At 32.6% G+C, this 144179-nt stretch overlaps 10 protein-coding genes, 1 non-coding gene and 1 pseudogene across 37 annotated transcripts in view; 10 read left to right on the top strand and 2 right to left on the bottom strand.

Annotated features, from left to right (window-relative positions):
• LOC100789980 (sacsin) overlaps positions 1–18852 on the top strand; it is a 24674-nt gene extending 5822 nt beyond the window's left edge. Inside the window, exons 3-13 of one of the 2 annotated variants that reach the window (XM_041005234.1) lie at positions 1–3671; positions 4968–6469; positions 8481–8744; positions 9904–10124; positions 11228–11499; positions 12096–15129; positions 15212–15341; positions 15705–16228; positions 16322–17230; positions 17651–17824; positions 18453–18852. The exon at positions 1–3671 is cut by the window's left edge and continues 2313 nt beyond it. In XM_041005234.1, the coding sequence (XP_040861168.1) occupies positions 1–3671; positions 4968–6469; positions 8481–8744; positions 9904–10124; positions 11228–11499; positions 12096–15129; positions 15212–15341; positions 15705–16228; positions 16322–17230; positions 17651–17824; positions 18453–18650 (10899 nt within the window). In that variant the 3' untranslated portion in view covers positions 18651–18852. Of the gene's footprint in view, positions 3672–4967; positions 6470–8480; positions 8745–9903; positions 10125–11227; positions 11500–12095; positions 15130–15211; positions 15342–15704; positions 16229–16321; positions 17231–17644; positions 17825–18452 lie in introns of both variants that reach the window. The other variant, XM_003533641.4, reaches the window with a different exon arrangement.
• A 2062-nt stretch (positions 18853–20914) lies between these two features.
• LOC100789449 (pentatricopeptide repeat-containing protein At1g66345, mitochondrial) lies at positions 20915–25268 on the top strand. 7 transcript variants are annotated; one of them, XM_014762486.3, is made up of 4 exons: positions 20915–23045; positions 23146–23210; positions 24460–24531; positions 24642–25268. In XM_014762486.3, exon 1 carries the CDS (start codon positions 21147–21149, stop codon positions 22842–22844), a length of 1698 nt encoding a protein of 565 aa, XP_014617972.2. In that variant the 5' UTR covers positions 20915–21146; the 3' UTR covers positions 22845–23045; positions 23146–23210; positions 24460–24531; positions 24642–25268. The 7 variants fall into 7 exon arrangements, with proteins under 7 accessions (XP_014617972.2, XP_003533688.3, XP_040861166.1 ...); XM_003533640.5 differs by lacking the exon at positions 24460–24531; XM_041005232.1 differs by having other exon boundaries at positions 23146–24531.
• A 3843-nt stretch (positions 25269–29111) lies between these two features.
• On the top strand, positions 29112–29268 carry MIR5774B (microRNA MIR5774b). The gene has a single exon (NR_126646.1). It is a non-coding gene; the product is annotated as a microRNA MIR5774b (primary transcript).
• A 5132-nt stretch (positions 29269–34400) lies between these two features.
• On the top strand, positions 34401–36793 carry LOC100779492 (isoliquiritigenin 2'-O-methyltransferase-like). The gene is made up of 4 exons (NM_001255863.2): positions 34401–34826; positions 35601–35917; positions 36029–36093; positions 36200–36793. The coding sequence occupies exons 1-4, from the start codon at positions 34435–34437 to the stop codon at positions 36497–36499; spliced, it is 1074 nt and encodes a 357-aa protein (NP_001242792.2). The 5' UTR covers positions 34401–34434; the 3' UTR covers positions 36500–36793.
• A 5518-nt stretch (positions 36794–42311) lies between these two features.
• LOC106794104 (isoliquiritigenin 2'-O-methyltransferase) lies at positions 42312–44179 on the top strand. The gene is made up of 4 exons (XM_006586598.4): positions 42312–42774; positions 43018–43334; positions 43477–43541; positions 43650–44179. Exons 1-4 carry the CDS (start codon positions 42347–42349, stop codon positions 43947–43949), a joined length of 1110 nt encoding a protein of 369 aa, XP_006586661.1. The 5' UTR covers positions 42312–42346; the 3' UTR covers positions 43950–44179.
• Positions 44180–50000: 5821 nt separating this feature from the next.
• LOC102664796 (nucleolin 1) lies at positions 50001–77049 on the top strand. 15 transcript variants are annotated; one of them, XM_014762474.3, is made up of 26 exons: positions 50001–50140; positions 50311–50344; positions 50468–50533; positions 51657–52754; positions 52899–53085; positions 55220–55507; positions 55609–55642; positions 55800–55936; positions 56061–56174; positions 57636–57710; positions 58334–58402; positions 58581–58672; positions 58746–58863; positions 60065–60144; positions 62482–62587; positions 63614–63705; positions 63780–63897; positions 67656–67744; positions 69283–69400; positions 69557–69648; positions 69723–69840; positions 70851–70939; positions 72145–72235; positions 72357–72448; positions 73624–73883; positions 74518–76681. In XM_014762474.3, the coding sequence occupies exons 6-26, from the start codon at positions 55484–55486 to the stop codon at positions 74568–74570; spliced, it is 2061 nt and encodes a 686-aa protein (XP_014617960.1). In that variant the 5' UTR covers positions 50001–50140; positions 50311–50344; positions 50468–50533; positions 51657–52754; positions 52899–53085; positions 55220–55483; the 3' UTR covers positions 74571–76681. The 15 variants fall into 15 exon arrangements, 13 of the variants coding, with proteins under 13 accessions (XP_014617960.1, XP_014617959.1, XP_014617958.1 ...); XM_014762478.3 differs by having other exon boundaries at positions 50019–50235; XM_014762473.3 differs by lacking the exon at positions 51657–52754 and having other exon boundaries at positions 52899–53051; positions 55245–55507.
• A 5686-nt stretch (positions 77050–82735) lies between these two features.
• AMT4.1 (ammonium transporter 4.1) lies at positions 82736–85705 on the top strand. Its single transcript, XM_003533638.4, has 3 exons — positions 82736–83580; positions 84378–84663; positions 85140–85705. The coding sequence occupies exons 1-3, from the start codon at positions 82984–82986 to the stop codon at positions 85703–85705; spliced, it is 1449 nt and encodes a 482-aa protein (XP_003533686.1). The 5' UTR covers positions 82736–82983.
• Positions 85706–99146: 13441 nt separating this feature from the next.
• Positions 99147–102119, top strand: LOC100787327 (probable metal-nicotianamine transporter YSL7). Its single transcript, XM_014761799.3, is given in 9 exon segments — positions 99147–99425; positions 99917–99997; positions 100104–100174; positions 100176–100199; positions 100314–100365; positions 100367–100449; positions 100788–100977; positions 101083–101728; positions 101731–102119. Coding segments are annotated over 9 exon segments (1815 nt in total).
• Positions 102120–103046: 927 nt separating this feature from the next.
• LOC100786775 (protein S-acyltransferase 11-like) lies at positions 103047–110319 on the top strand (annotated as a pseudogene).
• Positions 110320–116667: 6348 nt separating this feature from the next.
• LOC100778432 (E3 ubiquitin-protein ligase RNF4) lies at positions 116668–121296 on the bottom strand. Of its 2 annotated transcripts, XM_003534623.5 has the most exons (6): positions 121096–121296; positions 120748–120984; positions 120524–120590; positions 118855–118940; positions 117597–117838; positions 116668–116932 (listed from the first exon to the last, which is right to left on the bottom strand). In XM_003534623.5, the coding sequence occupies exons 2-5, from the start codon at positions 120973–120975 to the stop codon at positions 117599–117601; spliced, it is 621 nt and encodes a 206-aa protein (XP_003534671.1). In that variant the 5' UTR covers positions 120976–120984; positions 121096–121296; the 3' UTR covers positions 116668–116932; positions 117597–117598. The 2 variants fall into 2 exon arrangements, with proteins under 2 accessions (XP_003534671.1, XP_040861163.1); XM_041005229.1 differs by lacking the exon at positions 116668–116932 and having other exon boundaries at positions 117499–117838; positions 121096–121198.
• A 6222-nt stretch (positions 121297–127518) lies between these two features.
• LOC100777898 (peroxisomal nicotinamide adenine dinucleotide carrier) lies at positions 127519–135347 on the bottom strand. 4 transcript variants are annotated; one of them, XM_041005227.1, is made up of 12 exons: positions 135105–135347; positions 132740–132922; positions 132571–132672; positions 132412–132486; positions 131965–132095; positions 131775–131829; positions 130740–130892; positions 130217–130285; positions 130021–130128; positions 129816–129884; positions 129316–129370; positions 127519–128113 (listed from the first exon to the last, which is right to left on the bottom strand). In XM_041005227.1, exons 2-12 carry the CDS (start codon positions 132824–132826, stop codon positions 127923–127925), a joined length of 1095 nt encoding a protein of 364 aa, XP_040861161.1. In that variant the 5' UTR covers positions 132827–132922; positions 135105–135347; the 3' UTR covers positions 127519–127922. The 4 variants fall into 4 exon arrangements, with proteins under 4 accessions (XP_040861161.1, XP_040861160.1, XP_040861162.1 ...); XM_041005226.1 differs by having other exon boundaries at positions 132740–132919; XM_041005228.1 differs by lacking the exon at positions 135105–135347 and adding an exon at positions 134146–134242 and having other exon boundaries at positions 132740–132919.
• A 4905-nt stretch (positions 135348–140252) lies between these two features.
• LOC100785736 (BTB/POZ domain-containing protein At3g19850) lies at positions 140253–143208 on the top strand. Of its 2 annotated transcripts, none has more exons than XM_003533635.5 (3): positions 140253–140397; positions 140528–141664; positions 142641–143206. In XM_003533635.5, exons 1-3 carry the CDS (start codon positions 140335–140337, stop codon positions 142989–142991), a joined length of 1551 nt encoding a protein of 516 aa, XP_003533683.1. In that variant the 5' UTR covers positions 140253–140334; the 3' UTR covers positions 142992–143206. The 2 variants fall into 2 exon arrangements, with proteins under 2 accessions (XP_003533683.1, XP_014617955.1); XM_014762469.2 differs by having other exon boundaries at positions 140258–140397; positions 140512–141664; positions 142641–143208.
• The last annotated feature ends 971 nt before the right edge of the window (positions 143209–144179 follow it).

Raw genomic sequence — 144179 nt, 5'->3', positions numbered from 1 at the left:
GGCCTGGGATGGATGTCTCCACCAGGAGGAGGTGTAATTGCTGCACAGTTACTGGAGCTTGGAAAAAACAATGAGATTGTGTCTGATCAAGTTCTTAGGCAGGAATTAGCCTTGGCAATGCCAAGGATATACTCAATACTGACTGGAATGATAGCTTCAGATGAGATTGAGATTGTAAAAGCTGTTCTTGAAGGATGTCGTTGGATTTGGGTGGGGGATGGATTTGCAACTTCTGATGAGGTTGTACTTGATGGCCCTCTTCATTTGGCTCCATACATCCGTGTTATCCCAGTTGACTTGGCAGTTTTCAAAAAAATGTTTCTAGAACTTGGTATCCGTGAATTCTTGCAACCTGCTGATTATGCTAATATTCTTTGTAGGATGGCAGTTAGAAAAGGATCATCCCCTCTTGACACACAGGAGATTAGGGCTGCCACGCTAATAGTGCATCATCTAGCTGAAGTTTACCATCATGAACATAAAGTCCAGCTCTATCTGCCAGATGTGTCAGGTAGATTATTTCTTGCTGGTGACTTGGTTTATAATGATGCCCCCTGGTTGCTGGGATCAGATGATCCTAAAGGCTCATTTGGCAATGCACCAACTGTGGCTTTGAATGCAAAAAGAACAGTTCAAAAATTTGTGCACGGAAACATTTCTAATGATGTAGCAGAAAAGCTGGGAGTCTGTTCTCTTCGCCGGATGTTGCTGGCTGAGAGTTCAGATTCAATGAATTTTAGCCTTTCTGGAGCTGCTGAGGCTTTTGGACAGCACGAGGCTTTGACTACAAGGCTTAAGCATATACTTGAAATGTATGCTGATGGACCTGGTTCTCTATTTGAGATGGTACAAAATGCAGAAGATGCAGGAGCTTCTGAAGTAATATTTCTCTTGGATAAATCTCACTATGGGACTTCTTCTATTCTTTCTCCTGAAATGGCTGATTGGCAAGGTCCTGCTCTGTACTGTTACAATGACTCAGTTTTTAGTCCCCAAGATCTTTATGCAATTTCTCGTATTGGTCAAGAAAGTAAACTTGAGAAGGCTTTTGCAATTGGAAGATTTGGATTAGGATTTAATTGCGTCTATCACTTTACAGACATCCCTATGTTTGTTTCTGGAGAAAATGTTGTAATGTTTGACCCTCATGCCAGTAATTTGCCTGGGATTTCTCCTTCACACCCTGGTTTACGAATTAAGTTTGTGGGACGACAGATTTTGGAGCAATTTCCTGACCAATTTTCTCCATTGCTACATTTTGGCTGTGATTTGCAACACCCTTTTCCCGGTACGCTATTCCGATTCCCTCTTAGAACTGCAGGTGTTGCCTCCCGGAGCCAAATTAAAAAGGAAGCCTATACACCTGAAGATGTCAGATCTCTCTTTGCTGCTTTTTCTGAGGTTGTTTCTGAAACATTACTTTTCCTGCGTAATGTGAAATCTATCTCTATTTTTGTGAAGGAAGGAACAGGGCATGAAATGCACCTACTGCACCGTGTGCGTAGAACCTGTATTGGTGAGCCTGAATTTGGATCCACTGAAGCCCAGGATGTGTTCAATTTTTTCAAAGAAAGTAGACATGTCGGAATGAATAGAGTTCAGTTTCTGAAGAAACTAAGCCTATCCATTGGCAGAGATTTGCCTTATAAATGCCAGAAGATGCTAATTACAGAGCAAAGCACATCTAGCTGTAATTCACACTATTGGATAACCACAGAATGTTTAGGTGATGGGAATGCTCAAAAGAGAACATCTGAAACAGCCAATAGTAACTATTACAATTTTGTTCCTTGGGCATGTGTTGCTGCATATTTGAATTCTGTCAAGCTTGATGGGGACCTGGTTGAAAGTTCAGAGTTGGAGGATGATTGCATGGTTTCTCCTGATCTGTTTAAAAGTGTTAGTTTGCCTACACATCCACTGGAAAATTTTGATGGTCGTGCATTCTGCTTTTTACCTTTACCAATCAGTACTGGTCTTCCTGCTCATATAAATGCGTACTTCGAATTATCATCAAATCGCAGGGATATCTGGTTTGGTTCTGATATGGCTGGAGGTGGAAGAAAACGCTCAGACTGGAATATTTATCTCCTTGAAACTGTTGTTGCCCCTGCATATGGTCATTTGCTTGAGAAGATAGCATCAGAGATTGGCCCTTGCAATTTGTTCTTCTCATTATGGCCAAAATCATTAGGGTCAGAACCTTGGGCATCAGCAGTACGGAAACTCTATCAATTTGTTGCTGAATTTAATTTCCGTGTATTATATACGGAAGCTAGAGGAGGTCAGTGGATTTCAACCAAACATGCTATATTTCCCGATTTTACTTTTCCCAAGGCAGCTGAGCTTATAAAAGCATTGTCCGGGGCTTCTCTACCAGTCATTACACTTCCACAGTCACTTTTAGAAAGGTTTATGGAAATCTGTCCATCATTGCATTTTCTGACACCTAAGCTGTTAAGGACTTTGTTAATCAGGAGGAAGCGTGAATTCAAGGACAGAGATGCAATGATTCTGACTCTTGAATATTGCTTACATGACTTGCAAGAATCCATGCAGTTTGATACCCTATGTGGCTTGCCTTTGTTACCAGTGGCAGATGGTTCCTTTACATCTGTTGATATGAAGGGAGTTGGAGAAAGAGTTTACATTGCACGAGGTGATGAATATGGTCTTCTGAAAGATTCCATTCCTCATCAACTTGTTGATTGTGCTATTCCAGAAGAAGTTCATAGAAAACTATGTTACATTGCTCAAACAGATGGTACGAACATTTCTTTCTTGTCATGCCAGTTGCTTGAGAAACTTCTTGTGAAATTACTTCCTGTAGAGTGGCAACATGCTCGACAAGTAAGTTGGACTCCTGGTATTCATGGCCAACCAAGTGTAGAATGGTTGCAACTACTGTGGAACTATCTGAAATCATATTGTGATGATCTTTTGATCTTTTCTAAGTGGCCTATATTGCCTGTTGGTGATGACTGCCTGATGCAGTTAACACAAAATTTGAATGTGATAAGGAATGATGGATGGAGTGAGAAGATGTCTTCTTTGTTATTGAAGGTTGGATGCTTATTCTTGAGACATGACCTGTTATTAGATCACCCTAAATTGGAATACTTTGTGCAGTCGGCAACAGCAAGAGGTGCATTAAATGTGTTTCTGGCTATTGCTGGGAAACCACAGAAGATTGAGGGGATCTTAACAGACGTATCTGAAGGGGAGCTTCATGAACTCAGAAGTTTTATTCTCCAGTCAAAATGGTTCTCTGAAGAGCAAATTGATGACAAACATATTGAAATCATCAAACAGCTTCCAATATTTGAGTCGTACAAAAGCAGAAAACTAGTAAGTTTGAGTAATCCTATTAAATGGCTTGGTCCTACTGGTGTTTGTGAAGATCTTTTAAATGATAAATTCATAAGAACTGAATCGGAAATGGAGCGGGTCATTATGAAAAGGTATTTAGGGATGAAAGAACCAACCAAAGTGGAATTCTACAGAGATCACATTTTCAATCACATTTCAGAGTTCCTTCCGAAGCAAAAAGTTGTTTCAGCCATTCTGCATGACGTACAGCATTTAATTAAAGAGGATCTCTCTCTCAAGTCTTCATTCTCCTCTGCACCATTTGTTCTGGCAGGCAATGGATCTTGGCAACAACCATCTAGGTAATATCCCCCTTTTTTTAAAGAAAATTCAATAACTCTCTCAATAAGATATTTTTCATTATTGTATTAAAAAGGCCTTTTCTTTGTTTTTGCTTCTAAATGCTCAGTACATGTATGAGTTTTGTACTAGGAAGAACAACATTAATTGCAATTCTGCAATGTAACATGTTCTAGTTTCTTAAATTAGGAATTTAAATTCTTTCAACAAAGAAAGCAAAAATAATATATCTTGCTTGTAATGTTTCCTCAACTTTATTCTTTTTTTAATGGGTAGACGGATTTGGATATTTAAAGTCATTTAAATAACTTGAATATTTTTATAAGTATTGACATTAAAAAAAATGGTAGGAAACATCTTACATATCTGCAGATTCTGTTTACTGTCCCATTACAAGACTGTTTTATGGTTGAGTTGCAATTTTCCATTTCAGGACTATTTCTGCTGTCACTTATCTGGCAGATATATTTGGCATACATTTATATGTGATCGTTGATCAATGTTTTCAAATTGCACTAGCTTCTTTTTCCTTGCAGAATTTTGTCATGTGACTTTCTCAATTCTCAAAGATCTACTCTGCCCAGAAGCTCTTCTAGAAACAATTCTATTTTTTTTTACAATCTGAATTGCTGGTATTCCCCTTTACATATAATTGCTTGTGGACCCAAAAGCTAAGGTGACATAAATATGAAGACATGATACTGATTTCAAATATTTTTATTAATGAGGAGTTGAGGTCTTTATTGACATTTCAATGGTCTATATTAAATGAATCACCTCCAATAATAATAATAATAATTCAAAGAATGACATTAACCTGCAACCTAAATTTCATTGGAAACTAGTCATGCTTTCATTTGACATGACATCATTATATTTTGCACTTCTGTTGAAGTTTGACTCATCCAAAACAGGTTATGGATACTTATTTGATAAAATTGTACTGCAATCATACATCAAAGCATTTGTAAATTATTCCAAGTTATTTATGTAAATAAACATTGAATTTCAGGTGCAGCTTTCTTGTACTGATGTTTTATCCTTGAAAGGTTGAGCTGCTTGATTAATATCAGATTATATTTTATTCTCCTATTTATTATTAGAAAGACATTAGGGATTTAGTCCGTATTACACATCATTAGATTGATCTTATGTAATCAATATTGATTCTCTTATTATAAATAAATACCAAGTGTGGTCATCCAAGACACAACACATACAGTAAACCCTTTCAACAATTAAGTATTTTTCTTACTTGGAAACTGACATTTGGATTGCTGACTAGAGTGTTATTGCAGGCTTTATGATCCTCGGGTTCCTCACCTCAAAAAGATGCTGCATGGGAATGTTTTCTTTCCTTCTGACAAATTCTTAGATCCTGAAATTTTGGATTCTTTAGTTTGCCTTGGACTTAGGACAACTCTGGGATTTACTGGTTTGCTTGATTGTGCTAGATCAGTCAGCCTCTTGCATGATTCTGGGGACACTGTTGCCTCCAAGCATGGTGGACAGTTACTGGATCTTTTAGATGCACTAGCATTTAAGCTCTCAAATAAAGGAGAAAGTAATAATGATGATCAACAGGGTGGTGTGGCTGTGGGAAGTAGCAGCATAATGGATGATGCTTTTGTATATGATGGCTTTCCTAAAGATGAGACCTCCCTAACTGATATTGATTCATTTTTAAGCAGCTCAACTTGTGATATGGTAGAAGAAGAATTTTGGTCTGAATTGAAGTTAATCTCTTGGTGTCCAGTAATTTCTGATCCACCTGTTAGGGGACTTCCATGGTTAAAATCCAATAACCAAGTAGTAGCATCCCCCACTAGTGTGAGGCCTAAATCACAGATGTGGATGGTATCTTCTTCAATGTTCATTTTAGACGGTGAATGTGACACAACGTATCTACAAACTAAAGTTGGGTGGATGGATTGCCCAAATGTTGATGTTTTAACAAGACAGTTATTTGAGCTATCTAAGTCCTATCAACAGCATAAGATACATTCACTGCTGGATCCTGGTTTTGATGCTCAGTTGCAAAAGGAAATACCTTGCCTTTATTCAAAATTGCAAGAATACATTAATACTGATGATTTCAATAAACTGAAAACAGGGTTGGATGGTGTTTCATGGGTTTGGATTGGTGATGATTTTGTATCACCAAATGCACTTGCATTTGATTCACCTGTAAAATTTACGCCTTATTTGTATGTTGTTCCATCTGAACTGTCAGAGTATAAAGATTTGTTGATAAAGTTAGGTGTTAGATTGAGTTTTGGTATTTCAGACTATCTTCATGTATTACAAAGGTTGCAGAATGATGTGCATGGGATTCCTCTGTCTACTGATCAGTTAAATTTTGTCCATCGTGTCCTTGAAGCCATAGCAGAATGTTGCCTGGAGAAGCCACTCTTTGAGCCTTTTGATAATCCCTTGTTGATTCCTAATGATTTTGGAGTTCTGATGCAAGCAGGTGATCTTGTATATAATGATGCGCCTTGGTTGGAAAACAGCTCTCTTATTGGGAGACATTTTGTGCATCCAATTATAAGCAATGATTTGGCAGACAAGCTGGGAGTTCAGTCAGTTCGATGCCTCTCTTTAGTCGGTGATGATTTGACCAAAGATCTGCCATGCATGGACTACAATAAAGTAAATGAACTTTTGGCCCAGTATGGAGACAGTGAGTTTTTACTGTTTGACCTTCTTGAGTTGGCAGATTGCTGCAAAGCCAAGAGATTACACCTGATTTATGATAAGAGGGAACATCCTCGCCAATCCTTGCTGCAGCACAATTTAGGTAATTTTTAGTTACTTCTTAACAAAATTTGCATATTTCTGTTAAGGTAAATGTATAGGCATTTGTTTCAACAGAGTCACAGTTATTAATGTGCTTGATGCTTCTTGTAATCTTGTTTATGCTCATCATTTGAGAAGTTCATGTTATTTCTCATACAGACCTTTTTTTTTGGAATTCTTAGAATATGGGTTTGGGTCTAACTCAACCCCAAAAGCTAGCTCATAGGGTGAGGGTTGCCCCCCACTTATATCCTCTATATTGGCCTTATCTCTAGCCAATGTGGGACTTGGGTTTTTCCCAATACACCCTCTCACGCCCAACACATTTGGGCTTGGTGCGTGGATAACATGTTGGGTGATCCTTTGAATGAATCTAGGATAGGCTTTGGTACCATCTTAGCTTTTAGGAATGCTTATTTCATCTGTGGTTTTAAGCATTTCCCCAATATTAATAAATGGAAGATTTTATGATGTGTCATCTTCATTGTAGTGCTGTGATTGGCTGCTGATTCTTAGAATGTGGGTTTGGATGTAACTCAACTCCAAAAGCTAGCTCATAGGGTGAGGGTTGTCCTTCACTTATATACTCTATCTTGGCCTTATCTCTAGCCAATGTGGGACTTGGGTTTTTTTCAATACACCCCTTCACGCCCAATACTTTTGGGCTTGGTGTGTGGATAACATGGTGGGTGACCCTTAGAATGGATCTAAGATAGACTTTGATACCATCTTAAAATGTAGGTTTGAGCCTAACTCAACCCCAAAAGCTAGCTCAAAGGGTGAGGGTTGTCCCTCATTTATATACTCTATCTTAGCCTTATCTCTAGCCAATGTGGGGCTTGGGTTTTTCCCAACACTGATGGTGGCTTTAAAGACCAGATTATGTTTCTGAATGCTTGATAATTTAATTGACACACTGCTTCTCTCTCTTTGAATGAGGATGGACATAGAGTTCTAAATAAATTTGAAGCATAATTGTAGAGTTTTTTCATTTTGAGGATTCTATTCCTTTTCCTTTTGTTCCGTATTCTTTTAGAGTATATCATGTTCTTTTAGGTGCTAGGTGGGTAGTGTTAATCCAAGTGGGGCCACCAAGGTAATGGAAAATGGCTACAGATTTGTTGGGTTGTGGGTTGGACTGGTGGATTGACCATGATGACCTGCCTACTCCAAGTTTGGAATTGAGTCTCATTGGGTCTTACACAGGAGCAAAGGCAGTGCTAGACCAATTTATTGATGGGGCCCAAATAGAAAGAACACCATCTTTGAGGAGGCCAAGTTTAAGATTTTTTTATTCAAAAGGAAATACATGGATTTTTTTTTTTTTGTGGGGGTGGAGAAGGCCCTATGAGGATGAATTATGCACTGCCTCACAGGAGGGCACCACATCTAAAAGAATCCAAGAGTAAGTATACTCCTATAACATCAGTCTGGCTTCACTGAGTAGTGAATATTTCTGGCTTCCTACAGTGGAGGGATAATGGGCTGCTACTCTTCCAGCCCAACATGCCCAGTGAGATAACCGGCTTGGACTGTAAATTTTCTATAAATGACCATCAAAGGCTTGATCCATCGAATAGGATGATATGGCTGAGTTGATGCATCATGTTTGGATGTTCTTCTAGAGTTCTAGGTGTATATTTTTCCTTTCTCATCCAGCAGTAAGGTTGCTGCCTTGTGGCATTGTTGCAACAGGTTATAGTCTTAGAAACAGCTTCTCTGCTGTAGTAGTTAGGTTTTTAGAGGCTGCTTGCACTGACTATCCCTAGACTCCAGAATTGTGGGAGCTTTGCACACAGTGATGTCCTTTTCTTACAAAGAAATTTTGAACATCATTAAATGCCAGTGTTGGCAAGCTGAGCAAAAAAAAAAGCTGAAGTCATGGAATACCTGAAGTTAGTTTGCAGCTGAGAGCATTTCAAAGTTTATGCTATTTGTTTGGTGTGAAATGAACATGTCGTTTGGATAAATTTTCTAAATTGCTATTAACATGGCATGATTTCTGTATACAGGTGATTTCCAAGGGCCTGCCCTTGTAGCAATCTTCGAAGGTGCCTGCTTGAGTCGAGAGGAATTTAGTAATTTCCAGCTCCGTCCTCCATGGCGATTACGCGGCAACACAATTAACTATGGTTTGGGATTGGTTTGCTGCTATTCCATATGTGACCTTCTTTCAGTCATTTCTGGTGGCTACTTTTATATGTTTGATCCTCGTGGTTTGGTACTTGGTGTGCCTTCGACTAATGCCCCATCAGCAAAGATGTTTTCTTTGATAGGTATACTGTTTTTTTTTTTGATCGGCAAAAATACTTATATACACACACACACACACACATATATATATATATATATATATATATATATATCTAAATAAAATAAAGTACCAGAGGTACTCTGTGTATAAGTAGGATTCCCTAGACATGGTTCCTTAGTGAAACTGCTAAAGTTTGATTAGGAACCATAATATGGCTACATAAGTATAACAACTGCTAGAAATCCAAGAAAAGCTACCCCCTACTAATACAAAAATCCTTGTCGAATTTGACTTGACCATTGAGTAAAATGAGTTGTGAAATCTTTCTCCATGTTTCTTAGCCAAGACCAGATTAAGAATATAGCACCCTCAAACTTTGATAGGTATACTGTGTATTCATCTACTGAATTAATGCAAGAGTTTCTTACTTTATGTCACTGTACTGTAAGTATTCTAGGTTGATGTCTAGTAGACATTGCACAATGTGAGATGATAGGGACTGTTGGCCCTAAGAATAGTAGGGCACCAATATTTTGTGTGTACTTTTATACGTAAAGTTGTACAATTAGTACAAGATTAGCCCAATTAACACCACCAAGTCAGAAGAAAAAGAGTGCAAGACGAACAGTAATAATTCATTGGAATATTTTGCTTTCTCTAACCCTTCTGTCCAAATTCATCAAAATCCTCAAAATTTATACTTAATTTTATTGGAAACATACATAAAATGGAAAAAAAAAAATTCTTGGTAAAATTAATTTCCGTTTTGGAATTAATTAATCACTCAATTGGTTTATGATGTTCAAATAGTGGTTAATGAATAAATGGTTATTAACATGGTTGGTCATTTGAATTGTTAATTGTTCCTAAATTGGAAATAAATTTTAAAGAATATCTTTTGGTAAGTAAAATTCTTTGATGTTTTTTGTGGTGGTTAGTTAATGGTTGTTTATAATGGTTACCTTTATTAGATTTGCTACAAGATTTGAAGGCCTTCTGGTATTGATATCTTCTATTTAAGCTTATTTTAATATGTATTTTTGGTGTGTGTTTCTTAGAGGTTATCTATACTTTTGTGTTTTTCCTTCTATGATATTTTATCAGTTTTGGATTTTTGAAATCTAATAGTCAATTTCTTATACAATTGTAGAACATTAAGTTTTTTACTCTTGAGGTTTCAGGTACTGATCTGACACAACGATTTTGTGATCAATTTAGTCCAATGCTCATTGATCGGAATGACTTATGGTCATTAACTGATTCTACCATTATTCGCATGCCTCTGTCATCTGATTGCTTGAAGGTTGAACCTGGCCTTGGATCAAACAGAATAAAGCATATTACTGACATATTTATGGAGCATGGATCTAGAGCACTCCTGTTTTTGAAGTCGGTTTTACAGGTAAGTTTACTACTGTTCAGTTGTAGATTGATGCAGCATGGCAGAAAAAAATGGGATTTAACAGATTGAAATTAGGTTTTCTGTGGGATTTAGAATAGATCTTGGGGAGTTGAATGTTCGTATGGGATATGTGGGGGAAAGGTTGGTTTGAAAGTATTTGGTTGAGTTGTTGAGGGTTATATGGGATATGAGCCGTGCATGCTAGATTAGGTTGTGGCAAATTCAAGCAAGAAATGCTGGGGATTTGATGTTGTGAAAATCTAATGCTTTCTGCTCTGGGGATACGAGTATGGTTGTTGATTAAACTCAGAAAATTATAGTAAGATGAAAAAGGAAATTTTTTTAGGCATCAGACCCCAGAGAAAAGCACCACCCACCTGCCAGGTTCCAGCTATGGTTTTCCATATAAATTTCTTCATCCACTGTTTATCATTTTATAGCTGGTTAAACTAATTATCTAGGACTAGTCAGACCTGGGGGCTGTTTTATCCGATATTTGAGAGAAATGTGTATTGTGTACAACAGTCTATCTTATCCATACCATGTATCATATATAGTCACTTTATGTTTAATATGTGCATTTACATTACATTATCATTTCACTGTAATTTCCTTTAGATTTTTTCTGTTACAGAGTTAGTTACCTGTCAGTTAGTTTGTTAGTTGCTGAATCAGCAATGAGTCATACAGTTCAGATATATAAGGTTACCCTATTTGTATATTTCTTCTAATTAAAAATTTACAGTTCAATTCTCTCTCTCTCTCTCATTCTCTGAATTCTATTACCATAAGTGCATTAAGTACAGAGCTATTCAAGTACTAATTTCAAGGCTAATTAACTGCAAACTATTTTTTAGGGGGGAAATAGTCAAGGACTAATTATGATTCTTGGTGTGTGTGTAAGTGTCTATGTATATACATGGATAGCTTATCTCTATTATTTAACTTGCTCTATTATCTATTATTAATAGAGAAATTATTCCTAGAAAACACCTGTATACTTAATATGTCTTGTTTGTTACTGCTACCACATGAGAGAACTCTTGTCTGGAATGCTTTCATAAATCTATTTTGAGCCAGAGTGAAATTCCCATTCCTTCTAGGTATCCATATCAACATGGGAAGAAGGACATTCTCACCCAAGCCAGAATTTTTCAATAAGCATTGATCCATCATCTTCTATTTTGAGGAATCCATTCTCTGAAAAGAAATGGAGAAAGTTTCAATTATCAAGAATATTTAGCAGCTCCAATGCTGTGATAAAGATGCATGTAATTGATGTGAATTTATATTCAGAAGGAACTACAGTCATTGATAGATGGCTTGTTGTACTCTGCCTGGGTTCTGGACAAACAAGAAATATGGCTCTTGATAGGTACAATTTTATTTGAAGAATGTAGTGGATATCATGTGGTATTTATGCTCAAATTGCATTGATGTCAAAAACTCAAGTATGTCTTGCAATAACTTGGTTTTTAATAGAGCACAATGACATTCCTTAGTCTGTGTCAATGTTTTGCAATAACTTGGTTTTGTTTTCCTTCTATTAACTTAATTTGAAGACCTTTTCACTTATTGATGGCTCAGTTCAAGGATGCATCAAGCACTATCTCTTTCTAAATTATAAAATAGCCATTAATAACAAAAAGTGAGAAGTTTATGAATGTGGAAGGTATTTTCCACACTTGGGTTTATTTCTTGGAAAATTTCCTTTGCTTTGGGCATTGCTCCTTTGTCTTGATCTTAAGCAAGGGTTCTTCATACTTCATCTTTTTAGTTTTTAATTCTTTATTCTTCTTTTTCAATTAAAGTTGGAAGGAGGGTAACAAGTATTAGTTTATCTTTAAACTCGATTGAGAATTAAGACGATTGATGTTTTATGTTCCATATTATGTTTATCTCATGATTTTTTTTTTAATCTGAGCTAATTTGTTTGATAACATTTATCAAACTTCCAAATTTTCTGCTCAGGCGGTATCTTGCGTACAACTTGACTCCTGTTGCCGGAATAGCAGCACTTATATCCAGCAATGGTCATCATGCCAATGTTTACTCAAGGAGCTCAATTATGGCCCCTCTTCCTTTGTCTGGTTGTATAAACATGCCTATTACTATCTTAGGTTGTTTCCTTGTGTGTCACAATAGAGGTCGTTATCTCTTTAAATACCAAGACAGAGGGGCTTCAGCCGAAGGACACTTTGATGCTGGAAATCAATTAATTGAATCTTGGAACAGAGAGGTGATGTCTTGCGTATGTGATTCCTATGTTGAAATGGTTTTGGAGATTCAAAAGCTAAGAAGAGATATTCCAAGTTCTATAATTGATTCTAGTGCCTGTTCTGCAATCAGCCTCTCTTTGAAGGCCTATGGAGATAAAATCTACTCCTTCTGGCCACGTTCTTGTGAGAGGCATGTTCTGAGTGACCAACTTGGTAATCACGATAACAACCCTCCAAGTACAACGGCAGTTGTTCTTAAAGCTGACTGGGAATGCCTTAAAGATTGGGTAATACATCCATTTTATTCTCGTATTGTTGACCTTCCAGTATGGCAGCTGTACTCAGGAAATTTGGTCAAGGCTGAAGAAGGCATGTTTCTTTCACAGCCAGGGAGTGGGTTGATTGGTAATTTACTTCCAGCTACAGTTTGCAGCTTTGTAAAGGAGCATTATCCTGTATTTTCAGTACCGTGGGAATTGGTGACTGAAATCCAAGCTGTGGGTTTTTCAGTGCGAGAAATTAGACCTAAAATGGTTCGGGATCTCCTAAAAGTTCCTTCAAAACCAATTGCTCTGCGATCAGTTGACTTGTATATAGATGTTCTTGAATATTGCTTGTCTGATTTTCAGCAAGCAGAGTCATCCAGCTCAGCCAGAGATAGTGATCCTGCTAGTACCAATGTTTTTCAAGAAACTGTTAACAACGGAATCACTTCTTCTCAGCTGGGGTCTAATATCCACAGCTCCACTGGAATGGCCACTCGGGGATCAGCCAGTTCTGGAGATGCATTGGAAATGATGACAAGTTTGGGGAAGGCTTTATTTGATTTTGGTCGGGGTGTTGTTGAAGATATGGGTAGAGCAGGAACACCCGTGGCTTACAATGCGACAGGCATAGATCCAATTCGGGACCAGAAGTTCATATCAATTGCTGCAGAACTCAAAGGATTACCATTTCCAACTGCAACTAGCCATTTAAAAAAATTGGGCTTTGCTGAACTTTGGATTGGGAATAAAGAGCAACAGTCATTAATGGTTCCCTTGAGAGAAAAATTTATTCATCCTAAAATTTTAGACAGGCCTCTCTTAGGTGACATTTTTTCTAATTTTTCCCTTCAATCAATATTGAAATTGCGGAACTTTTCTCTTAATCTACTGGCCAATCATATGAAACTAATTTTCCATGAAGATTGGGTGAACCATGTAATGGGATCAAATATGGCTCCATGGCTTTCATGGGAGAAACTTCCTAGTTCAGGCAGTCAAGGAGGTCCTTCCCCTGAATGGATTAGAATATTCTGGAAAAGTTTTAGGGGCTCACAGGAAGAATTATCCCTTTTCTCTGATTGGCCCCTAATTCCTGCTTTTCTTGGTAGGCCAGTCTTGTGCTGTGTAAGAGAACGACATCTGGTATTCATTCCTCCTCCTCTTTTGGAACACCCAACATCGACAAGTGGGATTTCAGAGAGAGAATCTGCTGAAAGTTATGTGAGTGGGGTTAGGGTGTCAAGGGATAATACTTCTGAAGCTGAGTTGGCTGAGTCCTACATTTCCGCTTTTGCAAGATTCAAAACCAGTTATCCCTGGTTGTTGCCTATGTTAAACCAGTGTAACATACCCATATTTGATGAGGCATTTATAGACTGTGCTGCTTCAAACAGTTGTTTTTCTATGCCTGGTCAATCACTTGGCCATGTTATTGCATCCAAACTAGTGGGAGCTAAGCAAGCTGGGTATTTTATTGAACCTACTAATCTCTCAACTTCAAATTGTGATGCACTTTTTTCACTTTTTTCTGATGAATTCTTCTCCAATGACTTTTACTATGCACAAGAAGAAATTGAAGTTTTGCGTTCTCTCCCTATATATAAAACAGTTGTTGGTTCTTATACTAAGTTGCAAGGTCAAGATCAGTGTATGATTCCTTCAAATTCATTTTTAAAACCATATGATGAACATTGTCTTTCTTATGCCACTGATTCAAATGAAAGTTCATTTCTTCGAGCTCTTGGAGTGTTGGAGTTGCATGATCAACAGATCTTAGTACGCTTTGGCTTGCCTGGCTTTGAGGGGAAACCTCAGAATGAACAGGAGGAAATATTAATTTACATTTTTAAAAATTGGCATGATCTTCAATCAGATCAATCTGTGGTTGAAGCTTTGAAAGGGACCGCATTTGTTAGAAATTCTGATGAGTTTTCAACAGATATGTTGAAGCCCATGGATTTATTTGATCCTGTTGATGCTATATTAATTTCTATATTCTTTGGTGAGAGAAGAAAATTTCCTGGAGAAAGGTTCAGTACAGATGGGTGGCTTCGAATACTAAGGAAGCTTGGGCTTCGAACTGCTACTGAAGTAGATGTAATAATTGAATGTGCCAAAAGAGTTGAGTTTCTTGGAATTGAGTGCATGAAATCAGGAGATTTGGATGATTTTGAGGCAGACACAATCAACACTCGTTCTGAAGTTTCACCAGAAGTGTGGGCATTAGGAGGATCTGTAGTTGAGTTTGTTTTCTCCAACTTTGCTCTTTTCTTTAGCAACAACTTCTGTGATCTTCTTGGCAAGATTGCTTGTGTACCTGCTGAACTGGGGTTTCCTAGTGTTGATTGCAAGAGGGTGCTTGCTTCATATAATGAAGCTATTTTGTCTAAAGATTGGCCTCTAGCATGGAGTTGTGCTCCCATTCTATCCAAACAACACACTGTTCCTCCAGAGTATTCATGGGGACCTCTGCATCTACGGAGTCCTCCTCCTTTCTGTACAGTTTTGAAGCACTTGCAAGTAAAAACGATACTTTTGGTTTACTTTTTATATCTATATTACTTACCTACGTGTATTTTACTCTAGTTTTGTTTTTCCCTAGGTAATTGGGAGAAATGGAGGGGAAGATACTCTTGCTCATTGGCCTATTGCTTCAGGAATGAACATCGAGGAATGTACCTGCGAGATTTTGAAATATTTAGACAAAGTTTGGGGTTCACTTTCTTCATCAGGTGCTTCACTTTTCCCTTGTTTTTCCATTTAAGCTAAGAGTTGAGGAGATTAGGAGAAAAAAAAGGTCTATTCCTACCAAAGATTTCAAAGAAAGAGTGTGGCTTATATTTTATTGGAAATTTTTTGATTTTCCTCACCGAAATGATAGGTCTGTCACTGCTCCTAATAGATTACTACAATTACTAGACAGGGGACCACCTGGGCAGCATCTGTCTGCGGACCTCCAATTATTCTCTGTTTAGTTGATTAAGCACTTTTGCTTAGGTTGTTGATACAGACTATAGAGACATACCATGTATAAAAGCATAAAAGATGGTATATGCATTTTGTTAATGAATTTCTAACCACTTTTTCTTTTCCAGATGTGGCAGAGCTATGCAAAGTGGCCTTTCTGCCTGTTGCAAACGGAACGCGCCTTGTGGCTGCTGATGCTCTTTTTGCTCGTTTGATGATTAATTTGTCTCCATTTGCTTTTGAACTTCCTACTGTATATCTCCCATTTGTAAAGATTCTTAAAGATTTGGGACTTCAGGACATGCTGACACTTTCTGCTGCAAAGGGTCTTCTATTAAATCTTCAGAATGCTTGTGGATATCAGCGACTAAATCCCAATGAGCTCCGTGCAGTGATGGAAATTTTGAATTTCATTTGTGATCAGATTGTGGAGCAGAACACATTAGATGGGTCAAACTGGAAATCAGAAGCCATAGTTCCTGATAATGGCTGCAGACTTGTTCATTCAGCATCCTGTGTCTATGTTGATTCTTATGGTTCTCGATATGTCAAATGTATTGATACTTCCAGAATTAGATTTGTCCATGCAGATCTTCCAGAGAGAGTCTGTATTGTGCTCGGCATAAAAAAGTTGTCCGACGTTGTCATAGAGGTAGATTTTAGATACATTTTCCTATGTATTCTTATCTAAGTTTTATCTGCATAAGGCTTTTACTTACTGGAATGTTTCTGTCTGGGCTTTTAGGAACTGGATGAGAATCACACACTACAGACTTTAGGTTCTCTGGGGTCTGTTTTACTAGTGACCATCAAACAGAAGTTATCAAGCAAGTCTCTTCAAACTGCTGTCTGGAGTGTTGTTAATAGCATGAGCAGCTACATTCCAGCATTCAATAGCTTTTCATTGGATACAATAGAATTCTTATTGAACTCTACTGCAGAAAAGCTGCAATTTGTCAAGTGTCTTAAAACAAAATTTCTGCTCTTGCCCAATTTAGTAGTTGTTACACGTGCAGGCAAAGATTTCATCATCCCAGAGTGGAAGAATGATTCGGCACATCAAACACTTTATTTTATGAACCAATCAAGATCCCGTATTCTAGTTGCTGAGCCACCAACTTATATTTCCCTTTTTGATCTCATTGCTATTATAGTCAGCCAGGTATTAGGCTCTCCTATCATATTGCCTATTGGGTCCTTATTTGGTTGTCCTGAAGGATCTGAGATTGCAGTTGTTAATGTTTTGAAACTTTGCTCTGATAAGAAAGAAGTTGAACCCGTTAATGGGAGCAGCAATATGGTTGGCAAGGAAATATTGCCACAAGATGCACGTCTTGTGCAGTTCCATCCATTGAGGCCCTTTTATTCTGGCGAAATAGTGGCTTGGCGGCCTCAACATGGTGAAAAACTGAAATACGGTAAGGTTTCTGAAGATGTAAGACCATCTGCAGGTCAAGCTCTGTACAGACTTAAAATTGAAGTTTCTCCGGGGGATACACAAAGTTTCCTTTCATCACATGTATTTTCATTTAAAAGTGTATCAGCAAGCAGTCCCCTAAAAGAATCATTGGTGCATGAAAGCCCTGTATTAGGCAGTAACAGGCCCCATGTTGATTTCCCAGAGAGCTCAGGAAGGGGAGAAAGCTACGCTAAGGTTTAGCCCTTGGAACTTGTTGCTAGTTACAAGTATTATTTAGCACAAATTTGCATTCATTACAGGCAATGGCATTTTAATTCATGACCCATCCTGTGCTTTCCAATAACATACATGAACAATATGTGTCAGTAAATGAGAGTGAGATATTTTGTTAGTTGTTAAGGTTGGGATGAAACATAAAGCACGTAATTAAGAAATTTATCTTTAGTTTGCGGCTAAGGTCACAGAATCAAGAAGCATATAATCCTTTTCAATTGTTAGCTATTTTGCTTGAGGCTTTCTTCCTTTAAATGTTGCATATCTTGCTACCATTTAATCATTCTTAAAATACATATTCATGCTATTACATCTTTGGTATTGCTTGCATGTTGATGTGCTTAAACTGAATGGGAAGTATCTTTGTGTGAATAGGTGCAGCCTGTGAGAGATCAGTCTGGCAAAGTTTCAGCTGCAGAACTGGTGCAGGCTGTCAATGAAATCCTCTCTGCTGCTGGGATCAAAATGGACGTGGAAAAGCAGGCTCTACTTCAAAGAACAGTAAATTTGCAAGAAAATCTGAAAGAGTCTCAGGCAGCTCTTGTGTTGGAGCAGGTTGGTGATTTTAATTTTTAGTACTATGTTTTCTTAGCGTTCTGTGTGTTATACTGTTATTTATGAATAGGAGGAGTAGGAATACATGTTAATCTTTAGGTATTGTTTCTTCCTTTGTCTTGTAATCTGTTATCTGTATGGATGTTTCAATTCCATGTGATAAATCAATTGATATTCCTGGAATAATTGAAGTTTTACACCGGTCTTCCATTCCTTTTCCACCCTGTAAACCAAGGAAAGCATTAATATTTTTCTTTCTGAATGGGAATTGGCATGCGGGCATTCTAATTTCCAAAACATTTGTTTGAAAACCTGTTTATAGTTTGTTTGAGTATGTCATACGAACCCGTTGTTAGTTACCACGTATCAAATCAAACATGAAAAATTTGAAGTTTTGTCTGCAATTCAGATGTCTTAAAAATAGGTTTCTAATTGGAAATTTGGATATCCACTTAACAAATTGCGTAAGTTTGGTATTGCATATCAGTTGTTTAAGGCCTTAGTGATAGTTTTATAGCGTGGAAAAGAGTAATAATTGAAGTAGTTACCTTGATGCTTTGTAATGCTTATATCTGGTAGAGTTAATCTTTATGATAAGTTTGTAATGACATCATTTTACATTGTACAGGAAAGGGTTCAAAAGGCTACAAAAGAGGCTGATACAGCAAAAGCAGCATGGATTTGTCGGGTTTGTCTGAGTTCTGAAGTTGATATAACAATAGTTCCTTGTGGTCATGTATTGTGTCGTAGATGTTCTTCTGCAGTGTCAAGGTGTCCCTTTTGTCGGCTTCAGGTTACAAAAGCTATCAGAATTTTTCGTCCATAATATCTCCAATGCTTTTATGATCATTTTATTTGGACATTCTCAGTTCCATTCGCCAATATAGGCTAACTGAAGTTGGCAAATATTAATTGGCTACATTGAATTCTGACGTGAGTATCATGTTTTTGTAATTAAGCCCCAAAAATGGGTACTGTTGAAATTTTCATGTAAATAGGCCTCAATGGAAAAAAAAAGGTTTGGTAAATTAGCCTATATCTTTCAGTAGTTTCACATTTTTTTGTACCCCTAAATCCTTTTGAAGTTTGGTTTGAAGTGAGAAAGTAATCACCCCAATTATAACCGTAGTTAATAAGCCCAAATTTGTAGTTAATTGAAGTAAAGAGAAATTAACGTTTTTTTCTTTCTCTACTTAACTCAGAAAATTTAGTGATAAAAAGAAATATACGAAGTATGCCGATAAAGTGTGATTTTTTTTTTTCAGCAAGAAAGTGTGAATTTATTAAGGGAGGGTGTAATTTAGGCTTAATTATACATTTGACCTCTTAATTATAATTAAAAGTTCAATTGAATCTCTCAATTATTAAAAAAAATTAATTAGATCCTCTAATTATTAAAAACATTACAATCTTACCCTCTCCGTCCAATTGAAGCTGTTAGTGTTAAGTTTCCAATACTGAATTTTACAGATAGTGGTAGTTTATAAATGTTAATATGTTTATTATTTATATTTAAATTAAAATATAATTAAATAAAAGATAAACTTAACAAAATAAAATTTAAAAAAGTGATGTTTTACATAAATCACTTTATTTATTACTATTTTAAAGAAAACAAACCAATGTTTCAAACCAAGAATCTCAAAATAAAAAATGATCATTTTCCACACCGAGATTCAATGTAATGATCATAATCTCTCCTGATCCTTTCCTTCCTCACCCCTAAATTGTTTCTCCCCCATTTATGCTTCTTCAAATGTTGAGATGTAAAAGATCTATGGGGCGTGGAGGGTGACATGGTGGGTGGTTTCGTTGAATCTAAATCTGAGAATGAAGAGTAGATCTTGTGATGGCTTTGCGAAACAATTTCTTTGGCAACAACGGCAAGAGGCACAAAAGGCAATGTTGTGAGATTTGTCGGATTTGAATCAGAGCTTGAAGACTGGATCTCATGGTGAGGTGTTGTTTGGATCTTGTAGTGGCTTTGCAAAATTATCTCTCCCTCTGATGAAGATGATGAGAATAGCAGAGGGCGACTTGGATGGTTTCGTCGAATATGGGTTTTTAAAGATAAAGAAAACAAAAAGTAAATCTCGTGGTGAGACATTGTTTGGATCTCATGGTGGCTTTGTGATGTGGTTCGTATCTAAAAGAATCAAACCAATGTTTGTGATTGAGATCAAGATTTGGATCTCTTGGTGTTTTGTGGATCTAGTGTTTGTCTAGCAATATTGTTAGAGAAACAATTATTGGAGCTTTCTTGGTTGAAGATTGTTAAAAAGGTCTTGAAGATCCAAAAGGCAAAGGATTGTGAATATAGTAAAGCATGAAATTTGTTATAGTTGTTTTTGTATATATTAATTTGTGCTTATTTGACTTTGTTAAACTCATTCTAGTGCATTTGTGTTGTTGAGATTTGTTGCTTTGTTTTTGGGTTTAAATTGGAATAACATGAATTTGGTTAGTGTCAGATTTTTTTTTATCTTTTATTTTTGTAATTTGTAACGGTTAAAAAATTATTACTTGTAATTTAAACCGTCAAAATTCTTAACTTAAGAATACAATTTTAAGGTTTTTTAAATAATTAAATAACCTGATTGAATTTTTTAATAAATAAAGGATTTAATTTAACTTTTAATTATAATTAAGAAACCAAATGTATAATGAAGTATGTAATTTACCCATAAAAGTTTAATAGACTTCACTTTACTTTCTTGCCCTCTCTACATTTACATTTTTCTTTTAAGAAAAGAAAAAAACAATGAATCTAATTTTCATGCAGCGTGAAAAGATTTTTTTTTTTGGTACAACGGGAATAATAAAAATAGGGGGCAAAACTAAGTCTTTTAAAATAATCATGAAAGGATTTCAATGTAAAAGATTTTATATTACTTACACACTACTATTTTCTTTTCAAATATTAAAAAAACAACTAAAAAAGAAAATATAAATTCATCAACATTGATTTCCCTAAATTGGTATTAGTATAGTATTACCTTAAAGCCTGTGTTCTGTTGGTGTGATTGAAAAGGAAAAAGAGTGTGATGAATGACAAACCCTAGAAGAAGAAGGAAACGACTTTTCAAAGGCCCCTGTTGCTCTTAAAAAATCAAGACAAATATTTAAGAGCATCCATGAAAACAATGATATTCCTAAAATTTCATGCACTTTCATCAAATCTACTAATCGTAAAACACAGTAAAATAAAAAGAAGATAAAATACATTTTTGGTTTTTGTGCTTGGTTTTAATTCCTATAGAGTATATATTATAGTTTTGAATTGACCAATTTAGTTTCTATACTTAAAAAAAAAAAAAAAAGGATGAATTTAGTCCTATGCACTGATAACCGAGGGATGAAATTCACCTATCTTAAAAAATGCCAAATGGCTACCAAGCTCTTCTTCTTCCACACGCAAACGACGTCGTTGTGGAAGCCAAGAAGGTTGGACGACAGCGTGGTGACAGCACTGTGCAAGTCCTTCAGAGAGGGACGAAGCTGGGAAAGCATAACCCAGGAGTTCCGCTCCCTGCACCTAAACGACTCGTCGGTCGAACACGTCCTGTCACAACTCACCGACGCAAAAGCCGCGTTGCGCTTCTTCCACTGGGCCGCAAAACGCAACAACGACAACAACACCTTCCATCACACCACTCGCTCTTACACCATCACAATAAACCTCTTACTAACGTCAAACTCACTCACCGACTCGCGCGCACTCCTCGAATCCCTCGCCACTCGCAACACAGATCCAGGCGCCGCACGTGCGGTGGCGGCTTCTCTTCTCGACACGTATCACGCGGTTTCAACCTCCGTCGCTCTTCTTGCGGTTAACCTTTTAATTCAAACCTACGCGAAGGCGAAGTTAACGGACGTCGCCTTCGACCTTTGCCGTTACGTCGAAGAAGAGCGTGGATTCTCCTCCTCCGTCAGCGTCGTTAGTTTCAACGTGTTGCTTCACGCGCTTCAGAGATCTGAGAAGTGCGGCGGTTCCGTTTGGGAGGTTTACGAGTTCATGATTCGGAGAAGGGCTTACCCTAACGCGACGAGTTTGAGAATAATGATCGATGCGATTTGCAAGGAAGGTGAATTGCAGAAGATTGTTGACACGGTGGATCGGATTATTGTAGGGAATAATGATTGTTCTCGTTCTCGTTTTCGTTCTCCTGCGATGATTGTGAATTGCGGTTTGATGTTGAGGATTTTGGGGAAGGGACGCGTGGCGAAATCGGAGAGCGATGATGTGGTCGTTTTGCTGAAGAGGCTGTTGCAGAAGAATTTGCTTCATGAGAAGGTTGTGTATTCTCTGGTTGTTCACGCGAAGGTTGTGTTTGGGGATTTGGATTATGCGTGGGGATTTTATTTGGAGATGGTGCAGAGAGGGTTTGAGGGGAATGCTTTTGTTTACACATTGTTTATTGGAGCGTTTTGCAGAGAGGGGAGAGTTGGCAAGGCGATTGGTTTGTTGCGTGAGATGCAAGGAAAGGGGTTGAGGCCTTACGGGGAGACGTTTGAGCACATTGTCGTTGGTTGCGCTGCCGCAGAGGATTCAGAGCAGTGTGTGAGTTTTTTTGAGGAGATGGTGAGGGTTGGGTTTGTGCCTGCTTGTATGGTGTTTAATAAGGTGGTGGAGAGGCTGTGTGAGAAGGGGAAAGTGGAGAAGGCGAATGGAATGCTGACTGTGTTGTTGGAGAAAGGGTTTTTGCCAAATGATGTTACTTATGCTCATTTGATGCAGGGTTATGCTCGAAAGGAGGAGGTTCAGGAAGTTTTAAAGTTGTATTATGAAATGGAGTACAGATGTGTGAGTCCTGGATTGTCGGTTTTCGGGACGATTGTTCAGTGTTTTTGTCGTTGTGGGAAGGTTGAAGATGCAGAGAAGTATTTGAGGATTATGAAAGGGCGTTTGGTGAGGCCAGATGTGAGTGTGTACCAGGCGTTGATTGATGGATACATGAAGAAGGGGGAGAGTGCTAGGGCTCTTCACCTTCGTGACGAGATGGCTTCTTTGGAGGTGTAATGTGACATTGTTGTTGTGCTAAAGAGTGGTGAAAGGAAGGTAGTGCTTGTTGTTTGGTGACATGGCATTTTCTGCGATGTAGAATGCCAAATTGATGATATAGATATGTTATTTCCTGAAACAAAATGCTGCATCAAGAACAGTGGAAAGTTGTGAAATGTGGAATGGGCTGATATTTATAAATTAGATGTCATGATGCAGGTGCTTGGCTATTATTAAGGTTTTACTCATTTCAGAAGTGATTTTGGGAAAATTGATTGGAAGAGTGTGAGAAGTTGTTAATGTATGTCTAAACGTACAGATAAAGCAGGGAGGTTTAGAGACTTTGGGCATCCTGAGTATGCAACGGAAGAGGCAACACAAAATGTAAGCTTTTGTGCTTTGTTTTTATAGTCTGTGCAAATTTAGTTAGAACTGCCAACAAGCATTTCAGTGTCATACACTTGGGTGAAATTTTGACAACTAGATTTTATTTAAATGTTTTTCTCATTCCCAGTATTTTCATTGGAATTTACTTACTCCATTTGGCTTTTGAAGTAAATTGCTACCCTGTGTTTGGATGTGGTTGTAGCTTTATTATTGATGATATTGCGACAACCTGCAATTTCACAAGGATGGTATCACTTTTTGGTTGTCCTCAAGAAGTATATAGATGTCATACAATGTGGAATAGACTGATACGTATAGATTACATCTCACTTTCACTCACTTCAGAAATGTTTCAAATATTATTGAGAAATTGTTAATGTATAGAGGCTTTGGAGGCCTTTGGACATGTTGAGTTTGCAACAGCTGAACAAGCAGTATAGGTAAGCTTGTCGCCTTGTGTAAAAACAAAAATACAATAAAAAAAATAGAGTGACCCGTGCGGGGGCTTGAATCAACCAGCTAGTATTTACTATTTAACAAAAATATCCTTGAACTGTTATTAATTTATAATAAAAATTTAAATTTTCCCAAAATCACTTAAAGATTCCGTGATATGCACGGCTGACCAACTAGCTATGTATTAAACTGAAGATAGGCGTCTTCCACTGTTAGCATTATTATTAGGAGATTAATTAGTATACACGGTCAGTGTAAACCTACTTTACACAGACACCCAATTATATTTAGGCTATTAGCCATGTCAGTATAACAATTAAAAAAATCTAAAATTACAAAATCTAAAATTATGGGAGTAACTCTGTCACTTTCAGGTCAATCAATCATGTGTGTGTCTTCTTCCTTGAACCCATTATGATTTGCTCTACCCATCTTCATCCATAAACTCGTTGCTGATTGTTCTGGTAAAAACTATGTTTTTCACACTTGTATACACTGGAAATTGAAAAATCAATTTAAAGTTTTGTTGCATTGCATTCATTGTATGCTACGCTCCAAACTTTTCTGCAGGTACTGATCACTTTTCCGCATTGCCATAAACTTGTTACGAATTGCTTATTTCAATTTCAAGAATATAGTCAAGGAATTAAAACACGTGCCAAATGTGCTTATTGATATGGCTCCCAAGTTTTCTTCATTTTATTTCAATTTCAATTAATATTGTTTTACAGTATTTTTATTTTTGTTGAATGCATATATTGTGGGACTATGCTTGGCATATCCCGTCCAGGTTATAGAAGAATGATCCACAAATAGTATTTTGCTGGAGAAGCCATTGGAAGCTAATTGATACAGTTCTAAAGTGAGGCCAATTAGTTTCCACATCATAATTGTGAATGTGTGCCTAAAGAAGAAAATTTTTGCAGCTTATAAAAGTCACTTATCTAACAACTCTCTTTGTCCTTTGTGTAGGTATGCAAAGGAAAATATTAATATTTATAAAAAAGGAAAATATTAATCATGTGCTAAGGGGTTGCTTTCTAGCCAAAGAGATCTGGACACTTCTCTCTAGGAGTATGGTGGATCAATTTATTTTTTTCTCCCAATGTCTTGGCATGTGGATGAGCTCCAACATCAATATTGGAAAAAGAAAGGGTGTGAATTGGAGCCTATATTTGCTGTTGTAATTGACAATTTCTGGGAAGCCCGAAACAACCTTATTTTCCAAAACAAAAGTACCTATGCGCAGTGGCTCTGCAAAATTATTAGAACTCGGGTGAAGGAAATTATCAAGGCCTATGACACTTTTGGCTTGGGGAAAAGTTTGACCAACCTTGGCAATATGGGGTCTGATCAAATAAATATCAAGTGGAAAAATCCTCCAATTGGAACTCACATAACAAGCTCAATTGTGATACAACAACCCGAGTAGGAAATTATAAAGCAACTTATGGGGAAATCTTCGAATATCATATAGTAAAATTTATTTTTTGCTTATTCTGATAAACTTGAGTTTTGCCCCCTTTGTGCAAGTTGAGCTCCGGATATTTGGAGCATTTGTATAGAGATAGAGAATAAACACAAAAACACTTGGAAGTTGGTTTGCTGTTCTTCCTTTTTCAAACCCATGCTATGGTTTTGAAAGAATCAAATCCTTATAAACTAACTCACAAGGTAAAATTAATTAATGTAATCAATGGAGAATCCATTATGAACTAGCAGATTCATTTTTACAGTCTTTGCATAAATCGTTTGTTGCTCCTCCTCCTTCAATAATGTTTTGTAAGAATGAAATGAAGCTCTAGAAACAAGTACTTATTTCTTAGTCATTTAAATCTATCATTTGACATTTAGACTTTTAGGATAAAAATGTAAACAGTTACATCTTCAGAAGGATTCAATGACATAGCAAGCAATATCCCTTGTTAGTATTGCACTAACGTTGCTAAATGAAATTGCTAAAAAAAAGTGTTGTTATTAAAATTGTCAAAGTGACACGGCTTGTGTTAATTTTCATCCCTATGCACCTCAAACCAGAGAAATTCATATGACATTTAAACACTCCTCATCAACTTTAAAAACAGATCAGCACAAACACTTGAAATAGTTAACAAAGGCTTAGTTGTAAATTTATAAAAAGAAGCTGAATATCCATTGATTCTTGCCTTCCATGACCAAGATGACACTGTGATAGAGTCCAGCATTATGGGAGTTTAAATGGCAATAGATCAAGTGCCCAAATCATAAAATACTCATGAAAACGAGAACATATTTATCTTTTCTCACCACTTATTATCTTGTAGCCCATATTTATCAATCATTACTTCCCAATCAGATTCAAATTCTTCAACGGTGATAGATTGGTGAATGCACTTCCCAAATTGACTTTTAAATTCACTATGCTCATGATAAATATAATTCAAATACTCTAGGACTTTTTTCTCAATGTGTCACATGCAATAGTGATGATTAACCGTAGGAAACACAATTGAAATTGCATTAGTGAAAGCAGTATCTTGGTCTGTGATAACAGTTTTAGGACAAGCCCCTAAAATTGCTTCTAACCAAGTACTTAACAACCAAACAAAACTCTTTTGAGTTTCATCCCATACCATACACAACCAAAACAAATGGATTGTTGATGATGATTAACTCAAGTGAATGAAACAAATGGCATTTGTATTTATTTGTCAATTATGTTGGATCAAAAGTCTCTACATCACCAAAATTATTTGTATGCCATTCTAGACCTTGAATCAACCCAAAAACAATTTGCTAATTGTCCATCAACATCCATTTAAAATGCATAAAAAAATCCAGGATTCATGCAGCACACCAATAAGTTTAATATGCTCTTTAATTTTCTTTCTATGCACTCAAAGAAACTTTGAACTTCTTGGGGAAAACAGTACATGATTATGGTCTTTTATAAATCTAGAAATAATCCACCCATCTTTTTTCTTTAAATATACCATTGCCTTGCATCCTATCCTTGTTTCATCATGCACAGCAAGGTTACTATTTTTCCTCTTTGCACATCTTTCACTTTTTTTCTTTGTATAATTTTTTTGGCCGAGATCCCTCTTTTGAACAAAGGATCTCTTGGCCAATTATCATGCCATTTGTTCTTGATTTAATAATACGACCCTGCGTACATTGTGTAGTGATTCGTTGTGTCTTCAAGTGATGCAACTCCATTCCTTCGAAGAGCTCTAGAGGGGGATCTAATGGTAGTCCTTATTGAAAGGATCCACATCAAAAGCACTATGGAGTCTATTGTTAGCGCTGACATTGGTAGAATCTCCATGTTCATTTATCATATATATCTAGACCTGTATAGTAGTAAAAAATATTCTTAATATGCTAGTAAGTGGCTGAATCAATCGAATGGCAAACTTGCATCAATATTATATAATTATCAATTGGTCAAAGCTAAATCCATTCCATCACCAACAAAGCAAACAAGCTAATAAAAATTGGAAACAGCATAATCATAGATGACTAATTAAATTTAATCCCAAGAAGATGAGGTCAAACAAGTAAAATATTTCATTAGAAAAATCAAAGTATTCACACGTAGAACTCTCTTTCACTCTTTGTATGGCACATTTGGCACTTGTCTTAATTTCTTGACTATATTCCTGAAATTGAAATAAGCACTTTGTAGCAGTAAATTACAGAAAACTTTTGCATACCTTCTATTATTGTTTTTGTCAGCTTCGGTGACTCATGGTGTTGTTGGGACATATTCAATTCGATATTCAACTTTTCCCCTAAAAGTAACATAACTTTTCTGAGAATGTATGAAACAAGGACCTATCAAACAACAAATTATTGAAAGTGTAAAATTAAATTAAGGCAAGTGATTGGTACATACGATAAAGTTTGGAACATTCATAGTGTACAACGAATGCAATGCAACAAACTTTAAATTGAATTTTCGGTTTGTAGTGTATACAAGTGTGGAAAACACAATTTTTACCAGAGCCATCAAGAACGAGTTTATGGAGGAAGATGGGCAGAGCAAACCGTAATGGGTTTAGGAAAGAAGACACACACGATTGACTGACTTGAATGTAATGAAGTTACTCCCGTAATTTTAGATTTTTTTTTTTAATTTTTATAGTTATTACACAAGATTGTCATTAGATTCAAAACGTGAATACAAGAAATCCATTTGGTTTAATTTGGAAAATTAATAGTATGTTTGAATTAGATTCATGGTGAAAATAACCAATTATTTTGTCATGGTATAGGCAAAACAACAAATAGTTGTTTCTACTTTTTCATGATACCACCATGATTATGAAGAATAGAATTGATTCTTGGATATTATCCAAACACACGGTAAGAAAACAATGACGTGATTTACTTATATATTAAACTAAAGAAGATACTTTGTTTCCACTGTTATTATTATAAAAAAAATTGCCACTGTTGTTAATTAATTGATTGCAGGTTCAGGAAAAATAGATATATACACGGAGCTTCATCAGAAACGCTAAAATGTTCATCCGCGTAACAACCTAGAAATAGAGCAAAAAAATGGGATCTTTAGATTACTTCCCGTAAGTTTTATGTTTATGTGCTTCAAAGTTTGATTCGGGGGACCCAACACTACATCCATAGACCACAATCATACTAAACTTGTGTTCTCAGTGACAAGGGAATTCATACTTTCATTGAACACCAGGATTCTCTCTAAAGACTATGCATGCTTCTTCCTCATTTTGTTTATATATATATGAACTTGCAACCATCCTAGCTTGACTGTGCCCATAGTAAAGGATGAAAGATTATATATATGTCTTTTCTGATATTCGATAGTTTTGGAGAAGCTCACAACGAGAGCTTGCAGAAATGGAAGATGGCTTTGCATCAACTTCTGTTCTATCAGCTCTCTAGTCAACTATCGTGTCTCAATCATAAATAGGATTCAATTCTCCAGTTCAAATAATCTTTCAGTTGACCGAGCTTCATTAGAAATATGGCTAATGATTGAGACTCATTCAAAGAACTCCAACATTTGTGTGATTCTCTTAGATTTTCAAGACACGATTGAGAATCCTCTTTGAATCATTCAAAAATTTCAATTTCAACTGCATCTGGTGCAATATAACAAATATATCAATCACTGATCCAGCCAAGTTCAAAACCAACCTAAAATAAAATAAAATAAAATAAAAACTATATCAACACAATCATTTACCCCAAGATGATGACGTACTTTTTCTTATTTTAAAGACCAGTGATTATATCATGCCTATATAAATGTTACCAATATTGTAGAAAGTACAAAGAAATTGGAAACCAAAGTATAAATGAGTTCCAATTCCAAACAAAATCATCTCACAGAGATAGCCAAGGTCGACGATGCTTATCTCTCTGCTGTGTTTCTTAGTTCTAGCTGGGTTTTCCCAGCAATTCTAAATGCTGCTATTGAAGAGTTTGGGCTGGCGTCGACACGTGGCATGAGACTAGTCAGTGGCAATTTGCAGGTAGCAGGGCTTCTCAGCTTTTTCAGGGTAGCAGGGTTACTGCAAATCGCCAATTGGACTGGCTAGTCTCATGTCACGTGTCGACGTCAGCCCAAACTCGTGCTGACGATTTTCTTCTTCCATGCATGAAAAACAGTCCCATGCTGAAATAAATTTGAAAATAACACCATTTTAAGAAATAGTTTCAAAAAGTAATTCCTTTACGGCAATTTGTCGACTCATTACCGTCCATTAGAAATGAAAAGGAACCTTCGGCTGTGTAAAGGATATGAGGGAATTTGGACAGTGGTTAACGTAGGACATGCAGCACTTGAAAATGATTATCTACGTGTATCCTTCAATAAAAGGAATTCATTTCGATTTGCCTCAAGTGGTTCAAGATGCACCACCCCATTCTGCTATTATATCTTTCTCCGACCAACATATATAATATTAAGAAGAAATTAAATATCTTTTTGTTTCCTTAAATTTAGACTATATTTGTGTTTGGTCTCTTAATTTTTTTTTAAGAAAATCTCACCAAAAAAACTAAAAAATGATTTTTTTAGCTCTCCTTACTTAAAAATAGTCTAATTTTGGTCCCTATTTAGTAATCTTTTAAGTTCTTGATAAAGACTAAAAAGTGATTTTTTTTTTAAATTAGAGAGACTAAAAAAATCATCCAAATTTAAGGGATAAAAACATTTAAGTCTATTTTTAAAGATGAATTAAATGAATAGATTTTAAATAATTAATTTTCTTAAAGCAAGAAAACAATCAGAATATGTTCGTATTGTTGCTTTAAAAAAAAGTTCATATTGTTTATTTGATAAAGTTGTTTCTTGAATGAAGGGATAGGGCATGTTGGAGGAGATATGTTTGAAAGTGTTCCAAGGTGATGCCATTTTTTTAAAGGTCAGTGATCAGCACATGCACCTATGACGAGGGATATTGGTTTATAGTTTGGTTTCACACAAAATATTTTTTTATTCTATTATTTTTTTTTCACTTTTAATTAAAAAAATGTGTTTAAAAAGTTTGTGTAGGAAATAATGAAAATAAGATAGCATTTTTGTAATAATTAAAAATAAAGATACAAAAGTGTTGGGGTAGCGTACGGATTTATGGCAAATAAGCATGGATTACTTATTTAAGCACCGGTACTTAAGCCTTTAAAAATAAAATAAAATAAAAATCCTTAAATTTAATTATGACGGAGTGAGTGTTGTAATTGTGCAGTTGAATTTAACATTACATGCAATATAAACGTATCAATTTGAATGTTTGAAATTTTTATTCTTACATTTTTTAAAAACTTTTTTACCATTATATACAAATGGGGTACTTTAATTTTATTTTTTTTACTCAACTAAACTTCTCAAAATTTTCTCATTCTTATTCCTAAAATTATCCACTACTTTTTTTTTATTTGTTTTCATCCAATAGAACCAAACGAAAATCAATTCAATAAAAAATCCTATTTTAATTTCATGCCAAATTATGAACTTTTCACTAATCCAAATTTTAAAAATTTTCCACGTTTACCAAACCCACAAAAACAATCCAAATATAGTTAATTTTGAATTTCCTACACATGTTTTCATATCAATTTCCGGTGTAATTTTTATTATTTTTAATGTCTAATTCAAAGAACAACCACGTGCGTGTTTCTCCTTGACTTTTAAGGGGTTCTTTGCTCTCAATCCATGGAAAAATGGCTAATAATAATTGAGACTCTTTGAATCATTCAATGATCTCCCACATGTCGGATTCTTTTTTAATAAGGTTGCACAGTTATAACTATTGCAATCGCTGTACCGCTTTTTAACTATCTCCAAGACATCTAAGAAGTAAAAAATAAACAAAGCCTCCATTTTTACTGCCCAAAACTAATAATTTCTAAATTCAACTTCAAACAAATTAACTACGCCATACTCATCATCTTCAATCGCACTGGCGGATCTACATGCTGTTTAATGGGGCAATTGTCTCCATAAATTTTTTTTTTTTTACTTGAATGTATTGAATAAATATTTTTCCCCATAAACAAATAAATCTTATTTCCATAAGATAATTTTTTAATAAAATGAATGTAAATGATTATAAAAGATAAAAAAAGAGAATAAATTAATACTAATTTTATCCACTTTATCTTTTTAAATTTTATTGTTTTTAATTTTTTACTACTCTTTTTAATAAAACTTATATAATTTTTTATTTGAGAAAATATTAGATTATTTTTTGTCCCACTAAAAAAAATCTGATTTAATCCGCCACTGTTCCATCGTCGTCTTCTCTTTTATGCTGCGCTTTTATACCACACTATTGTCTCCATTGATGGCATTTGATTAAACACACATAATAATAAATTAGAGCATATCCCTGTTAACAAAAAAGCACTTAGCTTATCAGACTCTAACTCAGTTTATTATACGTAAATTACTGCAAATCTTTTACTTTTTTTTTCTTTGATTCCTATATGAATAAAAAAATTGACTTAGTTTAGATATTTAAATTAGAGGCATATAATTCAGTTGGATGATTTTGTTTAAACCTAAGTAATAGAATGTGGCTCTATTGTTCAAAGGGATTGAAAAGCATATCGGACGGTTTGTTTCTTGCAACTCGTTCTGGAATGTAATTTATATTCTGGATTAGCTATTTTAAAATCTAAAATGTAAATTTACATTTTAAATTAGGTTAGATTTTCCAAAGATTAAAAAGGTTCAGGAAGCAAATTGCGACCTGCCCATTATTTAGTCCAAATAAAACAGTGACGGATAACAATAATTTTAAGCGGAATAATCAAACGTAATGCATTAGAGGCAACAACAGCAATTTTTAAGTTGATAATATTCTATCCAAATGTTTGAAATTTCTAATGGAGTTTTTATATACAGTAGCTAGTTTTTATTCAGGATTTATTTTGCTGTCGTATTGACAACGGTTGCTATGAAAAGTATTAGAAAATTAAAATTTAAAGAAAGGATAAAGTTGAGTCTTTGACCATCTTAAAAGGACAGATAATTAAGTATCAGATGTATGTTTAGGATATTTATAGAGATAGGAATGAGATTTTTATTTGAAAGCGAGTAGGTAGGTTGAAAATTGGAAGTTATCTTGTAAGAACGGTTCTTATATAAATATTAAAATTTTAATTAGACAGGAATTATGTTTTGTGTAAATACCTACAAAAAAAAAATCATGAAAATTTACAAGGAATGAGGAGTGTTAATTGTTAACAAGGATATTAAAAGCTGCAAAGTTAAATAAATAAATCTAACGAATATTAAAAGCTGTCCTTTTAGTTGTAGCTCAAAATAATGCTTCAAGTTTAGAGACTACTACTATCGAATCTTTAGGAAATAATTTTTTTTACAAAAATAAATAAATAATATAAGGTTGTTTCTTTAAAATAAAATAATTCAGACATGTAATATTAATATTGAGATTCTACGTAAAAATTCAAGAGCATGGTTCACTAACAGGACACTCAAACGAGTTTTTTAATTCATTTTATAGAAAAAATATTTTTTCAGTTTCTTGAAATAAAGTTTGAGAAAAATTGAGTACTTTCTATGAATAATCGTTTGTCAAATAAGAACTATATAGCTATCATGGAAGAACTAAATGACAAATCCAGAGCGTCAATTATTATACAAATAAATCTAACGGATATTAAAAGCTGGACCACGGTAGCCATGGCCCCGCTTTTATTTAGAAGGATGCTTGGCAATGGACTCAACGCCCTGGGATGGGAAATCTAGTGGTGATGACTCCTCTGTTATTGCAATGAATAAATAGGTGTTATCATCTATGAAGAATTTTAACAATACTGCAATTTATTGAAAATTATTAATTTTAATACTATAAACTAATACGATAAATTTATTTTAAGATTAAAGAGTAAGACTAAAACATATTAATTAATTAGGTGGAGTACAATTAAATAAAACTAGAAGGAAAAGAAGATAAAGAGAGAGAATAAAAGAGTAAAAAATTTATAAAATTTTGTCCAGCTGTTGTTTTAATAATATTATTGAAGAGTAAGATGATGGGTCCTACTAACTTTAATAAGGATAGTTTTAAAAAATAATATAAATTGTTAAAAAAATTAATTATAATAATTATTCTTAACTAAATTTTTAGAGACGTAGAAGTTGGATAATTTTATGGACTAATTAAGTGTCTAAGATTAAGTTTCTTTACATCAATCAATAAATATTATTAATTAATAGACTAATAACGATTGATACAACTAATAATAATTTATGTTTTTTAATTAATTGATTTAGGATTTAAATTTTAATTGATGAATAGACATAAAATAAATAAATTATATTAAAAGAAAAATATTTATTTTATGTGTGATAATTCCTGAGGAATAATTACTATTTCACCACTTTCAATCGGGAACAATATCATGTTAAAAAATATTAATTGATAGCTAGCATTCTAGCAAGAAATTTCAAGTTTCAACTTTACTTGACATAACGCATGCATGTCCTTCGTTTTAAGGTACCACTTTCTCCGGTGGTTAGTTCACTAATCTTGAAAAAACTCTTAACAAAGAAAGAAATTTAAAAAATTCAATATATTCTACCGCAAAAGGACAAGTTGTCAACTTTTCCAAAAGGTTTAGTCAAAACCTACTCAAATATAAAATTCACAAACATACAAATTAAACTAGATCATCAATGATGCCCTTCCAATGCCCATGTAGTCAATTACGCCAATGTTGGATATTGTTAAAAAAATAATCTAAAGAGTGATTATTCCCATGGAGGATTTTATACATATATGCTGACGACATTGAGCATTAGCCTAACAAGTCTGACTCAAAATAAATTTTTAAGAGAAATATTTTATTTATTTATTTGAAATAAAAGAAGTTTATGTTAATTCTTTCATCAATATACGTGATTTCTTTACTTTATATAAATAAAATAAAATATGTTTAAATTTTTTTATAAATGATTATTATATATATATATATATATATATATATATATATATATTAAAAGTTGAAATTATGTTGGGTCGATATTAAACACTCAAAATAAAAGTATTAATATATTAGGATCAACGTAACATAAAAATTTATTAATAATCTAAAACAAAAATTAATTGTTTGATTATGGTATACTTAAAAAAAAAAAAACTAATGACAAATACTTTTTTACTAGTATTCTTAACTATGCAGGGGTCTTGTGCATTATGCCTATATAAACGAATCCAAAACTCAAATAAGAAAGTAGACAACATTAGAAGTGAAAGGCAAAATAAGAATGATGAGTTGCAAAGAAAATGAGGAGGATGACACTTACCTCTCAGCTTTGACACTATGTTTCAGCCGAATTTTTCCGGCAATCTTGAACGCTGCTGTTGATCTGAATTTGTTTGATATCATAGACAAGGCAGAGAGTTCAACTTTGTCAGCCTCTGAGATTGCTTCTTTGCTTCCAAATCCACACCCTCAATTGGCTAATAGGCTTGAACGCATATTGCCGGTGTTGGCAAGTTACTCTCTTCTCAATTGCTCCATTCGCACCACTGAAGATGGTGTGAGAGAGAGACTCTATGCTCTCTCACCAATTGGTCAATACTTTGCCTCTGACGACGATGGAGGCTCTTTGGGTCCTCTCTCAAGCTTATTTCATCGTGGATATTTTCACGTCTTGTACGTATTAATTTACTTCCGAATATCTTCATTCTTAATTTTAATTCAACATCTCTTTCTTTACCTTCTTTCTTTAAGGACCTAATTAACTTCATAACTCCTAACCATGCATTTACTTAAGAGTAATATTCTCCTCATTTTCAAAATTTTCAATTCATTATATTTTTTTTCTTTATCCCCCTCATATTACTCATTATTGTAGAAAATATGGTAAAAAATAAATAAATAAATTTGAATAACATTACTTATTAATTAAAGCTACGTATAAATTTCTTAACAAAGTACTGTATTCACTATGGGAAGAAAATCAAAATAAATAAAGAGGAAAAATGAATCAAACTCATCTCATAAGTTAAAATTAACATATATCTTAATTTATTTATAAATAAGTTATACTTACAAAAGAACGTATAAAAAGTTAAAATACATAAGTTAATGTTAATTTTTGAAGAAAAAATGATTTATTTCACCTTTTTAATTTTTTCTGAATGAATTTTTTAATCCAAAATGGATCTTATACTATTTTACAAAGGACAACGGGTCTCATTGATTTTTTTTAGCATATGAACATATTGTTACTTTCAATACCTCATTAATATTTATCATTTGTTTTATATTTTTTCTATAATGTCATATCACTTATATATCTACTTTTATCTCTCCTCTTTTATTTTATTTTAGCTTTGAGTGTCCACTAGAGTTTAGATACCTACCCATATATTATTTTATGTTTTTAATATATATATCGATTGGTATTGTTTCCTAATTAAATAGGAAGGACGTAAAGGATGCAATTATGGACCCTAACAACAACGACCATTTCCAAAATGTCCACGGAATGCCTCCTTATCAATATATGAAGACAGACGAAGAACTTAATAAACTATTTAACAAAGCATTGGCCCAAACTGGCCCTCCTGCAATGAAAATGCTCCTTAAACTATACAAAGGATTTGAGCAAGTATCAACATTGGTTGATGTTGGAGGTGGAGTAGGCGAGACCCTAAAACAGATTATCTTTGAGTACCCTTCAATCAAAGGAATTAATTTTGATTTGCCTCAAGTGGTACAAGATGCACCACCCTATCCAGGTAATATATATATAGTAATATTTTAATTAATGATGGAGCAATTGTGTTCCAATAATTGAAATATTAAGTTTGTCTTTAAAAATCAACACTATTTATTTTTTGCACGAACAGGGATAGAACATGTTGAAGGAGATATGTTTGAAAGTGTTCCAAAGGGTGATGCCATTTTACTAAAGGTTAGTGAGCTAAGCAAAACAATCAAATATAAATTTAAAGCCATTCAATATAACATAAAATGTTGTAACTAATCACATTTTTTCTTTCTGTATCTTGTGATTTCAGCTTGTATGTCACAATTGGTTAGACGAAGACTGTGTAAAGTTTTTAAGGAATTGCCACAAAGCTTTGCCACAACATGGGAAGGTGATTGTTATAGACTATATAATTCCAGAAGTTCCGGATTCAAGCAAAATTTCTATGCAAACTTGTGTTGCTGATAGTCTCATGTTTTTAGTGACAAGTGGAAAGGAAAGAACTGAGAAAGAATTTGAGAGCTTGTGCAGGAATTCTGGATTTTCTAGATTTCATGTTGCATGTAGAGATTCACCGTCGGTTCTTTCAGTGATAGAATTTTATAAATAAAATTAGGATCAATCCCATAATAAATAAGGTCTAAAATAAAATTTGATAAAGTTATATGTTGGCCTTTTTTACCTACATATGTGGTCATATTATTTTTGTTGATGATAGACTTAAAATTTAAGCTTTAATTACTTTATTCTTCGTTGAGAATAAAATTTATGTTATAGCTTAGAATTGGGACGTGTTAGCAATTTTCATATTGTTGAAGGAACAATAACTACCGAATCATAAAAGGAAATAATGTCTAATCTATGAAGAATCTATTTTATAGATGATGATTGTGTCTTCCTTAGAGTTTCCACTTCGATCATCTATTTTTCTAATGATTCCACTCTTCTTTTATAATTTGAATTGATGTAATTTGTTCTTTTCCGTTAATTATTGATAATTAATTGAGTCCTCTTGAGTGCCTATTATTGGGTAGTTTGGTCATATCTTCATTATTTAATGCAACTAGGACACAAATTCCTTGAAAATAGGTTTTTGTTAAATACAATAACTTGGGGCAGAGCATAATGAGAATTATTTTTTATTCTTTCATGCAGGACTGCAGGAGTAATCATTTATAGATATAAGAGATAAATATTAATAAAAAAATATCACAAAAGATAATGACATAAATATGGACATTAACAAATTAATTATTCATAATATTCTTTTAGAGGTTTATTATTTAAGAATATATCCCGTTAAAATCTTAATAGAAAAAAAAATTTACAATAAAACCTAGTGAAGAAAAAAGAGTACACATTCTTTAATATATTATCACCTATCTTATTAAATATTTTGTCAAAAAAACTTAAATGGAACAAAATCAAGGTGAATGAAAAAAAAAATGCAAAATGTATTTATTTTTTTCCCTCGTGCAGACATCATCTTTAAGACAATACAGTCTAATCTTATGAGTTATTTGCACAAATGTCTTTCTTGACAATGACTTTATAAAAAAATGTTACTTTCTCACACGAATAAATTCATTGGACATTTGTATCATCATTCTTTTAGAGATTATGAGTGGAAAAAAATTGGTAAAATATATTTTATTCTATTTCTTTAAACATATCTTTCTTTCAATTGAGATATTATGCGACATTGAGTTCAAATATGATTAACGATATCATCTTTTTCTCATGTCAAACTAAATTTTTTACAAAATTAGATAATGTGATTAGTTTGACTTGTTTCACATATTATCATGAAATTGTGATATCATGTAAACAAATATTCCTATCTATCTGTGATATATCATTAGGACAATATGACAAATAACATATATTTGCATAACCAATTAGACTTGACTTAATTTGAAACATTTTAATAAAACAAGCTCATTTCCATATTAACCATGAGATAATGAATTGAAGTATGCGCTTCACTTTATTCCAATGTCTTCATGTAGACAGAAACGTGGCAGCAACAACCAGAACTTGAAGGAAGGAGGGAAGTTAAAGAAGGAGGAGGAATTATTTGGTGAAGTGAGTCTATGATAAAATTATTCACCTTAGATAAATCTAAGGATTCAAAATCATGGTTCAGGCAAGGTTGTCCACCTTAAAATTTGTCGTAAAATTGTATAGAAACTATTATAAAATTTGTTGAGTAAATAATATTAATCATAAATAAATAACCATCACGTCATCTAATGACTTTTTCTATCTAATTCAAGTTATTAAAAATCATACAATTTATTTTGTCATTCGACTAGTGACTTGAATGTTGAATAACCCATTGTCGCTGTGAATTCTTCCTCTCTCAAATGTGGAGCCTTTCATCGGGGATACTAGTATTCGTTAATCTGTCGTTATGGCATCCCTCTTTTGCTACATAAAGGGTGGGTAGAATTTGGAAAACAGAGAGAAAATGAAAAACAAAAAAAGTAAAAATAAACTGCATCCATGCAATCATGCATTCATGAATTTTTTTGATCGCCCGATGAAGATTAGACGATTAATATTTTAAATGTATTTTTTAAGTTGAATATATTGAAATGATATATTAGTCTTCATCATATGATTATAATCGTCCGACTAATTAAATGTGTATTTTTTTTCTGGCTGCAGGAAATCTAGGTTCGATTTAAAGGCCCCAAATTTATCAACTTGAAAAGCAAAATAAAATTAGAGAGGGAAGGTGAGAAATTGGGTCTAGGGTATAGTCAACTTATTAACATACACAAAAAAGCGGTGGATTGGGAAATAATGGAGGAAATACAATGTGTCATTTTGTTTAAATTTAAAAAAGTTCTCTTAAAAAAGTGATATTTTAAGAAGCAAATAAGATTTAGTTTTTAAAGAAAACATAAAACCATTTTTTTATTAAAAGAAATTCAGACAAATACATTAAAAAAGTGTTTATTTTACTAAAAAAAATTTAAAAAAATGAGCTTAAACAAACATACTCTTATTTGAGAAAATATAGTTTGCTTTTCTAATCCTTTTTTCTTTGTTTGGGTAAATATATTACTTTTCAATGAGTTTTTTTAATTACTCATTTAGTGTTATAATTGCACAAAATATATGTTTTAGTCTCTTTACTTAAAAATCAATAATTTTGATCCCAATTTATTAAGTTAAAAATCAAAATAAAATTGGAGACAGGAAGGTGAGGAATCGGGGTTAGTTATGTAAAAAAAAAAGTGATAGATTGAGAAATAGTGGAGAAAGTATAATATTTGGAGAAATATGTTTTTGTGTGTGTGCGGGTGGAGAAATTAAATATTATTATTAAATAGAAATTAAATATTATCATTAAATATTAACACAGTTGTTATGTAATGTTATTTAGATGGACAATATATATAGATACAGCATGAAAAGGGATTGAGAAACCAAATTCAAAAAATTGGAATTGTTCCCTTTCTAATCCTTTATCTGTATTTGGGAAAATATGTTACTTTTCAACTTTCTTTTTTATGCATTATGTTGAGACTTTATTGCACTTGATTAAATACTTCTCAATTTGTAAGTATAAGTAAAGATAATAAAGATAGAAATAAATGCAGAAATAAGTGTGATTACTAAATCAAATAGTTTAAAAAGGAAAGACAATTAATAAAGATGCCAAGACCAGACAAATCCAATTGGCCTACGATGCATGTAAATATGATATTCATTACAAATGCACTGGTACTAGTTCTACCCATATCAGTTAACTACTTGCCCCTGATGCCTCACGTTGGCAAGCCTATTTTAACTACTTATCTCCCAACTGCCTTTGCGAAGATTCAATAATTAAAATGCATTAAGGTCAATTCTAGATGTTGCTTAAATGCATGGGCAATGGGTTATCATTCTATGCCTAGCAATGATAACCCAAGGATTCTTTTTTCTTAAGATGTTCTGTTAGGCGTTACCCTTTCCCAAGCGTATAACCCCTAAAACTGATGCATGCATTGAATCTTAAATATTTATTGGGGATTACCCTCTCCCGAGCGAATAAACCCAAAAGGAATCTAAGAATGAATGCTAAGATAACAAGAAAAGAATTAGAACAAAAAAACCTGGAATGAATTCCTTTTGCATTGATAACTCTTGAAGCTTATCGTATATCGTTGGCTTTTTAGGCCTGTCAGGCCCTAGCTAGGGGATTAGCCACTCATGACCATTGAGGGCTTACAATTGGGGATGAAAGAAAGAATGGGGATAATAAAACAAAGAATATAGAGAGAAGAGAGCTCAGGCTTAGAGTGCTGGGAATAGTGCTCTGAGACGAGATGATGTTTCCTTGGGACTGCCTCTCTATTTATAGTTGCTGAAGTTGGCTTATGGGCCTTCGTAGTCGCGCTCAGCGCCACACCTCGCACTTAGCGCATTCAGATCGCGCGCTGGGCACGCCATGCAGGCTTAGCATGTGCTTCTGTTGGATCGCGCTGGGCGCCTAGCTGGACTTAGCGCGCGTAGCGGTTTCTGCTCCTTCGTGCTTAACGTCACGCTTAGCATCTGCAGGTAGTTGCTCGCTTAGCGCCTGATGCGAGCTTAGCGCCACTGTTGGGCTGGGCCTGCTTCAGAATTCCTTCTTTTTCTTCCTTTCTGTTGCCATTTTTGCTTAATGTATCCTCATTTTTCGTATCTGCAACCAGAAATTCAATTTAATTAATTTTTCAGCTTTTAATTATAAATAACTGCTAAATAATTAATTTTAAGTCAAAATTTGACTATTTAACTACTATTAATTCACAATTATTTAGCAGTTATCACATTCTTTTCAACGTTAAGAGGCGGCCACTTTTTTTGAAACATCTGCCCAAATAAGTTACAATAGCTTGACTTAAGTCAACTACACATCAGCCACTTTATTTAATTATATTTTTGAGGCATCACCCTTGGGATAGGATGATCAAACTCATTCCAAGTGTTATACACTCGTACGTGTACTGGTTTCAGTTTAAAATTTCTGATTGTAATTATTAAGTATATATCATAAGTGATTTAAAATTAATTTTATGAAAATTGACATTTTCTAACTTTAAAATAAACGGACACTTAATTATCTTCTCAAAAAAAAATCTGTATCAACAATATACTATTTAAATTATTTCATTCTTATTTATATTCGTCCAAAACATGTTATACAAAACACATATGTAATGAATATTGATTAATTGTTAAATATATTTAAATATTTTCAAAAAAAAAAATCATTTGTAACTCTTAAAAATATTCATTGTTATAATGTAATCATTTCGCTTTTGTTAATTGTTGATCATGGATTTTGGTTTAATCCCGCCGTGATCTCTTGTTGGTTTTCTTGTTTTTCAATAATATTATAGCAGTTTTGCCGTCCACGATAGTTGAAATGTCTTTGTCCTATTTTTGAGATTTGACTTGCTGTACTTTTTATTTTTAAAAAACTCTTAACATGCACAAAAAAAAAGTGATGGATTGGGAAATAGTGGAGGAAGTATAATATTTGGAGAAATAGAGTGTTTTGTGTGTGTATGTGTGGTGGGGGGTAGATGGGGGAAAATTGGGGATTGTTCCCTACCTAATCCTTTTTCTGTATTTGGGAAAATATGTTACTTTTCAACTATAAAAAATTATTTAATTAAAATTAAAATCACCATATTTTAGGTACAAAAGCTTGAACTTTTTCAGTATTTACTTTGTAAAGTATAAAACGGAATTCTGAAAAAAAAAATACCAAATGGAGCAATATTTAGTCTCTGTACACATAGTCAAGGCCAACACCCAACTCATACTAAATTAAGTCATATATAGCTGCCTGTAGGACTTAATTTCGTTCTAACACCTAACTCATAATAATGGTTAGTCTCTCACGTAGAAACTATGTTTGAATTTTCACTAGTGTCTTATTTGATAAAGAATAGAGAAATAGGATAAATGAAAATAAAATGATGAATGAGAATAAATGAGAAATTAAATATAAATTAGAGGTATTTGGTTAGAGAGAAATAAAAAAATAATACTATAAGTCTCATTATTTTTAAAATTATTTTTCCTCCATTCCTCTCCTATCAAACAACAACAAAAACTTCTTATTTTCCTCCCTCTAATTTCTCTACAGCCAAATAAAGGGTAAGAAATATATCCGCATTTAGTGTTTAATTGTACTCAGAAGAGAAAAAGATGACTTCCAAAAGAAAATATTGACATATCAAAATTGAAATGATGAAATATTTTTAGGAATCGACATTTGATGGAGAAATATTACAAACAACCAATCGAAATAAAGATTATTAATCAATATGCTCTTAATTTGAATTTTACGAATATTTTAAATAAGAGAATTATGCTAAGGATTAATTACATGTGATGGAGGAATGATGCCTATATAAACATCATAAAAATTGAAGAAAGTGCAAAGCAACTAAACACTAGTAATTAAAAGATGAGTTCCAATTCCAGAGAGAGTCAAGTTCACCCAGAAATAGCAAAGGTCGAGGATCCTTACCTCTCTGCTGTGTTACTTTGCTTTAGCCGGGTCCTCCCTGCAGTCCTAAATGCAGCTATTGATCTCAATTTGTTTGATATCATAGCAAAGGCACAGAGTTCATGTGACTCAAGTTTCTCAGCCTCTGAGATTGCTTCTTTGCTTCCAAATCAACACCCACAATTGGCTAATAGGCTTGAACGCATATTACCTTTGTTGGCCAGTTATTCTCTTCTAAATTGCTCCATTCGCACAAATGAAGATGGTAAGAGAGAAAGAGTTTATGCTCTCTCACCCGTTGGTGCATACTTTGCATTTGATAAGGATGAAGGAAGTTCTTTGGCTCCTCTCTCTTCTTTAATCCATCGCGGATTTCATGACATGTGGTAATTACTAATCATTTATTTACTTGTACCATTTGACAAAGAAAGACTTCAATATTAATTTCTAGTATGATTGATTTTCTTTATGATCATATTTTAGTTTGTTAGAATGTTAGTTTTTGGTAGTAAAGAGAATCGAATCTGGAATTTTTTCCCCTTTTTCCTTCTCTTTTAACCATCCAGCCCACCTTATATCTCCTTCTAGCATGACTAATTAATTTTGTATTGTTTTCATTCTCTCAACAGGAAGGATGTAAAGGATGCAATTGTGGACCCTAACAACAATAACCATTTTGAAAATGTGCATGGAATACCACCATATGATTATATGGAGAAAAATGCTGAGCTGAATGACATTTTTTACAAAGCAGTAATTCACGCTGCCCCACTAGAACTGAAAAGGGCACTCAAACTATACAAAGGATTTGAGGGAGTGTCAACACTTGTTGATGTAGGAGGTGGAGCTGGAGAGACCCTGAAACAGATTCTCCCAAAATATCCTTCAATGAAAGGAATTAATTTTGATTTGCCTCTGGTGATTCAAAAAGCACCACCTCACCCAGGTAACATACATTAGTTTCTCTTTAATTTCTATATATAAACTGACTGCAAATATTTTGAAAGATGGGTTTGGTTTTGAGGAAAGAAATGTGGAATAAGTTTTGCCAAAATTATTAATTAGAAAACACTCATTATTGTGTGAAGGTATAGAGCAAATTGCAGGAGATATGTTTGAAAGTGTTCCAACTGGTGATGCCATTTTAGTGAAGGTTAGTGAACTACATGAAAGAAAATTTATATATTTTTAAACAATTCAATATGTAGCATGAAATAACATTTAATTATATTTTTTTTTCTTTTGTCTTTGGCGATTTCAGTTTGTATGTCACAATTGGGCTGATGAAGATTGTATAAAGTTTTTAAGAAACTTTCACAAAGCCTTGCCACAACATGGAAAAGTGATTGTTTTCGAATATATAATACCAGAAGTCCCGAATCCAAGCTATATATCTAAGCATACTTGTACTCTCGACAATGTCATGTTTTTAGCACATGGTGGAAGGGAAAGAACTCAGAAGGAATTTGAGAACTTGTGCAAGAGCTCTGGTTTTTCCAAGTTTCATGTAGCAAGTAGTGACATCTCATCTACGTTAGGAGTAATGGAATTCTATAAGTAGAAATTGCCCATGACAAATAGTAATTTGAATCTATGATAGCCCACATGTTACATTGGGTGCATCCAGACCCAAAAGCCTTTAAATAAATTGGGCCCAGTTGCATAAAATCTGATGTTGGCCCGGCAAATGTTAGCCCACTGGTCAGCAACTGTAAGATTATTTATGTTATTGCTTTTGAGACTATGTAATCATGAATAAAAAGTTTGGATAAATAACTTATGTAGTTCCAATATTTTGGAAATCATCAATTTGGTTTATAAATGATAATTGTTAAGACAAGTTAGTCCAACCGTGTCATTTCCATTATCGTGAGTGCATATGTGATACGTTGTTTGACTATGTGACAAATCCACATATGCGTGTTACATGTCACACACAATATAATATTTTTTTATTGTTTTATGTAACGTTTACAAAGATAGAAAATATTTGTGTAGAAAATATCTAATAATAGAAACTAAATAAATTATCGAATCCACATAAACTGCACGACTTTGCAATTATCATTATAAAAAATAGAAACTAAATAATTGAAAAAAGATTAAGAATTGGTTTGGAAATATTTAGAAAATAAATTTTAAGATAAAGATAAAATTAAAATAATGACAAGAGAATATTTGGTTGAGGTTAAATTCAGATTTAGAAAATTTCATAATCGGGTTTCACATCAAGACTCTCTTGTTCACTAATTTCATATTCTTCCTAATTCTTTTTTACTGGCAAATTAATCCAAGATATTCTTCATTCTCTTTAAAGCAATGAATATGTGTTTAATTGGATTCATCCTTACATCGTAGTGTTCTGTTCAATTAAAACCTATGTAAATCCTATTGTTATGAATCAAAACTTAAGCTATCCTCTCATGGTTCCAACGTATAAGTTTGTCTCTCAATTCATCCTTATCCACGTCTAACATTATGAAACGGTGATCAAGCGTCTAACATGTATAAATCAATAAGAGAAGAATTTAAAGAAAAGAATTGAAGAGAACCCCAAATAACATAAACTAACACGAATAATTGTCGAGCCATGCCCAAAATCCTAGAACAATGAGAAGTACTCATACATGATGATGAGCAATCTCAAAAAAAATCTCAGAATACTAATCAGAGAAGAAAAAAGCCAAAAAAAAAAATACAAAGTTTTCACTAAGCCATCAATACTGAAGGTCCAAAAACCACTTTTCCTAACTATGATATGTTTATTTATAATTAGGGTGACTTATGGTCAAAGCCCATGTAATTCTAAAGCCTAAAAATTTAAAACAAAAATATATTTGTGTGCCACACCTATGACGAGTGCCACGCCCAGTGTGGACTCTGTTGGAAGTAATTATGGAGCTCACTAGGATGCCCTCACATACGGCGAGTGCCACATCGAGCGTGGGGTCTTTGAGCTCATTGGGATGCCTATACCCATGGCAAGCACCGCATCTTGGTTGTGGTCCTCACAAACTCCAATTTCTTCATGTTCCAAGGCTAACTCACCAAGCTCAATACCTACCTAAAGTCTAAAAACACACAAAAACCACGCTAGGAGTTTCAAATGATCAAAGTACAGAAAATAAGAGTAAATTTAGTCCCACTTAGACACTAAATGCATGAAAATCTTTATGACTGATTAGTATGTTAAATATGAATGAAAACCCAACACATCATAATTCTCACTATAAAAGTCTAAAACTAAGTTGAAATCTCTAATTTTAATTATAAAGCAACACTAAAGAATACCAAACCTTTGTGACCATAATATTACAGATGAAATTACTAACATAAAAGATTTTTATACCCCTACAATATATGGGTTTATCATTAAATATATAGTGTTTTATATTTAAATTATTAACTATTCAGAATTTACTAATAATAATATTAAATATTTTTTATTTGGGCATTAGTATATGTTTTAATAAATATGATATAACTTAAATAGAAATTCAAAATAATTATTGACGTATTCTTGTGCATGACTAATAAGCAATGTTTGTTTGATGATAAAAAGGAATAAAGGAAAAAAAATTATAAGAACGCATCTAGAAACTCATGTAGAACAACAAGTATGGGCAGAATTTTGCAACCATGCATCATTGATCAGCCGATTGTTTCGCTTTCTAATCCATATTTGGCAAATATTTGACTTTTCACCTCAAAAAGCGCCCAATTCTTTTACTTATCAAAACAAAACAAGTCAGACAGAGCTATCAAAATTGTAATTTGCTGAAAAATTTGACACGGCAACTTACAATCCGGCGCACTTGGGTTTAACCCATAGTGTATTAGGTTGACTTTATCCATCTAAAAAAATAATTTATTAATATTTTGTAATTTTTTAAAACTTTAAAATGTTTTGTTCGTTTAATTAAAAATAAAATAAAATTTACTTAAAATATACTTTTAATGTTTGTAATATTGTTTAACATTATTTTATTTAATGTTTTGTTTAAGATTATTTTTAAAATTTATGTTAATATAGTTCTAGGCTTTTAATTTGTGATAATATATGTCTTGTTGTAACATGTGGATAGTGAAAGGTTTAATTTAATTAATTGTTTTCTAATTTATTCAATCTTTTTTTTTTTTTTGAGATAATTGATTCTTTTTAATTTTCTTTTTTAAAAATTATTTTTTTCAATTTTAGGTAGGTAGGTCAATCCATTTAATTCATAATATGTGGTGATCAAGTCGAATCACTTTTTTTTATCAACTTTAAGTGAGTCAGATTAGACTAACTCATTTAAGAGATGATTGGGTCTAACGAGTCAAGTCAGTCCATTTTGACAGCTCTAAATATAAGTACTTTTATTATTATTTTTATTTATTTATTTGCAGGATCGCTCTTATTAGGATAAGGTGGTCAATCTCAACTAAGCAAGTGTTAAAACACTCGTGTACATGTTTCAGTATAAAATTTGTGATTGTAATTATTAAGTATATATCATAAGTGATTTGAAATTAATTTTATCAAAATCAATATTTTCTAACATTAAAATAAATAGCCCTTAAAAAAACATTAAAATAAACAAACACGATTATCTGTATCAATAATATATCATATAAATTATTGGTAAAATTGTATTTTTGGTCCCTTTAGTTGTCTCTAATTTCAATTTTGGTCCCCCTTTAAAATTATTGATGCATTTAGTTTTCGAATTATATTCAATCCCTTAATTGTGATCCTCAAATTCAGATTTAGATGTTGACGGTTACAAAGAAATGTTGATTGTCATGTGTCACATTCTGATTGGACGATGACTCCAAGGGGATTAATAATAATTAGTGAAATTTTGGATCCAAATTTAGCTTTACAAATTCAAATTCGAGTGAAATTTGAATAGAAATTCAAATTTTCCTCTAATTTTGTGTAACACTTAGGCTATAAATAGAGGCTTTGTGTGTACATTTTTTTGAACTTTGAAGGAGATAAAAGGAGAAGACGATAAAGAACAAGGAATTAAAATGAATTGACCAAGTGAAAGATAAAGGAAGCAAAAAAGCATCACTTAGATGAAGATGTTTTGATACCATATAATGTAACTTCATGTAGAGCTTGTAGGCCTTCGATTTTTTTCATCAATGAAGTATTTTTCTTCTTGAAGATCAAAGGTAGCAGAATGGAGAAGGAGGAACAGTGATTGGAGATGCCACTTTAAGGAAAATATGAGTCAAGAACAAACTCACCATCATGGTTAGCCATGGATAAGAGCTTGAAGGTAAGAGAAGATGAGTGGAGGGGGAAGGGAAGAAGGGAAAAAAAATTGAGAGAGAGAAGGAGAATGAGGTTTGAACTTTAAAGTCTAATTTTTCAATTCATCAAAGTTGAAAAAATTGCACACACACGACCTCTATTTATAGTCAAAGTGTTACACAAAATTGGAGAAAAATTTGAATTTTTATTCAAATTTCACTTGAATTTGAATTTGTGAAACCAAATTTGGAGCCAAAATTTCACTAATTATGATCAGTGAATTTAATCTATGGTTCAGTTCACTAATCTAAGATTCTCCACTAAGTGTTCTTAGGTGTATGAGTCATGTAAAACATAAAGGACATACAGAAAATGCGACTATATGACGTGACAATAAGGTGTAACAAGTATATGCTCACCTTCCCTTAGGTCGGTCTGAAATTTAATTGGACTAGACTTCTCCCAATTCAATTAAATTTTTCTCCCAACACACACATCAAATGATGCATGTGAAATTACAAAATTATCCCTATTACAAAAACCAATCTAGGTGTCCTAAAATACAAGGGCTAAAAAATCTTACATTATTAAGGTACCCTCCCTATACTATGGAGCCCTAAATACAAGACCAAAAAATAATGAAACCTTAATATAATATGTATAAAGATAAATGGACTCATACTTAGTCCATGAATCTAAAATCTACCCTACGACTCATGAGAACCCTAGAGCTTCCTCCTGTAACTCTAACCCAAACTTCTTGGAGTCTTCTATCTAATGCCCTGGGGTGGAATTGCATCATCATCATCCCTAACAAAATGAAATTAGATCACAGAACCATTGCCACCTGCATGTTTTGAAAAATGGTCACTACCAACTTTAGTCATATTCACAAATTGTCTTGCATTCACAAACTCAATGGCATCTTGAGACTTTGAAGACCAACATCATCATTTGCATCTTCCCATTTACCTATTTCATTAAACACACCAACATCCATATTTTTTCCATCCTCACCATTTTCTTGTTTCTTCCCACTAACAGTGCCATTATCAAGTTGCTCTATGCATTCAATAGTTGACATGGTGTGTTCCACATAGACTGCTACATCACCCTTATTTGACAATGCAAATTTAGCCAATTCCATTACATTTGTGTCATTCAAAAATGGTTTTAGGTTGCCTTTAAAATCCTCATTCTCTACTCGCTACCTAAATTTCATTTTCTCATCATATCCTAAACTTTTCAACAAACTAACAACATAAAAAAATGACCACATATCAATGTCTTGCCTAGGGAAAGCATGAATTTCTTTATCATCATAGTACAACCAAGGCTCGTACATCAACATCCCCATATGGTGCATAACAACTGTGAAGGTATCCGTACTTGATGACATATTGTAAAACAAGCCATCATCTTAATAGCACCATACAAGAGCATGCCTACATGCACCCTGGTTATAACTATTAACTAGTGATTACTCATGTTTTAAGAGCTACCAGATTCTGAAAAAAATAAAAAAGAGCACTATATATCCACCCAACTAACAAAAAATTATGGCTCATGAAACCTCCAATTTTAAAAACCCCAAACTGAAATAACGATTAACCCTAATCCAAAAATTAATTAAACCCTTAAGATCAATTAGAGACTATAACAACAACTTAAATACATGCCTTATAGATAAATTGATTAACGTTGTGCAAGGGGCTGTCGATCTAGCTGACAATCAAATGTATTGAACTACAAAAACAAACTCTCAAGCACTGTCAAATAATATCGTTCAATGAAGTCACGCCGTTACTCCAATTTTGTTCTAAGATCAATTGTCAATTTTCTCTCACCTTTACCTTTTGTTCGCACAATGCAGAAAAGCAAACAACATTTCTCAATTTGACTAAGTCAAGCAATGGTAATAGGGTTGGGTCCATTCAACAACAGCTAATAAATTAAAAAATAATTTTATAAAATAATTAAATCCACTTAATTCAAATTAACACATGCAAATATTGACTAGGAAACTATCTACCATGTCACTCACCAACTTAACAGACACTTAGTGGAAGCATAACAAAAGAAACCAAAATTACATTAGTGACTTTAGAAGACTAAAAAAATAACTTTTAATTTAAAAAACTAAAAAAAATAAATTAAATTTAAAAATTAAAAACATATTTAAGCTTAATTTTTCTGACTTAAGTATCAAACTAACAATAGAATTAAGTCAATATAAAATTACCTTTTGAATACAATTTTAAGATTAAATCAAACGTTACTCATTCAAATCCAATTGAATTGATGTCAATTAAATTTCATTTTTCTCACATTAAAAGTACAATTCAACATGTGCCCGTTTCAAAAAATATAAAAATATTTTCCCCTTCGCAATTTGCAACAAGTTGACTCAACCGGAGAAAGAAACGACGGTGTAGCATTTGCGTGCGTCGCTCTGTCCTGTCTCGTTCTTCAGAAGACCAAAACCCTAACGATCTAACTCAACCAAAGTGGTTCTCTTAATCTTATCGTCTTCAATGTTTTCATTTCTCAGTTAAATTTCAAAACCAAAATGGACAATAAATCAGATCAGAAAACCTTTTATGTATGTTTTGCTGTGAATTCTTTCTCTTTGACACACCCCTGACTCCACTGAACACGTTTTGCTTTTGTTTTGTAGGTCCGTACTGCTGCATTTCCACTTGAACAAAACGGTACCGTTTTGTCTTGTTCACATTTCCACTTTCGTTGCATCTACTTGTTTCGGCTTAGTTTATTGTTGTTTAGTTGCTTTAAAGTTTTTATTTTTTATTTTTTTAAAAATAAAATTTATGAAGATGAGAAGCAATTGAGTGCAAAGATCAGACGAGAGAGATGCTGTTGATGAAGAGATTAAGAATAAGGTATTATGAAATTTGCATGACTTAAGAAACTTCAATTTCATTTATGTATGATAGAAGCTTCAATTACAATTAATTATTTCGTGCCAGGATATGCTGCTTTATGATATTTGCATAGCTAAAGAAGTATAAACTTTTTTTCTTTCTTTTTTCTACAATTGATTAACCAAAAAAACTTGACACATTTAGATGTAACAACTTACATGCTTATGCACATTAATGTTTTTTTTTTTAACGAGTACTTGTTAAACAATACGTGCGTTTTCTAACGAATACCAGATTGTTTGTTGATCAATTGCATCTATGTTTGCGCAGAGAAAATGAGTGATCTCCAAAATGTTATTGTAAGTTATTTTGAACCTGTAAACAGGTTCGGGTATATATAGAAGCTGTTTACACTTACCAGTTAGAAATGCAATCTCTAACTACCTAGTTAACCCGATAGGGTCTGTCTAGTAGTGGAGGGTTGGGGTGGTTTGCACAAGGTCCCAGGTTCAAACCTGGTTGCTGCTATTGCACACATAAAAAAAGTGTAACAGAAATGACAATAACAGAAGCTGTTAGGAACCTTGGAAAGAGAAATGGAAAATTGATATAAACAAAGGAAATGAATAATTTTATTGGACAACTATAAGAATAGATGAAAGAATTCTCCTCAAGGGTTTCCACTTTCTAATTTTCCTAATCAATCCTTCCTTCTTTGTTTCTCCCTAATTAATCTCCTTATCTTACTGACAATGTCAGAGAAGTGATTATGGAAGATATGTTCTAGAGGCTGGCAGTAGGCTTTGGATTCAAATATGCATCTGGAGGGAATCCTTAGGGAAATTAATATTCTAGTTAACTTATACCTTAAGGCACATAAGAGTTTTACAAGCAAGTTGTTATTCCTACAAACTGCAATCCTTATGACTCGAAGATCTTATCCCAAGAGCATGTATTTCTAGTCAAAGGATTAAACCTTGTTAGATATGTAGGTATTGGGTCTATATGCCCAAAGCCCATTTGTGTGTTTTAAATGTATAATCCTTGTATTCTCTTTATTAATAAAAAAAATCCTTTTTCACTAAACAAACATTGTATCTAGAGCCTAATATTTCAGAGGCTTTTTTTCCCCTGGTGACAGCCATTTTTTTTTCTGGCGTGCTCTCCTTTTCTGGTGGACACATCTCCAGCGCATGTTAGTTCTCACTATCAGAACTACCGTGTTCTCCCTCGGGCATTTTAGCTTGATCTCTTTTTCATGGTTGACCCATGGCTGGTTCACAACCTCCAAAGGGTGACCCTTCTATTTCTGCAACTACGCTGCTGTCTCTCTCCACATTGACAAACTAGATGGCAACAACTGTGACTCTTTGGCTTACGACATCAAACTTTGGCTTCGCGGTCAAGATTATCCCAAAAGCTTGATTCTATTGCTGATTCTATCCCAAAAGATTGATGCTAAGTTTGTAACATCCTCAAATCCACTCTTAGTCCTTCTCTGAAACAGATATTCCGTGCTCATGACACTTGTCAAGCTGCGTGGGATGAGGTAAAGAGTCTTTACACCAAGGACTCTCAATGCTTATATGGGATTTGCCAAAACCTCACGAGTGTCATTGCTGCTAGACAATTTGATGGTACAATGGTTGACTATTTAGGCAAAGTCAATGGCCTTCTGTTTGATTTTAATGAACTCTTGCCCTTGACTTCCACTCCTGACGAGGAACTTGAACAACTACAATCCTTCTTCATGTTATTAGCTTTGTATGGACCACTTACTGAGTATTCATTGGTTCCGGATCATATTTTGGGCTCTCCAAATATTCCCACCATCAATTCTGCATGGTCCACATTGCTGCTTGTACTGGCCAAACCATTTGTTGATGTGGATGTGCCTCCACCATATGTTGACTCATCTGCCTTGGTCTCTCTAAGTAGAGATCATGGTTAATGCCGCAAACTAGGAAAATATCATCCCAAATGCGATCATTGCCACAAGCTTGGCCCCACCATTGACATCTGTTTTGCCCTTCATGTTCGACCACCTAGGACAACCCATGTTGCCCAAGCTGCTCAAGCATCTTCCTTTGCACTCACCCTGGCACCTACAATCTATTGACACCTTGAGCCATGCTTGTTGACTTCCTTAAGTGGTATGAGGAGCGTCAGGATTCTAGTTTCACTGCTTCTATTGCAGACACAACGGATATTGGGTCACAAACACAGTCTCAGGGCATTGGTATTGTCAATCCCCTTCCCTTTTTTTTCAGTTGATAAGGTCTTCTATGTTCCTGTTTCTCCGTTTAATTTGTTATCTATCAGTCGTTTAACATATTCTCTTGACTGTATTGTCTCCTTCACCAAAGATTCTATTTTATTGTAGGACTTAAGTTCGGGTTGGACGATTGGCACCGGATGTGAGTTACATGGGCTTTATCAACTTAACACCTTTGCTCATGCTGGATTTGTGGTGGATTCTCTTCTTTTCATCCATGCTCAGTGGGGTCATCCTAGCCTTGCCAAGCTACAAAAAATGGTGCCAAGTATTTCAAAATTGTCTAGTTTGTCTTGTGAGTCTTTCAGCAACAGGGTCTCTGATTTGATCTAATCTACTTTTGCTGAAAATGTATCAAAGAGCAATATATAGTTATGCAGTCATAGAGACATTGGGTTAAACCTAGATTTTAGCAACATTTAGTTTTCTTACCTCCAATCATGACTGTTTAGTTTGTAGGGAGAGAAAAGGGTGACACAGAGGGAGAGAGAGATAGGGTTGAATACTTTTAGTTAAATTGATTCATCGTACCATACTTAGGTTATGCAGAGCATCTCTATATAAGACTCTTAATAGATTGAGTGGGAACTATTTTCCTAGTGAAAGAGAAGATGGGTGATACTTCCTAAATACTAATTTTTATGAAAGCTTCATGCATTTGACATGCGTTTAACACGTGACACATGAACTGCATGTTATTTTAACACTCCCCCTCAAGTCAAAACCTACGATGCTTTAGCTTGTCACTACATTTTTAGAAGAGAATAATATGGGATCCACTAGACTCGTTTGGAAAGGCAACATTGGGCTGCATTTGAGACCAGAAAAGGAGAATTGAATGCTCTGGCAACAGCTAGAGTGTGCTTTAGCTGAGTGTGGGGTATCAACTGGAGATTAACACAGCTGAGAGGCAGCAGATGGAGATTAATGCAGCTGAAAATGCGGCAGCAGCTGGTGATCAACACAACTGGAAAATTTAAACACCCGGAGATTGATGTTGCTGGAGAATTTTGTGAAGTTGCCAAAAAAGTCACTGATAATTGAAGCTCACTTAAAAAGATAGATGAATGTTTGGCTGAAACTTGGTAAGTTGGTATCTTTACTAGAAAGAATTGGGAAGAACTCCCCAGTTTACAGAATACAACATACGCTGCAAAACTTTGAGGGTCTGCACATCCCAATGCCAAGAGGCCCTAATTTCCTCTCACAAATGATAACATGTCCTTTCTCTTAAACCTCCACTCTTATTTATAGGCAACATGTCTTATTTTTTGACTAACTAGCCTAACTAACTAACTAACTAATTAACTAGTTAACTGATTTAGTGTAACCTAATTGGTTATCTAACAGTGAAATTATGCAGGCTTGACTATTTGAACAAGAGCAAGAGAGTAGAGAGAATAAAGCTGCTGGAAATCAAAACAGTTCCATGTTTTAAAAACTTAGTAGCAAAATTGTGACAGAACAGAATAAGTCACACATCCCGGAGGATGGGTTGTGGAGAACATCTATATATAGAGAAAGGGAGAGAGAGATAGGGTAGAATTGCTTAAGGGAAATTGATTGATTGTACAATACTTTGGTTGTGGAGAACTTCTATATATAGACTCTTGATTATTGGAGTATACTTACTTGATACTGTATTTTCTTTTTAGCTAAGTCAGTAAGTCTAACTATAGTTAGTAGTTAGACTGCTGTTAGTTGTTAGTTAGGACAACTGTGTTACAGCTGTCACTAACTAACTCAGGTTAGTTGACAGTTACATAACTGTAACTGTTATATAAACAGAATTGTAAACTGTTTTCAGTTGGGTTGAATTCCTCAATACAATTCTCTTACTCCTCTAAATCTTTTATTGATAGACTGTAAGTTTCGTAGGGAAAGAGTTAATGGGTGCTACTTACTATATTCCACACATTATTCTAACAGTGACAATGAGAGCAAATGAAATTATATGCCAATGAGACTGAACAATGTTGAAAAATGATGGTGACTCAGACTGCGAAAAGAGGGAGTGATAGAACAAATCACTCAAGTTAGAGAAATTTCAGATTTGGGGAAAACAAAACTAGGGAAAAATTATGTGCTAGTGTGAACAACACTGTAGTTAGCTAATAACAAAATTTTACTCTTAATGGTAGTTTATGGTACAACGGCTCTGACTGCTTGAATTTGCCTAATCAAACTTAAATATTGAAATGAAACCACTAAATTATCATGGCAGTTATAACTGCTGTTTATAATTAAAATGTGTTTTAATACTTCAACTTTTATATTTGTAGTTATAATAATCTAATGAATGAATAAATAAGGACAATGTTATCAATTCAAATGAAATTAAAACTTAAATTCAATTAAGTTTATTTCAATTTATAAAAGTGTTTTTAAATTAAACCAATTCTAATGTTTAAATCTTTTAATGTGTGTAGTATTTTCCAATTTGCAATTTGCCAGCTCAGCCAATTGGAGAACGACATGCACTGTGTAGCATTGGAGTGTGTTGCTTGTTTTGTCCTAGAGGCCAAGAGCCCAATAGCCAGTACAACCTATAAAAGCATCTCTTATCCGTGTAGCATTGGAGTGCATTGTTTGTTTTGTCCAGGAGGCCAAGACCCTAGTAGCCAACCCAGTCCCTGAAAGGGGCTCTTATCGTTCTGTTCCTGTCATTTTTGATCTCCAACATAAAATTCCCGATGGGCAATAAATCAGATCCCAAAGTCTGTTTCGCTCATGACTGTCAATTTGTTTATTTTTTGGTGAATTCTTTCTCTTCGAAGATCGTGATTACTAAACAATACTTGTTTTCATTGTTTTGTAGGCTGGTGCTACTGCTGTGCCACCTCCCCGAATTGGTATTGTTTTGTTTCAGTGTTCAGTGTTTGCTCATCTGTAATTTACATTTACACACTTTCTAATATTATTTTGATTCCATTTTGTAGATTCTTCTTTGGGCTTAGTTTATCTACTGTTTAGTTGTTTTTCATTTTCAAATTGTTAAAATTTATGCAGGGAAGAGAGAGGGTGAGAATGAAGATGAGCAGCAAGTCAATGCAAAGAAGCATAAGAGACATGAGGTTGCAGAGGAGCAAAGGATTATGGATGAAATTGTTTCAGATGATTCCTTTGAAGATTTTGAACCAGATAAGGTATTTATTTGACATGGGTATTAGAATTTTATTTGATCCATAATAGACTTTAATTTTGTGCCAGTATAGGTATAATGATGTTTTTTATTTTCCCTGTTTGTGTTTTATTTTTGTTTTGGGCTAGAATCCTGAAGCTAAAAAAGACTCCCTCAGTAAACAGGAGAAGAAAGGCAAACCTGATAGTGCTAACTGTTCCGGTTCTTTGGAGTCATTGGCTGATGGTTCTGAGGAGGGTAAAGTGAGTAAATGAATTTCTCACAAAGATGCAACTATTGAACACTTTTAAATTGATAGAAGTTGCTTTTTTGATGGTTGGAATGCTTTGGGTGTGTGGCTATGATTTCTTGTTATTGTTTTTGAGCACCAAAATCCTAAGAGGATCGATCTAATGCTAGATAGAAGAAATTTTAATCAAAGTCAAATCTCTCTAGAGTATAACAATGGTCTTGATTCTTACAGAAGCTTTGATGAAGGCATCACAAACACTGAGTGATTGATTTCTATGTCATTGGTTGGTTATTTTACTATAATATATGAATAAAGGAGCATTGATTAATGCTTGGAAAATGAATTACTCTGTTTATTTGTGTTGGAAAACTGCCTTAATTGTGGTCACCCCGTGTCAGCCTTAGTTGCAGCCTCTTTAGAGGCTGCCTTAATTGCATCTTCAAAGGTGGTCTAGAGATATTTTGCTTAAATAGAGCTTATAAAGTTTGGGTTGTCCTTACAAGCTGGTTTTGTGGGGTTGAGTTAAGCCCTTTGACCAAATTCTAAGAATTTGTAATTCAGTTAGAAAGAATAATAGATGTAATTGAGTTTGTATGGTACTCATGTATGATCCAATTATTGAAATAGAGACTTAACAAATATGGCAGTGTTGGTGGATAGCATTAACCTGGTTTATTTGGTAGGATAGGAATGGGATAGTTTTCTCAATTTTTTTTTATCAGCAAAAGTATATATATATTATATAGAATATTAAAAATAGTACAAGCAGTACTGTTGTATATACATCCTAGCATTTGCAGGGTGCAGAACTGTGGTGACCTAATACATGCTAACCAAGTTGAATTAGGACACCAAAGATCTGGCTAACCGCTAGGTACCCATCCAGCCTAACTTGTATTATAGAAACTATCCCCCCTCAAGACAAAACTATCCCTAATGTTACTGGACCATGAGTGAAACGGGATATCAAATCCTTTCTCCAGATTTTTAAGCCAGGTCCAGCAATAAAATAGAGCATCCTCCATCAGTGTTGGATGATGCAATCTTCTTGTGTTGGTCATGGTTTAGGAATATGGAAAAGGGTTTTGTAATGCATTTTAATCAATGGTCGAGTAATTTGAGAGAGGTATTTTGTAATTCTAGGGAGGGAAGCATACATAGGACCTGGGTAGCCTATAGCTTACAATATGAGCAGCTTATGGTTAGCTAATTCGACTTTTCAAGCTTGTATTAGGAAACCATATGTCTGCTGAACTTCAAAAATTTGTATTCTCAGTACCCGTGGTACTTATATATATATATACTAACTTATCTTTGCTGATAAAAAAAAATGGCTTCACCAAGACTAGGTCGTTGGCAGTGATTCTTTACAGGATGACAAATGGTCTATTTGGTGCCTTGTTTTGCTATATCTGGAAGACAAACTGATTATGTTGAGTTTGACAAAGTTTATATCACGTGTCAATTTCAGGGTAATATGGATATTGATGAGGGTAATCATTCTGAAGAATGTAATGAAGAAACACTAGAGAAGATGCAAGTTTTGGTATATAAATTGCTCACTGGACCAACTTTTACCTGCTATATATGTAATGGTGTTTTGTTATTTCTTTATATCTTTTAATTGCTTTTCAATCTTATTCTGTTCTGAAGATGGATGCTGCATCAAATGCTCAACAATATGATTTAAAAAATGTTGAAAATGATTCTTTCAGTAATAGTTCAGATGATCACAATGAAAGTGATGACAATGGCTCTGATGTTATTGAAAAGCCACATATGGTTACAAATGTGACAATCTTGGACATTGTACATATTCTTACTTTGGACATGGCTCAGAAACTATGAGAAAGATTTTGTAACTCATTACAATCAGTGGTCATCTAACCTTGGAGAGGCTTTTGTTTTTAGACAAGGGTAGAAGTCATACTGTATTGGCAGCTGTATAAATATGCTTTCCAATTTGGTTCCCATCGAGACTGCTGTCTAGTCTGTCTTTGGGAACCATTTCACTGGATCTTATTGTAACCATGGTACCCCTGGTACTTGGCTTCATTTCTTATATATATATATATATATATATATATATATATATTTATCTTTGCTGACCAAAAAAAAAATTGTTTATTTTGAAAGTTAAATATCTTATCACCTTTCTTTTTATTGCAGCCTGTAAAAAGTTCAGAGAACAGTGAGAAAGGAATTGAGGAAAAAGACCCTAAAGCTCCTCAAGAAAATGTAATCATTTCATAATGAATTTCCTTAGATCTGCTAAAAGTTCCATTGTTATGAGTTATTGGAATATATAGTTGACTTGTGTGAAAGATGTTAGGGACGTGGAGATGGTTGGTACTGCTTCTGTAATTGAACAATATCAAATCAGTCATATAACATGTTATTTCCTGAAATTTTGCAGCCTAAAATGCTAGCTACACCAAATGAACGAAATGCTGGATCGAAGACAATAGTTACTAGAAACTTGTCATACAGTGTGGAACGAGCTGATTTGTATGTATTATTTTTCATGCAGGTGCTTGTTGATTATTTTCTGTTCTATTTTTCTAATTTCAAAATTATTCAGGGAAAATCTTTTCAAAGAGTGTGGAGAAATTGTTGATGTTCGTCTACATACGGATGCTGAAGGGAGGTTTAGAGGCTTTGGACATGTTGAGTTTGCAACAGCAGAAGCAGCACAAAACGTAAGCTTTGTGACCTTATGTTTGTGTAAATAATTTTAGAACTGCCAAAGGCTTTTCATGGATAGTTGTACCTTTGCAAGCAACAGTTCCATTTACTTATCAAGGATAAAATTTTAATAATTTGATTTATTGAAATATTTTTCTCATTCCTAGTGCTTTCAATGAATTTGATTCCTGAGGCAAATTGCCACCCTGTACTTAGCTGTGGTTGAGGCTTTATTGTTGTTGATATTGCTAACTTGCAATTTTTTCAGGTGTGGTACTGGTATGTATATATATATATATATATATATAGCCTTGTCATTGAAATCTAATGTTGGATTGGCATTATAATTGTGCGTATGTTTGGTTCATGTGTGAATATCATTGTATTGTAGATGGGAGGTGCATGACTATGCAGTGGAAAGGAAGTGCCTCCTGATCGGTTTTGTAAAACTGTATTGTACCTGTTGAGAATCAATTTTAAATATTATGTATTTATTTTATAACGGAAACAGTATATAATTTGTAGGCACAAAATCTCCTATGATCAATTGTATGTATTATTTTGAGACTATATAATAAAGTCACCGCCGTGTATTTTAGATACATGGTATTCACCAAATCTGTCCCTTTGTTTTCCTTTTCAACATGGTTTCCTTATTATGGAGGGTTGACATTGATATTTCCAGGGTTTCTTACATACATACATACATACATACATATATATATATATATATATATATATATATGTTTTTTTTTGTTCAGCAAAAGATAAGTATATGTATATATATGAAATGAATCCAAGTACCTGAGGTACCATGATTACACTAAAAACCAGTGGAATGGTTCCCAATACAGACTACACAGCAGTCTCGATATATATGTGTATGGTTGGGTGTATATTACACACACACACACACACACACGTAAGTCGATACATACTTATGTGTGTATATATATTTAGATTCACAAATACATACATACATACATACATACATACACATACATATATAGTTTGTATGGCATGTGTTGCTATGCCTTGTCATCATCTTTGCTTTTATATTGTACTGAGTACCTCTGGTACTTCATATATTCATATATATATATATATATATATATCTACTTTTGCTGAAAAAAAAAAATCTTTGCTTTTATATTGAACCCCTGTTCTGAGTGAAGTCATTTACCTGAGAATTAATTATTGCTTCTGTAATCACAGGCTCTTCAGTTAAATAATACAGAATTGTTAAGATGTCGAATCAGAGTTGTTATAGCTCCACAAAAGAATAAGCATAGAAGGTAATTTACAGGTCTAATAAAACTGTTCAAGAGCATCCTTCTTTTTACTGTCTGTTGACAAATTTCCCACCCAATAACATTACAAAAACATTCTCAAGTTGAATTGAAGAACACTTTTTTTTGTTCCCATGCATTTGCAAGGATTGTCGTGTCTAGTTATGAATATACTTTTTGTTACTTGGATAAGCTTAAAAAAACAAGGCACTCTCTTGACATTTTTTTAAATGTTTCATAAATTACTTTTTCTATTGCATGAGAAAAACATTAAAACAGTTTTATTTTGTCATAAGCTTGTCTAACTATTATAATTTTCAAAACATATTTTATTATTAAAAATAGGATTAATTATGTATTTAGTCCCTGAACTTTTTTAGAATTCTGTTTTTAGTTCCTGAACAAAAGTTTGACCTGTCAAAGTTTCTAATTTTTCCTTCTGGTGCCAATTTTGTTCCTTGACGTTAATTTTCACCATTAAATGATGATGTGACATTAATGTTTTTAATATTTTTTTACGTTTTGTGGAGGCTCATTTTTTGGCAGTTCTAAACCGCCAGATAATGCTTCATAATAGTCTTTAATGAATAGAAACCATTTTTTGGCAGTTTAAATACTGCCAAAAGTTGCTTCTCTCTTCTTCAGCAAGTGAGAGCCACTTCCACTTCCATAACCTTCAAATTGCAAATCACAACACAATGAATCAACAAATTCTAATTCATGCACACATTAAAATTTTTTCCAATTTGTTAGGATAAAAAGAGAAGGGAAAGTTAGTTAAGATGGTTAGACTATTAATGAGTTAGTTAGTTAGTTAGTTAGAGGGGTTGATTAGATATATATAAGAGAAGAAGGATAGGAGAAAGAGAGTTTTTTTTGTCATTGTAAATTGAGCATTAGCTCTTTTTGAAAGGAGAAATCCTTTGTGAAGGGGGAACCATTGGAGGAGAGTTTTCTCTCCTATTTCTGTTCTTTTTTTACCAGTCAATAAAATTCTCTTTTCTTTCTCATTTCAATTCTTGGTTCCTAACAATTGGTCCAACTTGCTGGATCTTTGAGGGAGAACTGGTGTTAGAGATGGAGGAAGCGCAAATTTGGGGTAAGGGGGAGCTGCCAGCATTTGTGGGGGAAGACCCAATTGGTTGGATTGCTAAGGGCTGAAAAATTCCGAGGTACAAGAAATTCCTTCATTCCTTAAGCTGCAATTCTTGGTTCCATAACACAATCCAATTACGAAGATTAACATTTTGTGAAAAGTTCCTATGATATGCTAACAAAGGAAAATGAAAGATAAATTGGTTATGAAGATTTTGAGTGATTCAAAATGAAAGATTCCTATTCCTATGTATGCTGACAAAGTTTGTGAAAAGTTTTCCAGTTATAATGAAAATTTTCTCTTTCATTTACTTTCAAAGATTAATTAAATGAAAGGGAAATTCAATGATAGAGATAAAGACTCGAAGTACTTTTGCTTGTTCTACTGACGAGTTAAAAAGCTGCGTGGAGAAAATTTTCAATGAAACAAAATTGGCTCTTTGTGAGATCTCGATGGACCACCATCGAAACCATCGAACCAGAATTCGTAACCATTAACACACAAATCACCATGTCAGATTTGAACCCCTCTCTCATGCACGTTTGCTAGCACCACCAGAACCATTGCAATCGCATAGTGCCGTCATCCCTCTCGATGTGTTCTGAAACATTCATCACTTTTTTTGTATGGATTACACCATCAGTGACCTGGATTGGAGGTGACAGATGCGTTGGGGTGGATCTGATGGCCTTCGGGTTTCAATGCTCGTTGCAGCTGCGTTTTGCATCACAGGTCAGTGGAATCCATGGAGGCCGTGAGGTTTAAGAAATTTTGCAAAGGTAGAATCCAGGGAGTGCGGATCTGGTTCAGCGATTGCTGTTTAGGGTTCGAAGTTTGGGAGTTTGGAGAAACAAAATCGAAGAGGGTCGGGTTTGGGCTTGTGGGTCGTGAGTGGGAGGGATTTGGGTATTAGTGACTAGAGTGTGCCAATTTTTGGCGGTTTTAAACCACCAGAAAACAAGCTGTCACAAAACGTAATAGAATATTAATAAAATTAACACCATGTCATCATTTAATGGTGAAAGTTAACTGCAAGGACCACAACTAGTAACAAAAGGAAAGATTAGGGACTTTGACTAGTCAAACTTTTGTTCAGAGACTAAAAACATAATTTTGAGAAAGTTTAGGGACTAAAAACATAATTAACCCTTAAAAGTACATTATTTTTAAAACGCAAACAAATGAGCCTATAATCTCTTATTTTGGCTCTTTTGAATATGTTGCCTTATGCCCACATCTCTTTGCAGTTTCCATGTTATTTCTAGCAACTCGAGTCACTCATTTCAAAGGAGTGAAGGAACTCAGCCTGTGAAAGGTTCAGAGATTTCAGGGGACTGTGAACAAGAAACTGAGGTAAAAACCTCCTGAACTTGTCTGAAGAGTGTAAACATTTCATTATGCATATACCTAGGGCTGCTGACTTGTTTGAATACCTTGTAACATCAATATTATATCGTAGAATGTTGTAGAGTATCTTAGAAATTATCTCTTAGGATTAGTTTATATAATTTCATAGCTTCCATGATTAATATTGTATGATTTGTTTCCTTATTTCGTTAGGATTATTAGTATAAATAGGGGTGAGTGTTTTAGGTTTTATCATCACCTTATCTTATTATAAATTATAATACAACACAATACGCAAGTAAATATTATTCATTAGTATCTTTTTTTTGTATTCTCTCCCTGCATTCCTAAAATATCATAATTTCAACTTAACTTTGAAGTATATACTCCCTTCAGTCCTTACCCAATTAACTAATTCACAAGGATTAAGAAAATTAGTTAATTTAGGTAGTAACATTAAATTTGTCCTAAGTTTACATGTTCTTTAAATAAATACCCTTAACATTAACAAGACATACTCTTATTCTTTTTTTCAAATAATTTTATTGACTTCAATTCTGTCAATCTCTTTAATCAGAAATAGATTTATTGCTTTAATTTTTACTGGCAATGTATGTGAAGAAGCGAAGTAAAGTTTAAAAATTCTCTCTATAGTCTATACAAGGCAAAGTTAGACTCCCAAAGAGCCCAAGACATATTGCACCCCACCTACTATTTATTGAACTCAAATGACTAATAATTAAGGATATTTTTGTAAATATAAGACTAATGAATATGCATTACTCTTATAGTGAAGAAATAATTAATGTAGCAGACATTCTAGATTAGTTCTTATAAAAAGGACAAAACCAATCCTCTAATTTGGTTCTTATAAAAAGGGAGTAGTTGACTTGAGTGAAAGAGGTTAAGGATATGGAGATGATTGATGCAGCCTCCATCAGAAAGAAAGCTATAACTGAACAGTATTCCCTCTCCCTGCAATGTAAACCATCAAATCTGTCATATAATATGTTGTTTCCTGGAATGTCACAGCCAAAACTAATTGCTACTTGCAAAGAACCAAGTGCTGCATCAAAGACAATATATGCTAAAAACTTGGCATACAGTATGGAGCAGGATGATATGTATGTATTATTTTTTTGTGCTGGTGGTTTTTGATTATTTTCTGTACTGTTTTTCTAATTTCGATATTGTTCAGGGAATATCTTTTCAAAAATTGTGGAGAAATTGTTAGTATCCGCCTACATACAGATCATAACAGGCGGTTTAAAGGCTATGGACATGTTGAGTTTGCAACCACAGAAGCTGCACAAAAAGTAAGCTATATCATCTTGTGTGGCCTGTGCAAATCATTTTAGAACTGCCAAAATCATTTCAAAGATACTTGTATTTCACTTGTAAAGTTTTAACAAATTGGTTTATTGAAATATTTTTCTCATTCATCATATTTTCAATGAAATTTATTGAATTTAATAACTAAAGCAAATTGCTACCCTGTAATTATTTGTGGTTGAGGTTTTATTTTTGTTGATATTGCTAAACCTGCATTTTTGACAGGCGTGGTATTAGTTCACGTTTGTGTATAGCCTTGTCTTTGGAATCTAATGTTGGGTTGGCATCGTAAATGTGCATATATAAATATCTGGTTGATGTGTGAATATCGTGATGTTGTGGATGGGATGTGCATGGCTGTGAGAAAAAGGAGAAATTCCTCCTAATCTGTTTTTTTGTAAAAATGTGTTCAACCTTCGATTGTAAAGATCCTATTGCCCTGCTGTTGCTAGAATTAGCATTTGAATTTCCAGTCGAAGCCAATGGTTCTAAAATGTGGGTAGAGTGATGTTCAATGGCCCAACTTGAATATGATTGAACTGGGTTATACCCAGAATCCACAACCTGATTTGACACTCATGGTTTTGGGTATTCAGTAACTGGGTACAAATGAATGATTTGCATATATTGGAGCAGTTTTTGTTGGCTGTTTTGGAACATCACCGAGAGTTTCTCCAAACAACTCATCCTCTATGGATCATGCAAGGCAGATTGCCCTTTGAACATTTTACGGGTTGTGTTTTTACCTTATGATAACATTGCTTAACCCATTCATAAAATATCCCAAAGCTTCTTCCAGAATTTCTAATAATTGTGCAAGCAACATTTCAAACTGCTGCACATAATCTCCAACCTATATTGTTTGATGGATAGTGGGAAGTTGGACGTAAGGATTCCTGCTCCACTTCTGGAAAATATCTTGAGCAATTCTGCAGTCAGTGTTTCCCAATTCACATCTTAAGCAGTCTCTTTTTCAAATACTGAAACCAATGCATAGCAGTGTCTCCATACACACAGGCCAGAGGCACCTCCTTCTCTGATCTTGCGTTTTGAATATTGATATACTCTTCTGCCTGAGCAACCAATTGGATCACTTCCATCAAAATTGGGCAATTCAGTCCTCTGTACTACTGGTTTGAGTGTTTCAGTATATTCAACTCCATCGTCAGTGGAATTTGCATCCATATGTTCTTGAGGATGTTTCAAGAATTCTTGAATGGCTAGGACTTCCTGTGTCAAAATCACCAATCTTCAAAGTGTTTTGCTTCATCCATTCCTTTAACAAAGCGCATAACTAATCAAACTATCAACTTTCCTTTTCATTTCATCAATGTTCTTTTGAATTTCGTCTACATTCTTCCCCATGGTTTTAAGATGATGAATCATGGTCATTGGTCAGAATTGGATCTTCTCAACTCCTCACTGGATTGCCAAATCAATTCCACTTGCCTTTCCGAGCCTTCCACTCTCGAGTACATCCTCGTAGATGGCATTTGGCAGGATGGATCAATTATTAGATGGCTTAAATATGTTTTTAGTCCCTCAAAGATAGGCCATTTTTGTTTCTGGTCCTCCAAAGTTAAATTTGCTTTTTTAGTCCCTGAAATTCAAAAAAAACTTTTTTAGTCCCTCTACACAGACGTTCCAAACCGGGAATAAGGAATTTGCAATTTTTGGCAGCTTTTGACCGTCAAAATTCAAAATTCAATTTAAATTTTAAAACCTTAAAAAAGAGTTAGTTTCCACTGTCAGATCAAACACTTTTCCTCTGCTTCGATTTGGAAAACAAGGAATAATAAGATTTTTCAGGGGATACTGCATTCTCTCCGTGGAACTTTAGTCCATAGGTGGGCATCAGGTGGTTGTGCTTGTTCGCATTGGGGCTTCTCTTCTTCATGGGTGTGGAGTACACACTCCTCATGGTGCCGCTGCTGTCGCCACCCTTCGGCTTGGGCTTCCTCGCCACACACTCCTCGAGCTGTTGCCACATCTCAACATGCTCTTGGTCGTGCTCAATACGGTACGACGCTTAAACTCCCTCCAGATCTAAACGAATTGGGGCACTTTTTCTGGTTTTGGATTTTGTTGTGGTTAATTGGGGGATTGAATTTATTCGAAGGAAATGCAAATTGGAGCACTGTTTTTGGTTTCAGATTTCTCCATTTAAACTCCTTCCAGATCTGAACGAATTAGGGCACTTCTCTTCACTGCGTTCGGATTCAAGGTCCCTCCATTTAAACTCCTTCCATTTAAACTTAGTTCAACAACACTATTTCAAATTCAAGGTCCCTCCACCATATGGATTTGATGTTGTCTCGAGATGCTTCATTCAACTATCTCCAGCCACCATATTTGGACTCTAACACCCTGGCCCACAATTCCCCTTGATGCTGGAACAAGTTCCATTTCCATTTTGCGAGTAGTGCCAAGTCGAATGTGGGTATGTCCTTGATTCCGAGTCCCTCATTCTCCTTTGGAAGGCACACTGTCTCCCATTTGATCCAGGCTATTTTGTTTTGGTCATCACCTCCACCCCATAGGAATCTCCTCTGTAAACGCACCAGCTTGTCCACCACCTTTTTGGGAACCCTGAAAAAAAAAAAGAAATAAATAGGAATGGATGTTAAGACAGACTGTATGAGAGTCACTCTCCCCCTGAAAGATAGGAGTCTTTGCCTCCATTTCGCTAGTTTTTTCTCACATTTACTGATAACAGGGTCCCATGTCTGACACTTTCTTGGATTTGCTCCAATAGGAATACCAAGGTACATAAAAGGAACGGACAACAGACTACAGTTGAGGTAATGTGCTGCCTCAGACTTCCACTCTTCCAGCATGCCAAAAGCTCCAAAGCTGCTCTTTGCAAAATTAATTTTGAGACCTGATATGAGTTCAAAAGTCCTCAAAATCGCTTTGATAACTCTGACATTCTCCATAGATGCCTCTCCAAAGAAAATTGTGTCATCCGCATATTGTAGAATGCTGATTTTCACCTTGTTCAAGCCTACTGGGAATCCCCGAAATAGGTTTTTCCCCATAGCTTGTGACATCAGCCCATTTAGTGCCTCAGCTACAATATTAAAAAGTAGAGGTGCTAATGGGTCCCCTTGTCTAAGTCCTTTATGAGGGAGGAACTCAGATGAGGGGCTCCCATTTACCAAGATTGAGATAGATGCGGATTTTAGACACCCTTCAATCCACTGTATCCATTTTGAACAAAAACCCATCCTCCTCAACATGTAGATCAAAAAGTCTCATGAAACTGAATCGTAAGCCTTCTCGTAATCAACCTTGAATACCATGCATGGCTTTTGACTCCTTCGAGCTTCTTCAACCACCTCATTTGCTATCAGCACACTATGTAGCATATGTCTTCCCTTTATAAATGCGGATTGCCTTTCATCTATGATGAGATGCATGACCTGCTTCAGTGTATTAGCCAAGATCTTAGCCACTATCTTGTATATAAATGATTTTACTAAAATAGAAACTTGATTGGGTTTTCTGTCCAATTATTTTGGTGTACATTGCTAATGCACTCCAACTGAAAAATGGTTGAGTGTATATTAGCAAACCCCACATATATATATATATATATATATATATATATATATATATATATATATATATATATATATATTGCCCTGTCAATGCCTCATCATGATCTGTGGGCTATGTTTGTTGAACCCTTGTTCTATGCAAAGACATTTAGCTGAAAATCAATTTTCTTTTGTAATCACAGGCTCTTGAATTGAATAATACAGTATATCTGGGACGTCGTGTTGGAGTTTTTATAGCTAAAGGAAAGGGTGAATATACCTCCAATAGAAGGTAATGTACATATATAATGAAACTGTGCAATTGCTTGCCTCTGGTCTGTTTGTTAATTAAATTCCACTTACTAGCACTAGTGTACATTTCTTACGAAACATGTTCATTTGGAATTGGAGGATATTTTTATTTTTCCCATTCAATTTTTATTTTATTTTATTATTTAAATTTTAATTATGTACTCTTTTGTTTAGGGTTCTTGGGTAAGCTTTGCATAGATCGAAGAGAGAATGAGTAGAGAGAAAGAGACATGTGAGAAAACTGTAATTGGACACCCTTCAATATATAGTGATCCTCATATTTATATAACTAGGTGAAAGGAGTAGTGCATAAGAACATGTGAGCCGAGCCCATATACTCAAAACAGAATCCTAATTGCTTTTATTATAATAGCTCTTAACACTTCCCCTCTAGCTGGAGCATAAATATAGTTGAAACGGCGCTGATTTTATTAATTTGTGTCATGCAAATTACATTCTCTAATCATGTTGGAGACATGGACTGATTGACGGCATTTGCCAACAGCGGAAGCAATGGACAAGAGGTGAAGAACACCGGATGGTGATAGGCTGAGTGGGATTGGACCTGCTCTGATACCAACTTAAGATTAATGCATTTTCATAATGGTGCTTGAGTGAATAATCTCACTCTGCATATATATACATATATATTATATAGGATTTACCAACATACACCCTTATTTTTAGTATGAGTGCGTTAGCAAACTATAACTAAAAAATATCTGAGAATACGCAATGATGTAGCTGGCTAACACACTCATACTAAAAAACAAGGATGTGTATGTTAGCAAATGCTTGTGGGGTTTGCTAATGTACACACCCTTGTTTTTTTAGTATGAGTGCTCATAAACTGCATTTTCTAGCTTATATGAAATAGACTAAAACATTTTTTTCCGGAAAACTTATCTAATTATTATAGTTTTAAACATTTTTTTAATCAGGAAAAATTACTCATTCAGTCCCTATATTTGTTCTAACCTTACTTTTTAGTCCTTACACTTAAAAATCATTCTTTTTAGTCCCTCTAACAGAACTCTAACAGAATCTATGGAGAGAAAAGTAAAACTATAGAAAAGAGAAGAGAAAATATTATTGGCAACTGAACTTTGTGTTATAACTCAGTATATATAGGCTTAGATAGTTATGACAGTTGTTAACAACTAACTAACTCAGAACCGAAAACTAACACCTAACTAACTCACTTAACTGAGAGTGCAGTTGAATACTGCAACTCTCTGTACAATACTCTAATACCCTCTACTTATTTTGGTTCATTTCTATATTGTCCCCTGGTGCAGCGGTAAAGTTGTGCCTTGGTGACTTGTTGGTCATGGGTTCGAATCCGGAAACAGCCTCTTTGCATATGCAAGGGTAAGGCTGCGTACAATATCCCTCCCCCATACCTTCGCATAGCGAAGAGCCTCTGGGCAATGGAGTACAGAGTTTTTTTTTTTTTTTTTCTATATTGTCCCCTGTGCCAATATATTCTCATTTCTGTTTCCTTGTTAATATTTTTAGCAACTGGAGCAAGTCATTCCACCAGAGTGAACAGACTAAGCCCATCAAAAGTACAGAGAGTTCAGAGTACTGTGAGGAAGAGGTTGAGGGAAAAGCCTCCAATAGTTCTTGGGAAAGTGTAAGCATTTCGTTATGCATTTGCTTATATGAATTATTGGAGTATATAGTCGTCTTGTGTGGAATGGTTAGGGATGTGGAGATGGTTGGTGCTTCCTACATTGAAAAGAAAGTTGTAATTGATCAATATTCTATGTTATTTCCTGGAATTTTGCAGTCTAAAAGAGTAGCTACTTTGAAAGAACAAAATGCTCCATCAAAGACAATATATGTCAAAAACTTGTCATACAGAGTGGAACGGGCTGATATGTATGTATTATTGTTCATGCAATTACTTGTTGATTATTTTCATTACATTTTTTTATAATTTCAAAATTTTTCAGGGAAAATCTTTTCAAAGAATGTGGAAAAATTGTTGATGTTCATCTACATAGGAATCCTGATGGGAGGTTAAATGGCTTTGGACAAGTTGAGTTTGCAACAGCAGAAGCTGCAAAAAAAGTAAGTTACTTTTGTGACTTTATGTAGTTTGCAAATGTTAGAATTGCCAAAAGCATTTGAAAGATAGTTGTATGCTACCTCTAATAGCAAAGGATTCAAGTTAGTTGATTACTCTTAAAATGTGGGTTTGAGCCTAACTCAACCCCAAAAGCTAGCTCATAGGGTGAGGGTTGCCCCTCACTTATATACTCTATCTTGGCCTTATCTCTAGTCAATGTGGGACTTGGGTTTTTCTATACAATTACAATGATCTTATTAAAAATCTTTCTAGAAAATGAGTTGCAAACAGTTTTGTTATATAATGCATTTTGATAATGTGGAACTAACAAGTTGTAGAAAAGGATTGTATTTCACAACTTGATGTTTGATTACAAGGCAACTGTATAGGTAGGGAATTAGGTCAACAGCTGTACATTAATTTATGCCCAGAAACCGGGGGACATAATCTCATCTTAAATGTTGACGGACTAATCACAGAAAGAATGTAGGGGAGATCTCTAAAATTAATAAAAGAATCTGCTCCTAGCTGTTACAAGGAAAACAGAATCAGAGGATTCTGTCTATTGCTGCAAATCAGGAATCAATCACCTTAAAATCAGGAACTAATCACCAAAAGTGTTGTGAAATAAGTTCATCTAAACTTTTTTAACTCATGCAATGGTATATTGTTCTAACCAGCTCACAGGTTGCAAATTCTATACTGCTTGTTAACCTGGTCATTTCTTGTAAAGCCTAACACAACATTGCCGAGCCTTTGTCTGTGCCTAATACAAAATTGCCAAGCCTCATCTCACTATGTGCTATTGGCTAAATGCATCATTTGACCCTATGTCTTTGCATTCCAATTAGTTGTGAATCTTGTGATGGAGGTTTGACATTGATATTTCTAGGCTTTCTTATATATATATAGTGCCTGTGTCTCTATGCCTCATCATTTGTGTTATGGTTATTATAGCCCTGTTCGGTGGGAAGACATTGAGCTGACAATCAATTTGTTTTTTGTATCACAGGCTCTTGAGTTGCATAATACAGAATTGTTGAGACGTCCCATTGGAGTTGATTTGGCTGAAGAAAAAGGTGAATATACCTACAGTAGAAGGTAATCTACATATCTACTCCTATATATAATAGAACTGTGCAAGAGCATGCCTCCTGTCGCTGTCTGGTGACAAATTTTTCTGCCTAATTGCACTAGTGTAAATTTCTTATAGCATAGCATAGCCATTTTGAACAGGAGAACATTTTTGTTTTTCCTGTGCATTTGCATTGTAATGTGTATGTTCCTTTTGCATTGGGTGCTTGGATACACTTTGCAGTAAACAAAAGCACGTTTATGATATAGTTTTCTTTTTAGCATTTTTTCCTAATCATTTTAGTTAAACTCTCCTCTGGCTTTTTTTCCTAACTAGTTATCTTGTGAAAAAAAAAAAAACAAAACACAAAAACAATTTTTTTTTTGGAAGGCAGAAAATATATATTATTAATAAGAAACACAGCAGTACCAGAGGTACTGGTGAAATATGAACAAATACAAGACACCTATGGTGCCACCCTCCAAAAACAAAGAAAAAAAAGCTAACCAGGACCCCACCACAGAATATAAAGGTACCCAACCCAGATTAACCAAAAGACTCCGAAATATTGGAAGACCAATGGTTAAAAGGAATGTTGAAATCTTTCTCTCTAACTTTTAACCAGGACCAAGCTAGGAATAAAGCATCATCCATCACTTTGGATGAGTCAAAAGGATTGCCCTGGAAAATCAATAGATTCCTATGCTGCCATATAGAACTAGTTAATGCAATCCACCGTGCACACCATCTGCTATGATTTCTCCCTGCACCAAAACCATCACAGAATTGGACAAAATGAGTTGCTGGAGAAACTGGAAGTGCTCCTACAACCTGAGTCCACCTCATGGATTCCCACCATAAGCCTCTAGTCGTTTTGCAGTTGAAAAACAGGTGACCAGCCTCCTCCTGCTCATTCCCACAGAGAGGACATTCAGTTTCCTGAATGGACACATTTCTTCTAAGAAGGTTACTCCTAGTGGGAAGCCTATCTTTAATAAGTCTCCAAGAAAAAACCGCAGCCCTTGGGGGGATTTTCAACTTTTTCTTGTTAGCTTTTTGTTTTTTCTTTCTTTTATCAACATCATAAATGCTTTTAAACATGTGTTATTAATTAAAAATGTATTTTTTAAAGAACATAGAGATGACCCATTAGTCTCTTGTATTGGTACATTTCTGTATCTTGTCTTATTCCCACATCTTCCATTTGCTGTTTCCTTGTTAACAATTTTAGCAACTGGAGCAACTCATTCCAGAAGTGTGAAAGAGATCAGTCTCCAACTGTATTTGTGACGGGTTTTGATAGTTCCCTTCCGGCAGAAAAGGTAATTTTTCCTCTTATCATTTTGATCTGTTACACCACTTTCTGCACAGAATTGCATGAATCTCTTCCTATTGCATCATTGTTTGGTTTAACTCTATTTAATGTCTGCTTTTTTCTTTCAGATAAAAGCTAGCCTAGAAGAACATTTTGGTTCTTGTGGAGAGATTCAAAGGATATCAATTCCGACATTTCATGATTCTGGTGCTGTTAAGGGGTATGTTTCTTGTTATGCTGCAAGTTAGGTTATAATGTGCTGTTGAATGTTTTGACATGGTACTGTAGTAGAATTCATGGTACAATGAGAATTGAGAGAAACTGTAACTTTGAATTATTATTACAAATGAGTGAATGCAAGGATACAATATGTATGTTGATCTATTAGAGTTGCAGTCAATTATGACTGATTTGACAGCTAAAAGCATTCCTAACTAACAATCTGAACAGACTATCAACAGAGATATGTTGTCCCCTGCACAGGCCCACTTAGAAAAACAAGGTGTAGGCCCACTGGGCTAGATCCACTAATCACTCTATATCCAACACCCCCCCCTTAAGCTCAAGGTAGTTGACATAGGACAAACTTGTTGAACACTTTGAGCTTATCTCTGAGAGCTTTAAACCAGACAGAGGACAGAGGCTTTGTGAGAGCATCTCCCCACTGATCATGAGGTGGAACATGATAGACCAGAAGGCTTTCGTTGAGAACCTTTTCCTGAATGAAGAAGATACTGAGCTCCATGTGTTTAGTACGAGAGTGGAGCACTGGATTGTCAGATAGAGCCACCATGCTAAGGTTGTCACAAAGAACCTTAGGTGTTTGAAATCAATGAATTCGGACTGGTGGTACAAGAAGGGGTATATTTGCTTGCTTGTTAAGGAGACTGCCTAGAGGCAAATTTTATTTTCTCAATATCTTACCTCAACTTGATAAATTCACTTAGTTCACACAACTCTTGTGATCATGCCTTTGTGGAAGTTATCTAGAGATAATGTAGTAATCTCCACATGGATAATGTGAGATTTATTTTATTTTCTTTATTTTGTTGTTACATTTACTTTTTTATCTACCTTATTTTTACAGATATAATTAGCTCTTTGTTGAACTTGAAATGTTTGAGTATGAAAATATGCACACAAAAAGGATCCTCAGCCTTAGTTTGCTGGGAGATGTATATATATATGTGTGTGTGTGTGTGAGAGAGAGAATTGATAGATAGTACAAAAAAGTTCATGATGAAGGGGTTACAGCCTAGCCTATGGTGACAGATTACGGGACAGCTTCTAAGAGCTTCTACAAGCTTCCATAACAAGCTATAAAACACTACAAGCTTAAACATGTGCAAGAATTAGTGTGTATTGCATTCCTATCTCAAATTTTATAATTTACAGGTTTGCTCACTTGGGGTTCAAGGATGTTGTCAGTGTGAGGAAAGCTCTACATCTTGATCAAAATGAGTTAGGAGGTTTCCACTTGAGAGTCGAAAAAGCAAAGCCTCGACGTGAAAACCAGGGTATAGGTGGTGGTAGAGGTGGTGGTGGTGGTCATCAGTTTGGTGGAAGGGATGGAAGTGGCTATACCAGCAGAATGGGTTGGGGACGAAGTGGTGGTGGTGGGTGGCATTCTCTTCATTTTTCTGATGAAGGCACAGGTATTTCATTTTTCTACAATTAGCTTTTTGTTTCCTTGTGTTAGAGTATGTTGGTATCAACGTTCTGAATTCCTTGTGTTACTATAGGTACCTGACTCTCATGTTGTGTTTGCGTCGTTCTGTTGTCAGTTGTAACAGAATACAACTGATCCTGTCAGTTGCTCCTATATAAATCAAGCCTTACCTGTAAGATTCAGATTGGTGAATATTGAAATTAGTTACTTTTTCCAAACTTATGCTCTGTTTGGTAGAGAAGATGGAAATAAAGAGGATGAAAATATAAGAGAGATATTTGAATTAAAGTAGAGCGTAGGAGGTGTGGGATCCACACTATTTCTCTCCCCCCCTGCCTCTTTCTTTCCTTCCAAACAAAGCATTAGTTTCTCTCAAAATTCCTTTCCATTTTTTTTTGTTTCTTTTGTTTCCTCACATGGTGTTGCAAGCATTCTCTAAGGCCTGGAATTCCAGATATGATTGAAACTCTGTTATAGAACCCAACTCATAAATCTGCAAATTTAATTTATGATTATGTTATTTGAATTAAGTTATCATAGTTTATCCTTAGGATTAAGTTATTTGAATTCTGTTGTCATAGCATATCATTAGGATTTTTCTATTTTTAAATCTGTTTCAGGGAGTTGTTTAAGGGAGATGATAATAAATATGGGTCTTAGAAATTGGTTTTAAGGCCTAACTCAATCTCAGTGTGTCTCCCAAAAGACAAAGGGGGTCTAGGCATAAAGGATCTAAAGACATTCAACACAGCATTGCTTGGAAAGTGGAGATGGGACCTATTTCAGCAGCAAGGGGAACTATGGGCTAGAATACTGGATTCTAAATATGGTGGATGGAGATCCCTGGCTGAAGGAATAAGAGGCAGCAATGAATCTCCATGGTGGAAGGACCTAATGATGGTGCTTCACCAACAGCAACGGAGCACTGCCCTTAAAAATGAAATAGCATGGAGGGTGGGATGTGGAGACAAGATTAGGTTCTGGGAGGACTGCTGGACTGGCGCCGATGTACCATTAATGGCAAAATATCCTAGACTGTATCAAATTTCATGCCAACAATAGCAATTCATCAAGCAGATGGGGAGCCACACAGATGCAGGCTGGGAATGGAATTATATTTGGAGGAGATCCTTATTTGATAATGAAGTTGACATGGCTGATGGATTTTTAGGGGAGACAACACAGACAACAATCCAACCACATAGAGCAGATACTTGGGTTTGGAAACCTGATCCAAGTGGACAATACTCAACAAAAAGTGCGTATGATCAGCTCTTGGGAGAATCATTGGGGGGGAACCTGGATGGAGCTTTTGAGGAACTATGGAAACTTAGGATCCCAGCCAAAACAACATTTTTTGCATGGAGGCTAATCAGAGACCAATTGCCAACGAAGTCAAATTTGCGAAGGAGACAAGTAGAGGTAAATGACATGATGTGCCCATTTTGCAAAAATAAGGAGGAGGATGCAGCTCATTTATTCTTCGATTGCAGCAAAACCTTACCTTTATGGTGGGAGTCCTTGTCTTGGGTGAACATCTTGGGCGCATTCCCGCAAAATCCGAGGCATCATTTTCTGCAGCATGGCAGTGGGAATGTTGGTGGGATCAAACCCAATAGATGGAAGTGCTGGTGGGTAGCTTTAACATGGACCATCTGACAGCAAAGGAATAGGATAGTTTTTTTAAATGAAACCTTCAATGGAAGCAAGTTGTTGGATGATGCAATATTCCTAGTATGGACATGGCTCAGATCCATGGAAAAAGATTTTGTACTGCACTTCAACCGTCCAGTAACCTAAGAGAAGGTTTTTGTACTTAGGAAAGGATAGTAGTTGCTGGACATATGTAATATTTTATAGTGTGGCTAGCTCGGTTCCTTCTCAGATTTCTTAGTCTGGCCAAAGGAACCAGCTGTCTACCTAATCTCATCGTGTATCTTTAGTACCACTGGTACTCTCATATATATATATATATATATATATATATATATATATATATCTAATTTTGCTGAGCAAAACAAATTACTGTAGGTACCTGACTGCTATGTTGAGTATATAAGCATTTTTATGTCGTAACAGAATACAACCAGTACTGTCAGTTGCTCGTATTTAAATCAAGCCTTCCCAAGATTTAGATTGGTGAATAATTCTGATTGGTTTCCCATGTTTTCTCCCGCCTTAGATTTCTTAGATTTCTGTATTGAATCTCCTGTTGTACTGATAAATATCACTGCTGCTAGATTGATTCTTGGTTCTGAGGAGCCAGACAACCTCATGTCGTTCATGTTTTAACTATGCTTAAATTACTCTTCTACATTTTTACCCTTCTAGTATTGTCTCAACAAATTATTTTTACAATTTATGTGGTATCATCTGTGGCCTCATTCATTGCTTTAACCATGCTTAATTACTCTTCTACATTTTTACCCTTCTAGTATTGTCTCAGCAAATTATTGTATTATAATTTATGTGTATCATGTGACCTCATTCATTGCTTTAGAAGCTACACTTGGGCTATCATGTTTATCATGTGACTTCAATAGTTATCTTCAATTCTCGTATTTTTAATACCTTGGAAATATCAGTAAATCTTATACAAAAATGAAGTATTTTAACGTGTGATTTAATCATCTGCTTGAAGAATCATGATTAGCATAACTGTTTACTTCCTCAACTATTGCGTCATATATATCATTTCATTTTCTGATGATTTTTTCTCGTGATTGTCATTTAGGGAGGAAGACCCACTCTTACTCATGACAACTATTGCAGTAGATGTTGCAATTTTTTTGGTGGGTTAATTGCAGAGTTTTGGGATTTGTGCAACAGTGTCAATTGGATTGCTTTTGTGGCTACCTGGTCTCTGCAGTAACCAGTTGGAATTGGAAAATTGGGGGTGTTAAACCGAACTAAATTGCTGTAAATCCTATATCCGATATAAAAAAATAAATTAAAAACTGATTAAACTAAAAACTAAAACAGCCGCATATTTTTTTTTAGTTCGGTTCAATTTTTGGATCTTCCAAAAACTGAACCCAATCAAATTGAACCGAACATTATATATGGATTTTACGTAATGTATGTTTTGGTGTACTATAATTTTTAACTTTTGATGGTTTCAATGTGATTTATAATGTATTTCTTTTTTGTAAGATCTGTCATATGTGGTTTCTGTTGTGGTATTAGTAATAGTAATATACTATAATTTTAAACTTTTAATGGTTACAAAGTTACAATATATGATATATAATGTATTTTCTTTACGAAAGATTTGTAATATGTGGTTTTTGTTGTGGTATTAGTAACAAGTATTACTAACTTGCTATAGATGAGATATACAATTTACTTGTATGTTATAAAAGACATGTCAATATTATTAAAGAAAATTGTTGAATAGAAGTTAAAAATATTATTTTTCACGTATTTTAAACAAGATTTTAGAAAAATAAAATAAAATATACTTTTTAAAGTAATATAACATAATAATTATATAAATTTAGTTATTAGATTTTATATTGTGTTAATAAATTAACTGTGAAATCAAATTATAAAAGATTGATTTGGTTTGTTTTGAATTTAATGTTGCATTCAAATTAAATCAATTCGAATTGCATGTAGAATTAATATTTGCTTTGAATGACATTTCATTAGAAAAAAATAATAAAGTGCATCGCAAACACTACGAGTGGAACTTGGCTCTCTCATGTATCTTTAAGAGTTATGACCTCTCAATACTATCTTATAATATGATTGAATATGTTCATTTTTAAATGTTTTGTCCTTATTAACACCTTATCCTTTTCTTGGTCCGCCTCCTCTCCCTCCGTTTTTTTCTTTTCTTTTTCCTCATCAAAACCTCCCTTCTTTTATTTTGCAGGCTCCATTTGTTTTTAAATTCTCTTACATCAACTAATTTCAATTGACCTTAAATTGGATTGTCTTGAGGTTGTAAAGTTCATAGATGCATCTTGGACAAGACGAAGTAACTTGCAAGCAGCAATTTGTGTTGGCACTTTTTGCCTTGGTGGGACTTTCCGCGTCTTTTTAATCTTGTTGCATAAAACACTTGAGAACATGAAAGTTGTCATTTGATTCATTTTCTAGATCATCTAATGCTGCCATCATGCATAACTGCCAAAAATCACCTTAGTGGTGATGCATTGTAGAAGCATTTTTGTTTTCAATTTCTTGTCAATTTAGCAATCATTAATATTTTTTTTTGCAGTTTTACACAATTAATTTTAGTTTGGGTGTTGTTAGGTGCGTCTAGCATTTTTGATTAATGTCCAAAATGTCTTTGACTTATTGTTCATTTTAAAGTTACTTTTTCTGCCTGAATGGTGATCCGTAAGTAAATTTTTCACATACGAATTAATTTGATCCGTATGAATTATACGGATGAAGTTGATCCGTAAATATGAAATTCATCTGTATAAAACATACAGATCAAGTTGATCCGTATGGTTTATACAGATAGAGTTCATCCATATAAAGTATACAGATCAAGTTCATCTGTTTTTTTTTTTTAATTTCTTAAAGTTTTATTTTTCTTTAAGTATTAATATGCTTTATATATATATATATATATATATATATATATATATATATATATATATATATATAATTTTGTAATAGTAAATATTTTTTATTTATAAAAAAATATACGGATTAAATAATTCGTATGAGTTATATCAAAATTAATTGTCACAAAATTTATTATTGAAATTTATATGCGCGTTAAATATACATAGAAATTTTAGTGTTATGTATAATAATATCATTTATTTTATAATGTAATTGACTTATTAGCTCGGTTGGTTAGAGCGTTCGGCTAATAACCTGAAAGTTATAGGTTCGATTCTTGTTTGGACCATTAATTTTAAATTACATTTCACGAACTTTGTAATTTCAAGACTCTCCAATTCAAGGTCAATGAGTTTGATGTAAGAGGATTTAAAACAAACAAAACCCGCAAAAATTAAATGAGGAAGGAGATGTTGATAAGGAAATAGAGAGGGGAAATGAGAAGAAGGGGGAGAAAGAAGTAAAATGGAGAGGTTTTAATAGGGACCAAAACATTTGAACAAAAATTGTAAAGGGACTAAAACATGAGTTTTAAGTGTAGGAATTTAACTAAAACATAAAAAATGTGTTGTTGCATGTACGGTTAATTTAGCATTGCTATCTTGCCTTATACACAGCAAATTAGAGGATATATGACTCTACTATTGGTGCCATCTTTTTCCTATGACTTGTGTTATTTGTTTGATGACAATTAATCAATATGTTAATGGTTTTGAATGCATTAACATATGAGCATTTACTATCATGAAAAGAATACTATATATACTAAGAGGTCTCATGGTGCTTTTAGATGGAAGGCTTTGAAGGTCTCCGATAAGGTGATCGTGACGAGATAAATGCTAGATATGTTGTGGTCATTTATAAGCCCTAGGTATTACACATAGAAGAGTAGACCTTCCATGACATTTACTTCTTTAAATTTGGCCCTTTTATTGCGCATCCATCTAGTTGAGAGGGTGCTACGACAATTTGGACACATATAGGGGATTCCTCATTCTGTGCTTGTCATTACCAAGCAAAAATGCCCTTTGTCGAGGTATATGATGAGAGGTTTAGTCGGTATCTCTCCTACATTATAGACAATAGGACTAGATGAGCACTTTTGCCTAAGGTTTTGTTTGGATTGATGGAAGGGGGGGGAAAGGGATGGAACGGTTATTGCTAAGTTTTAAAATATCTAATTTAATCCTGTAACTGTTAGCATCTCTTCCTCAGATATTCTTGTTATGTGCTTTATTCTTTCTAACTGAACCTCTATCTTTCTCTTCTTTATAAGTTACAGTTTTTTAAATTATAGAATTCCACATTTATATTCTTCTCAAGTTTCAATTGTTGTTCAAAGGGAAATTGGGAAAATGTAGAATTTCAACTTTTCTTTGTTGAAACACTCACAGATTCTTTAGTGATGAAGAATATGCATACACACAGATAGAGAAAGAGATAGGGAGAGAAGTTTTATTATTCACATATCTCTAACACTGCACTTACCAATGACTCCCTTATATATGAATATATCAAACACTTCACTCTTTTTCTCTGAGATAAATCCACATTTTTCTAGTAATTTCATCAATAGAAGACATAAAGTAGTTGTTACCTTCCAATGTTTTGACTTCTAAGGGGCCACAAACATTTGAAAATATCACCTCAAGCTTTTCGTTGGATCTGATTTGTAACTTGAAGGAATTTCTTGGTTGCTTGGACTCACAGGATTCAACACACAATCGCTTTGGCATTCCAATTGGAGGAAGACCATGCACCATACTCTAGTTTCCCAATAGATTTAAGCTTCTGAAATTCAGATGCCCAAGCCTGTGATGCCACGCCCAACTCTCATCACTAATTACTGTGGCTAAGCATTAATTGGTGCTCCATAATTTGAATCCCAATCTCGAAGGTTCTATTTTTTGAAAGAGGAGCCTTCAAGATCAGTATTCCTATGCTGTCAAACATTTTTAATTGACTATGCTCCATGTTAATTGAGTAGCTTTTCTCCAATAGTTGTACGAGGCTGAGAAGATTATTCTTCATGTTGGGAACATACAACACATCACTAATGAAGGATCGTTGCTCATCTTTTCTCTGGATCATCATGCCAATACCTTTTGCAGTCACAGTACCATTGTAAGAAAATTTGATCTTGCTCTTCACCTTTTCATCAAGATTCATTCTTGTTTGCATCATGATAAGCTGCCCTTTGCGCCTCACTAGGATTTGTTCCAAGTTCTTGAACATGTCCCTGTACAATTTATGTGATGTCTTGGAAGTGAAGGATTACTCTCATTGGGACACACCACCTATGATAATTCTTGCCATTGAGAATGGATAGAGAAGCCGGAAGATTTCATTGGAAGATGTCACCTTTGTGCGCGGAAGCATGTGATTCCAGGAAACATATATAACTCTAAATACCAATTTGTTGAAACACTCACACACACAATATAGATAACTCTGAATACCAATTTGTTGAAACACTTTCACACACACAACTACACACACAAAGTTTCTTAGTGATGGAGAACATGCGCGCACACAGATAGAGAAAGAGATAGGAAGAGAAATTTTATTATTCACATATCTCTAACACTGCACTTAACAATGACTCCCTCATGTAAGAAAGTCTGTGCAATTGTAACTAACAATATAACAGGCTGACTAACTAAGTGAATTACAACTAACACTCTTTTTATGAGTGGAGAAACCATTTGCTTGACGAATTGTAGAATATAATGGACTTAAAAAAATGAAGAAAAAAAAATGCCAATACACACTTCATGCAGCCATGATGATAAAAAAAGAAGTCACTTTAAAATTAGGGGCAATACAGAAAATGGAAAGTTATAATTTATTTCATTCCGTTCTCTTTTCAAACGATGTAACAAAATATTTGTTCTGTTCTTTTATGAATTCCCCAAATAATGGAATTATATTTTTGATCCATTTCACTCTTATCCATTCTGTTCCGTTATTCATCATCAACCCAAACATAGCCTTATTTAGGTCTTATTTGCGGGCATGCATGGATGAATACTTGGAGTGGTTCTACTGTTTCTCATCCATATATTAGACTAGAACTCCCTTTGAAGCATTTAGCTTCTTTGAGTAATTCTCATGATTGTCATTTAAGTGTCTGTATCTTTCTTCCCTATGTATTGAGCAATAATCAAACTTTCATAGTACTTATTTATATTTATTTTTTATAGGCGTTATTTGAGACGATGGCTTAAGATCTTAAGTCCATGCTTGACCTGAGGATGGTTACCCTTATTCTTGACGCTTATACGTCCATAGAGTGCCCATTGACTCTCGCTTAATCAGACCTAGCAACAAGATGTACATATTAGAGGAGGAGGAAGACCCGTAGTCATGTTTCAGTGTTATTATTATTTTTACTTCATTGTATTTTATTTTGCATCTCAGGTTCACTTATTTTGTAACATTTCATGGTTCATATTTTATATTGTTTCGTGTTATTTTGACTTATCTCTATTATGAGTATTTTGATTTATTATAATTTGTTTCATATATATATATATATATATCACAAAATATATAGAGAGAGAGAGAATAAACATATATTTATTATTAAAAACACACACATATGCATATTATATTAATTTTATTATATTATACATCTTTATATATAAGTTTTATGGTTGGAGGATTTGATTATTTCTTATTAGTATTATATATCTAATTAGCTTATTTATCATTTGAAATAAAAATTTCTTCAGTACATGTACTTGATTTCATCAGTTTTTACCAATTATAGTCTAAATGTTACTGCATGTCTCCCCTGTTCTATTTATAAAAAAACAGGTGATAATATGATATCTTTTGTTCTGTTCATAAGAATTAAGTGATGTGACTATCACTTATTTCTTATAAATAGGACTAGAAATAGTATTATTTATTGTATTTTATTATTATTTTTCATTGAAAAGTTTTCTATATGCATAGTACAAGTATAAAAATCGCATGATGCAATGGTCACTTACCCTAGTGGGTAATATATTTCTTTATCATTAAAATAATGTAGGGGAAATGGTACGTGAAAAAACACCTATGATTAGAGTGAATGTATGCTGTTTTAATTATATTCTAGTACAAAGAAGATTCTGAATATATATTACAATAGCCTTCTTGTTACTGAAAGACAGTTGCGTACTAAGACACCAACGAGCTTTGTTGATCCCGTTGGCAAAAAATGTTTGTAATACCCGCCTAAGTTTAATCATTAATATTATGAGCGACATGGCCTAGAACAATTTAAGAGTTGTTTTTTGACAGAAAGAACAATTTAAGAGTTATGACAACACTTCTACAGCTTGTCGTGAGAATCAAAACAAGGTCCTACAAATTAAATTCATATAAGGTACCACCACTAACCCTTGATCTAATAATTATTCTATGTATATATATAGCTTCATCTATTAGTCTTAAAAACACTCAATCCATTATTCACTCAAACAAAACAAAACAATAAAAAAAAAGTGGAAAAAATGTCTGGCGTGCCATTACCCTCAAACCTTCTGCCTGGTGATGGAAGCCCTGAATGGTTTAGCAGAGCAGACAATGCATGGCAGCTAATAGCTGCAACCCTAGTTGGTCTCCAAAGTGTTCCAGGGCTCATAATCTTGTACGGTGGAGCAGTGAAGAAGAAATGGGCAGTGAACTCAGCATTCATGTCACTCTATGCTTTTGCATGTGTGTTTTTCTGTTGGGTTGTGTGGGGATACAGAATGTCTTTTGGTGATGAGCTTCTTCCTTTCTGGGGAAAGCCTGCTATGTCACTTGAACATACTTACCTTTTCAAGAGGGCCTTTTTGGGGGCATTCCCAAATGCCACAATGGTGTATTTCCAGTGTGTCTTTGCTGCCATCACTTTGATTCTCATTGCTGGGGCTGTGTTGGGGCGCATGAACTTCTATGCTTGGATGTTGTTTGTGCCTTTGTGGCTCACTTTCTCATACACCTTCACAGCTTTCAGCATATGGAGTTCTAGTGGGTTTTTGACCAAAATGGGGATAATAGACTACTCAGGTGGATATGTGATCCATTTGTCTTCCGGGGTTGCAGGATTCACGGCTGCATATTGGGTAAGCAATAAGATTTTTGTATGCTTTGATTAATTCGTCCAATATATTTTTAGGCTAGGCTTAATTAATTCCTTTTACTATGATTAATATTTAGTTTATTGTGTCTTTTCTTTGTCACAATCTTCACCTATTTAACCTTTTGTTTGTTCTTAGAATGCATGTACAACACAAATAAAGTTAAAACCAAAGTTGGAAACACTAACGTTGCAAAACACTCCATTGAGACTCAAAGTTTTTCTCTATTTTTTTTCCTTAGGTCATATCACTTAACATATTTACACTACTTCTATATATATTTTCTATTTGTTTCTCTCTCTCTGAGTGTTTATTACTAGCATATGGATGTTCAAGAATCACTTTTCTTAAAAAATAATTGCACATTCTTTCACTTAATTTTTCTTCTATCTCACTTTCATCCCATTTTTCTTCTTGATTATCTTTTCATCACTTGCTACATTCATCACTTTTCTCTCTCTGTTTTTTTTTTCTTACTATATATTTTTTCCCTCCCCCATACCTTCGCATAGCGAAGAGCTCTGGACAATGGGTACGAAGTTTTTTATATTTTTTCCCTCCATCTCAAAATAGGGGTAGTCATCATTTACAATTTTTCAAAATAAAATTCATGGACACCCATCACTAGATGATATCTAGAGAGAGAAAGAGAAAAAATATATGGTGTGTACAGTATTATACATAAGTGTCTATATATGATGACTCTAAGCATGCACCAAGCAATCAAAGTAACATAGAAAAAGAATAACGATGAGTGCATACACATGTAAATGATTTGACAGGTTGGGCCACGGCTAAACAAGGACAGGGAAAGGTTCCCTCCAAACAACATTCTTCTGATGCTGGCAGGGGCAGGGCTGCTGTGGATGGGGTGGACGGGCTTCAACGGAGGAGATCCATACACAGTAAACTCGGATGCTTCCCTTGCCGTCCTCAACACCCATGCTTGCACTGCTACCAGCTTGCTCACTTGGGTCATCCTTGATGTCCTCTTTTTCCGAAAGCCTTCTGTCATTGGAGCTGTTCAAGGCATGATCACTGGCTTGGTTTGCATAACCCCTGCTGCAGGTTTCTAAACTTCAATCTCCATATTTATTTATATAATTTTTTTGAGTAAATTATACCGATATTCTTTGAAATTAATTTGTCAAATTTTCTCAATATCCCTTCTTTTTCAACTCTTACAATAATCTCTTAATTGTTTGAAAAATATTACACTAATATCTTATATATGTTAAGGTTAATTTATTAGTTTTTATTAATGAGAGGATTTAAACCTACCATCTCTCTCCTCTTTCTTCCTAAACCACTACTATATTAATCTTATATTTATTATTAAATGATCTCCTTGAAAACATTGAACCATGTAGTCTTATAAGAGAGATTGTTATAAACGTTTTAAAAAACCAGTAGGATGGCATGCAACCTCAAGAAATCGCAAAGGTGTCAGTGTAACTTACTTTCTTTTTTTTGGGTGTACTATAGTGAGTAGGAACTAATTAGAATGTTTCATGGTATAATTGTTCCTTCCTTGTCTTGTTCAGGTGTTGTGGAGGGATGGGCAGCACTTATAATGGGAGTGTTATCTGGCTCAATTCCATGGTTCACCATGATGGTGGTCCATAAGAGATCAAAGCTACTGCAGAAGGTTGATGATACAATGGCAGTGTTCCACACTCATGCCATTGCAGGAACCCTAGGAGGACTCCTCACTGGACTCTTTGCTGATCCAAGACTTAACAAATTGTTCTATGGAACTGATGGTCAATACGTTGGTTTCTTTTATGGTTTAGGTTCGAAGAAGGTCAGTACCGGGTTCAGGCAAATGGGGGTCCAAATCCTTGGGATTATCTTTGTTATCTTTGTCAATGTTATCAGCACAAGTTTGATTTGCCTCTTCATTAGAATTTTTGTTCCGTTGAGAATGTCTGAAGAGGATATGGAGATAGGTGATGAGGCTGCTCATGGGGAAGAAGCTTATGCAATCTGGGGTCAGGGTGATAAGCTTGAAAACTCAAGTTCTAAGTATGGAAGTTCATTATATGATGATGTTGAAGCTGGTGGCCCCAAGAAGAAGCGTGGCGGCACGGTTGAGATGATGTCGAACTAAATATATAGTATGATATGTCGTTGTATTGGTCTTGGTCTTGTTTTCAGAAACATATATTAATGTGAAATAAAAGGTCGTGAATGTCTCATTGTTCTTTGGGTCCTAGGATACATCTACTTTGTTTATTTTACTTTCCCTATGTTCATTCTTCAGAACAAATGAATAAGATCACTAACGGAAATTTCGATTGTATATATTATTGTTTGTGGACCATGTTACTAGTAGTACGATTGATGTTAGTTCTCAGGTATGGCTAATTCATGCATACGTAATATTTATATTATGTTTCCTTAAGCTGATACTTCTTTCTATGACATCTTTTTTATCTGCTCACAAGGTCGTGGTTACGCTAGTGGACTTGTAAGTCAATATATATAAGATTCTAAACATTTGTATCTTGATAAAAATAAAATAAAATATTAGTATATGTTGATTTTGATTTTCGAATACAATTAATTGTGTCAATAACTAATTACTAATTGAAGAGTTTCCCAATTTACTTGATGAAGAAATCTTGTTCCTCGTAGTGAAATCCCAATCTACTAAAGAGCTTTTGGTAGCCGTGTCACCGAAATAAGTTATGTTATGCTACTCGATCGATCCTAAGTGAAATACATAAAAGAATTTATGCCAATCTTCGTATATATATCAAGAGTTTATGCCAACCCTTGTCATCATAAGTGGTTGTCCAGGATGTGGAGAGAAAAATATGAACATAGAGGAGTCAGCCCACATGCAAACCCTAATCCACTGCATGGCAATCATGTTATTTCCATTACAAAAGATCTATATATGGGGAATGGAAAGCACAATAATAAGGTTTTAAATATCAACCATGCATATATATAGCAACTCTCCATCTATAACATTTATTTTTCTCTCACGCTCTTTGCAAAACATTCACCCCATCATCTCATGGATTCGGTTCCTTTTAGCGATGAAAATGAGTAATGAACTTGGTGGGTGCTTACAACCACACTCATCATGCACTGAACAAAGACAGCTAGCACATACCAGGGTCAGTCTTGACATTTTGGTGCCCACGACAAATTGAGAACTTTATACCCTCATAAATTTTTGAAATTCATCGTTCTTGCATTTTTTGTTGCAAAATTATTAATGATTTGTTCAGAATCAAGTTTTTATTTTTAAAAAAATCGTTGCAATATAAACAAAAGTATGATTATTTAATTTACCTACTTATATACAAGATTTCAAATACAAATTTAACAATTTCAAATTTGATAAATTTGTTTCAGTATAAGAAATAGTAAAAACAAAAGTTAAAACTATTTTGTAAGTTGTACATGTATTATGAAAATAATTAAATGTCTTTATATAACTTAATATCCACGTCTTGGTTCTCACTGTCATCTAACGAAAAAGCCCCTTTTGACAACAAAGAGACAGAAAGTGGCACAGATTAGAGAGAATTGAACGAGATATAGATATTGATAGAATAACATTGAGAAGGCACAACTGGAAGTTACACAATGCGACTATTCTACATAACTGTGTAACATTTTATGCTGTGTTCTCTTTTTCACATGTACATAACACAAGATAGCATATATACACGCTCATTTTAATATCTATATCAAAACATCATTAACACGCTCATTTTCACACCATCACAACATCATCTCACACTACCTAGGGATGCAGTCACAGCATAATCTTCTCACACACATTTGACTCATTTTGTACTCAGTCAAGACAAAAACAGCAGCCACTCACCAATATTGTTTTGTCCACTCTCTTTCACCACATAAAATTAGGCTTCAAAGATGTCATACAACAGAGTCTCTCCTTCACAAAAGGGATCACCGCTGATTGAATCCTCTCCTCTCTACATAATAAATAGACACACTCTTCATACACTGAAAAAAACCAAGAGTACACTCAGGCACTCTCACAAGTCACAACACTCCATCTTTTCTATACATCATTGTTATGTTATTTATGCATCTTTTGATCACTTATACATTGTTCAACTTTTGTATTCTTATTCAATGAGACTTTTTCTTACATTTGTACTAGGACCTCTCATTTTCTTTCTCACTGAATACACACATCTCTTGCAAATTTTATATCATGTTTTCTGTATTTTTTATATTGTCTAGTATTTAAGAATCAGAAAAATGTAAAACATAAAAACTTTAATATGAAGAGTACGTTTCATGCAATAAGAAACATCCGATAACAGTGCAGTGTAAAAGAGCTGAGTACTTCCATTTTGCATTTGGATTTGCATAGAGACATTTTGTTTATGATATTCCATGACGTTTTTCCTCTTTCTGAAATTACCATTAAGTTTGTTTCTTGCCATGATCATTCTTTCTCTAGTTCCCACACTAGAGTTTGAAAAACAAATAAAAAGTACATTGAACTTTTTAAATCAATCAGAAGACATGCTAAAAGAAAACGACATAACATTGCTTAAAAAGTAACGAGCTTTTGCCTCGTGAGAAGCATTTAGAGTACTTTACTTCTTTATGAATCTACAAGGCGTTTGTTTTCAATCAACAAAGAAATATTTATTGATGGGAACCAAGGGTGCCAGCATGTTCATATTACAAACAGTTAAGTAAATTTTGTATCTACATCCTGATGGATACGGCTACGACTTCTCACCTTGACTCACAAATAGTCCCTATATTTTCCCTGAACCAGTTAACTTTCCCGGTGTGGAAATTTTGTTAAACTAAAATTTTTAATCTGTGTTACAAATTATAAAACAAAATTAAAGTCATTAACAAAATACGAAAAAATAAAAATCATTCATTAGTAATCATTCACTATTTGGCTTCTCAATTCGAAACTGATGGACTATTTTATTTTTCATTAGTGCAGACCAAATTATTACAAATTTCACTAGTAAGTAACCGTCCTATCCTTGTTGTACCCTTACCCTTCCCCCATCAGCAACAGAACCAAATAAATTTATGTGCAACACAGCAATATTTAGACCAGGTTGTTGGAGAAAGAGCTGGAAAACTTGGTCTAGTGAAGTACCACCAGGTGCTTTGCCAGGGAAGGGTATTAATGAACTCTCAATATTGATGAAGTCTTGAGAAATCAGGGACGTTGCCCACTGACTACTGAAGAGATTGGATTACGTACAGGGCGTGTTCAAAGCTATATACAACTAGTTCAATGTCTACTAGTGCAACTTGTCTCAAATCTCAATAGTCATGACTCATTTATAATATCTACTTGTTTAGAAATGGAACAAAGATGATCTCATTATGAATTTAAAAGCCACACGGAAATTTTCGAGGTATGAGTTATATAAAATAAGGGATTTGGTTGTAATAGACATGCAGAGAGCACATGTGAAGAAATAAATACAAGAATTAATTAACTGTTGCTCAATAAATTCAATGAAATGCTTGAACATATAACATTAATCTAATGGTTTTTATATACTTTACTTATTCATAACAAGACTATTTTTCGTATTACCACAAATTTCATTGAGACTATTTCACTATGCGAGGCTTCTCATATAGCGCTATTAATTGCTGCAGTTCCAGAAATGGTGGACTCAAAGAGTGAAGCAAACTTCAATAACTCTTGCTGCGGTTATATTCTTCGTGTTGCGTAAAAGGTCTTCAAACTCCAATATATAAGACTATTCCACTTTGTGAATGTTCAAGAAATGGTGGACTCCAGTTTGATTACGGTGATGATAGCTCACTTGCAAATATTTTGGAGAAATTAATCCTCAAAACATTCTCTTTAACCGTATAGATGTCGGAGATCTTGATTGTAGATTTTGATTGAAGATCTATGAGCTACGAGATATCGGAGAGCTTGCTTGATCTTCAAACTAAAATCCCCGAAAGCAACTCATTTAGAGTCATCCAACAAAATACAATGGTACAAGATCATGATGTAATTAATCAAGGAAATCATGGTCGTTGAAAGATTCATCGATCAGTGACATTCTGCTCAGGACTGGATCAACGCACAACATAGGTGTTGAGATGTTTGTTGGCTTTAGGATCTGGTGGAGGTGACTGCACAACAAGCTTGTATTGGAGAACATAAGAATTTAGTCAAAAACAAATAAAAATTGAAGGAATATGATCAATGGATGAAGAAGAAATTAAAATTGCTTCATTATGGAAGAGAGGACATGTTTGCAATAGCTATGACTACATTGGATTAGAGTAGAATGGCTAGGTTTTCTGTGTCTGAAGCTGTCAAGGCATACATGAATATAAAGAATTTGAGTCTCGTGATGGGTGAGGTCAAGGTGTGTCTAGAATTTTCTATTGGTCAATGCAAATAAAGTATATTATTTACTTTAATAATATTATTACATTTTTATTTGTAAAATATAATATATTTATTAAATTTATTACATATTTATTAATCATTCATGAATGTAATTAATGTAATATTTATTATATTTGATACATATTTATTAAACATAAAATTTATTTTAATGTAATATTATTGTAATTAATGTAATAGTTATAAAATATAGAGAAAACAGTTTTTATTCTTATCTAATATTATTTATTAATTTCTAAAATACAGAATACTATTAAATTTAATAATATTATTAAATTTATTTTTTAAATATATAATATATTTATTAAATTTAATACATGAATATCCATTAATCACTTGAATGTAATTAATGTCATATTCATTATGCTTATTAAATTTAATTAGTGTTTACTCTTGATAAATTAATTAATTTTATTTTACTTCGATTTATAATTATAAATGAAAAAAAATTATTGGAGAGAAAATGCAAAAAAATGTTATTTTATTAGAGATAAAAAACATTTTAAGTTTATTATCTATTGACCAATACAATTATAGTATAATATTAACTTTAATAATATTATTAAAATTTTATTTTTAAAATATAGTATATTAAATGTAATACTTATTCATTAGTCATTTGAATGTAATTAATGTAATATTCATTATATTCCACACATGTTTATTAAACAGAAAAATAAGTTTTAATGCAATATTATTAATAATCTTAATTAATTTAATATTTATAAAATATAGAAAAAATTAATTTTCTGTCCTTACATAGTATTATTTGTTCACTTGTTTATTTATAAAACACAGTATATTATTAAATTTAATAATATTATTAAATTTATATTTTAAATATAATATATTTATTAAATTTAGTATATGTTCTTATTAATCATTTGAATTTTCATATGAATTTATTTATATGAAGAAATATTAATAAAATAATAATAAAAATAATATTTAATACCTATATATATTTTTTAAATTTCTATTTTTTAAAAATATTATTTTATAAATATATTTAACAAATAGAAAAATGTATCATTTATATAAATAAACAGATAAAGAGATTTTTTTTCTATTGGTCAATGCAAATAAAGTATATTATTTACTTTAATAATATTATTACATTTTTACTTGTAAAATATAATATATTTATTAAATTTATTACATATTTATTAATCATTCATGAATGTAATTAATGTAATATTGATTATATTTGATACATATTTATTAAACATAAAATTTATTTTAATGTAATATTATTGTAATTAATGTAATAGTTATAAAATATAGAGAAAACAGTTTTTATTCTTATCTAATATTATTTATTAATTTCTAAAATACAGAATACTATTAAATTTAATAATATTATTAAATTTATTTTTTAAATATATAATATATTTATTAAATTTAATACATGAATATCCATTAATCACTTGAATGTAATTAATGTCATATTCATTATGCTTATTAAATTTAATTAGTGTTTACTCTTGATAAATTAATTAATTTTATTTTACTTCCGATTTATAATTCAAATGAAAAAAATTTATTGGAGAGAAAATGCAAAAAAATGTTATTTTATTAGAGATAAAAAACATTTTAAGTTTATTATCTATTGACCAATACAATTATAGTATAATATTAACTTTAATAATATTATTAAAATTTTATTTTTAAAATATAGTATATTAAATGTAATACATATTCATTAGTCATTTGAATGTAATTAATGTAATATTCATTATATTCCACACATGTTTATTAAACAGAAAAATAAATTTTAATTCAATATTATTAATAATCTTAATTAATTTAATATTTATAAAATATAGAAAAATAATAATTTTCTGTCCTTATATAGTATTATTTGTTCACTTATTTATTTATAAAACACAGTATATTATTAAATTTAATAATATTATTAAATTTATATATTAAATATAATATATTTATTAAATTTAGTATATGTTCTTATTAATCATTTGACTTTTCATATGAATTTATTTATATGAATAAATATTAATAAAACAATAATAAAAATAATATTTAATACCTATATATATTTTTTAAATTTCTATTTTTTAAAAATATTATTTTATAAATATATTTAACAAATAGAAAAATGTATCATTTATACAAATAAACAGATAAAGAGATTTTTTTCTTAAAAAATTATGGTAAGAATATAAAATTTTAGATATTTATTAAACATGTGACTTTTTTTATATGAATTTGTGAATATAAAAAATTTAATATATTACTTTTTATATATGTATGTATGCATGGATGCATATTTACATTGATAATTCTATTATTTTTTGTTGTCTATTAAAATATTTTGCAAACTATATTCTAAAATAGATAAGTTCAAATTATATTAATATAATAGTTGATATGTTTATTAAACTTTTAACTTTTAATTTTAATTTATTTACATTCTAAAAATATTATTAAATAAAAATTGACTAGTATATATCCTGATAAAAAAATGACTTTTAGAATTTAGGATGAAATATATTTTTTCATTAAAAAAATTAATAATTTTTAATTATATAATAATAGATAATAAAAAATTTAATAGTGACATTTCAATAAGATTTCTTTTTACATATATGACATTTTTTTTTTCATTTTATTTTGCTAGTTATGGTGTTTTTTATAAGTGAAAGTTGTGTCATAAATAGGTTAATTCCTCAATCCCCTTGAAAAAATTACACACATATACAAAAATTTCTATATTAAAGGATCACCCCTAAAAGAAAAAGAAAATATTCTAAAAAAAATGTACACACAAGATGTATATGTGGTTAAAGGATCTTGCATCTCATAGTCTAAGTTTTTATTTTGATGTTTTACATTTCAAAACACATTTTATAGGTGTGACATTATATTGATTGTTTAGAGAGACATGTGTGTTCTTAGATTAATTAGTTTTATATCTTCTACATGTTTTAATCACTCATGATTACTAAGTGTTTGATTCATAAGAGTTTGGAAGCTAAGCAAGTTTTCCAAGTTTAATCAACTACCAGGATGTTTAATCAATTGCAAGATGAAAAGGCTAGCACACAAGAACCATCTTTCTATTGAGATTAATTTAGCCAAGAAGTATCAAATTAATCATTTACCTAATATAGTAATCGATTACCAAGCTTGCTTCGAGCCAAAGATAGGCTCTGTGTAACACAATAATTGATTAATGTTGGTAAGACCGAGTATCGTATCCTCAGGAAATTTGTTTCACCTAAACCATGTACATTCAATATGCAAACACTTATATGGATTAAAACAAGGAAAATAGTGAGTTTTGTACTAGAAAATCTATTTGAACATAAACAAAATATCTAAAGCTATAAAAAGTGAAAACTATCAAGTTAAGAGCGTTGGGGCGTTCTACTGAATTTCTCTTAAAGTTTAAAATGTATTTTTCCCTATTTAATGTTATTCTAGTGTTCTTATGCTGAGAAACTACTCAAATCATGATTCCTCACATAAATGAGCCTAACTCTCTTTAGACTTTGTCTTTGATCCCTCAACAAACTTATTCTAAAAGAGTTGCATTAAGCCTACAACATAATATGAATTAGACCACTACACTCCATTCCTAGACATACAGATTTCTAGCTTGCTCTATCAAGTTCTAAGGTTTTAAAGCATTTTCCAATACTAAAAAGCCTAACTACACATACAAATGGGTGATAAAGCCACAAACATGTAAAATAAGCATAGATAGAAGCAATGAACACAAAAAAATAATATTAAATAGATAGTGAGAATATTACATTAAGATTGTTCAGTAGAACTCCCCAACAAAGAAGCTTAGCCTTCCATTACAAGCAAAAACTCAAAACTACAAGAAAAAAGCTATTTTTGGTGAAAGAACTTAGTAGAAGATGATGAAGGATGTCCCCTCCAACCTCTAAACCCTAACTCTCTCTATTTTCCTGGACTAAGCTCTCTCTGTTGCTCCAAACTCGTCTCTCTACTGCTTCTTCATTTCCGCCAACTTCGGTATTTTAAAGGCTCTTGGACCTTTTAGCTTCCGAAGGCTCGCTTAGCGAGAGTGGGCGCACTGAGCGCGAGAAGAGACAACGTCCTCGCTAGACGGGCTGGCTGGGCACTGGGTGAGCACATCTCTGGCTTATCCTCTTCTAGGGTTTTCCATCCACTAAGCGAGTTGGATGCCTCGCTAAGCGGATGCCACTCGCTGAGCGGATCTGCCTCGCTAAGCGAGTCATCAGCTGTTTGAACCTTCTCTTTCTTTGGCCTGAAACTGAGTTGGATTCAACATTAAGTCATAAAAATAGAGTTTCTACTCTATATAATCACACAATAAAGAAAAATATGTACAATTCCTACAAAAAAAACCATAAATTGGAGGTATAGCACTATTTCTTTGCAAATATTCAATACTAAACTAATTCATGAATAGCAACTAACAATTACCACTTATTATAATCAATTATGTTGCTTCTAAAAGACTTCAATTGCTCTTTGAAAGATGAATTAATCAATTACTAGATATAGTAATCGATTCCACTGGCTCACAGAAACATACGAAACTCTGTGCTACTTGACATAATCGATTACCACATGATGTAATTGATTACCATAATTCTAGAAATGCATAACAAATATATTTTGATCAAAATAATTGATTACATGTTTTGGTAATCAATTAAAGTTGTTTTCTTAGTTAAATTTATAAATATCCACACTTGTTCTATCTCTTTTGTGACTCTTTTGCAAAGCCTCTTTTAAAAACATTTTCTAATAGTCAATTAAAGACGTTCTTCTACATTTCTCTCAAGAGATCAACATATCAAGGATCTTTGAATCTCCATCATGGGTTGATCATTGATAAAGCTTGAAGAAATTTTGATCTGCACATCAAAGGTGTATTCATTCCAATTCTCACTTCTCTCTAGGAAATATCTCAAATAATCAAGACCATTAATCTATAAATAAAAAATAATAATATTTTAGTTTGATCATTCTCATTTTTATGTAAGATAATTATTCTCTTATGATATATTCTCATAAAGATGGTGGTGTGCATGTGATGATGATCAGGATGGTAATAATATGTTTGAGATATTATAGGATATGATAAATATTCTATGCAATAAATATTGGATTGTCTATTTTGTGAATCTTGTAGAAATTTTATAATTAAATGATATTTTAATTTGAATTTAAAATATTTTTAATCTATACTTTTAATTTTGAATTTTGATCAAACAGTTTAAATTGTCATTCTCATTCTTCACATAGGATGATCATCTTATGTTTATATATATATATATATATATATATATATATATATATATATATATATATATATATATATATATATATATATATATATATATATATATATAAAAGTAAAGAAGTCTTAGAGAAGATCCTTTGTATAGGTGAAAATTTTTTAGATATTTTTTTATGATTATAAATTAATTATTATCAAGTAATTACAATAAGTATGTGAAATTTTGAATAATTACATTAAATTGTTATCAATTTGATTTGAAATTTTGAACAATTAAATTTATTATAACTGGATTAATTTTAAAATTGTTAGATACATGATAAGAAAATAATTATTGTAAAAAGAAAATTAAAAATGAAAGTGAATTAAAAAATTTAAACAATTATAATAAGAATTTATTAGAACAACGAGTTTCTTATTCTTAATGTTTTTTTAAATTTTAAAATAATATTTTGTTATTCATCATACAAGCATGGTGATATGAAGAGAAAAAAAAACTAAACGGAGCAAAAATATAAATGCAACACATGCTGATGTATATCATGCCAAATGTTTAACATAATATAAAATGAAAGCATTGAATTTTTTTTTAACAAATTAAAAGAACTCTCAATTTAATTTAAAATAAATTTAAAATAATCAACAAAATTTTTGAAAAAAAATAAACGAATCATTATAACAATGAAATATGACCAAAAAAAGAATTATTATAATAAAAAAATTGGAAAAAAAATATTTTAAAATTTAACCAATTATGACTAAAAATTAATTAACATGAAAGCAAATAATATAAAGAAATCAAAATCCAGAGACATAAATTTAAATTTAAATTAAACGAACAAAGGATTTAAAAGATAAAAAATCAAAAAACAAATGAGAGAAAATTACAATAAGTAAAAGAAATAAATCAATATTAAAAAGTTGGGTAACACATTGAAAGTAAATTACTATAAATAAAAAAGTTACGAATTAAAATTAAATAAGTAAATTGTTTAAACGAAAATAAACAAATAGATACCAATTTTCATTGTCGTTATCATGGATTTAGATCAATTTAAGTTTAAATTAAGTCTTAGTGTTTTCTTATTTTTTTTAAGCACTTATAATTTTTATGAAGTCTGGATGTTGTTAACATTTGTAGTTAAGTAACATAAGTTATATTTTAATTTAATTAAGAATTTTTTATCGTCAAATATAGTGTATTATTTTTTTAAACTTGAATTATATTAATTGTTTGTAATCATTCATCTAAATTTTGTGTTATAATTTTTAATGTATATTTAATAAACTTAAATTAAAATAACAATTTTAGGATTTTTAAAATATAGTAATAAACTAATCGATCGCTCGGATCACTATACTAGTATTAATAAAAGTAAAGAAATCTTGGAGGAATCCTTACACATTTGAGCGGATTTTTTTAAAAATAATTTTTACTTTTTAGATAAAAAATTTAATTAAAAATTAAATATTATCAAGTTATTATGATAAATATTTGAAATTTTAAAAATTAAGTTAATTATTGTCAATATGTATATATAAAGATAATTCTATAATTTTAAATTAACTATAAACAATCTGCATTTTTTTTTTGAAATTTTGAATAATTATATCAATTATTAAATATTATTATATAATTTTAAATTAACTATAAATAATTTATAAATATAAATATTTGAAATTTTGAATAATTAGATTAATTATTATACAAGAATAATTAAGACATGCATAATTAAAAATTCTGAATACGTTTTTTAAATTCTGATTTGAATAGTTATGTAATTGAATTATCTTTATATTTTGTTATATATATATATATATATATATATATATATATATATATATGTTATATCTTTTAATTTATGTTTTTCATTTATTATGGGCTAATCACATTATTTACTAATTTTTAAAAGGTGTTATATATACCAATGCATTCCTTAGTATGCAAATTTAGGTATTTTGATTTTTTTTTCTCTAAACATATCTTTAACATATGGGACTTATTATTTATTTTTTGTTGTTTTATCATGCATTTAATTTTTTATTTAATAAGTATTAACACCTTTCAACTTTTTGAAGATACATGATCTTTTTTGTTTCACATGGTTATCTATAATTTCTTTATATAAATTTTATTCCATTTTTTGAATTATGGGTTATGTTATATATTGATTATCAAGTATTGAATGTTGTCTTATGTGAATAAAAATGTGGCGCAATATAGATAAATATGAGCATTCTATTAATATGTGTGACTGAGAAAGATAAGACAGTAAATAGCGAGACTAAAACCTTTGAACAACAGTACAGTGTAAAAAAATTAACAATATTGATGTAAAAAAATAATTAAGAAAAAAATTATTTAACTATGTAAATAAGGTTCATAGCATGTAACATATCATAATTAGAGAATATTGACATAAATAATAATAATAATAATAATAATAATAATAATAATAATAATAATAAAAAAGAAAAAAATTTGAAAGCATTAAAAGAAATTATGATGAGAACCTGAGAGAAGATTGAGTAAGTAAAAGAAATCAACCAATACAAATAAATTTAAATTAAAAAAATGATTAAAAGTAAGAAAAATGAACCTTGATTAATTTAGCATTGAATAAGAAAATTAATAAAGTTTAATTAATAATTATTTTTATTAAGAATTAAATTCGATATCATCTAAACAATTCAACCTTAATTTTAGCATATTGATCACTTATTCTTAATCATTTGGTTTATAATCATCAATTAAATAAAAATTAAGGAATTAATAATATATATTATAATTTATGAAAAAATAGAACATGTTAATATAATTTAATATTATTATTTAATCACAAACCATAGTATGTATAAAAAAAATTAGAATTTAAAAAAAAAAACTTTATAAGACTTAGATTAATTATTTGTTATCATTACTTTAAATTTTATATTTTATAACTCTTAAACATACGTTAAAGTAACAACTTTATAATTTTAAAATATAATAGAAGGCTCGTGCATCGCACATATTAGCATATATATATATATATATATATATATATATATATATATATATATATATATAAAAGTTACATTTTATTTTTTTTACTAAAAAATAAATCTTTTAACAATTTTTGAAATATTATGACTTTTTTTTATAAATTTTAATATCAATAACAGAATATCTCGTAGTTAAGTATATTATTCTAAAAAGAATTTTTTTTTATGAAGGTCAGGGCTACAGCCCGATAAATATTTTTGGTATTAATTTTACAAATTAAATTGAAATATGGATTTGAAATTATTGATGAAAGAGAGAAATCTTAGAGTTAAAAATAAGACTTACATAAATTGATAAAAGAACTGTTTAGAAGAAGAAGAAAAAAAGGTAGCATTAGATAAATCAGTTAGCAAGGTTGTTATAGAGATATTAGATGAAGAAGTAACTGGGTAATTATAAAATTTGATAAAATTTTAGAAAAAATTGTAAGTTTAGATGCACATAGTGTGTGTGAGTTTTACCCTTTAAGGAGGAGAGAGAACTCAAATGAGAAAAGATGTTCGAGGGAAAGAGTTCGGAGAATGGAGCAATAATAACAGAGATAAACTTCTAGCAGAATTTGAAAATCAAATCTTTTTCTGTCATTCAAAACTCTTTATATAGATAGGTTTTGAAAATATATGAGAAAGGTCACTTTTTAATCTGGTATCTTCTATATCTTTTATTAGAGATTTCAAAATTAAATCTTTTTCTATTCTGTAAATCCCTATATATGAAGTGCTTTTAGTTGAGCTATACGATAAGTGGGTTGTCTTGAGGTGAGAGTAAGAGTTGTCCTGTGAAAATTAATTGAATTGTAGTTTTTGGTGGGAGTTGGATCGGTCATAGACATGGAAGAAGAGGGTAACAAGCTGAAGGGTGAAGAGGCATTTAGGAAAACAAGGGTGCCACCATGGACAGAACAAATAACAGTGAGATCAGTGGTAACAAGCTTTGTCCTAAGTGTAGTTTTCATCTTCATTGTGTGCAAACTAAACTTCACCACAGGGATCATACCATCCTTCAATGTAGCTGCAGGGTTGTTGGGGTTTGCAGTGATCAAGGCCTACACTACACTCCTCAACAATTGTGGCCTTCTCAAACAACCCTTCACTCGTCAAGAAAACACTGTCATACAATACAATTTTATGCATCTTAATAAAAATCTTTTTTCTTTTAGTTTAGTTCCTTAACCAGTGTCTATTTGTCTTAAAGATCTCACCTTAAATTTTAATTTGAGAAAGGCTAACAACATACTCTATTATTATTGGTTCAAATTTATAAACTTTAGTGAATCTACCTCTTATTTAATAACTTTGTATCTTGATTTTATAATTTTTAATAAAAATTTCGACCAATAAAAAAAAGTGTTAAAAGGAATGGGTTAGAAAGTGTATTGCTCCTCTTTCTATTTTCCCCAAGTTTTGATGAATACTAAGTTGTTGAGTTTCTGTTGTACATAGTATTCATATGTTTCATTTGTTACAAAAAATCCAATCTGTGTCTTGTGAATAGGTGGCATGGGAAGTTATCTACTTGGCATGAGCCCATACATTGCTTCTCAAGTTGATGGGGGGGGGGGGGGGGGGGGGGGGGGGGGAACACACCAATCAATACAAAGACCATTTCACTTGGTTGGATGTTTGGTTTTCTCTTTTTTGTTAGCTTTGTGGGCCTCTTCCCCATTGTGCCTCTGAGAAAGGTTGGTAGAAACAAACTAGCTAGAACATAATTCTGTAACTGCACCTTCATTCATGTAAATTTGATTGCAGATTATTGAACTTAAAATTTCAATTGGCATGTCACAGGTGATGATTCTGAAATACAAACTATCATACCCGAGTGGAACTGCCACGGCTCTCCTCATCAATAGCTTACACACCAAAAGGAGCAAAGCTAGCAAAGTAAGTATTAATGCAATTTGCAGAAACAGATTGGAATAGTAATTCATTTACACCACAACAAAGTGTTTCTGTAAACTGGTGATAAACTTAACCTTATTATTCTTTTGTAAACAGAAAACAAATTGCTTTGCTCTTTAAAAGCTTTTGTGGCAGCTTTGCTTTTGGTTTTTTTCCAGTGGTTTTTCACTGCAGGAGATGATTGTGGGTTCATCACTTTTCCCACATTTGGTCTCCAAGCCTACAGTAAAAGGTATGCATATACATCTTACATCGAAATGCATCTTTTTTTCTGTTATTTAAGATTGTCATTTGATTGGAATATAACTAGAATAAGATTATTGAATTTTTCATTTGACAAAATATGAATTTACCATATGAATTTAATTAGAATATAAATGTCATAAATTGATGACTTTTGTTATAATTATATTAAAATTCATACTTAAGGTGATTTCTGATTGATAGCATGAAAATCTTTTCGCTAGCAGTAAAGAAACTTACTATCTATATTTCCCAAAACTCTTTGTCTCTCTGATTGTATAGTATTCAATTGATGAAGACAATAATCTGGCTAAAATATTTTTACAGGTTCTACTTTGATTTCTCATCTACCTATGTTGGAGTTGGAATGATTTGCCCATACTTAATAAATGCATCTTTGCTTCTTGGAGCTATATTTTCATGGGGTATTCTATGGCCATTGATTGAGCACAAGAAAGGAATCTGGTATAGCGCAGATCTACCTTCTGGCAGTCTAAGTGGCATCCAAGGATATAGGGTATGCACATCCACTTAGTGACATGCTATGTTCATAATTTAAACTAAAATTAGTTTACAATATTTCAAATTTTGGAGTACTAATTATAAGAATATCCATGAACAGGTCTTCATTGCAATTGCCATGATGCTTGGTGACGGTCTTTACCATTGGATCATCATGCTAATACGAGTTGCCTATAGTCTCACCACCCAATACCTAAAGAAAAGAGGGTCATCAACGGTAGACCCTGAAGATGCTGACCAAAACTCAAGTGAAGGTTTTGATGCTCAACGTTGCACTGAGTATTTCTTGAAAGATGAGATTCCCTCTTGGGTTGCTATCATTGGCTACAGTGTTCTTGCAGTTATTTCCATCATAACTGTGTCGCGCATCTTTCCTCAACAGAAATGGTATCATGTACTAATCACTTACCTCATTGCTCCTATTCTGGCCTTTTGCAATGCCTATGGATGTGGCCTCACTGATGGGTCTTTGGCATCAAACTATGGCAAACTTGCAATCATTATATTCAGTTCATGGGTAGGCCTTGAGCATGGAGGCATCATTGCTGGCCTTGCATCATGTGGTGTCATGATGGGCATTGTATCCACAGCTTCTGATTTGATGCAAGACTTCAAAACCGGGTATCTCACTCTTGGATCTCCCAGGTCCATGTTTGTGAGCCAAGTTTTAGGCACAGCCACCGGTTGTCTTGTTTCACCTTTGATGTTTTGGTTCTTCCACAAGGCTTACACACTTGGTGACCCAAACATTGTCTTGAACTAGCTATCATTTTCTTTTTCTTGGCTGTGTGTATTAACATAGTGCGCGATTTGTTGGAACGTTATGAGACCAAGTATAGGTTACATAGGTTTGTTCCAAACCCCATGGCCTTGACCATCCCATTCTATCTTGGTGGGTACTTTTCTATTGACATGTGCATTGGGAGCTTGATTCTGTTTTTATGGGAGAAAAAGAACAAACAGAAAGCAAAAGATTATGGTCCTGCTTTAGCATCTGGACTTATCTGTGGTGATTCATTGTGGAGTGTTCCTGCTGCTATACTGTCTCTTGCTGGACCCAATCCACCAATTTGCATGAAGTTCTTGTCTAGAGCTATGAATAAGAAGGTTGACACCTTCTTGAGTGGTGGTCATTGAATCTGCTTTCATGGAAGATGATGTTCGTTTGAAGTTCAAATATTGTGTGTTTTAACTTTTGTTATACAATTTAAGGAGTAGTCTTGAGTTTTGAAAACTTTATGGTCTATAGTAATTTTATTCCACTGAGAAAATTTCATCTGCAGAAGATGTTTCTGGTCTATATCCCCCAAAATATTAATATTATGTATAATTAAATTATAAAATTAAAATTTTATAACAACAATTAAAATATATATTACAATATATATTTCTAAATAAATAATATAAATACGTAAGTATTCTATAATTTTATATGAAATATTATCTATTAAGTTAAGAATTTGTATTATCATATAAGATTATTTTTATAAAAAAATGTTAGAAACATACTCTCAAATACATTTTTTTAACATATATTTTATTATTGGTTCAAATTTATTAAAAACTATAAAATTTCAAATAAAATTTATTAAGTAAAGTGTAAGATCAATATAATTTTTTTTCCAACAAAGTCTAACCAATAAGAGAAAATATATTATAAAGAATGGATTAGAAAGATTATCACTGGTATTTCTCTTATATAAAAAGTTTTATATATATATATATATATATATATATATATATATATATATATATAATATTAAAATTTGGATTAAACTAGATTTGAAATATAAGTCAAATCTATAATCAAAATATATTGGGTCTAATTTGCACTATTTAAACAAATCTTCATACGATGCAAATCGAAAAACTTTACTATAAAAAATGATTTAAATATTTTTTTCTTGCAATTTTTTTATTATTTATTATCTAAAACTTTTTGAAAACGAGAAAATAAAACATACATATTTTATAAGGATTTTTTAAAAAAAAACATTAAATTATAAAAATAAATCTATTTAAGAAAAAAAAATTATATACAAATCATATATGGAATCATGAATGGTTACAGTGGGGGTGGACCCGCTTGAGCCGTGCCTAGTGTCGTTAGTGTGAGAACGGTTTTGAACCGAACCGCATTGGTTTGAAATGCATCATCATCACGTGCGTGCGATTAATCGAAACGAAAGTACAAAATTGCAAACTCCCTGTTCAAGTTTGAGGTCTTACTCAGCTTCCAATTCTTACACTGTTATGGATTCTTCTTCTTCTTCTACCCAGGTTGGTTCCAGATATCCCTTTTCTTATTTCGATCCTTTTCTCTTTATTTATTTATTTGGATTGTTTTTTTTTTCTTTTACTTTGTTATTTTGTCGATTATTATCGCTTTTTGGATCAATTGTCAAGTCATACCGTTATTTCCGTTATATCCGAGTCTGAGTGTTCTAACTAAAGCCCCGAATCGATGCTATGTTATTTTGTTGATTTCATTTCTTTCTTTTTACATAGATAGTGGCTTGCGTTTTATCTCTTGGAGTGTGTATCATGTAATAATATTTTGGATGGGAAGAAAGAAAGAAAAAAAAATTATTATGTTGATTTGATTTGCAATTATTTTAGTGGAAGTTGTGTTATTTTATCTCTATGATATGTTTTTGCAACTGTAGTGTTAAATTGATCTGTGACAAAATCAGTTTGTTAGGAGGCAATCTGGTTGTTTTACTCTCCAATACCCTTTTTTAATTTTTGAGTGAGAAAGATTTTGGAATATGAAGAAAAGGAACGGGACAGGATCAATAGGAAATTGCCCCTTTGAAGCATGGAACAAGAAGTTAGTTTATTGCCTTTTTTGTGAAATGAAATGTCGTTGGATAGGGTTGTTAGAGAAGGTGAAGAATAGGGAGCTTATAACAGGGTGAAAGTGGGATTGTATAGAAAGGTTAGGTTTTCAGTTCTTTAATGTTGGTAGAGGGTGGAAAATGATTTTGGCTAACTTACATATTTGGGAAGGAGAGGCCAGAATGAGTTCATATTGACTTTACACCAAACCATGTTTTTGTTGTATAAAACCAGTGGAAGGTGTTCTTTTTCTTTTTTCCATTCCAAGTTTTCTGCTACACAAACATGTGCAACTTTGCAGGACATATAATGGATCCTTGGCTATGAAATGACAAAATGTTAAATTGAAAGAAATATCGATCTTATGTATAACACCTTGTGTGTTTCAATTAGCTTATTTAGGGGAAAAGAAAACCTATTGTTCTTTTGGCAGCTGTGTGAGATAGCTTTTAAGAAAAGGCCGTTATTTCCGTAGAAAAAGGTGAAAGAAAAACACATTGTCCATTTTCTTTCATACCAAAAAGGCAAGGGCATGTTATGACAACTTCACACATCCCAACAAAACTATCTCATTTTTTCTTAGAAGTTCCCTAAGTCAGTATAGAGGCAAATTGGCAGATTGAATTTAACCCTTTAATTTCAAATAATGTTGCATGCTTATAATCAAACCCTCCGCCCCCAAATAAAGAGCACACTGCAATTAGATGCACATGTGAAGAAAATATATGAAACTATGGGGATTTGAGTTTGCTTATGTATAGGTAGTTCCTTTAGCAGTTAGGTTGGATCTCCCTAATGCATTAATTATTATTTATCAGAAAGAAAATGTGAATCTTTAACATAGGGAAAAGGAATAAGTATACTTACTTTTTTTGTTTCTTGTACTTGTAAATGGAGTTTCTAACTTCTTTGGAAATCATAAGATTTTGGGTGTCAATATTACTTTGCCCTTTTGATTTCTCAGTCTCAGTCATTTAGTAAATAGATGACTTCATGGCTGTTATTTCTTGCCTTTTTTTTTTCTCTCTACAGTTTGAAAATTTTGTAGCTTCCTTGGTTGCTCATGTAAGTCACATATAGGAGCAATTTGTAACTGAGGTTACCGAGAATTATGAGACAACATGCTGGGGTTGTGGACTGCGTGTTTTGCTTCCATCATGTGCATCTGCTTTCAAATGTGGCTGGTGTGGGGCCATTACAGATCAGAACAAAATGAAACGGGACCAGAAGTGCATCAGGTGGAGAGTAGTCCGTGATCGATGCTTTGTTTCTGTTGTCCTCGTATTTATGTTTTTTGTAATATGTAAGTCTCTGTTGTTCCTGCTGTTTCTGCTTTTATTTGTTGTCATTGTTTATGACCAGACTTGCTTATATTTTCCTTAGGAGTCTAGGTGTTATTCAAATTTCCCCTCCTTTTCCGTGTTTTTCTCTTCTTGACAATATATTATTTTATCAAACATCTGTCTAGTGTCAGAAGTTTGTTTGAGACATGCAAATTTCAAATTGATAATTGATGTTGTACAATTCTTCCATTACTACTGTACAGTGCTTTGGTCATAGTAGTTTAGCCGACTTTATTGTAAATATGTGATCAGAAGGTTTAGAGTATGAGATAAGAAAAATTTAAAAGAAAAAAAACAAAAATAATTCAGAAAATCCAGAGCATACAAGAAAGACACATCAGAAACAAATTTAACTAACCTTTTTACATCTCTACTATTGAAACCCTTCTTAAATAAAAATTGGGCCAGTACTTTAAAGAAGCCAACAAAATCACACTATCCCACACAATATGCAATTACAAAATATATGCTAAAAGCTTTGGCATTCCTCTGCCATCATATTATGTCTGCCTCTTTATCTTTCCAATAAAATATTGCCTTCTATTAAAAGTATGTGAAAAAATCAGAAGAAATGAATTCTTTTTATAATTATCTTTAATTTAGAAAAATTAGGCACTTGAGTGGTTACTCATTAGGAATTCCACTTCTTGTTTGAACAAAGGAAAAGAAAAATGTTCCTATATATTCGATGGTTTTCTTGTAAGTCAAGGAAGCTTTTTCTTTTTTCATTTATTACTTTATCAGATGGAATTCAGGCCTCTATATTTTTGCTCTATATAAATAACAATCTCTGTGCTTTGTCTAATCAAATCAGCTTTTAGAATAGGCAAGAATAATATGTAGGAAATCTTACAGTACTCACAAAATAGATTATTTTGCTGCCCTGAGAATTTGGAGAGAAATCTTGTTTGGAATTTATTACTAAATCCGTAAACTCTGAACACCTTTGATTATGGATCTAGTCTTCTTGGGTGTGTAGAGACTATATCCTATAATTCTAATTCTTGATCTTCAAATCTACTCACTAATTTGCAATGTTGACTAGATGCCCTTGATGATCTGAAAAGATGATTTCATTACATTATTTTATTTAGAGTTTGGATTGGCTATGCAAAGAGGGCTTGGATTTGATATTTATAGTTTCAGTTGTAGTTGGTGCTCATCAGGATCTTGTAGTGCTTAAGAATTTGTTCTTTGGCTTATGATTTTCTGTTTTTCTCTCTATGAATGTCAAACTATAAAAGATCATCCTATTATCATTGTTTCTTAATTAAATGTTTTATTGTGATGTCTAATAATCCTTAATATCCATCACCTCTTCCAAAAATAGACTGCATTATTTTATTATTTTCTTATACATGTTTTTTTGTGCAGTTGGTGGGGTGTGGACAGTTTATCCTGTTGTCTTTTCTATCAGTATTCTTTGTGGAGTTTTTCACTCAATCGTTACAGCAATCTTGTCCATAGCCACCATTTCCTTTTTCAGCTTTGCAGCATTTAGATGTGCTGGCACTCCACCAAATATATTATGGGGAAGCTACCCTGCTGTAGGGAAAGATGACCTTGAAAATTATACATACTGTCACTACTGCTCAAAGCCAAAGTCACCTAGAGCTCATCATTGTCGTTCTTGTAGAAAATGTGTTCTGGACATGGATCATCATTGCCCATTTGTAAGTTTTCACTTGCCATCATCTTCTAATTATTGAAATATCAATTTCATTGTTGCGATCTTCACTTTAATTTTTGGTTTATATAGTAATTAATGCTCACCATCTTTAACTGTACAAGTTTTTACAATAGATTGTTAGGTATATTGTATGCATATCAAGTTTTTGCTGTATACTTCAGTATGAATCTCAGTTTTGTGAGGAGTATTTGGGAGGTGGGAACCAAGAGAGGGGGCATGAGAAAAGTATTGAAGTAGAATAGTGGGTTTATGCCAAGGGAGGAATGGTCTGATCTCAATGAGGGGTGCTATCTTTTATTTTGTGCTGCCATTTTCATCCTGTGAGGGAGCCTACCTCCAGCCAATTTTATTGTTGTTTCTTCTTTGGGGGCTGCCTTGATTTAAGACCGAAACTTTTGTTGGAAAGTCGCCTTAATTGCAGTGCTCCCTAGCCCGCCTTAGTTGCGGCTTCTTTGGGGGTTGCCTTATTTGCAGCCTCAAGGGTGATAGTTTAGTCCCACATTAACTAGTGATAAGACCAAAGTAGTGTATATAAGTGGGAGGTAGCCCTCACATTACAAGTCGGATTTGTAAGGTTGAGTTAGGCCCAAAATCCAATTTTAAGCTTATTGAGAGACTTGTTTCATTTTTGGAGAGTTGTGCCTTCCTATTAAGAAGGTTTATGAGAGAAGAAATAAGGGTCAAGGGAATAAAGCCACCTGAGTTAGTTAGAGAGTAACAAAGTTAGTTACAGGCAGTTAAATATGGGAATTTGTTGTACAAATAGTATAAAAGGGAGAGTCAATGGCCAAATAGGGATATCGGGAAATTGAAAATAAGTGGGTGGGAGGATTTTGGTCCCTCAAAGTTCCTAAAACAATTCTTTCTCTGTAATCCATACATTCTTGAAAAAATAACAGTCTTGTTCTTTGCAATGTGTCCTCTTTTTCTGCATTGCTGAACCAATTCCTAATAAGAGCCAACAGACCTTCTAACAATTTTGGAATGCTTTATTAAGGAAGAATTTAATTGTTAAGGGCATGGGAGAATTATGACTGAATAATTCTGATAAGCACCTAAGCACTTGGGGAGCCTTCTCCTAGAAGCTAGTTGTTAAGGAGGGAGAACCAAACACTTAAACCCTCCACTGAGCATCCCATTCTACTTAATGTGAGACTTAGGCACCCCATACTACCCAAGTCTCTATCATAGCACTGTCCATGAGAGACAATGACTTGACAACTCACACTCTATGACACTTCACTCAGTGACACGTCACTCAACTTCCTCATCGTTAGAACCTTACATCGGTCAGAATCCTTTATAGGTAGCCTTTCTGAAACATTGACAACCAGATCTGATACCAATTTATAAGCACGTAAGCACCTGGAGAGCCCTCCTTAAAAGCTAGCTGTTAAGGGGAGAGAACCAAGCACTTAATACTCTACCGAGCATCCCATACTACTCGATGTGTGACTTAGGAACCCTATAATACCCAAGTCCCTATCAAATTCTGCGCAGTTCCGTCTATTTAAGTGGTTATTCCTGTATTTCTTTTATAACTACTTTATATTGTCATGAAATGCGTTCATGGACTGGAGTTTCCAATATATCTTTAGTTTTCATTTACTGTTACAAACATAATATTACAATGTTCGTACTTATAGTTTCCTCTGTGTGGGTGAAGCCTCAAGTCATTTTCTGTTAAGTTGGGATCCTTTTGGAGAACTTTTGGTCACTGATTTTTCAGTTTGGAAAGGAAACATCAATCTTTTCATGTATAATTTATATATTTCAATAGGGTCAGTAACATTAAACGCACTAACTTTTAGGTGTTTTTACATAGAATACCCTTTCTCCTTTTCTCATATATTCGATAGAACGATGTTTGATAAATTGGTTTAGAAACATTACAAACTGATACAAGCACTGAAATGGACAAAAGTTAAAATTTCTTGTTAGGGTTAATGGTTTCTAGTCCATCAAAAAATTTCAAACTTTGGTTTTTGTCCTTGACTTTTAAAACCTATAGTTTTCATCTCTTTATTTTTAAAAATACTCAAACTTTATTCCCTAAAGTTAAACACTTTTTTCTCCTATACAAGAACCAAAGTTTGTGTATCCATATTTCAAAAAATATAGGGACAAAAGCTAATGTTTTAAAAGTCAGGGACAAAAACCCAAATTTGGAAATTTTTCAAGTACTAAAAACATCATTAACCATTCATATTTGAAATGTTGTGTGGTGTCTAATTTAACGCAATTGTTTGACATGTCAGGCATGAAGATGACTCATTTTGGAGTGTTCTTGCTCATTAGTAATCATTACCTATCAACTGTGTTAGAATGGATGCTTTGTTGGTGGTATAATGGTGTATTAGCATTTCAAACTTCCTTTGTCTTAATGCTAGTTTGGTCATATAATTCTTTGGCAGATTGGGAACTGTGTTGGTTCAGCTAATCACCGAAGCTTCATTGCCTTCCTCATTTCTGCAGTGTTGAGTACAATCTATGTCTCTATCATGTCAGCATATGCAGGCTTGCGTACATGGCCACCGTTGAAATACTCCCTTGGGCACATAAACGGGGTTAGTAGCAGCGAACTGGCATGGAGAATCATAAATGAAATCGTTGTTGCATTCCTGAGATCTGCCCTGCTTCTTTCCTCCAGGGGACTCATTCTTGCTTATCTTTTCATTGCAAGTGTGTCGTTGCAGATAGGTTTGAGCATTCTTTTATGGCAGCAGCTCTCCTATATATACCAGGGGAAAACTTATTTGAGTCACTTGAGTTCACAAACAGATAATGAAGAAGAAAAGAAAGATTGCCAAAATCTTGTTACATTTTTTGGTCTTCAATATTCTGTAACGAGATTTTTGCCAACCTTCCGTGTTACTCGAAAGAGACACATCAAATGAAACAGTCGTGTTTTGTAGTCAATTACTTTGGCACGTTTTGACAATTTGTATCAAAGTACGATTGGAATTTTTTCAGAAAAAGATCACTTCAACGTGTATATACTTGTGGACTAGCATAAATTGTTGACAAGAGGTGTCAGGAGTGCCAGTCTCTTTTGTGTTGGCTGATGGATTAGTTTCCAATTGTGTTTAGGATTGCCCTGAATATGGTATGGGAAATTTTAGGGGCACGTTCAACTTTGTGTTTCTGACCAAAATCAATTAGGTTGTGTTCTATAATTTTTGGGGGTGACTTCGGTCCTCTAGCTTTAGAGGTGTTTCTGTGAATAGAGAAGGATTTATCACTGTGTTAGTACTTCCAAATTTTAATAAACTTCAGGCTTCTGAGCTTTATACGTCTGAAGGTCTCACTTTATTATAGAAATGCATTGTGCAGGCAATTTAAAACCTAGGAGCATAGCTAATGTATTAAAAACAATATTTGTATTTTTTGTGCAGTGCTGGTAATAGTGTGCTTGTGTATAAACCTATTAAGAATATGATTCATGAGTTGATTTCGACTAGTAATATATTGGATGTTTGATATTAGTTTTTTTATCTTATTTTTTTAGGCTTAACTAACTTTTTAGTCCTTATAAAATATGGTGTTTTTTATTTTAGTCCTTTAATTTTTTGTTTTAGTTTTGAAAGGATTCATTTTTGTGTTTTGTTTCCGTGCTTAGTATCAAGTAACAAGGTTAACTAATGATACAATAACAATATTAATAATTTATTAACTTGCTATGTCATCAATAAGTTTGTCAAGATGATTCATATATATTTTTATATAAATTGGGTTTTTAAATTTTTATCAGAACTTATAACCGATAAAACAAAACATAAAGTAAAAATACTCATAACGAACCCTATGCCTCTCCTCTTGCATTATTTCCATGATCTAGCTTAACCTCACCTGCAAAGTTTCATTTAACACAAACGTAAAGCACAACAAAGAAAAGAGAGTGAGATACATTTCACTATGTGTTAACGAGTATGAAAATGAAGGTCAAGTAGAAACACACACTTGGATACATAGCATTCATTCAAACCACATTTATACAATTCATATTCATTCAGATGGACACACATGCAACTCAATGCTTGGCTAACATGTATTCTAAATACATGTGGTACTAGTCAAATGTTAAGGATTTATGATATCATTTTCATAAAATATATTCTAACACTCATTTCAATTGTGAACATCTTATTAAATACAGGAGACATGAAAAAGGACATAAAATATAAAAAAAATCTAATAAAATCCTAGTTTGGATATTTTTAAAATCAATGTTAAAGAGTTATATTAACATTTTCTTAAATGATATTTTGGCACCAAAAATAAATAAATAAATTCTAATAAAACCTTAGTTTGGATATTTTTAAAATCAATGTTAAGGAGTTATATTAACATTTTCATAAATGATATTTTGACACCCAAATTAACTATATACACCTGTTAAACGAGAGAAAGATAAAAAGAGAATAGAAAAAATAATATGAAGAATAACGTGATGAGAAAATAGAATTTCTCTTTGTTATCATGATGTTATAGATATAAGGCATTTACCAATTTTGTTTGTGGCTAATCTTCTCCAAAAAATCTAGTTAACCACCTTTAATATAATATTTTCTCCCAATCACATTTTATCTATTTATAATGCTAAAACTTAAAGTTTTGCTTAAGAAGTTTGAACTCAGTTTCACTTAAACCAACATAATTTTGATAGAAATAAGAATTTTTTTAATAATCATGTTTGTAAGTGTGAAATATCTAGATTTGTGAAGTCTCTTATCTCAATCATATTTTTTTCTATTTATAAGCCTTAAACTTGAGACATTTGAGTCCATATTTGTCAAGCCAGTAATGTTGATGGAAAAAATAATTGAAAGTGTAACAAAAATGAAAGAGAATTGAGTGAAAAGAAATAAGATATGACTATTTAAAAGTTGTAAAAGAAATGTTTAGTAATCGGGAAGATACAAGCATTCATGACCTTCCATAGCTGTAATAATTTTGTTTTATGAAAAAACCTATACTATATTTAAAGGAAAATCTTAGTGCATTGGTTAAAGAAGTAAAAGAGAAAAGAATTTTATTGGAAGGCAACTAAATGTGTTCTTCTATATTTTAAAATATGCTCCCGTATGATTTCAAATAAAATATTTTCTCTTTTAATTCCTTAATCAGTGTTTAAGGACACTGATTAGCAAGACCCATATTTAAAATATAAAAAAACAAATATTAGTCAATGTAGTTGATTATTGAGTTTGGTTCTGAGTTGGGTACTTAATATCAAGACCCTAGAAATAAAGCATGTTTTAACCCTGAATCTATTAAAGAAAAATTTAAAATATATTTTTTGTCCTTATAAAATAAGAATAATTTAGATTTTGTCCCTACAAAAAATTTTATTCATTTTTCGTCATCGCAAAATTATAATGTGTCAAATTTTGGTCCAAAGCAAGGTTTGGATAAATCTAAACCTATGTGAGAATTTTAAAAAATGTAATTTGTGGCCATGTTTCTACAATTTGTGATGATTTTTTTTTCAATTTGTGGCGATTTTTAACCCTAAGACTTATAATCGCCACAAATTGTTACACCTAGGTTTGGATTTATTTGAACCTTGCTCTAAACAAAAATTTAACACATTATAATTTTACGAAGACGAAAAATAAACAAAAAAATTTGTAGGGGTAAATTTGAAATTTTCATATTTTATAAAGACAAAAAAATATTTTAACCCAAAGAAAATGTTCAAAAGTCAACTGTTATATACCCAAAAAAATAGGAGAGAAAATACTTTATGTAACAAATAATGATAATCACTCAGCCCAATTTTGAAGAAAAAAAAGAGAAATATATGAAGAAAGAAAAAAAGAGAGATTGAAGAGACAAAATAATAGATGTAATAAGTAATGTGATAGAAAAAGAATAATAAAAGAATAAAAGTAAAATGAGATAAAAGAGAAAGTAAACATATATTGATTATTTTTTGTGTATAATAGATGACATGATGAATTCAACAAAGAAAATAGATGGCATGATGAAAAAGAGAGAATGGAAAAAAGAATGAAGTATAAGGAATGTGTCAAACAAAAAATAGGTGTGAAGAATTAGACTAGGCTTAACAAATATCCATAAAATGATTCCAAATAGAATCAATATCTAATTTTATTAGGTAATTATGGACTATTATTTGTCTATTATGATAACTCATCTTTATGTGACACATATTTAAATTTTTAATCTAAGAGATTAATTAACAATACTTGATTATGTGTTATGTAGAAATGGATCGAAATCATGAATCATGTGGCACATATTTAAGTTTTTAATCTAATCTAAAAGCACCTAATAATTTCTCAAAAGAAAGAGACTGGACAAATATTTGAAACAAGATAACAATAAAACATTTTATCAAACAAATTAAATAAATATAATTTAAAATCACACTAATCCTTTTTTATTTTTTGTCAACCAAAAGAAATGAAATGATAAAAAGGGAGTACCGAGGAACACTGAACAAAAGAGCACTCAGTTACCAAGAGAAGGGCCCCTGAAATGGAAACTTCCCGACATAACTCTAACATGGTTTTAAAATAGCACAATCGCAACATAACCACAGTGAAACCGCAACTTAGCCTTAATACTGTTCTATTACACTTTTTCTTCTATCAAAATTAAATTAAATTTAGATTTTATTCTTCTAATTGTCAAATGAGTTTGATTTTATGGGATGTTAGGAGACACCAAATCTTAAAATAAATGAATAGTTATGTTATAGATAAAAGTTATGTCAATAATTATAAAATTCTTTTTTACATTCACTGCAAACATATAAAATCTTTTTTAGTTTCACGCCACGATGCACAGTAGTCGCAAGCACAATTTAAAATCATGTAAATTAGTCTCACACAAAATGAGCATATATAACAGTAACATTCTACCCCTCCCCAAAAGAAATGCATGCCAATAATGCACATACACCGAGAAATAACCAGCTCGAGGTGATCACTTGAAGCCTTTCAAACACAACACTGGTGCCATAGATCAATCATACCACCAATAGTTTCATTTTCTTGAAGACAATTGCGTTTCGATGCTGCCACAACCACCATATGTATGACAGCGAACCAAGTGATCTTCCATAAAGATTTCTGCTCCTTATCTATGAAGCGGACATAACATGCAAACCCACATTTTGACACCACTAAGGTCTAAAATACAATATATGAGAATACTCCATACATAAAAATAGAAAATTTCTAATTAAATGAAGTGAGTAACATATCTAAATTGATGGTATAATCATTTTTTAAATTAACATTTTATGTTTTTTCAAGTGTATTAATTGTGTAAAAATGATAATTTAAATGTTCAAGCTAACAAAAATAATTTTTAAATCAAACACCTAATAAGAAATGTTGAACAAGTATCAAGGTGTGTCAGAGTCGAAAACTCCTTCCATAAGTCCTTGAAATGACAATGCTCTTCAACAAAACTGTTCAGATGAATTAACAGTACCATGGTTCTTTCCCAAAGGAACCATTGTGGCCTCCACTGGAAATTCCATGATCACGTGCCCTCCCTCCACACACTAACATCTGTCATACTTGAATTTTTTCTGTTCAGAAATTAGAAAAATGGCATCATGCTACATTGAAATGGCACTGCGAAACACATGAAAATGTTATATAGCTATTTATACTGGCACCTCGGTTCCACTAACAATAAAGTAAAGGAATGCTGTCACTAAAGTACATATTCATGAATTCCTTATAAGATTATATCCTTACACCAATAAATATAAAAGGAGGAAGAAAAAAACCGAGGTTTATGAACATTGTTGTTAAAAAAACAGAGCATCTTTATGTATTACATGGCAAATTAATGTGTAGAAACAGAGTAAAAACAGAGAAGGGGAAGTTAGTTAAAATAATTAAGATATTAATTAGTTAGTTAGGGGGTTCACGAGTTAAAAAAATAGGAGGATGTAAAGGAAAAGGGGTGATTTATTTTGGATTATCATTTGTAGATTGAGTTTTAATTAACTCTATGAAGGGAAAAAAATGTTGGAGGAGAGAGTGTTCTCCTATTTTTTATTCTTTTTATCCTATTCAATAAAGTTTGGTCTTTTATTTCCCACTCTTAATTCTTGGTTTCTAACACTGAAGTGCATAAATTTATCTGCATGGAAATATATCAACTTAATTCTAATTATGTTGACGTTTCATACAGGTTCAATATGAATTTAAGTAGCTAGGCCTAGTTCATCTCTGCATAAATCTTTTTTATTCCCTCAATTAAATATAATTTAAAAAAACGATATTGTTAATATCAATCCAACTGAGTAAAACATCCATTGAAAAGAAAACATTTACTACATTAAAAACACAAAATTATAATAAATATTAAACCTTGATAGTTTTATATGTTTAAAATCAATGTTAAGAATTTGTGTTAACATTATCTTAAAAGATATTGTAACACCCATTTCCACTGTGTACATCTTAGTAAATAAGGGAGAGAGAAAAAAAAGATACACCAAAAATATAACAATTTTTTCTAATAAATCCTTAGTTTTAAATTTTTAAAATCAATGTTACGGATTTATCAATGTTAACAATTTATGTTAACATTTCCTTAAAAATATTAACACCCATTTTAACTGTATACATCTTATTAGTACCGGAGAGATAAAAGGGAAAAAAAACATAATAAATATTTTTTCTAATAAAACCTTAGTTTTAGATTTTCAAAATTAATGTTAAGAATTTGTTAACATTTTCTTGAAAGATATTGTAATACCTATTTTAATTATATACATCTTATTAGTACGGGAGAGGTAAAAAGGGACAAAAAAAAAACAATAATTTTTTCTAATAAAACCTTAGTTTTAGATTTTTAAATTAAATATCAAGTATTTATATTAACATTTTCTTAAATGATATTTGCACTCCCAATTTGAGTATATACATCTTATTAAATAAGAGAGATAAAAAAGGGACGAGAATAACTGAATAGATGAACAATGTTAAGAGAAGACAAAAATTATTTTGTCATCCATATTATAGGTATAAATTTTACTAATTTTTTTATGATTAATCTCTTCCAAAAATCTTAGTTGACCATCTTTAATATAATTTTTCATCTCAATCATATTTATGTATCTACAATGTTCAAACTTAAAACTTAGCTTAAAAAATTCCAACTCGCTCTAAATCAAACCAATATGATTTTGGTAAGAAAAAGATTATAATCACGTTATAAAGGTGAAATTGAAGATTTCTCGTTCTAATTACATTTTCTTTTTCTATTTATAAGGCTGAAATTGGAGACGTTATTTTCAGGATCCTAGGAAAAAAAGCTCGTTTGTACCCTGAATATATTGAAGAAAATGTTCAACACTCAACTATTGTATACCCAGAAAAGAGAATAGAAGTGAAAATACTTTGTGTAATGAGTAATGATAATCGTCCACGGTATTTTGAAATGTTTTAGAAAGAAAGAAAATTTGATTAAATGAAATGATAGATGTGTCTTTGGTACAGAAAGTACAAGGAATGTGTAGGGGCAAAAAGTGAAAAATCAAGACTTGTTTTTTTTTTAAATATCCATTAAATGATAAAAACCCTTTTTTTCTATGGATAGAAAGATACCCAACAAAATATTTGCAACAAGTTGACCAGAAAAGAGCATTTTATCAAACAAATAAATATAAGTTGAAACCAAACTAATCATGCTACGCTCAATAGCTCATACATTGTGGCAACTCGGCTCCACTAACAATAAAGTAAAGGAATGTTATCAGCTAATGGATATTTCATATTGATATTATGACAAAAAAAAAAAAAAACTACACATTCATAAATTGTTTATAAGATTATTCTTTGACCAATAAATATAAAAAGTAAAAAAAACTGAGGTTTATGAACAATTTAAATAAAAAACAGAGCATCCCTATGTATTACATGACAAATTAATGAGGAGAAACAGCTCCTTGAAAATAAATAAGCATCCGCTACAACAAACATGTCAGCAACAACAGAGCCACTCAGCATTCTGCAGAGTACAATGAAGCTTCTTCTCACATTCCTAAATCCTGATTCTCCTCAATTAATGATTGGATAGAGATCCTGTTGAATGACAAAAAACCACTTAGGGTACAGACTAATGAATCTATTCATTTTCTTTTAATGAAACAGTATTTGGAAGGTATTTCCTGACCCTAACAGAAGCATGCATATTCATTTCAAAATTATAATGAAAAATAAACCCCTGCTTCTTTGCATATACCACCTTATACTTTCACCTGTCACTTCCCATAAATCCTATGTACTCTGGGTCAATTTGTTTAAACTTGAAAAAAACAATTTAAAAAAAAAGCATTTTTTAAAAAAGTATTTTTTTAAGCAGATAGAATTTGTTTATTAGGAAAAGCTGAAAACCACTTTTTTAAAAAAAGAAAAAACAGCTTAGACAAACACAAAAAAAAACAGAGAACTACTTTTATTAAAAAAAGCATCTTTCTTTTTTTAAACTAAGCTTAAACAAACGGACCCTCTATCTAACAGCATCTGAAAATATTTTGCATACCCTATATCCTATTTAAATCCCTATATTAGTTAAATTTCACACACTCCCAAAGAAAAATACCCTACCGGATGAACCAAAAGTTAACTGGAAAATAATGGCAAGCTTTTGTAGTAGTAGTCTTCATTACAATTTAAATCTACAAAGTCACAATGACATGAAAACACTGCAGCTAACTTAGCAAATATTCAGTAACTTTGGTCATACCTTTAACTAGTTGCAGGAAGAAACACCCTTATTAGTGAGTTCTTTGTAACCTTTTTTCTACAGGTAGGGCATTTAGCCTGTGCAGATATAGCAGCCCTGATGCAATTCTTGCAAAAAATATGACCACACCTTGTTGACATTTCTTCAACCAAAGGGGACATACATATTGGGCAATTAAAAACAGGCTCCTTAGGAGCTTCAGGCTCCTTGGGAGGTTCAGGTGTCTTCTTAGCATTTTCACTCTGCAAAAGGAAAAAGTGTCAGCAATTTGAACTCAAGCAAATGTCTGCAATCAACTGCAAGTTCTTTATATGTTTGATGCAGTGGCAAAACATCAATGACTGATAAAATTTGTATTCTAAAATAAGCTAGATATAGATATTTACTAGGATGCACCTTAAATTGATAAATTACAACAAAAATTTGTGGATTTCAAGCAATGCAGCAGAAAAGAGAATGAAACAAAAACAAAGCCATTAAGATTAAAGTGAGGGAATTGTAAAAGGAATGGCATATTTTGATCCTGAGGGTCTTATAAAACATCATAAGGATGTACAAAATCCAGTTATATTTTAACAAAAACCATAAAGTCATAATTATATTGAAAGTATGAAATGCTGTACTACAAAAAAAAAATTATGAAACCATGTAGAAATCTCAAGATGCAGACTTTGCATTATGTACAAGTAAAAAAGTTTTCAATGAACCAACCAACCAACCAATCATAAAATCTTTTATCTGCAGCTTAGGCTTAAGAGGTAAGCCTGAGACCCCCCAAGATGGGTGATGCAGGTTGGATTTCCCCATTCCCTATCTAGTATTGTCAAGTTCTTTGGGATCACCAAAAGATGTAAAACAGGGAAATTAATCGGCCACAGAAGCAATTACATATACAACTATGCAATAAGTCACAGTAACCTTAACTAGAGATTGTGATATAACAATCTCAACAAGGCTAAACTGTATGTGTCATTGTCTCTTCTAACCAAAATTATTTAAAATAAAAGTTGAATCCCTAGATGCTTAAAGATCAAGGCTAAACAGGGTATTAATGTGTAGTAATAAATATATAAACAGGGGCTTTTATGGTTTTTAAATCACATGACATAACCAGACCATCTAATGCAAAATTCCATCATATTGTCCTCAATCACAGCATTCTCAACTCCACATCATTAATAATATAATTCCCATCTGGTATCTATTTGAATATCTATAGCAAAACAAAGGAAAAGTTTGGTTTGGGGGATTTTATTACCGCAGAACTGCTGTTGTTGGCCAAATTTACATAAAGATCGCCATTGATGATTGTTTGGTTTTGAGGAACTCCTCCGGTCCCATCTTCTGCAATAATCATGAATGAGAGATGTTCAACCACCACAATAATACTAAGAATATATCAGAAATAGATAACTTCATTTATATGTTTCCTAATGCATTTCTTCCCTGTTTGGAGGCCATAAATATGGCTTCCTTTACTTTGCCTGATCTAAATAAGCCAGAATGGACATCTATGAAAAATAATATCACTGATCCTGAAAGTAAAAAAGCAGCATGTTCAGAGATGCAATGCACAAAATGTTTCAAATGGAGATGCAGTGTTCCCAGTCATCATCTATGACACAGAACATTCATGAAAATAAAAGAGCATCTTGCAATCCATTCACAGCAAGCCAACCAGGTCACATAATGAAAGTTGATGCTCCCAACCGGCTTCTGTGTTAGTTTTAGGATTAGCTCAGGCCTCCATGCCTCACACATAAAATTTAGTTATGAACTTAAGACAAATGAACTTAAAACAAACATAAATTATTGAATCATTCATTGTCCTCAATTCAACAAGAAGCCTTCATTGGATAAATACCAGGTTCAACTATAACAAACTTTTGCCAATCACACACACACATGTATATATATGTAGTTTATGGAACATTTTTATTTAAATTGTTATGAACATGAATTGTACCATACAATCCCCTTCACTTTAAAATTCAAAATGAGAATAGGGAACTAAAAACCGTGTAAAAGAAAACCTAACTCATCTTTCCTGGAACAAGAATATCCCCAAAAACAAAAGGATCAACAAGAACTTCAATTTCAAAGCCAAAAGAGAAAATGTTTAACTTTGAATGCAGAAAACTAGTTACTTATTTTCTGAACTGACCCCGTGACAAATTAAACAGCCAGTTTAAATAATAAGAAGGATTAATTACTTCTTCAATGAGGCAAGGCCAAGCCAGGGGCAAATGCAATCCACTGGTTAAAATGCCAACTCAACCAAAAACCAGTTCTCTGCTTTCAAAAACACAATTTTGCTCACCAGAACAACACATTGAAGAAAAAGTGGAGTGTACTAAAATGAGTAGTAGACCACCAAAATCTATGATTGTTTTGTAATGAAATGGAACTCATTCAAGCTCATCAAGCTACCCACATCCACATGGGTTTAAGAATTATCAATAATCTGAAAATTCAGATTCATTTCAAAAATAAATTCACACAAAATATTTCATCACAACAATGTTTTGCTTTCAATGGCAGAAAACTAGTTATATAAATTCCAAACTGACCCTGTGACGAAATAAAAAGTGAATTCAATTAAGGCTAATTACTTCCTTGATGAGGCAAGACCCCCAGATCGGGACAATCTACTGGTTTATCAAGCCAACTCAAACTTAAAAACAGTTTTCTTCTTCAAAAACACAATTTTGCTCATCAAAACAACAGAGTGATGCCACAAATAGTAGACCACCACATACCATGTGAATTTTGTAATGAAATGGAAGCCAAGCCATTCAAACTCATCAAAATAGCAACATCCACACAGAATCACACACACACACGAAAAAAAAAAACAGAGTAAAAAGCAGCACCAACAACAACTAAAAAAAACATTGTTGTGGATTAAAATTGTAATGAAATGGTACCTGAGTCCAAATCAACAATAGTCGTCCTCCTGCGAACTCTCCTCCTCTCATCAGCATTGCTCTTAGCCTAAAAAAAAAAACAGAATCAAACAGAGCACATTAGTACTTCCCAGTAAAAAAGAAAACGATTTTAATTTTCAGTAGGCAACAAGAACTACAATTTTAAAAAACAAAAACAAAATTACAATCAAATGAATTGAAGAAGTTGAATGAAATTGAATTACCTGAGCGAAAGACCTAGGCGAGCTTTCAACAACATCGTCGTCAATGGCGTCGACATCGACAATGGGAGTTTGAGGTTCTTGTTGGTGGTGGTGGTGCTGCTGATGCCTTGAGGGCCCCCCCTCCTCCTCCTCCTCCTCCTCTTCTCGAACCAGCGGCGGATCACGGTTGAGGTCCAGTTCGAAATCCATCTTCCTCTTACGGCTTCCCCTCACCGACCGCCAACTCATGTTCCCAACCTGGAAAATTAAAAACAGAAAGCATAGAAAGGTGAGAGAGATTCTAATGCAAATGGTGACGCATAACGGAGAATTCGAAAAGGTGAATGAAAGGAGAAAGGAGAAACGTACTTCGGAGAGAGGGGCTTGGGTGTGGGATTGTGGAGAGTGAAGAGAGATATATATAGAGAGAGAGAGGAGAGGAGAAGGAAGAAGAAGAGAGGGAAAGAAAATGGATGCGGAGTGTCTCGTTGTTGTGACCCAAACATGAACGAACGGATGGCCATGACGTGGCACTTTGTGTTCGTGAGAAACACGCGTGTGACGTTGGACCACTCTGCTCTTCAATGAATGAAAAAGTCTTCTTGAAAATACTTGTATATTTTTTAAATATTTACTCATTCCTATTTATTGCTTTTTTATTTATCTTTTGTACTACATTGTATTAATTGTTAGAGTATATTATCTAGATTCTTCTTCTGACATTTTTTTCATTAGCTAGCCGTTTTATTTCTTTTGTGTAAAAAATATGGAATGTATTTAAAAAATTTAAGACATTAAATACTTTTATTCATAGAGAGTAGTGACAAGATTTGTAGGAAAATTTATAAGATATATATTATTGTTCAATTTACTGTATTTACATTTCTATTTTTTATCTTTTTAAGTGTATATTTTTTTTATAAAATATGTTTAGGGTCATCTAAAATTTAAAAAATATTAACTTGTTTTCATAAAAAAAAATTGTATTAATTTAAGCCTTATAAAAAATAAAGCATATTTTTTATGATCCTTAATGGTCCTCTGTTAAACAATTTTTTTATGAAACCAATAGACTTAATTTTTTTTTTTTATCTTTACAAACATGCTCACAACACACCATAACATATTATTATTTCATATTTCCTCTAATCTCATTGAAAAATATGAAAAAAAAATTACCTAAAAAGTGACAAAAAAATACAATTGTGAAGAAAATTTAGTTAAAAAAAATTGTTTAATTCATTTTGAAGATTTAACCATAAAAAAATAATTTATTTGTAATCAAATTACACATATAATTTTTTTAAATACGTCAAATTACATCCAAAGAAGTTATCACAAAGGATCATAAAAAATATATTTTATTTTTACTAGAACTAAATTAATGCAAAAGAAATTATGAAAACCAAATTAATACTTTTCCTATTTTAGAGGTACTCCAGATTTTACCCCTTTTTTTATTCAAACAACAAAAAGTATATCCCAACTAGAATTTGGATATGTAGTCATGAAAAAAAATATATCATTATTAGGAAAATAAATAAATTTTTAAGGAGGATTTAGAAAAATAAAATCGGAAGATAACTAGATTTTGCATTTTTTTCTAAATAAAGTTCTTAGAAATAGTTTTTTAAAAAAATACTTAGTTGTGGTAAACAAAATGCAAAGTTAAAAACTTACTCTTAGAGAAAAATAATTTTATTAAAATTTTAAAACTGCAAGTCATATTCAGTTTTATTAAAAGCATTTAATATTCAATGTTGAGAATTAAAAAAAGGACCAGGTATTTAATAAAAATAAATATTTAATAAAATATAAAAACATATTTTAATTAATAATATAAAATATAATTAAATTCTACTTTCTTAAACAGTTAAAAATAATTCATTTAATATATTAAATCATATTTAATTTATACATATAAGACATTCATTTTTAGTTTAAAAATTTAAGAAAAAATTCCGTTTTCTAAAAAAATAATTTTACTGAATATATTTTTATTTTAAATATTTAATAAATCATGTAATTTTGAATAAAAAAATTTCTTAACTAAAATATAAAAAAAAACTATATACATTGAAAATTTTAAATTATTTCTAATTAACTTAATATATTAAATTCTCTTTATTCTATACATTAAAGACAGACCATATGTAGTTCTTAGAATTTCTTCTATTTAATCTATACATTTTACTAAATAATGTAATTTGGAATAAAAGAAATTCTTAACTAAAATGTATAAAAATATATATGGACAATTTAATTATTTTTAATTATATTAATATATCTAATTCTCTTTCATCTATTCATTAAAGACAATTCTTCTTGAATTCTAAGGTGTGAATAAAGCTTTGGTGTGTGTGTCTATATATATATATATATTGAGTATAAAAAATTTAAGGTCAACTTAGAGAAAAAAGTAAAATATGGAAATAATCAGATTGTAATTTTTCAAAAAAATATATATAAATAGTTTTAAAAATAATTAACTATGATAAATAAATGAAAAAAAATATTTTTAGATAATAATAATTTTATGAAATTTTAATAACCATAAGTCATGTTTGATATCTTTTTGTTGGAATATTTTACGAAAAATATCATAATAAATATTTTATTTTATTTTAATATCTTCTTAATACAATATAATTTTATTATAATATATCTAAATTTTTTATAACATTTTCCTATTAACTGTTTTATTTATTTTGTGTAACAAATATTGAATGTATTTTATAGACATTAATTACATTTAGTTATAAAGAAGTAAAAGGATCTTTAAAGTGTGTCTATTTTTTCTATTCAAAGAAAAAAAAAGTAGTCACCAACTAGAATTTGGATATCTAGCCATTATTTTCCCTTGTTATTAATGGAAATTTATAAAGGTGTCTTTCCATGAAAAAGATATACATATCATATTTTGAGAAAAAAAAAGTATTTTTTTTAGGAAATTTTTTTTTAAGAAAAAATATTTTTTAGAATAATTAATTTTAAAAAAAAATCAAGTAAACAAAAATTATTTTATTGTAATTTTTAATTTAAAAATAATAATAAACATAGTAACAATTTTAACCATCACTATTCCTAAATTTAAATTGCCGGAACTCATAACTTAATAGCATTAGCCTCGATCAGTTGGAAAGAGGGGTCCATAGTAAGATATATTTTAAAATTAAAGGATTTAATTGAATTTTTTAATAAGAGAGGCAACTAATTGAACATGTTAAAAAAAATGAATCAAATTAGTAATTAAGCCTCAAATTTATTAAATGTGATTAAAGAATACGTTAATTACTATCTTCTTAATAAATAATACGTTACTGGTATGAACTTAATTTTTCTTCATTGATGGTATAAATTTTTTTCCATTATCAAGTAATAAAAAAATATATTGTACATGATTTTTAATATATAATTATCATGCAAAATAAAAAATTATCATCGATAATAATGTGTGATTGAATGGTTGCCAAAATTTTGACACTATCAATTTAGTTAAGTTCTATTATCATTATTGTTGCAGCAAAAAAATCATATTACTGAATATAATTTTTATTTTAAATTTTACTTTTTTTTACAGAATTTAAAATTTTACTAAAATGCATAAAAATAAATAAATAGGAAATTTTAGTTCATTTTTCTAATTAACTTAATATATTTAATTCTATTTAATTTATACATTAAAGACAGTCCATACTCTTCTTTTACAATTCAACTAAATCATGTGATTAACTGTAATGTATATATAGAAGTAGAACTATATAAATTTATAAACTACGCAGTTTAATTCATTTTTATAATTTAATTAATATATTAAATATTAAATTCTCTTTAATCAATACATTAAAGATGGTCCTTATTCAGTTTTTAGAATTCAACTAAATCATGTATTTTGGAATAATAAAAAAATCTTAACTGTAATGTGTAAAACTATATAAATTTATAAATTAGGCAGTTTAGTTCATTTTTTAATTAATTTTGATATATTAAATTCTCTTTAATCAATACAATTAAGACTGTCCTTATTAAGCTCTGAAATTCAATTAAACCGTCTAAGTTGGAATAAATTTTTTTTCTTAACTATAAAGTATAAAAATTAAGTAAACGATATGTTTTAATCATCGAACTTTTTAATTGTAAAAAAGAAAATCATCAATTTTTTTTATAATTATGTTTTTGATCCCTAAACATTTTGGCCACTGATTATCATCCCAAAATTGTTTTTTTCCCAATATTTTCTTATTTTCATCCATTTTGCGCATCCCCTCTCTTACAAACAAGTACAGATTTTTCCCTAAGATATTATAGTTTCAAGAAAGGTTTTAGAAAAGATATCCCCTTAGTGACATAGGGTGAAACCTTCCCAGTACTAGTCATGTCTAAAAGTTGCACGCTCGACATACAATGGTGTGCAAAAGGGCTAAGGATCATGTAGGTCACCAAGGAGAGATGAGTTTATTAAAAGGTTTGCAAAAAATTTATTTTTAGGAAAGATTTTTCAAAGAGAAAGTTATGATTCCAAGAAAGAGAAGTTAGAAAACTCTAGAGAAGTTGTAAGAGATAGTGCTAAAAGGCTTCCCTAGAGGTGAGTGAAGGGAGTGTCACTCAAACACCCATGGGGAAAAACAACCTTCTTCAAAAGGAAGAAGGAATTCTTCGTAAAGAAAGACAAACTCAATCATTCTTCGATAAAGGAAAAATGTTTTAAAGGAACTCCTTCGATAGTAGAAGGTAGTTCAACCACTTTTGATCGAGTGTTAAAATGATTGACAAGTGAACCAAATCGCGCAAGTAGTAAATACACAGTAAGACCGAATGTCATGTTCATAGGGACTTTGTTTGTGCAAAATAGCTTTGTGTAACCAAATTCTAAGCAATGGAAATAAATGATGGATTGGTTTTTGAAACTAAAGTGCAAAAATTAAAAGTATCATAAAATCAGCAAGCATTAAATAATAAGTCAAAACAAGGCACAACTACAAAAGCAAAGGAAAAAAAACACAAACACTTAGAAGGCAAAAATAGGGGAAGTGCAGAATATGTGAAGTCGTTGGGTGCTTGGCCGTACTAAATCACTCTTGATGCAATATTAATGATTTTCCACTACTCAATGTTCATTCAAGTGTTATCCTAATCCACAAAAAATCCTAATCAAGATTCCTCTAGGAGAAGGGCCTAAATCACTTAACTCCTAATCTCTTAGCAAGTTAAGCCAAGTGACTTGGATCAAAACAAGGATTAAAACATAGCTAATAAATATCATTTTATCCTTAGACTTGAGTTCATTAGAAGCTACTTTTAGTTTTTAGTAGTGATAGCATTTTCCAATGACTTTCACACTATATAAACATGCATATGGATAATCAAACGATAACAAGACAATAATAAAAAAAAACAATAACATTGAATATATAGTAAAGATAATTACATCAGAGTGTTTAGTGCATCAAGCCCCCAACAATGGGTGATTTAGTCTCTTATTATCATGAGAGGCCTTACAAAATGGAGAAATACAAGAATGAAAGGAGAGAAAATGGTGATGAACAAGGAAGAAGCCTAGAGTGCTTTGTATTTCCGCACCTCGATGTGCCCTAAGTTGATTCTTTTTTATCCTTAAGGGAATGCCCCTTTTATAATGGGCCCAATGTCGTTGTCTCATCACTTTAGAGAACACAATACTCGTTGAGCGAGTAAGACTCACTGGGCGAGTTCTTTGTAAATTCCAAAAGTCACTCTTCAGCTTGTTCTGCTCGCTGGACAAGTTACACTCATTGGGCAGGCTGTGAAGATGATTTGGACACTCTTCCTCCATTCCTGAGCTGCCACATATCCTATTCAAAATGACCTCACCCTCTAGACAAGTTTTCTTTGTTGTGACAACTTCCTCTTCCTCTCTTGGTGTTCCAAAAACCCTAATAAAGGCACAAAATTAGAAGAAAAAGCTAAAATTTTATTTAGTGTTGGTCAAAGAGTAAGAGTGATGCTTAGGTGCTTTAGTAGATTAGTGGCCTTAGTGTTGGTCAAGGAGGTCAACTCTAGGTGCCTAAGTAAAGGTTGAGGTAAGGTCCAAGGAGATATTGGTGATGTTATGATGAGATGATAGTCCTAAGTGTGAGCTTTAAGAAAAGGAAGGAGAAGCAATGAAAGTTAAGGAAAGGATCTCTAGAACAAAGAGTCAACAAAGAGTTCTTAGAACACTCACTGAGACATTGCGTCTCATTTTAGTTTCATGTTTTTACAGGTTAAGAGATGGATGCTTCATGGGAGAAGCTTGGAGCATGGAACTGCTTGCTTGGAGGAAGATTAGTATAATTGGTACCTTTCAATGCGTGGGAGTTAGATTATGTTTCATGTATCCCTTTTTCTTATGTTTTGTACATGTAAGTGCCAAGAACTTTGTATTAGATTTATTTATGTAATTGATTAATAGTTTTAGAATTCTGCATAGTTAACTTAGATATCCTTATATGTTAAGTTTTTATATTTTAGTAATATATGGAGACAAAAGGTAATATCCTCTAGTGTGTTGCACCCTTCTCAATCAAGCACATTCAACTAAAACAAACATACTCCCAACTTTCCTCTCACTCAAGATTCAGCTACATAAACAACTCACTGCAAATGAAAAAAAATAAAAACTTTATCTACCACTGTATATTGTATGATGACATAGTAACTTCTCTGCACCAACATACATGCAATTCAATGGCTTAGCATAATGGTAGTCTGTTTATTTATTAAAGAATTATCTATAAATGCATTTTTTGTTTTTAATTTTTTGGAAAAGAATGCTTTTTAAACTCAGAAATACACTGATATATGGCAAACTTAGTAATGAAAGTTCAGAACACAAAGGGCTGCAGTTACTGAAAACAAGAATAATCTGCTGTTGGAGGAAGCCACTTTCATGTTTTAAGAGTTAGACAGTTCCTTGGATCTTGAACACCAACTATGTGACAGTTTCCAAAGTGATCTGCAGCACTTCAAAGAGATAACATATGTCCAGAGAGGATGGCTCATCTAGACTAGTGGAATACTGGAGTTAGCTTCATCCATTATTTGGTGAAGACTTCATAATTCTCTCACCACAATCTGTGAATAACCAATAGTAAGAGGTAGACCGAGAGGAAGTTATCCCTTTGATATGGTAAAGAAGTCAACTACTTGTTTTACTTTCTTTATCCAAAAGAAGAAAGTCAACTACTTATATTTGATACAACTTTTTTGCTCTTATCCGCCAGAACCATAAAAGCCTTAACAAGCTCCTCCTTAACCATGAATAGAACAGAAGCTGCAAAAACACTTTGTACTATCTTCGTGCTCATCCCCTTATAAAAGCCAGGTAATCCTTCATAGCGGATCATTTTAAGTACCGCATCAAAAGTACCTGCATTTATAGCTTTAGAAAAGGGAAAGACATACTTTGACAAAGTGAATTAGTGGAATAATTGTTTTCCTCCTTGGTATGATTTTTCAAGATAGTAATGACAGGCATAAAGACACAGAAGTTCGTAGATTAAAATAAAGAAATAGTGCACTATAGTTGTCGTGAAATATGCAGATTATGAATCAAAATAATTACATAGTTTGTAACCAAGACATATTTTTAAGCCTAAAGCAAATTTTGAGAGACGACATTTTTAATTGAGAGAGTAACAGAAAAATCAAGGTCTTCAAAAAAATAAATGTCTTTTGCTAAAGCAGGAATCGAAACTCAGTCTCCAGAAAAATCAGGGGAAAAACACATTCTGGTTGCCACTGCATTAGGTTAGCTAATGATTGAAGTTGTATAAATACTAATAGTAAAATAATTTTTTTTGTTGGTGAGCTTAAAATTAGAGTTTGAACAGCCTTATCCTTGTGTCAGCCCGGTTTGTAACCTCAGTTCTAAAGGCATTAATATGGTGTTAACAAATCATGTCAATAATTATTTATTCAGTAAGAATGCTAATCCAATCCAACCATAAATTTTCAAAAGTATAACTAGATCAAAAGAAGTGAAGGAAGTCAACTCTAAGACGAATATAAGTTTTTTTTTAAAAAAAAAAATGAGACATAGAAAGTACAGAAAACGATCCAGAGGTTCTTAAGGCATTGCCAATGTTCTTACGATGCAGATATATTGTGAAATCAAGGTATCAGACCTTGTAGTAGAAAAGAAATTCTAGGAAACCATCAAATGCAAATCACTAATTGCTTGATTGTCAGTGACTGTACCAGGATCACTTGAACCATGTTGTAATTAAGAACAAAATCCTCTTTATAATGAGATACCTCTGTCACGATGATAAATTCAATCAATACTCTTCTTGCAAGGCAACAATTAAGTAAAATAACAAATAGCACTTTTTCTCCCCTTTTATTCCTCTCTAATGTTGCTGGAAATATAGGCCACTTACGACACCAACTAATGAAGTTTAAGTTACAAAGCTAGTGGTACCATAGCTTTAACATTTACCATATAGTAGAAAATTAATGATCAGTGATCACTTCAACCAGATATTGTATGTATGAGGATAAAACAAAAGAAAAATATATTCAAATGTCTGAAGGCAAATTAAGTTATACCACATTTATCTAAATGCAAACCTGAGTATCTTAATGAGCTACTTCCACCAATCTCCTGTTTTGCTTGAAGCCTTGACTGTTCAAAGACACATGTAGTAGTATGAGTCATCAGGTATTTACAACAGTGTTATGATGCATGTGCGTTTAAGACTCGAGACTGCAGAAAACTGCAAGAGATCAAACTCTATGTTGCCAGACCATTTACATGCTGAATAGTTAGCTACATACAGATTCCAGCAAGCAAGACTTGAAGAGAGTAAAATATGGTGGCATTGCATTTGCATGGAATGAATGTAAAACAATAATCACATACCAGGATAGCTGAAAATTTCGCATTTTTGAACTATTTATATGAAAAGCTATTTAATACAAAAGTGGACCAATGCTTGATTATTGATGAGATATCTACTTTGAAGTGGTTGAGAAGTATGCCCTATACTAATGACCACTTGATGAGGTTTTATCTTCTTAATAGTAAATAATAAGTGAGGAGAAAATGAAGGAACTATTGGAGAATTTACCTTGACAACTAGTAATGGATATGTTGAGACAGTAGCTCCAAGTTTCGCTATTGCTCCCACCAAAAAGACCTTTTTAAAGGACAGGAGGATGCTTATTTACTGATATGCACAGCTAGGGAAGATATACAAACATGTGGCATAAAACAAATTAAAATGTTCTCCTACAACATGCTTTCCACTTATTTCATTTAAAAGTACTTTATACCTCCAAAGCAGATATACTTGTATTCCCTTGCTTCTTAGCAGCTCGTTTTTCCCTTAGATGCTTTAATGAGCTCTCATAAATCATAAACTGAATTGATGGATTGCATACCTGTAATGAAAATTCCCATACATATTGAGATTATATAAATATTTCACATGAACTTGATACATCAAATAAAGCAAATGATGAGGCTGACCATAATAAGGGCAGGGATGACTCCCTTCCAAAATCCAACTATACCCGCTTCATTGTAGACTTCGTTAGCCTTTAACCAAAACAAAGATTGGTATCAGCATGAACAAAAGTGTAAGTGGTTATGTAAAAGGAAACAAGACAATCTTAGGCATAGTATTAATGAAACTGCCAGGACAATCCTATTAATAATCTTTTTTTTTAAACAATATAACATATCTAAAATTCAACATGAAAGTAATTGCAGGAGGTAACTCACCATTTTTTGTTTGACAAGGATAATGGAGCATGCAGAATGTGAAACAATAGATCATTTCCCGAAATAAAAAAGCTGATTTTTTCTAAGATTTGGCAAAATAAAGCTCAAAAGATGTTCTTATAATTTAAATTTGTTGTTTCAACAGTAAGTCTAGTGATTAAGAGGAGGAAAAGGACCAAGAACAAGAAGAAAATCTACACTGAATCACTGACCAATGTATAGAATAAGTTATTATCAGAGAATTAAAGTGAAAATCGAAGAGACTAACTGCGTGTATAGTTCCATATGGCCGAGGTTTTATAGAGTTCAGTTCAGCCAATTTGTCTTGCAATGTTGAGTCTGCTATGGTGCTTTCAGAAGCAGCCTTCCTTAAAGCTTCTTTCTTTTCCTCCATGATTTTCCTTTGTGCTTGAGTATGAGTCTAGAATCAAAATATAATCACACATAATTGACACTGGACCCAAAACATGGATGTATAGTTTGTGTGTATCAACAGGACAATCGATACTGGCAAGTTTTAAGCATTCAATATCAAATTTTATAGTGCAGCAAAGGCATCCGAAAGGTCCCCTTAAAAACCAGTTCATAAGGGGATGGTCTACCCAGCTATATAAGCACTTATCATGTTCATGAATTACCCGATGTGGGACTATTCTTAACACGCCCCCTTGAGCCAGGGCTCGTCATCACAAAGCGAGGGCTGGCGGCACCCACCGAACAGAAACAGAATATGGCTCTGATACCATATTAAATTTTATAGTGCAGCAGAATATGGTTTTAAGATGAAATCTAACATTCAAAGTCTATGGATGGTTCCTCCTTTTGGTTTTATGCCACAACCTGGCACTTCCATGTGAAAAGTACTGAACTTTTGTTACACTTAAGTAGCACAACCCAGGTTGTACATGGAATAGCTTGAAAACATGTGCATCCATGTAAATGAACGTACCCTCCAAAGTATAGGAATCTTTATGTGAATTTGTATTTGTCTGTGTTTACTTATACAGACTACACTCATAAAAACAACAAAATCCTTATCTTTAGAGGTAAGGTTGGTTACATGGATCACACAACACTATTTAACTCAATTAAAGACCAAGCCAAGGTAAAGGAGAAGGATTTCATTGGGCCCTTGACACCCAATGTAAAACTCATCGATACACCTAATATGGATCAGTCGCAATAGACCACACTCATGGCACAAACAAAAAAGTTCAAATGAAAAGCAACCAGAATTATGTTTACAAACTGCAAAGCTTCAAATAAAATAGTCCAAGAAGAAAATGGAAACATCTGAAAGCACCTGCATCCGAGTCACCAAAACCCATATTGGGTTTGTGAACAACACATTCAGGGACCTGCAGAAATAGGACAATTGCAATAAGAATATGAATCAAGTAAATAGAAGCTAGGTTCACTATCACAAACACAACACAAACATGAGTATTCTGAAATGCAAAATTCAAATAAAAGTGGCATGATGATGTAATCACCCAGCAATTGCAGCCACAACAAGCCAACCAAACATCCCAACAGTACCATCTCCACGCCCTTTCACTTTCTGCGCAGCTGCAATGGTCACTGCCTTATTCTTAAAAACTTGATAGAAATAGTAGTAAATGCCCTGAAAGCATTGAAAAATAAGCATTTAGATAACAACCCCACAACTCACTGAAAAGCACATCATATATCATGTCTTTTTTTGTTTTTGGTTTTCCAAGAAAATCCTCTTTCAGAGGCAATATTGTTTGAGACACAGTCGATTACTAAATGTGGATATTCTTCTCACTGGTGGGTTTTAACCTTGTTCATCACGTTGTAGGAGGCTAGCCCCTTCTGGTTAGACCAAACCACCATTGATTTTGTCTATTATGTCTTAAACCTTAAATTTTGCATCCAACTCAATTATAGGGTTTGGTTAAAAAGTGAAACTTGATTACCTGAGAAGCAGCAGTTCCAAGAAGAGAAGGCTTGAGGCCACTATAGAGTCCACCCCAACCCTCAGTTCCAATGACCTGATAAAGGGTCACAAGCAATAATCAAGATACCATCATAAACAGAACCAACAAAAAGAGGGGGGAAAAGAGCAAAATTTGAACCTGAAAGATCTGAAGAAGAGTGCCAGGAGCAGTGGTTGAGTTGGAGGTAAAACTTTGCTTGTTCCTCTTGAGTGTTCTCTCAGTTTGCTGGCGCGTATTTACCTGAAAAAATTGCAATTGAATTGGTTACACAGCCATAGAGAGAAGCAAAGAGAGAAAGAGAGAGTACCGCTTGAAGAGGATAAGTTATGATTTGAGCAATAATTCCACCACCTGCACCAGCTAAACCATTTGCAATTGCGTTTGATTCTGACATGGTTGTTTTTTAACTCCTCCTCTTCTTCTTCTTCAATTCTTCATTGTTTCCTTAGTCTTAATTCATTTGAGCTTCAATTCACACATGCTTATGCTGCTAAAGAGAAGATATGAAAAATAGTTAGAAAATGACAAGACTTTGACTTCACAATTCATATAGTAAAATGTCTTGCAGTGAAACTATTTTTTTATTAGTACTAGTTAGTTAAATACGGTTATTATTATTTGTGGTGTTAACTGTCGAGCTGACATGGTGGTTGGTAGTTAGACGCCAGGTAGAAATTAGGAAAACAGCATTAATACACATTCTTAGAATGTTACAAAATTTGTAAATTATATTATTATTTTCGTTTTTTGTTTTTGGTGGATAAGCTAGGCGTAAGAGATCTATTAATCCCATGGAGATCACCAGGGGAGGTGCCACTAGGTTTCTAATGATTTGTGTATTATTATATTTATGGTTTATGATGTATATTGCTATTTTTGCATCAATTGTATTTTATACTAGAGACCTACTTGTAAGAATTCTAAGGCCACCTTCAATGGGAGGTGCTTATTTTCTTTTTTTCTCGGTTGAGAACTAGCTGGTGCTTAATAAGAACTTCTACAGGACTTGTTTCTCATTAAGAACTTGTTAAGCACAAGGTGTTTATATAAGTACAGGTGTCAAAAAAATCTGGGACATGACAAACTTTTTTAATTAAATAATAATAAAAAAAAATAGTAGTAATTAATGTTAATGATATGTAGTTATTCGAAGAATTTATTGAATAAATTTTTAAAATTGTTGAATTGGAGAGAAAACTGTTTTAAGTTGTAAAAAATAAAAATAAGTAATATCTAATAGTGTGACCCACTTAAGATATGTAAAAAAAAAAAAATCTAAGCAAGTGGTGAAACGAATTCATCTCAGGTGAAACGAATATGCATTGTTTGCAAGCATACACCTCTGTTCTGAATAATTTTAGTGGTGGTCAGGATTCAACAAAAATTTAACAGAGCAAGTGAATGATATCTTCAAACATGTAAGAAAATCTAAGCAACGTGATATAAAAAAAATGTGATCATAAGAGATGATCGTGATTAATTTGTTGTAGGCTTAAAATTGAATTGAGTCTATAAAATATATTCATAGTTACACATGTATAAATATATGTACACACACTTGTGGCTTTGAGAACTAGACTACACCAACTAGTCAGTACAATTTGTCCATGAACTGGTCTGGTCAAGGCTAACAGGAACAACAAAACTCCTTCATCACGTATCACTTAACCACTAAATATAAGAAAAATATAATTGCTGCAATCAAGAGCTTACCTTTCAAAGACAGCATGTGAGAGCGAGGAAGGGATTATCCATAAATCTCTTTTGCTTCACATCACTTGCTGGAGCCACCACTCAGGTATGGTGTGCACTTAATCATTCATTAATTAGAAAATTCTTGCATTTATTTATTCAATCTAAGAACAATTTGGATCTATCAAACAAACCTCACACATACTACTTATTTAATCAAATGACCAGAACTTTCATTTTGTCAACAATGAAGCCAACAATACCCACACTATACTGCCATCACCGTTTGGACACAATATTGGTGCACTGGCTACATCATAAGATCATATCATGCTGTTATGATTCTATTATTCTGCTGATTTCCTTTTAGATAATAGCATCTATTTCAAATACTTTTAGATGATAGCATTTGTTTCAGTTTTTGTGATGGACGTAACTTTTGAGTTGAATAAAACACCTTCTGTTACTTTCTATAACCTATGATATAGCCAGTGCACCAATACACAATACAGATTAAGATACCATATAAAAGAAAAAAGTAGAGTCCACGACATCAAGCAAAAATAGAAAAGATCACACAACAAGAACAGAGTCCTAAATTTTCATCCCAAAAGTAACTTCTTGACTCAAATACATGTAAAGTCAACACAACATACCGCACAGTGTTGCAAAGAAAAGTCAGTGTCCCAGCAGAGATTTTACAAGGTTCCTTCCTTTAGAGAAAGATAATATGAAACCCCTATAGCATGTCTAATATTCTTCCTTTATACTTTCTTATAACAGATTTCTATTCAGAATTTAAATGATCACGATAAACTGGATTAATAATAATTCAATTCCTGAGAATTACCACACAATATATCATGCCTGATAAATGATAATTCTATTCCTTCATTAATTATTCTGTAGTAATTCATATAATTTTATAGCTTAAACTCAATGAGCATGTATGATATCTATAGAACCAAATTTTAAGATACCTAATGTGCAGCATAAATCTCAGTATTAAAGCACCCTCGTTGCCCGCGCTTTTGTTGAATTGATTGCTTCTCTCTCGTTTGTTGGTTTGTTGTATTGCAATTGCAGTTGCTTCTCCTGATAAAATGGTTAGTGCCGTGACATCATGTTTCTAAACGATATAAAATCATGTTAACCGTGTTTGTGGCTAATTTAATTGGAAGTACAATAACTCGATTTTTTTTTTCCTAAACTACTTGTATTTTGCATTGGAGATTGTTTGAACCAGATAGTACCATTATAAATAATAAATCACTCTTTTTTAACACAGTTGTACAGCTGTACATTCACACCTTAAACTTCAAACTACTGGTTAAGCTATAACAAATTCACGTCAAATAATCTGTGTTTGGTTATAGCTCACATTTGTTTGATTAGAATTATGTATTCTTTAAATTAACTTTCTTGTGGATAAAATTGATTTTGGGAAAGGTAGATTTTATTTTTATTTTTTTCATTGATTAGAATTAATCTTGGGTATGAGACTCATAATAAAAGATTGATTATCTTGTCAATGGTTTCACTTTAATATCCTTTGAGTGAAGTCTTCTTGACTTAATTTCTTTATAAATGATTTACTTAATAACCCATTAATTAATCCAAAAGGCATCTGATAAAAGTTTAACAAAAATGTTAATTAGTATTCTTAATACATGAATTAAAAAATAAAAAATAAAAATACTTTTATTGAAATACAAAAAAATATGATGTTGATAACTTTTTTGCTTTTCTAAAAATTTTAGAATAAATACTTATTCCTTTTAATTCTTTAACTAATAGTCTAAGAAGATACTGATTAGTTAGCAAGACCCAAAGTTTAATCTTAATTCTTAATTACTAGCTGAATTTTTTTATATTCTGAAATAATTTTTTAGATTACTTATCCATCATGTGTGCTTTTATTCTTCTAGAATATGATACTCTTGGAGAATGTTGGAACCCCCTCCCCCAACCTCCACATAACCACACCACACCAGATTTGCATCTCTTCCCTCAGTTTTCATCTTCCTCACACCAATTTGGAAGGTGAAGTGTCTCGTGAGTTCCTTGCCCAGTATCGTCTCCAACACCATCAACGTTGCCCTCCTCTCCCAGTTCTATCGTCTCTCCTCCGACACACTCTACCACGAGTTCCTCCATACATGAACAACACCTCAGACACCGCCGAACATGTTGTCGGAGCCCAAGTGTAACGCTCAAACTAGCATAAACAAAATTTAGAAGAAATATCAGAGTGCTCATAAATTTATTAGCTGAAAAATGGATTCTCTTTTGTCTCCTCCTAATGCTATCTTCCCACCTTGTATACCCGACTTTTTGTCCTCTAGAAGTGCAAGAAGTAATTATTGGTTATTAATTTTCTTGGGTTGTGGTTTGGGTTGCTTCACATTCTTCATGGGTTAAGCCTCACATAAGAATAGTTATTATATCCTTTTATATAAAAAAAATGTTGGGATATATGTTCAAGATAATGTAAGATTAAAATTCAAACTTTGACCCGAAGGAATCACTATTTACAAGTATTAGGAATCTTATAATAAATTTAGGCCCCGTGGTAGTTGTAAATTTTTTATTTTTTATTTTTAAATACAATTTTTAAAACAAAACACATTCTGCAAAAATGAAAGTAAAATAATTTTTAACTCAATTTCAAAACAATTTTATATTCATTATCAAAACCAAGAAAAAAATTGTAAATTTGGATTTTAGTTTTAAAAGATATATTTTAACCACCATCATCATACTACCACCGACACCCCTATCACTGTTGTAGTTGTTGCTTTCACCACAATCATTACACCACAAACATCACCATCAATGTCAGCATTTCATTATTATTGTTGTCTCCACCACCAAACCTTTGTCGTCACCATCACTACCACCATTATCACTTATACCATTCCATTACCACAACTATTATTATTGTCACCACCATCACACATTTGTCGTCACCACCACTATCACCTACATCATTCCATTAACACAACCATTGTCACCGTCACCACCATCACACCTTGTCTTTGCCACCTCTACCACCAACACATTGTCGTTACCACTATCATCATTTTGTTGCCTCCATCTCTGTTGTTGTCGCTACTGCTACTATTGCATAATACTACCATTGTCATCGCCGCCACCACCACTATTATCGTTATTATCATCGTCAGCGTTGCTGCCACTGTTATTGCCATCACCATTTTGTCGCCTTCATCGTCATGGTCGTTGTCATTGTCACTATTCCACCCCACCACTACCATAATTTAAAAAATCTAACTGATGATTGACCTAGCCAAGGCATTGGGTCACTAGGTCAATGGCCGAACTAGTGGATCACTAATTGACCCACATGACCTAGTCTTTATTTAAAAAATTAAAATTTTATACTCAACCTTAATTGATCTGCATGATCTAGCGCATTTCTTCCCTTGGGTGTGACTCGGCTCGGGCCAGTGGATCGGTTTAACTGGAAACACAACCGGATTACACCAAGTTCAACGCAAGGTCGATCCAATAGGAAACTTGACCCAACCAGACCTCCGAATCGCGGTCAAACCAGTCCAACCGGTCAGGTCAGTTTGGTTTTTAAAACACCGCCATCACCATTTCATTACTATTACCTTCACCATTTCATTACTATTGCCATCATCATCACTATCATTTCACCCCACCACTGGCATCACCACCATTATCACTATCGTCACCACTATTGTCATTGTCACTCTCATACCACTACTTTTGTCACCGTCATTATTTGATAAGACAAAATGGTTGACTTATTTTATTTATCTTTCATTTGTAATATCTTTTTAAATATTAAAAAAAAAATTGATTTGATTTTTTAAAAATAATTAAAACTAGAAACAAGAAATCATTTCAAGGGGAACTTTACGCTAAAACAGGAATTACCATGATGCATGACCGATCCGAACGGTTTATCTTCATGGGCTAAGCCCGTAGAAGTTACCATGTCTTTTTATAGAAAAATTGTTGAAATATATCTTCGTGATGATTTAGGATTCCAATTCGAATCTTGATACAGAGGAATCACTATTCACAAGTATTAAGAATTTTATAATAAATTTAGATATCAATATCAATGCTCAAACAGGAAACATAGCTTCCCCAATTGGTGTGGGCAGACATTCATGTGAAACCAATTTTTTAAAACGGCTGCTAAGCGGGGCAACCAATAACCAAGCCATATATATATTAATTATTATTACTAAAAATCCTCACTGAAACTAGTAATTTTCTTTTACCTTATGTGGGTGAACCTTCTCCCAATTTAAACTTTTACATGCTGAAAAATAAGGCAGTTATTTTATCTATAGAATCAATAGTTTATGTTCTAACAATATAAAAGATTTGTATATTATTATTTAATCATAAGTTATAATATATAATAAAAAAATTTACTTTTATTTTATGAAAAAAAGGATTTCTAATTATTTGATAGTGAAATTTTTTATATTAATTATGTATAAAAACTAAACCATATATGTTACATTTTTTTCTTTTTCAACAGATTTATTTCACATGAAACTAGCAACTAAAAAAAATTCTAAAACATATTTTTCATAAATTTTAAAAGATATTAATTAGTAAGGTAAGGTAAATGACACTATGTTGTTAAAGGTAGTTGACTAGATTTCTTTAAAAAAAATTATCTACAAAATTAATAAATATTCTATATGGATATTATAAGATACTGTGTAGTATGAATATTTTTATACACACATTTAGTAAAAATTTATTATATCACCACGTCATATTGATAAATAGTATAATGTGGTACAATGATTAAATTTTCGTGTAAGTTTTAAACTGATAATGTATAAAATTGAAATCAATATTATTTTTCTTGATAAAATATTTTTATGTATGTGAAATTCCGTTTAATCTAATCACAACTATAAACTTAGTGTATGACATTGTGGAGTTTAGTGGACAAAATTTGAGAAATAATCTGAAATTGCTAGTCTTATAGTAGTATTAGATATATGGCAAGAACTGTATGTTGTATATTTTTTTGTAACCACCAAACTCGTAATCAACTATCATAGAGTTATTTTAACTTAGTAAGTAGTAATATAATATTGGTCTACCAAAAAGGCAAAAACATACTTAGTGTTTTTTTTAAACCAATATTTTCTTTTCACTTTCTTTAAGAAACAATAATGGATCCCAGGGTCCACTTTTAATGTCCATCTTCACATGTTCAGGAAGTACATATATGACTCAAGTAAATCCAAACTCCAAAGCCAAGGCATGCATACGTGACACACAACTGAAAATTATTTAACAATCACACTTCTTGACCTGCTGACCCTGTCAGACAAACCTTCACATACTACATTGCCATTCGTTGCCCCAACATGTTGTTTTCAACAGCAAAAAATCATTGTCATTTTGTTTTATAATCTATCTCATTTGGCAATATAGGACAACTTGTTCATACAAGAGGACAATTTAGCCACATAAACATTAAATAACACACACTCCTGCATCATCAATAGTTTACAAATAATGCTTCAGAACTTGTCACTCATATGGAATCTATCTTGAAATAGCCAAAATCATATAACATCATACTGTGGACGCACGGTAGAGATGCACATACATTAGAAAACCAAAATAAAATATTATATTGAGAATAAATAATTAAGAGACAAAAGAAACAAATGGGGTTCAATGAAATTATTGAATAGGTAACTCTGTATTGGGTAATTGTAGCCAAAACTTTGTTCATAGTTTGATTTTGATTGGTTGTTATTATTCAGTGAAAAGAAAAGAATAGAGTCCTACAAATACTTAAAACAATTGCGTGACATTTTAAAAAGAGTAAATAATACACGTATTAATAGTGCAATAGTTTTTATACTTATATTAATCACAATCACAATCGTATATATGATAAAAATTAATGATTTTTATAATAATTATATCAATTATACATTCTGATTGGTTGATAGAATACATTTTTTTACACTAGTTGTACATAAAAATTTAACTTAAAAAAAAAAAAAAAAAAACTCACATACATATTTTAGTTTTAAGTATTCATGATAAGATTTAAAAGCCGATATTCCTCTCACTCGTACATATGTAAACATATATAATATATAATCATTCATTTCCATTTTTCCCAAAAGACAATTTCCTCTGTCTTTGCTCAATGCAGAAGTAGCAGCTATGCCGAAGCACAGTGACTTGCAAATCCACATCAATGATGAGGAAGTATTCCTTTTGGACAAGGTATTCTAGGAATTCATTAGTGTTTTCTTTTCTTATTCATCCTCTACTAACATTTGTTAGATTCAAAGGAAAAATGATGCAGAATCAAATGTCTCATCAGGTGAATCAATCTAGTTCATTTATTTTGCAGAAGTTCATATCAAAATACTGTGGAAGAATAAAGAAAATCTTGAGCCATGAAAAGAGAATGTGCATTGAAATCAATGATTTCCCTGGAGGGCCACAAGGGTTTGAGCTGGTTTCAAGATTCTGCTACAACAACGGCAAAATCCCTATCAATGTGTCCAATGTGCTTATCCTCCATTGCTGTGGCCTTTATCTTGGAATGACTGAGGAGGTCTTCACCAACAATCTCTTGCAACAAATAGAAACATTTCTTGAAGGAATCCACTACTGGACATGGAATGAAATACTTGTAAGTCTCAAGAATTGTGAGTTATTTTACGCACATGCTGATAGCTATGGTCTATTAGAGAAGATTATTGGTGCACTCTTGGCAAAAATGGATCAAAATCCTGAGGCGAACCTCTTCACCTCCTCATCTTCATCATCCCCATCATCTCCTGAAAGCAATTCTGCCAAGAGATTTTCTTACTCAACACAAGCTACTCCCAAGACTGTAAAGTCAACTTTGCCTAAAAAAGCATGGTGGTTTGAGGATTTGGCTACTTTACCCCCAAAGATCATTGAGAAGATTCTCCAAAGTATTGGAGCTTACAAGACAGATAACAAAAACTCAACTCTCACAATATTTCTGCTTCATTATCTGAAAATTGTGACTCCAACAAGAGAGGTTAATTGCAACAACAGTGTTGAGTATGCTGGTCTAGCAGAAACAGCTGTTTATGGGGTCATATTTGTTGGCAACAAGAGTTTTTCTTGTAGAGGCCTTTTTTGGGTATTAAGGATTGTGTCAAGATTTGGTATGAGTAGAGATTACAGAATTGAAATTGAGAAATTGATTGGGGGGGTGCTTGAGCAGGCAACTTTGGATGATCTATTAGTCTCTGGGCATCATATGGGACTATATTATGATGTAACATTTGTGATAAGACTGATTAAACAATTTGTTGATATAAATGGCTCTGATGGGGTGTCCGTACAAAAGTTGAAAAAAGTTGGTAGATTAGTTGACAAGTATTTGATTGAGATATCCCCTGATCAGAACCTCAAGGTCACTAAATTTCTTGCAGTTGCTGAATGTTTGCCTGATTGTGCTAGGGATCGCTTTGACGGGGTGTACAGAGCCATTGACATCTATCTTCAGGTGAATGTCACATATCTTTTTTCTTTTCTTTTTTTACTATTAGTAAAAATCAAAGACAAAGTATAGAAGATTTACAATAACTCACACATCATGTCTAACCAACTAAGTAATCCCCTTGGTCGCATTCCCTTTTTCTATTGCACCTGTTATGCATTATTAACTTTCTAAAGAACCATAAGAATTGTGAAATTGTGAAATTTCTAAAACTAACAAAAATAATAGATAAGGGGAAGTGCCCCGACCAGATGGGAAGTGACCTCGGCCAAATGTTGACATTACTATAATTTCTTTTGTTCTTATTATCTGTAACTTTGACAGGTTTTGGCATTATTATAGTATGTGTGTTTTTGTTCGTATCTTGCTATCCACACAACTTTTTAAGTGCAAAATCAATTCTAGATGATGAAATTCCTCAGGATAGCTACAAAAATTATGGGTAGAGTATTGAATTTTCTTTCTTTTTTTTCATTTACAAAAATTGTCTCTAGAATTACACTGTCAGTGATGTTACATTGACACTATATAGAAATTAAACTCTTCTTATTAAAGTGGTCTATGGAAATTTTATTTTTGTATTACCCAAATAATAATAATGATATAAAAATGTAGATTCTATATTCCATGTTGATGATGTTAATAATTATAAAATGTCATCTTAAATTTTTCAAATTTTCTCCCTATTTTTGGTTCTTCCAACTCTTAGATATGTCCTTGATAGAATATTTTTTTTAAGAGGCCAAAAGAAAAATTTATTAATAAAATAGCATGATTGGAACACAAGGTGTGTCCCATCCAAGCTAGTACTATACAGGAAAATCTCTTGACCTTAGCAGAAAAAGAAATTACATCCAAAACATTGCTAAAGTCCTTGATAGAATTTTACATAGCAAGGTTTTGTTACATTTCCATACTGCCAAGTTTTTACTTCCACAATCGTATAAAATTCTCTCATTTTAGAACAAATTATGAATTGCAGTCGCATCCAATGCTGGCATTTGAGGAGAGGTCAAGATTGTGTAGATGTCTTAATTACAATAAACTAAGCTTTGAGGTGTGTAAGGATCTTGCAAAGAACCCCAGAATACCTCCAATGATAGCAATGCAGGCTCTTATTTCTCAACAAACCAAGATTCCATCAAGTGACTTAATCATTGAGGAAAGTGAAATCATAAACCCTTCCCAAATCATTTTGCACTATGACAAGACAGATAGCTTCTTGGAAGAGAAAGAAGATATGCGACAAAACCTTGAGAGAATGGAATGGAGAGTGAAGGAATTGGAGATATTGTGCAAGGAAATGAAGGTTCAGATGTCAAGGTTTCACTAGCCATAATGTCTTAATCTCTTATGCAAGCCAAGATTTTTAAAAAAATGTGCTTTTCTTTAACCATTTATCAATATCCAAAATACATTGATATTTCTTTGATTGTAAAAATATGTAATTCTTTTGTTTTGATTTTCAATGGCATATAATAGAAAAGATTTCTTCAATATTGCATCATGGAACTTCCTTCATACACAATATACATTGTGATACAAGTATTTGGAACCTCATACATAATTTCACATTAGAATATTCAAGCAGTAAAAGTAACATATGTTCTATTGGAATTACCTCATGGCTGTACTTAATTAATGTCATAATTGTAACAAACTTGTAATTTTTCTTTGTTATCGTATTATTGATACGGAGTACTTATTGATTGTGTTGATAACTAATCTTAGTCCTAACTAATCATCTTTAATAAAGTTCTTTTCTTCCAATCATGTTTTTTTCATTTACAATATTTAAAGAAATTGAATCCAGTAATACATATATTGAGTCTAATGACAAACGTGTATTTAAGTGTGAATATTATCTAGTAGACACTTTTTATATACTCTATGTTAGTTTACTAGTGACTAACTTGAGGGTTAAAACTTAAAAGTATTTTAACACACCCAACACCTTTTCCAAGGCTTAAGACCAACACTTATCTCATCATCGTACAAAAATTTAGTTGGCTTGAGCCTTGAGGAACCTTGGTTAGATCAGCATACATAGGTAAAATAAATTATAAAGTGCTAAAAAAATTTATCCTTTAATTTTCTAATCAATTTCATATTTTTATCCTTTAAAGTAAATTCCACTTTTCATAATTCAACATCCAATAGAGAGGGATGTAAAAGCTTCTCATTATTGTAAGAATGTGAAAAGAAATTGCAATTCAATAAGTCAGCCCACATAGATCGTTGAGTTCACCCAAAAAAAACACAGAGATTGGTCGGCACACAAAAAGGGTTAAGCTGGCTATATAATTTCGTAGGAGCGTTACTTTTTGCAACTTTTAGTTTTCAAAAAGTCAATTTATTTTCATAATTTTCGAATTTAAATTTTAAAATTCAATTTTTGATATTCAGGAATTTTTTTCTAAAATCTAATTAAATAATTCAAAAACTAAATTTCCAAAGTTTTCCGTAATGAAACAATGGCCCAGTGGTATCATGAATCATGGGGTGTGCACAAGGCATATTG

Source organism: Glycine max, chromosome 9 (assembly GCF_000004515.6).
Source record: "Glycine max cultivar Williams 82 chromosome 9, Glycine_max_v4.0, whole genome shotgun sequence".
Classification (NCBI taxonomy): Eukaryota; Viridiplantae; Streptophyta; class Magnoliopsida; order Fabales; family Fabaceae; genus Glycine; species Glycine max.
The sequence above is the reverse complement of the archived record's forward strand: the minus strand, read 5'-3'. Positions and strand labels throughout refer to the sequence as shown.

What these genes read in the sequence shown, in the direction of transcription:
- AMT4.1 (XM_003533638.4), top strand. Translation starts at nt 82,984, where the DNA reads ATGTCTGGCGTGCCATTACCCTCAAACCTTCTGCCTGGTGATGGAAGC. An exon ending in GATTCACGGCTGCATATTGG is followed by an intron (nt 83,581 to 84,377) that starts GTAAGCAATAAG and finishes ATGATTTGACAG; the next exon opens with GTTGGGCCACGGCTAAACAA. An exon ending in TTGCATAACCCCTGCTGCAG is followed by an intron (nt 84,664 to 85,139) that starts GTTTCTAAACTT and finishes TGTCTTGTTCAG; the next exon opens with GTGTTGTGGAGGGATGGGCA.
- LOC100779492 (NM_001255863.2), top strand. Translation starts at nt 34,435, where the DNA reads ATGATGAGTTGCAAAGAAAATGAGGAGGATGACACTTACCTCTCAGCT. An exon ending in CGTGGATATTTTCACGTCTT is followed by an intron (nt 34,827 to 35,600) that starts GTACGTATTAAT and finishes CTAATTAAATAG; the next exon opens with GAAGGACGTAAAGGATGCAA. An exon ending in GTGATGCCATTTTACTAAAG is followed by an intron (nt 36,094 to 36,199) that starts GTTAGTGAGCTA and finishes TTGTGATTTCAG; the next exon opens with CTTGTATGTCACAATTGGTT.
- LOC106794104 (XM_006586598.4), top strand. Translation starts at nt 42,347, where the DNA reads ATGAGTTCCAATTCCAGAGAGAGTCAAGTTCACCCAGAAATAGCAAAG. An exon ending in CGCGGATTTCATGACATGTG is followed by an intron (nt 42,775 to 43,017) that starts GTAATTACTAAT and finishes TTCTCTCAACAG; the next exon opens with GAAGGATGTAAAGGATGCAA. An exon ending in AAAAGCACCACCTCACCCAG is followed by an intron (nt 43,335 to 43,476) that starts GTAACATACATT and finishes TATTGTGTGAAG; the next exon opens with GTATAGAGCAAATTGCAGGA.
- LOC100778432 (XM_003534623.5), bottom strand. Translation starts at nt 120,975, where the DNA reads ATGAGTTGGCGGTCGGTGAGGGGAAGCCGTAAGAGGAAGATGGATTTC. An exon ending in TATTGTTGATTTGGACTCAG is followed by an intron (nt 118,941 to 120,523) that starts GTACCATTTCAT and finishes TGATTATTGCAG; the next exon opens with AAGATGGGACCGGAGGAGTT. An exon ending in CCAACAACAGCAGTTCTGCG is followed by an intron (nt 117,839 to 118,854) that starts GTAATAAAATCC and finishes TTCCTTTTGCAG; the next exon opens with AGTGAAAATGCTAAGAAGAC.
- LOC100785736 (XM_003533635.5), top strand. Translation starts at nt 140,335, where the DNA reads ATGCCGAAGCACAGTGACTTGCAAATCCACATCAATGATGAGGAAGTA. An exon ending in AAGTATTCCTTTTGGACAAG is followed by an intron (nt 140,398 to 140,527) that starts GTATTCTAGGAA and finishes TTTATTTTGCAG; the next exon opens with AAGTTCATATCAAAATACTG. An exon ending in CCATTGACATCTATCTTCAG is followed by an intron (nt 141,665 to 142,640) that starts GTGAATGTCACA and finishes TATGAATTGCAG; the next exon opens with TCGCATCCAATGCTGGCATT.
- LOC100777898 (XM_041005227.1), bottom strand. Translation starts at nt 132,826, where the DNA reads ATGTCAGAATCAAACGCAATTGCAAATGGTTTAGCTGGTGCAGGTGGT. An exon ending in TTTTGGTGACTCGGATGCAG is followed by an intron (nt 130,893 to 131,774) that starts GTGCTTTCAGAT and finishes TTTTGATTCTAG; the next exon opens with ACTCATACTCAAGCACAAAG. An exon ending in ATCCATTACTAGTTGTCAAG is followed by an intron (nt 129,371 to 129,815) that starts GTAAATTCTCCA and finishes GTCTTTGAACAG; the next exon opens with TCAAGGCTTCAAGCAAAACA.
- LOC100789449 (XM_003533640.5), top strand. Translation starts at nt 21,147, where the DNA reads ATGAATTTAGTCCTATGCACTGATAACCGAGGGATGAAATTCACCTAT.
- LOC102664796 (XM_014762475.3), top strand. Translation starts at nt 55,484, where the DNA reads ATGGGCAATAAATCAGATCCCAAA. An exon ending in GAATATACCTCCAATAGAAG is followed by an intron (nt 67,745 to 69,282) that starts GTAATGTACATA and finishes TAATATTTTTAG; the next exon opens with CAACTGGAGCAAGTCATTCC. An exon ending in CCAATAGTTCTTGGGAAAGT is followed by an intron (nt 69,401 to 69,556) that starts GTAAGCATTTCG and finishes GGAATTTTGCAG; the next exon opens with TCTAAAAGAGTAGCTACTTT.